At 40.5% G+C, this 113,542-nt stretch overlaps 1 long non-coding RNA gene across 3 annotated transcripts; it reads left to right on the forward strand.

Annotated features, from left to right (window-relative positions):
* Positions 1-2,401: 2,401 nt before the first annotated feature.
* On the forward strand, positions 2,402-53,506 carry LOC117197675 (uncharacterized). Of its 3 annotated transcripts, XR_007478930.1 has the most exons (7): positions 2,402-3,098; positions 18,190-18,287; positions 32,482-33,312; positions 37,267-37,400; positions 38,171-38,233; positions 43,160-43,634; positions 51,741-53,504. It is a non-coding gene; the product is annotated as an uncharacterized LOC117197675 (long non-coding RNA). The 3 variants fall into 3 exon arrangements; XR_004478442.2 differs by lacking the exon at positions 43,160-43,634; XR_004478443.2 differs by lacking the exons at positions 18,190-18,287; positions 32,482-33,312; positions 43,160-43,634 and having other exon boundaries at positions 51,741-53,506.
* Positions 53,507-113,542: the final 60,036 nt, after the last annotated feature.

Raw genomic sequence — 113,542 nt, forward strand, 5'->3', positions numbered from 1 at the left:
CAAAATGGAGAAGTAAACGCATTACTTAGCACGGCAGTTTGGGAGGAGATTTTCTGAAACATAGGCCCCACGATAGAAATGGAAGTGCAGGGGTAAACGGATCAAAAGGGGGCATTTTATCAATTGGGTACCCCCTACTCTAAATTGGCGGTCTTCAAACTTTCTGAGTGGCACGAACCTATCAGCATAACACACAATTTGGGGGCACACAATCCCCAAAGCATGAGTGTATGTGTGTGTCTCTGTGTGTGTGTCTGTCTGTGTGAAATTCACATGTATGGCTCTGTGATTAGATTCTCGTGGTGGGCACTGTGGTGATCTGTCCAGATCCCCTCTTTAGAGCTGATGCCTCCATCTCCTAGAAGTGGGAAGGTCGGTTGCTAAAGCCTCACGGTTGCAGTCCTCACTGGAAACCGCCCTCTGCTGAAGGAAACTGCTCATCCAAGGTCATGATCTCCCAGGGTGTGGCCTGCAGCCAGTGATTGATGGGGGTGCAAAAGCCCAACTCCTTTGCCTTAATTCAGGACTGCTCTGAGGGCCGTCCCAGCTCCAGAGCTCTCTGTACGATGGCCGAGGCCTCTGTCACACGTGCATTCAGGTCAGCTTCCCCCACCGCCCAATCCTGCCGTCCTCACATCATCACAGGTGTATCACCTGAGACCACTCCCACTCACCTTCACGCAGCTTTACATTTCAGAGTCTGTTTCCAGAGACCCAATCAAATAGACCTCCAAATTAAAACTCAAACAAGGGTGAGGTGAAAATAAATATAAAAAGCTGTAACATTTTCCATTTACACCCAGCAGTTGTCTTGTGCACCCTTGGGCTGTGCCTACAAGCTTTAGAGATGATTCCTGAGGCTTATAACTTAACACATTATTCACATTAATCCCAGCCCAGGGATAGAAACAGAGGTCTGGGAGGAGGAGGAAGAAAAAAAGGGAGTCCTTGCCTGATCCTTCCACCCAGTTCAGATTCTCCTGGCATGGACACTCACGGCCCTATTTCCTTCTCCTCTGGGACATTCATCACACTTGTGTAAACTTGTTTAACGACTGTCTTCTCAAAAGCCTAGCGATCAATGAAGTCAAGTTCTGTGTCTGTCTTGTTCATCGTTGTATACTTAATACCTAATAGTTCCTGATATTCAGTAGATGCTCAATAAATATTTGCCTATTGGGAGGGAAAGTGGGAGAGGAAGAAGAGGGAGAAGGAGGGAGAAGGAGAGGATGGAAGGGTCAGGAAGGGGGAGACGCTTAATCAGGATCTGTTCACCCCTCATTGTCAGCAACCAGTGTTACACAGAGGCTGAGCCCTTTCCCAGCTATTTCAGTCCAGCGGGTCCTAAGGACTGCCTTGAACCTGGAGGGTCCTTCACAGGGAATACAGAAGGAGTATGTATCCATTGGTTCATCCAGTAAAGCCCATAGAACCTACCATGTATTAAGCAACCTGCTCTGCTCTGGGGATGCAGAGGTGTGTGAACATAGACAAGGGCCCTGAGCTTGTGCAGCCTGGGCCTGGGAATAGACATTAATCAAACAAAAGCACAAAAATATATCGGCAAATTATGGTAAGTACTCTAAAGGGAAGTAGGGGCATGTCCTGAAAATGGCCGAGTCTGCTGTGCATTTGGGGCGGGGGTGGGTTGAGGATGGCAGGGAAGTCTGCTCAGACATGGCTTCCCTGTCAGAGGAGATGATGCTTGAGCTGCGATTGACGGATCTGGTTAGTTGGGCCAGTGTTTCTTGACCTCGGGACTATTGACATTGGGGGCCAGATAATTCTTGCTGGGGGGCGGGGGTGTCCTGGGAACTGTACAACCTTTAGCAGCAGCCTAGACCTCTACTCACCAGACGTTAGTAGCACCGCCCCCAACGCCCCATCTATGACAGTCGCAGTGTCTCTGGACGTTGCCAGATGTCCCTGGGAAGGCAAGATGGCTCCCAGTTGAGAACCGCTGAAGAACAGGAATAGTTGAGGTGTTCGCGGAAGGGAGAAAGGCAGGAAGGGGAAAGGTATGGGAGGAGTCACATCTGCAGGGACCCCAGGGTGAGAAAGCAGTGTGGCTGGAGGTGCTGGCCGACAGGGCCAGGCCCTGCAGGCTGAGAAAGAAAGAAATGAGTTGTCTGCTCCCTGGTAAAGAAAACAGAAAATCACACAGAGAGAGAGAGGGTGCGGTCCTACAAGGCTACTGACAGGATCTCATGACTAATCACCGGTATCCAAATAAGCCTGGGGCTTCCCTGGTGGCTCAGTGGTTAGGAATCCGCCTGCCAATGCAGGGGACTCAGGTTCAAGCCCTGGTCCGGGAAGATCCCACATGCCGCGGAGCAACTAAGCCCGTGTGCCACAACCACTGAGCCCACACACCACAATTACTGAAGCCCGTGGACCCAGAGCCCGTGCTCCGCAACAAGAGAAGCCACCGCAATGAGAAGCCCGCGCACCGCAACGAAGAGTAGCCCCCGCTCGCCCCAACTGGAGAAAGCCCACGCGCAGCAACAAAGACCCAACGCTGCCAAAAATAAATAAATAAATTTCAAAAAAAGAAAAGAAATAAGCCTCCAGAAATCCGGAGCACTGAGACAATATTAATTGAGCTGGGTTAGCACATGTAGCGCATGCACCCGGCTCCCGGGGCTGATGAGGGGATGACAGATGAACCCAAGTGGGGCAAGAGGACGCGCCAAGGGCTCCATTTAATAAATCAGCTGACACTCCCCTGCATTTGCATTGCTAATGGCGGTACCTAAACCCCAGGTGTTGCTGCAGAAACTTGTCCTGCTGCTGCCTCCCCATCTGTAACTCCCAAGGGAGTTGGCAAAGGGTAGCAGGGTGCTGGGTGGTGAGGTCTGAAACACATTTTAAAATCAGCCTGGAGCTGGCGGATAACGACATGTCCAAAAGATCTGGCCACACATGTGTAGGTTTGGTGTCCTAACGAGCACCTCAAAGCCTGGGTCACAGGGTCCCCAAGGCAGAGCTGTGCTGGAATGGGGCACCAGGGCATCCAGCCCCCAGATGCCTCCTTCTCAGGCTACTGAGCTCCCAGACATTCCACCATGAGTTCATTTGCTCACCAGAGAGGACCTCCAGTAAGTGAAAGTTAACCACTTTGGATCTCTGTTTCTTCCAGTCCATGCTGAAATTTTTCTTTCTTTTTTCCTGTGGCGGCAGGGGGTGGGGGGTGGAGGGGGGCGGCAGGGAATACTGAATATCAGAATCATGTGGGGAGCCTTTTCAATATATACCCCATGCCCCATCAGCCCTAAAATTCCCATATGCTCTCAAGGGGGTGTGTCCTTCAGGATCAGTGTTGCCATTTTTCCTCTTGCCTCGGACTCCAATATAATTTGATACGACACTGTCCGTGATCCTGTCTTTATTTAAAATTTTGGTATTTTTTTCCTTGTGGATTTTTTTCCCATTAATTTGGATTTTTAAAAAATATTGCATTAGAATATTATTTATCTTGATGACTGAAAATTTTAGGGCCCCTTAAATTTTTATTTTATTTTAATTTATTTTATATTTAATTGTGGTGAAACACACCTAACATAAAATTTACCATCCTAACTATTTTTAAGTGTGCAGTACAGTGGTATTAAGTACATTCACATTGTTGTGAAACTATCACCACCATTCATCTTCCCAAACTGAAACACTATAGCCATTAAACAGTAACTCCCCCTTCCCTCCTCCCCCAGCCCCTGGCAACCACCATTCTACTTTCCATCTCTATACATTTGCAACTCTAGGTGCTTCATATAAGTGGAATCACTTGCCTTTTTGTGACTGGATTATTTCACTTAACATAATGTCCTCAAGCTTCATCCATATTGTAGCATGTATAAGAATTTCCAATCCTTTTTAAGACTGAGCAATATTCCATTGCATGTATGTACCACATTTTGCTTATCCATTCATCCATTCATGGACACTTGGGTTGCTTCCACCTTTTAGCAGCTGCACCATTTTCCCTTCCCATCAACAGTGCACAAGGGTTCCAACTTCTCCTCATCCTTGCCAACGATTTTTCCCTTCCCTTCCCTTCCCTTGCCTTCCTTTCCCTTCCTTTTCTCTTGATAGCACCCATCCTAATGATGTGAGGTGTTGTGAGGTGGTAGTGCCTCTTAAATTTTGTGCCCAAGGAGGTGTCTCACTCATCTCACTGCAGTCCCCACCCTGCCTCCTAGTTACAGGTTGACTTCCTGATAAATATGTGTTACATCCCACAAGTGCGCTGGTGTAGGAATAAATACTGTGCATTTGGATTAGAAGCCTGGTTTCTAACTGTGTGACCTTGGGCAAGATACTTAACTTGTCTGTGCCTTAGTTTCCCCATTGAGAAAAGGAGGCAAGTACTTCTATTTACCTGATAGAATGGTCATGAGGATTAAGTGGATTAGTATATATAAAGCTCATAGACATAGTAACCCTTATACCTTCTGTTATCAAAAATCTCACCCAATGGATGTAGCTATTTGTTTTTAATAAACATCACTTTGGAATAATTTTAGGTTTATAAAAATGTTGCAAAGACAATACAGAGAATTCCCGTGTATACAACTCCCTCTAACATTAACATCTTACACAATCATGGTACATTTAAGAAATTAACATTGATACATTATTATCTAAACTACAGAATTTATTTGCATGTAACTGGTTTTTCCACTAGCTGTCCCAGGATCTAAGCAAGAATACCACGTTGCATTTAGTGTATAGCTGTTTTTGTTTTGCTTTGTTTGTATTTCTGTATTTTGCCTGAAGAATGTTTTTAAGAGCTGGAATTTGAAAGCCCTTAGATAGGACATGGTTCTCCATTCTGCCACAATCTTCCACCACTCCCTACTGTTCTGTGCCTGCTTCCGACATCTGCATTTACTGCCTGCCCCTGGAGACATGAGAATCTGTAACCCTGGATTAGCTGATGGCTCAATCCCTTCCCCTCTTAGAGACTGTAATTCGGTGATTAATTCTTCGGGGTCTGCAGAAATCCTCTATTAAAATTCAAATACTGTCAGGGAGCTAGTTCAATTGAACCAATTCACAGATAAACATCTTAGCAGAAATTAGTTGATAGGGAGGATGGCCTTACGGGCTAGTTAGTAAAAGTGCCTGGAGGTGAGAAGCGTGCCTGGTAGGGAGATGGACAAGCACCTCCAAGGAAAGGCTGGCCAGGCTGTGATGCTAGATTTATCCATCTTGTATCTTGGGCTGGGCCCTGCCTGTGATAGGCCCTGATTCTTACTGCTCAGTTATGTAACAGATCTCCCACCCACCACCCCAGGGCTCCCTGGCGTCATGGATCTGTGAGCCCAGCAGAGCCCAGCACGTTGCTAACTTGGGCCTCTCTGCTGGCTCTGCCTCATTCCTTTCCAGAATGTGGGTAACTCAGGTCCTTGGTGGTGGTTGGGAAAGAGGCTGGAAGAAACTCTGCCACCAATTTATTAAGGAGTTTCTCTTTACCCGGGGCAATGTAAAGTGCTAAATCAGGGTTTGAAAGTGAAGAGCTAAACACAGCAGGGGCAGTATTTTCAAACTTATTTTTTACTCAAAAATAGACCACCGGTTATGAGCGATCAACTAGCTTATTTTATTCTCCATATTTTTACATACTTGGGTGTGCGTATACAAAAGTTCACGTAAGAGTTACTTGTCTTGTATCTGCATATTTAGAGAATTGCACTTATTGACTAATAGCATAAATACTCAGAAAAAAGAAGAGAAAGTTGATTATTTAAAAAAAAAAAATTGGGCTTCCCTGGTGGGGCAGTGGTTGAGAGTCTGCCTGCCGATGCAGGGGACACGGGTTCGTGCCCCGGTCTGGGAAGATCCCACATGCCGTGGAGCGGCTGGGCCCGTGAGCCATGGCCGCTGAGCCTGCGCGTCTGCAGCCTGTGCTCCGCAATGGGAGAGGCCGCAACAGTGAGAGGTCCGCGTAACGCAAGAAAAAAAAAAAAAAAAATTGAGAATGTTCCCCTACCTTAGTTTCTTGCTTTTGCTGTGGGTAAAGTTTACAAGATGCCTCTAATATCAGCCACACGATTTCCCCCTGTCCTCACCCTAGTGCTTTTTTTGGTGCTACAGCATAGTTGGGAAATAGGATGGACCAGACAGACCTCTTCTGAGTACTGGCTCCACCACTAACTGGTCATGGGAAATTAGGCAAGTTACTCAACCTATTTGTGCCTCAGCTTCACCTGTGAAATGGGGATAATTGTAGCACCTGCCTCCCAGGGTGGTTGTGAGATTAAAGAAAAGATGGGGGAAGCAAAATGTAGGGGAAAAAAATAATTTTCTCTTTACCCTTCTAGGTTCATGGCTGAGACATCCCTGTAATAAAAAGATTAACAGGAGAAAAACAAGCACAAGTACAATAACGTGTATACCTTCTGTATACGTAAGCGGTACCCAGGAAAACTGAGTAACTCTCCCGAATGGCCAAAGCCATCACCTTAAATACCATCTTCAGCTAAAGACAAAAGAAGATGTTTGGGGCGGCAGAGTCAATTACGGGAGGTGACCAGGAAAAGCAAAGTAAACAAGAGTAAGGTTGTTATTCAGAGTTCTTAAAGTCGTTGCCTTCTCCAATGATAAGAGTTTCTAGGGATTTAGAGTCATCCTCCTCTTCCTGGTGCAGAGAGGGATGGATACACCCTTACAAATGGAGAGTTCACTTGGAAATGTCTTTTACAAAAGGGTAACTTCTATTTGGTTTTCAGAGCTTCTCCTGTGTCTGCAATTTCTTAAAACTAACCAGCTCAAGGTAATCCTTTGCCAAAGAGACGTTTTTTCAGCTGATTTCCTTTCTTTCTTTCCTGTTCTTTTTTTTGTGTGTGGTACGCGGGCCTCTCACTGTTGTGGCCTCTCCCGTTGCGGAGCACAGGCTCCGGACACGCAGGCTCAGCGGCCATGGCTCACGGGCCCAGCCGCTCCGCGGCATGTGGGATCTTCCCGGACCAGGGCACGAGCCCATGTCCCCTGCATCGGCAGGCGGACTCTCAACCACTGCGCTACCAGGGAAGCCCTCTTTCCTGTTTTTTTTAACATCTTTATTGGAGTATAATTGCTTTACAATGTTGTGTTAGTTTCTTGTAGTCTTTATAAATGTGTGGGAGATAAAACCTTGGAAATCCAGACCTACTGAGCCCAAATCTCCTGCTCTTTGGACACAGAACTGACCCTTCAGAAGGACCCTTCCTCTAGCCCCATTTTACAGACAGGAAAACTAAGGCCATGGAAATGGAAGGCTTTTTGGTATCAGTTTAGGAAATAAAATTAGGAAAAATAAAATTTAGGAGATTGAAAAAAAGTACCTGAAATAAAAACACAAAGAGATGAAACAGCAGGGCCAGACTAGATAGAAGCTAGACAGAGCGTCCACAAAAATGTGAAGGCTGAGAAGGTTAACAAAACAGTGAGCTCACTTCTGACAGGTAACTGGAAAGAACAAGCCGTGTTGTCATACTCCTCAGAGGCTGGCCCGGCAGCTGCCAACATGCCAACAGCAGTCCCCCGTGCCCCCCACCTCCCCATGCACTGCGTGAGGCTCCACGCTCCTTACCTGTACTGAGCCGTGTCTGGGGGATGCTCCCATCAAGCCCCTGGAGAGGATTTGCTCTGAGCTCCCTTTTTTCCCTTTGGCTCCTTGTTGGCTGCAGTCGGCCTCTGCCACACCCTCCCCTGCAGACGGATGAAGTGGGAATGTTCAGAAGGTACTGTCTACAAAGAAAGCACCTTTCCTGAAAGCTGGGGGCTGGGGAATCAGCATATGCTGTAGCACATTCTGGATCCTTCCAGAAACATGGTTCCTCTTCTCCAGTCACCCCTGTATACCTTGACTTAGGTTATACGCACACACACACACACACACACACACACAGGGAAAAAGAGGAAGGAACAAAGACTTCCTGCTTCCACTACTGGTCAAGCAATTCCATTTGGCCTGAGCAGGTACGGTCAGTGACCTGCAGGATGGCTCAAAGTCAGATGGTGGCAGAATAAGACAGATAAGAAAGCAGAGGGACAGGAGAAGTTGCCAGGGACGGGGTGGGGGAGGGCTCCAAGGTTTGCTATCTCTGGCCCCTTTGAACATTTTTCCTCTGTTGTGAAGCAACGTCTGTACATATCTAACCCGCCTGCCCGCCCCAGCTCAAATGAAGTGTGTGAGCAGGTCCACGCACCCATTCCCCTCCTGTGAAGATGAGGTCACCTCCTGAGTTCTTTCCTGTGCATCTGAGTGTAGCTGGCAGGCTCTTTGATCTCCTGTCTCCCTCTGAGTGGCCTCTGAGTGGCCTCAGGTGAGACACCAGAGACTTGTGGGCAAAATGTGGAACTTCTACCTGTTGGGAGTGGAGCCCAGCTCCAGCTAACCTCGGCAGGTCCCAGACCAGATTGTCCCAGCTGGCACTCCGTTTGCATTACTTCATCCCCCTCAAGAAGGGCAATTCATTAAACGTGCCATTTGATGAGATGGAATCTTCATGCTTTGGTGGAATGTTACTTTAGATTAATTCACACAGTGGAAAAATAGCTTTTTCTGTGAAACTGTGAGCTACTTGGGGTTCTGAGAAACAATCCTTTACCTTCACAGATGGCTGGAACACACGGTATAGTCAGGACAGCACAGTAGATTGGGAAGATTAATGATCTTTTGATGAAAAATTTAGGAGACGTGCTATATTTTTTAGTGTTTAAAAATGATGTTACATGCGGTAAAATGCACCCTTCTTAGCGTATAGTTTTTTGAGTTTTGGCAAATGCATACATACATGGGCCTACCACCACAGTTAGGGTGTAGAACAGTTCTGTAGCCCCAAGAAGTTTCCTTGTGCCCCCTTTTTTGGGTTGAATTGTGTGCCTCCAAAATTCCTGTGGTGAACTCCTAACCCTCAGTACCTCAGAATATGGCCTTATTTGGAGATAGAGTCTTTACAGAGGAAATCAAATCAAAATGAGGTCCATTAGAGTGGGCCCTAATCCAATATTACCGGTGTCCTTGTAAAAAGGGGAAATTTGGACACACACACACACACACAGGACAGAATGTGAACATGAAGGTGACCACCTACAAGTCAAGGAGAGGGGCCTGGAGCAGATCCTTCCCTCACAGCCCTCAGCAGGAACCAACACTGCCAACACTTTGATTTCAGAATCTGAGAACCGTAAGATAATAAATCTCTATCGTTTAAGCCACCCAGTTTGTGGCCCTTTATTAGAGCAGCCCTAGCAAACTAATACAGCCCCTTTATGGTCTACTACCTCCCCCTACCTCAGCCCCTGGCAGGTACTGATCCGATTTTTGTGCCTATAGTTTTGCTTTTTTTCAGGATGTTATGTGAGATCGTACAGTATGTACCCTTTTGAGTCGAGCTTCATTCAGTGCAGTGCTTTTGCGATTCATCCATATTCCTTTTTTTTCATTCTTTTTTTATTGCCGAGGAGGATTCGTTTTATGGATGTACCACGATTTTATTTATCCATTCACCAGTGGAAGGATATTTAGGTTATCTCCAGGTTTTAGGTATTGTGGCTAAAGCCTCCATAAATAGTCACATATAACACTTCTTGCATTTCTCTTGGGTAAATACCGAAGGGTGGTGTTCCTGGGTCACATGGTAAGTAGATGTTTACATTTGTATGAAACCACCAAATTGTTTCCAAAGTGACTGTTCCATTTTTGTGTTCTTGCCAGAAATATATGAACATTTTAGATGTTTCACATCCTGCTCACTGCACTTGGTCTGTTTTTTGTTTTTGCCAATAGTAACTATGTACAGGTATCTCATTGTGGTTTTATTTACATTTTCCTAATAACTAAAGGTGTTGAACATCTTTTTGTGTGGTCATTTGCCATCTGTATAACTTTTTTGTGAACTATCTGCAAATATTTTCCCCATTTTAATTGGGTTGTTTGTTTTTTTATTTTTGAGTTTGAGAGGATAAAAGTCCTTTATCAAATATGTGTTTTGCAAACATTTTCTACCAGGCTATGGCTTGTCTTTTTATTTTTTTAACAGTATCTTTTGAAGAGCAGAAGTTTTAAATTTGGACATAGTCCAATTTATTAAAACATTTTAATGGATCATGCTTTTGGTATCATATCTAAGAAACCTTTACCTAAGGTCACAAAGTTCAGAATACCTACTTTTCATCCTGACTGAGCAGCTAATTCTCATCCTAGATAGGTCATTCATCCTTTCTCAGCCTTAGTTTACCCCCCTGTGAAATGTGGAGATTGAAGTGATAAGTATTTGCAAGCTACTTGACAGCAAGGGAACCTACTTTTTTTTTGTTTTTTTGCGGTACGCAGGCCTCTCACTGTTGTGGCCTCTCCCGCTGTGGAGCACAGGCTCCGGACGCGCAGGCTCAGCGGCCACGGCTCACGGGCCCAGCCGCTCCGCGGCATGTGGGATCTTCCCGGACTGGGGCACGAACCCCTGTCCCCTGCATCAGTAGGGGGACTCTCAACCACTGCGCCACCAGGGAAGCCCAAGGGAACCTACTTTTAACTGAGATCATGCATGGTACCCCAGCATATAAAATAGAAGTGTTCTTGGGGCCCTATCCTCCTGGGGTCTTGTGAACAGTGTCTCCCTATCTTTCATGTGTACGCAAATCACTTGAGGCCCTTATAAAAATGCAGACGCTGATTTGTAGCTCTGGAATAAAGATGAGGTTCTGCAGTTCTAACAAGTTCCAGGTGACGCCCGCTGCTGGTCCAGGGACCTCACTTTGAGTGGCAAAGCTCCAGACTTCTACGGCCAAAATGTGAGGTCTACCTTTGTCAACTTAAGACTTTGGATTTCTATAGTATATTACTTCCAAGGAGAGCAAAGTTCTTCCATATCAGTAATTCTATTTTCCTCCTTTCTATCTGCCCCATCATTATCCCCAGTTAGCTGATGGGTACACTGAGGCCCAGTTTGAGCCAAGTTCCCTGGAATGTGGCAGAATCAGGTAGAGAAGAAGGCTGCCAGCTGCTGGTGACATGCGCCAGTGTGAACTGTATTATAGAGTCAGTATAATACTGAGAACTTGTTCTGTTGTATCAGAGACTCAAACTGGCTTAAGGAAGAGGGGAACATTTTCTGGCTCATGTAAGTAAAAATTCTGAGGTTATGCTGCCTGCAAGTGTAGTTGGATCTAAGGATTTGAATGCTATCTTAAAGAATATGGCTCTCTGAAAGTTTTAATTCTGTACTCCTCTGAATTGGTTTCACTCCCAGGCAGGCTCTTTACATGCCATGATCAGAAGACCACTAGCTGGTCTAGGCCCACATTAGATCAGCTTAGCCCCACCAGCAAAAAGGCAGGTCCCCTTTTCCAATAGTTTCATCCAAAGCCCTACATTTGAGCTTCACTGGCTTAGCTCAGGCTACATGCCTACCTATCCATGTAACAGTGACTGTGGCCAGTGGGCCTGTGGAATGCAGTGATCTGATGGACCAGGCCTAGATGATGCTTATAGCCTGGTGGTGAAATCAGCTTCACCTGAACCACATGGACTTAAAGTACAGAAGGAAATGTTCCCAAAAGAAAGGGGAATGTTTTTTGTTGAATGGGCAAACAACAGTGTCCACTACAGTCACTATAAATTCATATGCATGAAAGCTTATGTTTTTGTTTTTGTTTCAGGTTTTTAAGGGGGAAGGAGAAACAAGAATCTATAACTCTGACCACTCAGGAAATATTCTCATTGTGCCTTATATGCCTCAGTTCCTCCTTAGCACTCGACCTGTTTCAAAGCTCCTTGGATTCCCTTCCTGTGTTTCCAGTACAGCTCCCACCTCCTCCAACACCCAAGATTTTCACACTACCTTTCCCAGTCTGACAAATGTACTTCAATGCTAAACATTTCTATTCCTATTCTCCCAGAGGGCCTTGGATTTGAAGTGAGAATTGCAACAGAGAACAATGTTTGACACAAAGTAATTGTGCACTGAAGATGGAATTTTAGGCACTGGGGAATTGTTTTTTTTCCTAGGAGAGGAGCATCTCCTTGGTCTTGCCAAATCATCCATCTGGTTTTGCTGACCTACAAAGTTGGCCAAGGTTATAGCCTTCCAGCCCCAGAAGGCTGGAAGCGGCAGTGGAAACAGGTGGAGTCACAGCTGGGCTGACTCAAGGTGATGTCAGGACTCTCTTGGGAGGGACCTTGAACTAGGAGTGCAGGTGGCAAACCTTGCCTAATTGTCAGAGTGAAAAGCCTGTAAATTGAGACCTCAGGAGGGGAACATTCTTGCTTTCTCTCTGGCAGACAGCAGAGGCTGGTTGGGGCCTGAGAGCCATCAACTTCAGTCATTCAGTTGGTAAGAAACACCCCCCAGCTGTCAGTCTACAGGCAGGTCCACACGGCGGAGGATGGCTCTGGCTACAGCAGGCAGAGGATGGCTCTGGCTACAAAAAAGCCAGTTCTGGCCAAAGATGGGAACTTTGTGTGTGTGTGTGACATCTCGTTGAGGTACTGTCAGGTTAGTCTGATAGGGTATTTTATTGAATGACACAACTTCCAACTTCAGTAAGAGCACCCCAGTGTCAATAGTGGATGTAAATAGATTGTCTTATAAAATGAGAACATACACTCACAGTGTTCCAACCTCCCCCTCCCGAGTGTATGAGCTATGAGACCATACTTGGCACGGGTAGATGCCTCGCCCTCCCTCGCCCGGCGCACACAATGACCCCCTTTATACACTGCCCGCTGGCCTCCCTGGGAAGGGCGCTCACTGTGTGCAGTCTGACTACAGTACTACTGTACGTGGTAATCTTTAACCCAAAATGGCATTTATGATGGTGAGAGGTGGTATGTGCTGCGCTCCCTTCATCCCTCCAGCAAACAGAATGTACTGACTCTAAACAGGTAGGACCAGTTGCTGCCAGGCCCTCAGAGACACAGTGTTCTGCTGTGGAATTAGCTGTGCATAATGGGCCCATTCAAGCCGGCGGCAGGCGTTTTCCCCTCCCGGCTGCACAAATCCAGGAGCTGGGCCTGGACCCCAAGGGCTGGCAGGGGGTAGGTTTGGGTTTCTGAATGGGCTTTGTTCACTCACTGGAAGAGAAAGCTCCAAAGCTGGTTGGGGCCTGAGAGCCATCAACTTCAGTCATTCAGCTGGTAAGAAACACTGAGCACGATATCCTGGGAACGGGGCTTAAAGCTTCAAATGGATTCCCTCAGGGGTCAGGGGCTGAATAACCCCTTTGAGCAACTTCATATCTGAAACAAGTTCGATCCCCTTAGGGCCTTTTCGTATAATGATTGGTTAGGTAGGGGAAAGCCATGCTTGACGAGCAACTGGAGTTGACATGAGCAAAAAGACGCAGAAGAATTAGGTAGTTGACTCAAAATACGCATCCAGCTTGGCCCGTCCAGTTCGAGGCAAGACAGCCCTCCCGATTCTTGTGCTTTGGCCTCTTCGGAGGTTATTGCATTCCCAGCAAGTCTCCTCACACGAGGGGCCAGGCGTCACTCCTTCCTCGTGGCCCTGTTACGCACTTGGGTGGAAGATGAGAAGCAGGGGGAGTGGCAAATGTAGAGCGGGTTCCAGTCCGGGCTCTGGGCCCCGTAGTTGTATGATGGTGGGTCCATCCCTTCATGGCTTTGGACCTCGGTTTCCTCACCTGCGAAGAGAAAGCCAGGACAGATGGTCTCCAGAGCCACCCGTAGCACTAATGTTCAGCACAGAACATTCTGCCACGGGCAGGTGGGCTCCTCCTACCAGGAGCACCTGGGGAAGCATGGGGAAGTGGGAATGTCCTGTGGGATAAAGATGCTGAAAGGGAAAAGGAAGCCCTAAAAAAATCACGCTGCTAATTTGGTACTTTTATCTTCTTCTGATTGACCGATGTGAGCCCTCTTAAAGAATGATAAAGTGCTAATTAGGATCTTTGAGTCCTTTTCCTTTCATTCTTTTCCTCTTCAGATGTGGTGTCTTGGCCAAGGTCAGCGGGAGAATTGGTGACAGATCTCCTGCTTCCCATCTGTAAACCTTTCCGATGACTATGTGGCCACCTGTGCTCAGTAGCTAGCAACTAGACCATCCCCCAGCGGCTGACAGCAATGACAGGAAACATGACATTAGTGATAGAACTCAGACCCTGCGCATACACATTACCTACATCGGTTCATTTATTTCTTCAAATTAAAAACGTGTGATAGGTATACTTGAAACTAATATAAGAAGTCAATTTTATCTCAATTAAAAAACCAACAACCTATGATAGGTGTACTTTTACAAGTTCCATATAAACATATGGAAAGTAAAGCTTAGAGGATGATTTGTCTGAAGTCACAAGGTTTAAAATTTGAACCCAAGCAACCTGGCCGCAGAATCTGTTCACCTAGTCATTGTACCGCATTGCCTTGCTATGGGCTCTTAGTCAGGGTTATGGAAATATTCCATAAAGATGGATTTTTAAAGTGCTCTCAGCATTCCTGATTAGAAAACCAGTTGGTGAACAGGGCACCCTCTTTATGGGCTGTGGGCTATTCTTGGTACACTGGGACAGGGCCCTGGAGACAGAGCCACAGATGTCCTCCTCTTAGGCTCTCCAGCCTCTGAAAAGGGGTTTCTTCTCCATCTGCAGTGTCGCCAGGCTTGCTAATACCCTGGAGCCGGCCAGTGGGTGATCTCACATAGAGTGAGAGTTTGCCTAGAATTCTCCAAAGAGGAAGAAAACAATGTAATCATTCTCTGACTCCTGCTGCTGAAGGATCAGTCCCAAGATCCTGGAAACTCTTGCCCAGGGAGTGTTCTGTTTCAGTGTCTTCGTGTGATGGTTGGGTGGGGAGAAGGGCTTGGATGGGGCACTAGAGTAATCAGTCACTCTCAGAAAGACCAGGGCAACATGAAACACTTTTCTCTATCTTGTACTGGAGAAACTCATTCTTGATAGGATCCTCAAAATTGAAAATGGGGAGTGTGCCTGTTTTCCAAATGGACAGGCCAAATCTGGCCCCAAGAGGCTCAGCAATTGGCGTTCTGTCCCAGAGCCCTCTATAGAGGCAGAGAAAGAGACCGAGGTACCTGGTGTGTTGACAAATGCCTCCTTCACTCAGGGGTATCATGACATCAGGTCACAGAATATGCCTCCCGATGACATTCAATTCTAGGAAAAATGTTTGGCTTTATCAAACTAGAACTGGCTGACCTCAGGAGAGAATGTGCCCAGGACCACGTGGTCCCCTTGCAGCAGGCCTGGGCTGGAGTCACTTCGGTCCACAAGTAGCTGACTCTAAAGGTGGCTGGGCTTGCAGGGTCAAAGTTCACAAAACACAGCCTATGAGGGTTTTGATTTGTCTTAAACAGACCATGTCCTCACCAGGCACCACAGCCGAAACACCCCTTCTTCAGGGAAGCTTTTCCATAACCTCCAGTCAGGCCTATATCCCCTGTGATTCTCCATAGTAGCTCTTATCACAGTAGCTATTTAAATAATCCCTTGTACAGTTATATATTTAATATCAATCGCTTCTCCGAAGCTGTCAGCTCCACGGAGGAGATGAGTGTCTGATGGATCCATCAATACGCAGTATAGGAATACTCAGGGATATTGCAGGTTGAGGTCCAGACCACCACAATAAAACGAGTATCACAACAAAGTGAGCCACATGAAATTTTTGGTTTCCCAGTGCATGTAAAAGTTCTGTTTATACTATACTGCGGTCTATTAAGTGTGCAATATAACATTATGTCTAAGAAAAGCGATGTACATACCTTAATTTAAAAATACTTCATTGCCAAAAAATGCGAACCATCATCTGAGCCTCCAGCACGTTGTAGTAATAACATTAAAAATCACTGATCACAGACCACCATAACAAATACGATAATAACTAAAAAGTTTGAAATACCGTGAGAATTACCAAAATGGGACACAGGGACACAAAGTGAGCAAATGCTGTTAGAAAAATGGTGCTGATAGACTTGCTTGACAGAGTTGCCGCAAACCTTCAGTTGGTAGAAAAGCACAATATCTGTGAAGTGCAATAAGTGAAGCCCGATAAAACAAGGTATGCCTGTACAGGGTTGGCACTTAGTGAGCATTTGCTAAATATTTGTCGGGTAAAGTAGGAAGAGGATATGACATCAAAAAATCGATAAGAATATGTTGGGACTAGAAATTGTCTTACATGTTTATTTCGACCCTGGAAAGGGAGGCTAGGAGTGATAAAGTGACTAGTTCAAGGTCACAAGGTGGGCTGATGAGAGCGCTAGAATAGAATCCAAGACCCTCTACTTCAGTTCGTTCCTTGAGGGGTTACCTTCACTGTTTGCTCTTAACTAAGCTCTTTGGTGGGGTGTTCCCATCCCTCCACCTCCAAATACAGCTGTCATCTGTTCACTTCTCTGCATCTCTATTACCATTACTCTAGGCCAACCTGCCATCATCTCTTGCCGGGAATTGCAGGAGCTTCCTAACAAGTCTCTCAGTTGCTCCCCTGGCCCTCTCCACTCCCTCTACACACAGGAACTGGAGTGATTTTTTTAAAGCATGTGCATCACAGCATGTCATTCCCCTGCTTCAACCCTCCCAGTGATGTCCCAAATGTAACCACAGTCATTCCTTACCAAGGCCTCCCAGCCCTGCGTCATCTGGTCCTTGCCTCCCTCTCCTCTCCTCTCCACTCTTCCTCTCACCAGCCACATTCCACCCCTGCTGGCTTCTTTCTTCTGCTGCTCAAACATTCCAAGTTTGCAGTTTCTTCTGCTTGGAATACTTTCTGGCAGATCTACTTACTCATCCTTCTTTTCACAGTGTCACCTCTGACCATCCTGTGTAAAGTGACCCCTCCTGCACCTCTACAGCACTCCCTATCACAGGATTCCATTTTGGTACTTTCACAACATAAATCACTCTCTGAAATCATCTTTTATTTTTTTTTAAACTTATTTGTTTTCTTATATACTGTCTGCCAAATCATACTCTAACGTAATCCCCAGGAAAGTGAGAACTTTGTCTTGTATATTACTGTATGTCTGGGCACCTCAATCAACATCCATATATGTTTGTTGAATTTGTTGAATGAATTAATGTTTGCAACCACTTCTATTTAATTGGAGGTACTATCATGGATTTGTTCCTGAAGGTGGTGGCAAAGAGTTAACTCATCCAAAATCCTAGAAGGTTTGCATGGAAAAGGAAGACACTTGGATAAGTCAAACATTTCCAAAATTGAACAACATCAGAATCACCAGGAGGGTTGGTAAAAATAGAGATTCCTGAGAACCATCCAGCTCACAGTGGATTAGAACATCCAGGGCTGAGTCAGGAAGTTGCTGGCTACTGACATATAGTGGACCAGTTTGGAAAACCACTGGGTAATGGGATCCAAAACCAAGTACATGTTCTTATTACCTTTGACCTTTATCTACACTTCTGGGAAATAATCCTAACTGCAGAAAGACTTTGTGTACAAAGATATTTATCTCACCTTGCTTATAAATGTGCAAATTTAAAAACAACATAAATCTTCCAAATAGGAAAATTGATTAAGGAAACTATGATATGGTCACTTGATGAACATTAAAATGAATATTTATGAATATGTTTCTACATGAAAAGTGTTTTGACTTTGCTATAGTCTATTTGTGATTGTTGGTTCACAACCTCAGGAGTTTCTTGAGTGAAATTTGAAACTGGCCTCCATAAATGAAGGGCAAGAAGAGATGGAAGAAAGAGGCAGACCACTTCAGATGGGTAGGTGGCAGGTTTAATAAGCAAGGGGACTTACATACACAGCTTGGCTTGGGTGGCTGCAAGACACCTGTTCATACCCACCTGTCAGAATCTTAAAAGTTTATATGGAGGCCTTAATGGGGTTCAGTCACCATACCCTCCAGAAGGTATCAGCACCACATTGCTCTCTCAAGGCTGTGTCCTTGAAAACAGCTCTTAGTGTAGGAACAGTGGGCAAAATGTACATTCCAAGGACAGGGAAGAGATGAGGAGCTTCTTATTGCCCAGGTCAACTAGCAGTCACGTCCTCTAGATGACCTCCTTCAAGAGTGTCCCCTCTCCAAGTTTGTATGTAACAATCCTTACCCCCATGGTGATGGTATTAGGAGGTGGGGACTTGGGGAGGTGCTTAGGTCATGAGGGTGGAATCCTCAGGAATGGAATTAGTGCCCTTATAAAAGAGACTCCAGAAACCTAACTTGTCTTCTTCTGCCATGTGAGGATACAATGAGAAGTTGGCAGTCTACAACCAGAAGAGGGTCCTCACCAGAACCCAACCATGCTGGCACCTTGATCTTGGACATGCAGCCACCAGAACTGTGAGCAATAAATTTCTGCTGATTATAAGCCTTCCAGTGTGTGGCATTTTGTTATAACAGCCCGAACTAAGACAGCCTTCATGCTAGAATGTAAAATTGTTCATTTGGTATAGAAGTGGTTAAATGCACAACACATACTGGGAGCTGACTACATAGGTTCAAATTCCAGCTCTGACTTTGTATGTGATCTTGGTCAAACTACTAAACCTCTCTGTACTTCTGTTTCCTCATTTTTTAAAAGGAGGTAATGATAGTACTTATCTGAAAGGGTTATCGTAAGGATTAATGAGTTAATATATGTCATGTATTAGGCCATCAAGGAATATTATTTATATATATATATTATTTAATGTATATATAGAGAGGTGGAGGGAAGACTGGAAGGAATTATATTAAAATGCTCACAGCAACTATGCTGAGCTTGTTAGGTAAGCGTGATTTTCCTTTTCTTTTCTCCATTCTCCATGAGGTGGTTCTATTATCTCTATAACTTACCAAGCATAATAACAGTCAAGTCTCCAGTGCAATGCAAAACCAAGCATTTTCATCAAGGGATATGAGAAACCATCATGAGCATTGGGGTAGGAGGTGGGGATGGAAAGAAGGCAAATGTACCAAGGAATCTTTGCAAATGTAAAATCTTATATTCAAATATAAAATATGAATATAAGATTCATAACATTCACTTATATAACACCTGTATGCCCAAGCTTATCAGCTGCTCCCGGACCACAAGAGCATATGAAGGTTGGGAAGAGCTGCTCCGAGGCCATCTCCCTTCACCTTTCTATCTCCCATGGGAGGCTATCGTGAGACCATTTCTCATCACTTCTGATGAGGTACGGGGCTTTCTGCCATGCCCTCCTCAGACTAGAGCTGCAGAATATAAAACTGCTTGGCTACAGTCTAGAATCAGTTTCTCAGGGACAGGGTACCCCACAACTCACACTGTATCCATCAAGCCCCTTTATTTTCAGGGTTATCCATTTTGGAGTGTGGGACAAGGATCACGGGGAGCTGGCACCTTTGCACTATTCTTCTTTGCAGCATGTATGCACTGTCTAAATCGAAAAGAGGCTCATTGTAGCTTTACCAGTCAGGTCACTCAGGTTTTGGCCTTAGCCTTGCCCTATCTTGTAATAAGACAGATAAAGTTGTGAATAAGACAGATAAAGTTCCTGCTCTCATGAAGTTTACATTCTATTGGGGTGACAGACCACGAATTAACTGAACAGGCACAATAATTAAGAGAACTCTATATTATACAATAGAAGATGATGTAGATTATGGAAAGCAGAAAAAAGTAAAAGGTTCAAGGGATCAGCATTTTAAGGTAGGGAGGGAGATAGCCATACTGAATCGTCAACAAGGTACCCCTAATTGAGAACATTAGATGTGAGCAAAGACTTGGAAGGGTCAAGGGTGTTAATCAAAAATCCTGTTTTAAGACTTGGCTTTTCATCAAGGGATATGGGGAACCATTGCAGAGTTTGTGTTTTTAACCTATCTGTTGTAAAATAAAAGATACAGAAAATAAATGTACACCTTATTATTACAAATTATTATGAGACCTGTACACTTTTAACCACCTTCCAAGTCAACAAGGAAATATGTCAGTCTCCTCAGAAGCCCTTTCATGGGCTCTGTCCCAATCAGAGTCCCCTGCCTCTGTCCAAATGTAACCACCTCCTGACTTTTCTATTAATCACTCATTTGGTTTCTCTGTGTTTTATCACCCAAGTTTGCATCTTATCTCTAGTCACTAATAGTTTAATCTTAATACTTCCTTTAAGTCTCTGTTAACCCGCAAGTCTCCTCCATCCCTTTATTTCCCTTATAGTTTGTCTGTTGACGTACTTGGTCAGCTTGACCTACAGTTTTTCTTGTGCTGGATTTTATTAATCATTACGTGACTTTGAGCAGAGAAGTGACATGATCTGACTTAAATTTTGTAAGGATCACACTGCCTATTGTTTGAGATTGTAGGAGGGCAAGGATAAAAGCAACGAGAACTCTTGGAAGCTACAGCAGAAGTTCATGAGACATGATGTGGTTTAAACCATCATGAGAGAGGTGAGAGAGTCAAGAGGTAGTTGGATTCAGGCTATATTTTGAAGGTACAGTAGCCAACAGGATTTCCTTATAATGGAGTGTGAAAGAAAGAGAGGAATCAAGAATGACTCAAAATACTTTTTTAACTGCTTTAGTAAGATATAATTTACATACTATGCTAAATAATTTACCCATCTGTAGTGTAAAGTTCAGTGCTTGTTAGCATATTTCAAGAGCTGTGCAACCATCACCGCAATCTAATTTTAGAACATTTCCATCAAAGAGAAACCCTGAACGCATTAGTATCATCCCCTGTTCCTGCCGAACCCTCATCCTTCCAGATCCTGGCAACCAATGTTTTTTTTGGTTTGTTTTTTAATGCCTCTATCGTTTGCCTATTCTAGATATTTCATATGAACAGAATCATACAAAATGTGGTTTTTGTGAATGGCTTCTTTCACTTAGCATAATGTTTTCCAGGGTCACCCAAGTTGTAGCATGTATCAGTACTTCATTCCTTTTTATTGTCAAATCATATTTTATTGTATGGATATGCCATATATTGCATATCCATTCATCAGTTGATTGACTTTCAGGTTGTTTTCATTTATGGCTATGAAAAATGCTGATATGAGCATTTGTGCACAAGTTTTTGTACAAACATATGTTTTTGATTCTCCTGGGTATACATCTAGGAGTTTCATATGGTAGCCTCATATGGAAACTCTATGTTTAACCTATTGAGGAACCACTGGGCGGTTTTCCAAAGTGGTTGCAACACTTTACATTCCCACCAGCAATGTATGAAGGTTCCAATTTCTCTACATCCTCACCAACACTTGTTACAATTATAGCTATCCTGTGGATGTGAGCCACATCTCATTGCAGTTTTTATTTGAATTTCCCTAATGACTAATCATGTTGAAAATCTTTTCGTGTGCTTATTGGCGTTTGTGTGTCTTCTTTGGAAAAATGTCTATTCACACTCTGTTCATTTCTTAATTGGGTTGTCTTTTTATTGTTGAGTTGTAAGAGTTATTTATATATTCAGATGCATGTCCCTTGGTAGCTTTATGTTTTGTAAATATTTTCTCTCCATCTACAGGTTGTCTTTTTTTTTTTTTTTGCAGTATGCGGGCCTCTCACTGTTGTGGCCTCTCCCGTTGCGTAGCACAGGCTCCGGACGCTCAGGCCCAGCGGCCATGGCTCATGGGCCCAGCCGCTCCGTGGCATGTGGGATCCCCCCAGACCGGGACATGAACCCATGTCCCCTGCATCAGCAGGCGGACTCTCAACCACTGAGCCACCGGGGAAGCCCTACAGGTTGTCTTTTCACTTTCTTGGCAGTGTCCTTTGAAGTACAACCGTTTTTATTCTGATGAAGTCCAATTTATCTGTTTTTTTCTTTTGTGGCTTGTACTTTTGGTGGTATTTCTACGAAACTATCATCTAACCCAAGGTCATGAAGATTTACTCTTATATTTTATCTAGTTTTATAGTTTTAAAGGTGTATAGTTTACACCTCTTATATTTAGGTCTATCATCCATTTTGAGTTGATTTTTGTGTATGGTGGAAAGTAGGAATCCATTTGGACCATTCAATTTTCTATCTTTTGCAGGTGGATATCCAGTTGTTCTAGGACTATTTGTTGAAAAGCCTATTCTTTCTTCATTGATTTTTTTGCCCTTGTTGAAAATCAATTGACCATAAATGTGAGCCTATCTCTCGACTCTAAGTTGTATTCCATTGATTTCTATGTCTATCTTTATGCCAGTACCACACTATCTTGACTACTGTAGCTTTGTAGTAAGTTTGGAAATTGGACAGTGTGAGTTCTTCAACTTTGTTCTTTTTTGGCTTTTTTTGTTTGTTTGCTTTGTTTTGTTTTGTTTTGCCACACTGTGTGGCAAGTGGGATCTTACTTCCCTGACGAGGGATTGAACCCATGCCCCCTGCAATGGAAGTGCAGAGTCTTAACCACTGGACCACCAGGGAAGTCCCAAATTTGTTCTTCTTTTTGAAGATTGTCCTAGCTATCCTGGATCTCTTGTGCTTCCATACGGATTCTAAGACCAGCTTGTCTACTTCTGCAAAGAAGATAGCTGAAATTTTGATAGGGATCGCATTGAATCTGTAGATCAATGTGAGTAGTATTGCCATCTTAGCATATTAAATTTTAAAGTTCATCAATACAGAATGTCTTTTCATTTTAAAAAATTTCTTTCCGGGCTTCCCTGGTGGTGCAGTAGTTGAGAGTCCGCCTGCCGATGCAGGGGACACGGGTTCGTGCCCCGGTCTGGGAGGATCCCACGTGCCACGGAGCGGCTGGGCCCCTGAGCCATCGCCGCTGAGCCTGCGCGTCCGGAGCCTGTGCTCCGCAACGGGAGAGGCCACAACAGTGAGAGGCCCGCGTAAAAAAAAAAAAAAAAGGTGAACTCTATAGTGTGTGAATCATATCTCAATAAAGCTGTTACTTTAAAAAAATTGTTTAAAAAAAAAAATTTCTTTCCACAATGTTTTATAGTTTTCAGAATAAAGTCTTGAACTTCTTTTGTTAAATTTATTTCTAGGTATTTTCTTCTTTTTGATGCTATTGTAAATGGAATTTCTTTTCCTTCTACTTTTTTAAAATGAAATACATGTGCATAGACTGTCAAAGGCCTGATGATTCAGAGTTGCAGTTGTAAATGGGATTATTAATTTCATTTTTGGATTTTTCATTGCTAGTGTATAACAATGCAAATGAATTTCGTATATTGAGCTTGTATATCCTGCCACATTGTTAAATCTGTTTATTAATTCTAATAGTTTTTAGTGTATTCTTGAGGATTTTTTAAGTACTGGATCATGTAATCTGCAAATAGAAATATTTTTACTTCTTCCTTTCCAATACGGGTACCTTTAATTTCTTTTTCTTGACTAACTGCCTTGGCTAGAACCTCCAGTACAATGTTGAATAGAAGTCACAAGAGCAGATATCCTTGTCTTGTTCTTGATCTTAGGGAGAAAGCATCAGTCATTTTCTATTAAGTATGATGTTAGCTGTGGGTTTTTCATAGGTATTCTTTGTCTAGTTGAGGAAAATTCCTAGTTTTTTGAGTGTTTTTAATCATGAAGCAGTGTTGGATCTTGTCAAATGCTTTTTCTGAATTTATTGAAATGGTAGGTATTTTTGTCCTTTATTCTATTAATACATTGACATTTGGATGTTAAACAAACCTGTGGTCCTGAGATAAATGCCATTTGAGCGTGGTTTTATATGTTGCTGGGTTCAGTTCTATTATTAACCTGGGGATTTTTGTGCCAAGTTTTTTGGTTTTTTTCCTTTTGAAGTTTTGTCTGGTTTTGTTATCAGGGTGATACTGTCCTCATGGAATGTTGGAAAGTGTTCCCTCCTCTTCTATTTTTTGAAAGAGTTTAAATGTTTGGTAGAATTCACTTATGAAGCAAAGTGAATAGGCTTATTCAAATTTTCTATTTCTTCTCCACTCAGTTTCATTAGCTTATGTCTTTCTAGGATTTTTTTTCCATTTTACCTAAGTGATCTAATTGGTTGACATATGGTTGCTTACTGTAACCTCTTATAATCCTTTTTCCCTTATAAGTTCAGTAGTAGTATCTCCTCTTTCATTCCTGATTTTAATAATTTGAGTCTTATCTCATTCTTTTTCCTGGTCAGTGAAGTTAGAGGTTTATCAATTTTGTTGATCTTTTCAAAGAAAAAACTTTTGGTTTTGTTGATTTCTCTATCACTTTTCTATTCTCCATTTTATTTGCTTACACTTTAATCTTTATTGTTTCTTTTCTTCTGTTTGTTTAAATTTAGTTTTCTCTTCCTAGTTTCTTTCAGGTAGAGTTTATTGGTTTGAGATTTTTCTTTTTCTTTTTAATATTGACATTTGCAACTATACATTTCCCTCTAAGTGTTTCTTTAGTTGAATCCCATGAGTTTTATGATGTGTTTCATTTCCATTCCTCTCAAAGTACGTTCTAATTTTCTTTGTAAGTTTTCTTTGATCTATTGTTTATTTAAGAGAATGCTGCTTTATGGCCACATGTTTGTGAATTTCCCAAATTCCCTCTGGTTGTTTATTTCTAAAGTCATTGCAGTGTGGATAGAGAACATACATTGTATAATTTTAATTCTTTTGAAGTTATTGAGACTTGTTTTATGGTCTCAGACATGGTCTATCCTGGAGAATGCTTCATGTACACTTGAGGAGTATGTGTTTTCTGCTGTCATTGGATGAAGTATTCTATATATGTCTGTTAGAACTAGTTGGTTTTATTGTTTTTCAACTCTTCTATTTCTTCGTTGATCTTCTGTCTACTTGTTCTGTTACTGAAGTGGGGCATTAGATTTTTTTCAACTGTTATTGTTGAATTGTTTATTTCTCCTTTCAGTTTTGTCTGGTTTTGCTTCCTGTATTTTGGGACTCTGTTGTTAGGTACACACATGATTACAATAGATTCTTACATAACACAATCTATCTTCTTGATAGACTGACAATTTTATTATTATTGACAATTTTATCATTATAAGATGTCCTTTTCCTCCCCTCTAGTAGCAATTCTTGTCTTAATGTCCATTTTGTCTGATATTAGTATAGCCACTCCAGCTCTCTTTTGTTTACTGTTTGCATGGTGCGTCTTTTTAATCTTTTTTTTTTTGCGGTATGTGGGCCTCTCACTTTTGTGGCCTCTCCCATTGTGGAGCACAGGCTCCGGACGTGCAGGCTCAGTGACGATGGCTCATGGGCCTAGCCACTCTGTGGCATGTGGGATCATCCCAGACCGGGGCACGAACCCATGTCCCATGCATCAGCAGGCGGACTCTCAACGAATGCACCACCAAGGAAGCCCTTTAATCTTTTTACTTTTAATCTATTTGTGTCTTTGTATCTGAAGTGGATCTTTTACAGACAGCATACAGTCATATCATTTTAAATGTATTCTGCAATATCTGCCTATTGATTGGAGTGTTTAATCCATTTACATTTAGTGCAATTTTGCTATTTTTGTGTTATTTGTGCCATTTTGCTATTTTTTAAATATTTCATATGCCTTTTTGTTCTTCTGTTCTCAATTACCACCTTCTTTTGTGTTAAATAAATTTTTACTAGTGTATTATTTTAATTCCCTTGGTTTCTTTTGTTTTATTTTTGCAGTACGTGGGCCTCTCACTGTTGTGGCCTCTCCCATTGCGGAGCGCAGGCTCCGGACGCACAGGCTCAGCAGCCATGGCTCACGGGCCTAGCCGTTCCGCAGTATGTGGGATCTTCCCGGACTGGGGCACGAACCCATGTCCCCTGCATCGGCAGGCGGACTCTCAACCACTGCGCCACCACGGAAGCTCCCCTTGTTATTTTTTTACTACATATATTTTTTCAGTTATTTTCTTAGTGGTTGCCCTGAGAATTAAAATTAGAATCTTAATATAATTCAGTAGTAGAGTTTCAAATATATACAGAAAAAAAAAATGATAGAATTAAGAGGATAAATAGACAAATATACAATCATATTTGGGGACTTTAACACCCTCTCATAGCAATTAATTGAATAAGTAGACAAGAACCAGCAAAGATATTGAAGAGTTGGACAACAAATTGACATGATGAACATTTCTAGAACATTCCTCCAAATAGTAGCAGAATATACATATTTTTCAAGTGTACCTAGGATATTCACCAAGACAGTCCATATTCTAGATTATAAAACAAATCTCAGCAAATGTAAAGGGATTGAAATTACTAAAATATGTTCTCCACCATAGAGAATTATATTAGAAATAAATAACATGATATTTGGAAAATACCCTAATATTTAGAAATTAAATTACATACTTCTTTAAAAACTCATGGGTTAAATTAAAATAATCATAAGAGAAATCAGAATATATTTTGAATGGAACAAAAATTTTTAAATAATATATCAAAATCTGTGATATGCAGCTATCAGTGCAAATTTCAGTGGGATATTTATAGCATCAAATGCCCTTTCTAGGGGGAAAAAACGGTTTCAAAACAATATTCCAGGCTATACATTAAGTAACTAGAAAAAGAGTAAATCAACCCAAAGCATGTAGAAGGAAAGAAAGAATAAAGATAAAAGCATAAATCAATGAAATAGAAAACAGGAAAACAATAGGGAAAATCAAAGAAACCAAAAACTTGTTCTTTCAAAATATCAGCAAAATAAATAACCCTCCAGTCTGACTGACAGAGAACATATTAAGGATGAAAGAGAGGCTATCACAACATATCCTATAACATTAAGAGGATAATAATATTATGACCTTGATGCCAATAAATTTGATAAGTTAGATGAAATGCATAAATTACTCAAAAGATACAAACTTCCATAGATTACTTAAGAAGAAATATATAATCTGTATAAGGGTATATCTATTAAGGAATCAGAATTCATTGTTAAAAACCTTTCCCAAAGAAACTCTAAGATCAGATGGTTTTATTGGTAAAATCTCCTAAACTCCTAAGGAAGAAATAAAACCAATTATTCATAAACACCTTCAAAAAATAGAAGAGAAATGATCATGTCTGAAGTCATTTATTAAGGTCAGAATTACCCTGATAGCCAAAACCAGAAAAATATTATAAGAATATTACAGACCAAGGCAACATAAAATCCTCAGGAAAATTTTAGCAAAGCAAATCCAGAATATATAAAAAGATAATATATTATGATCAAATTGGGTTTATCCCAGGTATGTAAGTTTGGCTCAACATTCTTCTTTAAAAATCAATGAATCAATCAATTAATAAGCTGAAAATGAAAAACCATGTGATCATACCAATAGACATAGAAAAATGATTTAATAAAATTATTTTTAAAAAGCTCAGCAAACTAACAGAAGGAAATTTCTTCAGCTTGATGAAAGGTATCTACTAAATACTCTCAGACAACTTAATTTTGAATGACTAAGAGTTTCTGTAAAATTGGTTTCATTTCTTCCTTAAATGTTAGGTAAATTTCAACAGCAAAACCAAGTAAGCATGGAGGGTTTTTGTGTGTGTAGAAAGATTTTTAATAATTATTTCAAAAAATTTAATAGATATAGGAATATGGCAAAAATATTTACTCTCACTTCTTCTAGCTAACATTTTACTGGAGATACAAAACAGTGAAAAAGATATAAATGATATGCAGATTGGAAAGAAAGAAAGCTATCTTTATTTGCAGACAACATAATTATGTGTGTAAAAAATCCCAAAGAATCTACAAAAAAGCCAGTAAGACTAACAACTGAGTTTAACAAGGTCATAAGATGCAAGGTCAACATATAAAAATCAATTTTATTTTTATGTACTAGCAAAAACAAATGAAAATTGAAATTAAAGCATGATACAATTTATGGTAACATCGAAAAGCATGAAATATTTAGAGATATATCAAACAAAATACATGCAAAATTTGTATGCTGCAAATTACAAAACATTTCTGAGAAAAATTAAACACAATCTCAAATAAAGGCAGAGCTGTACCATGTTCATGGATCAGAAGATTTATTATTATTACAATATCAGTTCCTTTTAATTTGACCTATAGATTCAATGCAATCCCAATCAGAATCCCAGGAGGCTATTTTTTATACAAAATGACAATCTGATTCTAAATTGTATAAGTAGTAAAGGATCTAGAATTACTGAAACAATTTTAGAATAAAGAACCAAATTGGAGGACTCACAATACCTAATTTCAAGACTTACTATTAAGCTATAGTAATTAAAATAATTTCTTCTGGGCATAAAGATAAACATATGAAAAAAAAAAGAACAGAAACAGACATATATCTATGGAAAATTAATTTTTGACAAAGATGCCAAAGTAATTTGTAAGGAAAGAATAGCCTTTTCAGTCAACGGTGCAGAAACTATTGGACCTCCATATGCAAAATCATTGAATTTCTACTCTTATTTTATCATTTACAAAAAATTAATTTTGAGTGGATCAGAGACATAAATATCAGAGTTATAATAATAAAAATTTTAGAGGAAAATGTAAGAGATTTTTGTGATGCTGAGTTACACAAAGATTTCTTAGATATGACACAAAAAACAAAAATTATTAAAAAATTGATAAATTTTTTATAATCAAAATTAAAAGCTTCGGGCTTACCTGGTGGTGCAGTGGTTAAGAATCCACCTGCCAATGCAAGGGACATGGGTTCGAGCCCTGGTCCGGGGAGATCCCACATGCCACAGAGCAACAAAGCCCGTGTGCCACAACTACTGAGCCTGAACTCTAGAAACCCGAGCCACAGCTACTGAGCCCATGCATCTAGAGCCTGTACTCCGGAACAAGGGAAGCCACTGAAATGAGAAGCCCATGCACCACAGCGAAGAGTAATCCCTGCTCACCGCAACTAGAGAAAGCCCGCGTACAGCAACAAAGACCCAACGCAGCCAAAAATAAATAAATAAAATAAATAAATTTATAAAAAGAAAAAATTAAAAGTTTTTCTCTTTGAAAGAGAATGCTAGTAAAAATGCAAGCCATCGACTGGAAGGAATATTTGCAAAGAACTGCAAATGTAAATGTTTGTGTAGGCTTTCTTCATAATTGCCCCAAACAGGAAACAATCCAAATGTCCATTTACTGGTTAATGGATAAACAAATTTTGGTACATCCGCACACTTAAACCCTACTCAGCAATGTAAAGGAACAAGCTAATGATACATGCAGCAAAACAGATAAATCTCAAAAGCATTGTGCAAAGAGAAACACTGTACACATAAGGTTGTAGGACTGCAGGAATCCATTTATATGACGTTCTGGAAAAGGCAAAAATATAGGGACAAATATCAGAACAGTGGTCACTAAGGGTGAGGATGGGGAAAAGGGGTTGAATGTGAAGGGACACAAAAGACCTTTTGAAGTAATGGATATGTTATATATTTTAGATTGTGATGGTGGCTATGTGACTATTTACGTTTGTCAAAACTCATGGAAATGTGTACTTTAAAGGGTGAATTTTACAGTATGTAAATTATATTTCAATATACCTGAGCAAAAGAAAAATAAAGAGAATGGTAAGAGAGGAACTGTAGACATCACAAAAAGAGACAAGTCTCTCAAGGAGTTTTGCTGAAAATGAGAGCATGAAATGGGACATTTGCTGGCAGGGGAAGTAAAATCACAGTGAAGTGAAGCTTTTAAATTTTATCTTACAACTTTTTTTTTTTTTTTTTTGCGGTACGCGGGCCTCTCACTGTTGTGGCCTCTCCCATTGCGGAGCACAGGCTCCGGACGCGCAGGCTCAGCGGCCATGGCTCACGGGCCCAGCCGCTCCGCGGCATGTGGGATCTTCCCGGACCAGGGCACGAACCCGTGTCCCCTGCATCGGCAGGCGGACTCTCAACCACTGCGCTACCAGGGAAGCCCCTTGCAACTATTTTTGGATGATGGAAGCAAGAGCAGTGAGTTTGTTCATTGATGAGAATAGTCCAATAATGAGGGAAAGGAATTAATGGAACAGTGTCCCTGAATTTGTGCACACAGTTGGAGCCATGGCCGCTGAGCCTGCGCGTCCGGAGCCTGTGCTCCGCAACGGGAGAGGCCACAACAGTGAGAGGCCCGCGTACCACAAAAAAAAAAAAAAAAAAATGAGGCATGGATTATCAACAGAAGTTCAGCCCATGGCTTTTGAACCTACCTATCCTGCATCCTGTCTCTCTAGACGGCATTTATCACACTAATGCCTTTCCCTCTCCCCTAAAAACCTGTTTTTTCTCTTTATCCAGTATCCCCACCTCAGTAAGTGCCACGATCATTGGAATTTTCTTTGTTTCCTCCCTTTATCTCCACCCCCTGTTGCTTCCATCTTCAGGTTATCAGGAAGTCCTCTTTGTCCTTTCTTCAAGACATCTCAGGGGACTGACTCCTTTTCATCTCTATTTCCCATTACCTTAATCAAGACCATGACCACCATCTTTTACTTGGATTACTGCAATGGCTTCCGTAATTATCTCTCTGCTTAAGCTCCCTGCATGCGTGGAATCTATTATTCATCATAGCATACAAAATTCTATCTGACCTGAATCTTGCCTATTTCTCAAACCTCATGTCATACACTCTCCCCTTGCTTACTCTTGTCTGGCTGCACTGATCTCCTTTCATTTCTTTGAACATCACACACACTTTCTGCTCTTTCTGGCTCCAAGTATTTTCTCTGGCCCTTTGTGTAGAATGCTCCTCCATCTGCTCCTTAAATGGCTGGCTCTTTCTCATCTTTTAAGATCCCTGCATAGTTGCCACCTCCACAGAAACGTCTTCCCTGGCTACTTTATTTAAAGGGCATTCCCTAACCCAATTCTCATTGTGTTTATAATAGTCTAATCTCTTGTGTTTTGCTCCTGTTCCTACAATTTTTTTAGTTTATTTCTCCACTAGACTGAATATACAAATGGACAATAGCCACACCATCATAAAAATAGAACTTTGACTCACAAGCTGCAGCAACCTGCCCAGTAAACCAGCCCCCTTATCTACAATAAACAATCCAGGAAACCAGCCTGCTTTAAGTCAGACTTGCGGGAAGCCAGATTGCTACTTCCAATGACAATCCAGGGAGCTAAACAATATTTCTGTGACAATGGGCCCCAAATGCTGATTGATTAATAACTGACAGCTTCTCTAATTTTTTTTTTTTTTTTGGCTGTATTGGGTCTTCGTTGTTGCACGCAGGCTTTCTCTAGTTGCAGCGAGCAGGGGCTACTCTTCGTTGCAGAGTGCGGGCTTCTTATTGTGGTGGCTTCTCTTGTTGCGGAGCACAGGCGCTAGGAGCATGGGCTTCCGTAGCTGCAGCACGCGGGCTCAGTAGCTGTGGCTCGCAGGCTCTAGAGTGCAGTCTCATTAGTGGTGCACAGCCTTAGTTGCTCTGCGACATGTGGGATCTTCCAGGACCAGGGCTTGAACCTGTGTCTCCTGCATTGGCAGGCAGATTCTTAACCACTGTGCCACCAGGGAAGTCCCAGCTTCTCTAATTTTTAAGTCCCTTCTAACATAGGACTAATCAAAGGAAGCCAAATATGCACCCCTAACCAATTATATAGGATGCCCTGCTTCTAGTTTGTGTGCCTATAGCTTCCCCATGCTAACAGCCTCCAATCAGGCCATACATGAAGTCTTCCTTTCTTTCCACTCTAAAGCTTTCCCACTTCCCTACCAGCCTTTGAGTTTCTGCCAAAATGCAGCTACTCCCTTGCTCTAGCAAGCTCAGGATAAATAGCCTTCACTTTTTTCATTTGATCTTTGTTTATTTCCATAAGACTATAAAGAGAAATGGACCATGCCTTGCTTACAATTGTATCACCAAGGCAACAAATAAGTGAATGAATGAATGGAAGACTAAAATCATTAGTTGGGTAGTCAATCGTTCCCCATTCTGGCTTCAAACTTATTCCTTGCTATAGCCACTCTTACATCATCCAAGCTCACTTTCTCAACCAAATCACATACTTTCTTTTCTATAATACAACTGAAGTTTCTTCTTCTCCATGAAACCTTATTTTGATTACCTGAGCCCTTACTTACGCTCCCTTCCCTTCATATAGCACACACCACCCCATTTGGTTTTTAATTTCTCTCAGTTCATAAGGGGTCTACTCTTCTGGGATTGATGGCTGAATATTTTGGTACCATTCGTGATGTCTAGCACAAGCTATGATACAAAAAATAATGATAATAACAACAGACTCTTGTAACAATGCTGAGGAAGATAGACTGCTACTATTCTCATTTTACATATGAGGAAACTGAGGCACAGAGAGACCAATTCTCTTGCCTAAAGTAATAAATTAGTAAAAAGTAGAGCTGAGGTTTGAATTCAGTTCTGCCCAACTTATATTGTGTATATGTCAAGCTACAGACTGTATGAACTACTTTTCATATACTGTGCACATATTAGGTCCTCAATAAATGTTGCTGAAATTAATGAAATAACCAAGTTCAAAAGTTTCATAAACAAAATGGAAAAACGAACAGAACTCTTCAGGATGGTTCCAAAAAGTTCAATGGAGCAAGGGACATGGTGACTAGATGAGATCAAGTACTGACTCCAAATTCTGCATTCTAACTGTAAGCCTCCTGCTGTGATTCTAAGGCAAGTCCTTTCTTCTCCAGGTTTCTTCACCCATCTCATGCTGTGTTGGTACTTCCACCTGCCTTGAGGCTGTTTCCCAAGGCAGAATCAAACAGTGGCTGTAGGATATTTGGTGATAGCATTAACAGTTCTCTCCTTGGTGAGCATATTAAAATCAATTCAACTATCCTTTCTGAAGAATAGAGCTGGGTGCTAAGGAGAATGCCATCACCAGGCAGGCTCTGTGCATGCCCTGTAACAGTTCGTGATAAGGAAACATGGAATTCAATTCAATGAAGACACAGAAAGGAAACACGGAATTCAATTCAATGAAGACACAGACCTTCCCCCACCTGCTGCATCAAAGTTGGAATTAATCACTATTTCATGTGATATAGATTCCTATATAATTTTGAATGTACATTGAGTAAAAGGATTGGAAAGATCTTTTTGGCTGGCTAAACATGAGGTGTTCTAATACTATTGTACCTGCAAAGTTGTCAAGAATTTATTTCAGAGAAGATTTGAAAGCGTTTGCAAAGTCGTGTTGTATTAAACAGATATAAATGTAGTCTTTGTTTAGGAACGTTTCTTTGAAGGGGTCTGGGTAACATCCTACCTGTCCTGGAAGCATGGAAAATTGTGATATGTGCTAACTATAATCAATGGAATCTGTGAGATTACCAAAGCACCTGGTACAAGGAAATTCTCCAGGGACAACCAACTCTGGACAATGCCCCTCACTCTCTCAGCCTTAATGTGTCAGCAGCAAGCCTTGCTTTATATGACATTCTGAAGGAAACGGACGGATGTGTCATCATTGAATCACTGAGAACTATAGCCCCAGCATGATCTCAACTATGAAAATACAGGTAAATATATAACATACATAACCTATACAGGTATTTGCATGCATTCACACCAAATTGTTAAGGAAAAAAACCCCAGAATTCTGCCACATGTAATTCATATATATATATATATATATATATATATATATAAAGAATATATTCTTTTCCAGATTCTTTTCCATTATAAGCCATTATAATATACTGAATATAGTTCCCTGTTCTATACAGTAAATCCTTATTGTTTATCTATTGTATATATAGTGGTGGATATCTATTAATCCCATACTGGGTACATGTAGCTTTAGTTTTCCTTATTCAGACTTTTCTGTATTTTTTGAATTTTCTATAATGAGCACGAATTACTTTTAACATTAGAAAAAAAATTGTTTACCATATTTAAATGTATTGTCACAGAAAGGGCAATTTCCTTCTAGGAGTAGCTTCTGAGAAATAGTCTCTTACTCATAAAGTTTTTAAAACTGGTAGATTAAATATACTGGGTGTGTAAGAGACACCTAGTATATTTGTTTCATTTAATACCTGACCAACAGCTCCTAGTTTAAGGCATATTGAAAAGCTGACAGTAATTATTTATTAAAAAGGAGCAGCAAGTTACCACTTATGATTGGAAAATGTTGTCACAGAGTTTTGCAGTGCAGAACAATCCCTCCTATGTGTCTATTGCTTTCTCTGTACCCGTGTACGGTTGACAGTCTCAGTCTCTGTCTCTGTCTCTCTTTCTGTCTCTGTCCCTGTTTCTCTCTCTCTCTCTCTCTGTCTCTCTTGCAGCCCTGCAGTTGGAGGTAAGGAGGAGCCAAGAAGGACCTGAAACTCCTCTGCACACATTTCAGTAACAGCCCATGTGGGAGAGCAGATACAGGGCTGATTGCTTAAATAAAAGTACCCTACCCAGAAGCTGTTAGAAACTGTCAGATCTTGAGGGGATATCATTGAGAAGGGCTTTTGATACTAAGCTGGGCTAAGTCCCAAAGCTTTATCTCATTGTTATTACATACCAAAAGATGTGTTAGCAAAAAGAATTTTAATCAATGTCTGGTATAAGGTCAGGATTAGCCTAAGTGACAGTTACTGATGGTAAAAGGCAGCAAGAAAAACACCAATTATAATTAAAATAGTCATTGAAACTTAGATTTTTTAAATAAACTTAGAAACTATCCAGCCCCCAAATTTTATTTACAGATGAATAAAGGTCAAAGAAAGCCCAAACAAGTTATATTTTAACTGAAGTTACACAACTTATTTTGGCAGAGCTGGCTCTGTACTGAGATTTTGAATATTCTGGTCTTTAGCCATTTAGCTTCCTATCTTCAAGTTAATATTTCTTATAAAAAGGTTGGCATCACAAGGATAATTTTTAATGATTTTTCTGTTGACATTTATTTAGAGCCAATAATTGCTGTTTTAATTTAAAAAATTTATAATCTGTGGGGGAAAAAACACAATGGAAAATAAATGGTTATAATCTGAATTTCACTTAATGAATATTCCCTGTATTGTTTAGATCATAAGACCCCCAAAGGACCAAGGTACTCAATGTCATCTAAGAGCAGAACAATCAATTTATCAAGTTTTGTTTCTATTGATTCATGAATAACCCACTTGAAATTCAAATTTACAAACTGTTAACCTCATCTTCACAAACACGTTTGACACTGGAGTTTAGAGTTTGGGAAAAAGAGTGACTGTTTTATTTGGCAGATTAAGAGAGTTGCAGAGAAGAGATTTGTTGTTTTCTTTGGCGGAAATTAAGAGAGTCCTCTTCCAGAGTTCAATGGCAATGCATGGAATTATTTCCTAAGCTTTAGGGCCTCATCTGAGGGAAATTCTGAGTTCTCAAAATTTTACTTTGCTGAGCTTAATACTGATATAACTGTCCATTGGGCAAACTGGGGAAAGAAATGGAGCAGCAGAGTGTGTGTGTGTGTGTGTGTGTGTATTGTAGGGGTAGGGGTAGGGGTAGTGGCTTCAGTTTCATTGCCTTCTCCTTTCAGCCACACCTCTTTTCTTTGGCATTACGTGGTCACATGCCAAACCAGGTTTGGCCATTTTTCATTTTTTTTTGGTGGAGTGGGAACAGAAAGAGTCATTTCCTGTTGGTTTGGCTCTGAAAACAGTCCTGGTAGAAGCTTGGTACAGTTCTTAGAATCCTGGGCTCCAAAATACCTACTTAACACCTTTGCCATGTTCTTGTGGTCACTGATTACGTTTGGAAGAGTGAAGCAGGGGAGAAAGAAGAACCTGGCGGGAGTAGCCTTGGCTACCTGGCTAGTCTCACACCTCTCGGTCAGAGAAAGTGCCCCTGTTCTCTGGCACCCAGTGGTATGTTGGGTTGCCAATGTTAAAAAATGCCTTCACCTTTCTAGTTGTTTGGACTCAAGGGTATTCCCAGAACATCTTATGATGAGGAAAATAAAAATAGTCACCATTGTAACCAGTATAGGAAAAAAACAACACCTCCTTCCTTACCAACGGATGAGAAGTTTATGTGTAGTTTTCCTAGCTTTAGAATACTTTCCATATTTCTCTTCCTAGCTACTGGAGCACAGAAGTCTAATTCTGTCAGTAATGTATGAAGTTAAACCCCATAGTGGGGGTTTCCAGGGGACTAGGACATTCTTAGAAATCAAATCCAAGAATCATAGAATATTAGTCTTGAGAGGGACCCAGCAGCTGATTAACTCTAATGGGAAGAAACCAAACTGAGGCTGCTGGAGGTCAATGGCCCACTTAAGGTCACGTGACTTTTTAAGGCAAACCAAGACTTCAGCTGAACTCTCCACACTTCTGGTTTGGTGCTCTAGTAACCACAACGTATAATTTTGGGGAAAATACTAATACCATTTATGTAAAAACTCATATTTTTCTGACACTTCCAGGTTGACCAGAACCCTGTACTGCTGCCCTGACTTGTTTGTTAGTCAATAAACTGGAAGCATAGATGCAGATCAGGGCATGTCAGGTGAACCAGTTTAACCTGAAGACATTAAAAAATCATTCTGCAGAAGTAGAGAAAAATCAAATGATTAAGCCTTCACCACAAGTTCTAACACATCATGCTTATCTGTGTTTTCCCTTGTTGAAATGTTCTATCATCTAAGACAGGTCTGTCTTGGCTGGAGAGCTAATCAGAGCCCGTTGAGCAGTTAGCTGTTAGGAGGAGCTCATGTGGTCAGCGTCTTAGGGGCTGGGTAATGAATACCACGGAAACCTCTCCCAGCAGGCATCTCAAGAGATTATGTGTGGATAAATGCTTTGTGGGAAATTATTATTCTCTCTCAGTCTCCTAATGGGCTGGTGCAAGTGTAGACAGGGAGCAGATCTTTGGTGGCAGTGTCCCTAGCAGCTGGCATAGCAGGCTTGCAATAAACTTGTTGAAGGAGTGAATAAACCACTGATTTCACCACAGTATACACATATAACAGTCAGGCAAAGAACAAAAGAGGTGAGAGGACAGAGCGATTTTAAAGGAAGATGATCTCTTTTGATCCAGAATGAAGATATACTGAAAATGGCTACTTATGGAATAAGCACTGGTTCTAGCTCCTCGTTTAGAAATTCAAGTGGGCATTTCTCCAAATAATTCCTTAGGTTTCACTGATGATCCCTCTGAGCCTTGGTATCTTCATCTGAAAAGTGAGATTGATACAGCACCTACATCCTGGGGGTGCTGTAAGTGAGGGAACCTATATAAACCACTAAGAATGTCTTGGGTTTGTAGTAAATACTAACTAAACATTATTATATAAACTTTCTGTCTTAGCAGCCTTGCATATAAAATAGTGAAAGGAATAGTTCCTACCTCATAGTTTTAAGGTACAGATGAAGTACTGATAACAGAAGCTAATATTTGAGTGCTTCCTATAGACTAAACATTATTCAAGGCATTTTGCATTCATTATTAATCCATTATAAACAACCTGACGAATCAGATACCTTATTATCTCCATACTGTAGATTAGAAAATTGAGGTTCAGATCGGATAAGCACCTGCTCACACGCAGCTAGTAAATAGTGGAGCCAGGATTGGAACCCAAGTAATTAATTCAAGAGCATCAACCAGAAGGCTATGCTGCTTCTCACAAATACAGGTAAAGGATTTAGCACAGTGTCTGGCACGTATTACGTGCTGATTTATTATATATCAATAAATGTTGCTGAATAAACACTGATGGATATAGCTTTTTATCATACTTAGTTAGCTGAATGAATTATGTGCTTATTTACATTTTTAATTGTGACTATGGTAGCGTTAGGAAATACTACAGCTATTGTCTCTAGTTTTGGAGAGAAAAGCACTAGCTTTGCAAAAACTCTTATTCGTGATGATCACAATGGAATCACATCACACATGATTTAACCCATAGGAATTCGACTACTGATGGTGGGCAAAAATATTAAAATACTGTGTGACATTGTAAAAGCAAATTTTGCATACATAATTTTTATTATGTACTGTAAGTTGCTGAATGCATTATACATTTATACATACATATTAAGATATAGAGTTGTAAGCACAAAACCAAGTACACGGTACTTTGGGGAGACCTGAAAGTATTTTCGAGGGGAATTTTGAATACCTGTGAGTTTCACCTTACATACTACCTTTGGAACCTGACTTCTGTGCAAGGTGAGGGTGCCCTTGCTCCACACAGCATGATATTGGTCATGAGTAGACGTGAATGGAGAGTGAGGAGACCAGTAGCAACTCTTCCCACTATTAATAATAGCAAGTCATTGATAATATTTAGTTCTCTCAGTGTACCAGGAGCCATGTTAAGCACTCAACATGGATAATCTCATTTAATGCTCATAAAAATCCTATAAAGTAGATATAAGAGAGATCATCCTTCTTTTACAGATGAGGGGAGTGAGGCACAGAGGTAATGGAAGGTGCCATTATGGAAAGCCTATTACACAGCAGGTACGGACCTTATCTCTAATTTTCATCATAACCCTGCAAGGTAGGTAATTATTCTCCTTTTATAGGCAAGAAAATAGAGGCTCACGGGGTTAGGTAACTTGCCCAAGGTCACACAGCTGGTAAGTGACTGAGGGAGGATTGGAGCCCAAATTTTGTGCTCATTGCACCACACAGCCCTCTTTAGGGAGGAAGCAGCTCTCTGCAAGAAGATGCATTTTCAACTGCTTTCAGTTATCCAGTGAGCATAGCGAGACACTGGCTTTACCAGCGATAATGATGATAGTTTGATCTCCCTCTGTTTGTCTCCTTGCCTATATTTTAGTTGGTGCCGCATGGGATTTTATGAAGATTGTCATAAAAGTTTGTAAACTGCTTTGACCTCTTTGAAAACAAGACACAAAGTAAACTCCTAGCTGACCATGGCTTTGACCCTAATGCAAGACATAATTTATTTGCCTGAAGTTTTGGAAATTACTACACAATGAGGAGGTGGCTTCTTTCATGCTATTCTTCTCGGTAAACTTGCTTTCTGCTCAAAAAGCCCTGAGGTAGACAGAGAAATGGGAAATAGTCTTTTCTTTCTCAATAGGAGGCTCTACCAACTGGTTGCAAAAGCCAGAACGTGAATCCTTCTTTTTTCTATCCCTTTTGTCCTGTTCATCAATAAAAGGCCTCTACCTCTAGAACATTCACATCCTTCCACTTAGTGTCATCCTGTAATTCAAGACATCGTCATGTCTTACCTGGAGGGTGACTTAAATTTTCCTGGTTTGTCTGAGACTTTTCAGGTTTTAGTGCTGCAAGTTCCACCCCCAGGGAATCCCTCAGCTGCAGGCAAACCAGGATGTTTGACTTCTCAACTGACCTGGTCTTCTCTAGTCGTGTCCTAACAGGTCTCCCACTTCCCCTGTGTGCTTGTCTTTAATTCTCTCTCCACCCAGTAGCCCACAGAAAGCCCTTGACATCATGTGTTACTGTGTCATCCTTTCTACTTAAAATCCTACCTTCTGAAGAAAATTCAAACTCCTTACCTTGGATTACAAGGCACTGCATGACTTGGGCCTTTGCTATTTCTCCAACCTCCTCCTCCTTCACTGTGATGTCATTGTCATTTCCTGCCAAGCTCTTCTCCTCCCCAGCACCTTTGCCGCTGCTGTTCCCTTTGCCTGGAATGTCCTTTCTCTGACTCTTTGTGTGTCCACAATTTGTCATCATGTAGATGTGTGATGATTTGATTAACGTCTTCCTCTGAGAATGAAAGCTCCTTGACTTCCCGGTTCATCGTTTAATCCCCAGTACCTAGCACTGGGGCTGACACCTAATAAAGTCATGTGAAATATTCACAGAATGAATTAATGAATGAGCAAAAGAATAGATGAATGAATAAGAATAATCTGAAAGGCCAGGGTTGCCAGGGAACAGTGAGGCTGGAGACAGAGGCCAGAGCATGAAGAGCTTCATGGTCATGTCAAGGAGTTGGGACGTTGTCCCAAGTACAGTGGGGGAACTTCTGAGAGGTTTTGAGCCAGGGAGTGACATAACTCCATATACATATTGAAAAACTGAGGGTTGGAGAGGTGAGTAGGGGGCCACTCAACAAAAAAGCCCTTTAACCCTGGGCAGCTGCAGGAATTAGGGTGTGTGTTTTCGATGGGGCTTGTAGCGCCAACTCAGTATTATTGTTCCCTTGTTTAATTTTCTGGAAACAATCGGCCAATTATGAATCAAAGGCTTCCATAGCTCTGGCCCATAACTAATTGTGTTTTTAAAATGTGTGCAATCACGAATCAGAGATAATGTAAAGGGCCTAATTAATGTCAAGATTGGCTTCCAATAGGAGCAAGTCACTTGTGCCATTTTTCCAAGGTTGAATTTCATAGTGTATTGCATTGGGCTCACATTCAGGGGAGCCGTGGCCTCTGTCCACTCTGAGTACCTTGTAGCCAGAGTTCATTACATGGATGTGGGTGGATAAGCAGGCACAGGGGACAAGCAAGTGTTTCCATCCACAGTAAATATGGAAGAGTTGGAGAGCTGCCACAGAAATAGCACTGGACTAGAGATAAAGAAGCATAGCTCATGACACCTGAGTTGGGATCAAATAGCTCAGAATTCTAAGAAATCAATTGAAATTGTTGAAGAGCTGTGCAATCTTGAACAGGTGACACAAGTTCTCTGAAACTTGCTTTCCTTATCTGTAAAATTGAATGGACTGTTCTATAATCTCCTAGTTGTAAGTTATTTTTCCCTCCTTCGCATTATTTTTTTTAATGTGTATAGTAAATTACCACTCTTTTTACATAATAACCAGGACACTCAAGGCAGGACACCACCTTCCTTCCTTTCCGTTATACATCTTCATCTGCTCATCCCACCAGCATTTCAGAATCACTACATCTCACACTGAACCTACCTACCACTCTCCCTCTGAACCCTGTTCCTCACTTCATTAAAGGTACTGCCACTGAAATATCATTTTCAACATTCGCCTTTGAAAACTGCCCCCTGCATCCAAGTAGTTTCCAAGATGCTCTGAGTTCACCCCTACGATGTCTCTCATCCTCCTGGCTTCTCTCTTTCCACTGCCTTGATCTTTGCCCATTATTTACTTTTAACACTTTATTATGGAAAATCTCAAACACCTACAAAATAAACAGGATAATGTAATGAATATCTATGTAACTGTCACTCAGCTCCTACAATTACCAATATTATGCCATCTTCCATCCCCTAATCAATTATTATTATTATGCTACAATTAGTTTTAAGCAAAATTTTTTTTCTAAAGCAAAATTTGCACAGCACAAATCTTCGCTGTACAAATTTGTCAAGTGGAGACATCCACTTAACCCAGGCTTCCATTATGATGCAGAACATTTTCTACCCCCCAGTTTCTCTGTGTCCCTGCCCAATCTCTCCCCTCCCCCAAAGCAACCTCGGTTCCGATTTTCTGATCTTAGATTAGTTTGGCTGTTCTAGAAATTCTTAAAAATGGAATCATACACTCTATCCTCATTTGTGTCCGGCTTTTTTCCACTGAAGATAACGTCTGTGAGATTCCTGCATGTTGTTTTGTTCACTTTTTTTTTCATGTTTAAATATTGATGTCCATTGGATGTATAAGTTTGTTTATCCATTCTACTATCATGGACATTTATTTGGGTTATTTCTATTTTGGGCCATTGTGAATAAAATTACTATGAATGTTTCTGTACAGTTTTTTAATGAACCTATGTTTTCATTTCTATCTGATACATCCTAGGTGTAAAATTTCTGAGTCTCTACGTTAGATTTTGTCTGGATGGCTGCAAACTTCTCCTTGCTTCCATGCCTGCCACCTGCTGTCAGCTCTCAAATTCAGACATTAAGCCATATATGCCTTTTCCTAAAGCAGAGCTCTGTCCATGTCAAAAATCTACCCAGGAAGCTCCAGTGGTCCCCATTGTTTTCAGAGTGAAGTCAAACCTGCCTCGCCAGGCATTCAAGACTCCCCACAACTCAGTCTCAACTTTCTTTCCCAATAGTTATTTCCTGTGTCTTCCTGATGCTCTCTGGGGGCTGACAACCTAGTCGCCTTGATATTAGGCTCCTGTAGGATGGTTGCCTAGACAGCACCATCTTACTTAACCTACGGCAATCCTGGCTCTCAGTGGACGGGAACACACTTGCTGGATGGGTTAGTCAATGCTGCCTTGTGTGGCACTCATACCTCTAACCACAGACCCAAGAACATGCCTACGATGTCACTACTGCTTTCTCTCTAGCTTCATAGAAGGTAAGAGATTAAACCAGGTGAAATTTCTCTGGATGCTAAGATTCTGTGATTCTGTGAATTTTACCAAACCCACTGGGTCCAGAAATTCCACATGGTTCATCTCACTGATCTACCAACGGTAGGGGGCTGAGTGGTATAATGGAAGGAGCTCAGGAATCAGAGTCAGTTGTCCCAAGTTCTCGTCCTCCTTCTACCATTCACTGTGTATTCTTGGGTAGGTTCATCACCTGAGCCTCTGTTGCCCCTTTGGAGACACTGGGATGAGGGGTGAGGGGTGACCTTGTTGATCACTAAAATCAAACCTAAAGTCACTAGGTTTGATTTTAACTAGTAAACTAGGTCTGCTGTTTCTTTTTGGTTGGCAGGCCCTTTTGCCCTTTTGTGTTCTCTTCCCTGTGCATTCAGTGCACCCTAAGTACAACCCAACTCCTTGCCCTAAACGATCAATTTACTCCTTGCCCTAAACAATCAATGCCAGCAGCCAGAGCACAGTTGGAACACCTAGGTCCTGCCAGCAAGACATCACCTGATGGTGCTAGGAGTTGGTGTCCAGCAACATATTTGCCTGGAGCAGAGATATCTGCTTGAGAGTGCACTGTTGCTACGGGGCCCTCCAAGGAGCATGGAATATCCACCCAGCACACGTAGTTACAAAACTGGCAAGAGTCAGACTTCAGTTTTCCACAAGGGAAATAAAATCTTTATCCCCATCTCGGAGACACTAATCACTTTCTAGCTCTATGGCTTAATTTTTCTTTGTCTCTATTTGCTCATCTGTAAAATGGGAATAATAAAATGTCTATCTTGAAGGTTTTTCAAAAAATAAATGAAACAGATATAGAACACTTAGAATTATGTCTGGCACACAACAAAAGCTCAATAAATATTAGATAATGTCATTATCATCATTAATGTCATTAACAGCATCTTACAGGATGCAGATAACCTTAAGGGATGTGGACCCCACACTACATTCTTCAAGGCTTTAAGGTGTTTACCAAGTTCATTGAATGATTTCATTTCCTCACCTTTAAACACAGATTCAAAACGGAAACAGTGTTTCTAAGTGAGAGCAGCCTTCATTTTCTGTTTTCTTGGAAATGGTGTTTTTAAACTAGAAAGCTCATTTCTTTGAGTCTCCTATCCCTTAGGTCCCATCCGTGGGTGTCTTCCATGGTGACAGCAGTGGTGAGCAGTGGACTCCTGGTACCATCTTGGGAAGAAAGGAAGTGAACTGGCAAACTCTTGGGAGGGCAGAAGCCTAACTCTCATGTTTGTGCCCTTCACGATAAGTGAAGAAAGGAGCGAAGAGAAGAACAGGGTGGCCACAAACAAAAGCTGGAATTGTTTGAGAAATGGACCCTTTTCAGAAGCCTTCAAAGCCACCCTTTCACAAAGCCTGGCAGGCATACAGTATTGAGCCTGGGTGTCCGCCAAGCATGGCCTTAATTTATTATTGCCAAACTGTTTGTTGTCTTTATTTGCCAAGACTTACTAATCGAACGTTTTTTTGGTCTGGCTGCCCTTCCAGAGAACTGGAGCTATTGTTATCTGCTCCTCGAGTCCTTCCACAGAATGTGCCAAAAACTTGACCCGAGTTGTGGCTGATTTCCCTCCTCTGTTCAGGTAGCTCTTTTTCTTTCAGGAATGTTGCTGTTGTTGTTTGTTTATTTTTGCTGTGTTACGTATTGTTTGTTCAGTTCCAACCCAAAGTAGGTGTTTGGACTGAGCTAGTAGGGAGTTCACTGACCCAAGGTGAGGTCAGAGAGGTCCCCCGCATGGAGGCTTCCTTTTTGGATTTTCCCATTGTGCACCCCCTCTGAGCTCCTGCCACACAGGGAAGAGAAGTTTTGGGCCAATGATTCTTAAAGTGTGGTCCCAAAAGCAGCATCAGTCTCCCCTAGGAATTCGTTAGAAATGGAAATTCTCAGGCCCTACTTCAGAGCTACCAAATCAGCAACCTGTATTTTAACAAGCTTTCTGGGTGATTCTGGTGTACCCTAAAGTGTGAAACTAGTGCTAGCATTTCTCAGCCTCAGCACTGCTGACAATTAGGGCTCGATGATTTTATAGAGGGGGCTGTCCAGTACATGATAGGATGTTTAGTAGCATCCCTGGCCTCCAACCACTAGATTCCAGTAGCCCCCATCCTCATCCAATGGGACAACCAAAAATGTCTCCAGTCCTTGCCAAACGTCCTGGGGTGAAGAAGGTAAAATCATCCCTGGTTGAGATAATGGGCAAACTGCTTGTCGTTCCTCTGCACCGTATTGACAAACAGCTGCCACCCTATCTGGGAGGCTCTTCAGCACACAACAGTGACGAGCACAAAAAGACAGAACCACAGAACAGCAGATCTTGTTTTTCAATCCTGATAAATACTTCCTTTGAATCCACCCTCAGGCGAGAGCACGTGACTTTGACTTTCAGAGCTAGTTCTCCTGCTCAGCTGCTTGGGGTATTCAAGAGCAAACAAAACAGAAAACCTTTCAGAGTTTAGGCTCTTCCCATCCTCCTATTTGTTTGTTACCCTAGGGCAGAGGAGACAGAGGGGCTGGGTTCAGAGGTTCGGTGATATACCTCCCAAGCAGAGTGACAGGAATGGTACTAGTCTTCCGAATCTTCCCTCTCTCACCTTCAGGATAGATTTCCTTGTGCATTTCTGGGCAAGTATTTCTCAATGCTCATTCTATAGAGTTTCTATCATTGGGTTCTTAATGTTGTTGCATTTGTGGCTTGCATTTGAAGGATACCCATATCAGGAAATTTGCTACTAGCCTTTATTCCCACCACTGTCATTTCAGCGTTTTGATAATGTTTCCACTCGAGGAAGCTGGACTTGGCAAAAATCAGCTTGAACTGACTCAGCCGAACCTAAAGTCAATAGCTCATACAAATGCCAACTAAAGATCACAATTCATTTGCTCGTTTGGTCGGGATCTATTGAGCACCTGCTATATGCCGGCTCTGTGCTAGATCCTCAGAATGTGGAGAGAGAAACATCGTGCCTCTGCCTGGAGGGAGCTCACTGTCAGACAAAGGTACAAGCCATCTCAAACAGAACGCGGAGTTCTTGACATAAGAGGGAAGCACAGAGCATCCTGACATCCTGCTTCACTGTTGAATCCTCAGTGTCCGGCACATAGGAGGAGCTTAATAAACATTTGTTGAATGGTCTTAGAGGGAAATGATTTTACACAGACTAGGAAGGTTTAAAAAAAGTCTAGTCAAATAAAGTGCTACTTGGGTTTTCAAGGAAAAAGCAAGAGTGAGCCATGCAGAGAGGAGAGGGAAGGGTATTTCAGACAGAGAAAATAGCAGGTTCAAGGACAGTGAATAGGAATATGAATCAAAGCCTTGCATGGACTTCACAAAGGTCTAAATGAGATGTCTGAAGAAGTAATTTTCTGGTTGTCCATTGCTATATAACAAATTACCCCCAAACTTAGTGGCATAAGCCAATCATTTTGTTTCCACTGTAATTTTGTCAGTAAGGGATGTGGAAGGGCTTGGCTGGATGGTTCATCTCTTGTTCATTTGGCATCAGCTGGGGCATCTGGGGCTGACGGTCCACCTCCAAGATGGCATCTTCGGGCTTCCCTGGTGGCGCAGTGGTTGAGAGTCCGCCTGCCAATGCAGGGGACACGGGTTCGTGCCCCGGTCTGGGAGGATCCCACATGCCGCGGAGCGGCTGGGCCCGTGAGCCACAGCCGCTGAGCCTGCGCGTCCGGAGCCTGTGCTCCGCAACGAGAGAGGCCACAACAGTGAGAGGCCAGCGTACCGCAAAAAAAAAAAAAAAAAAAAGAGCAAAAGTGATTTGGGGGTGGGAGGGCTAAAGGCTGGGTGTTTGGGCATGGGTGTCATACAGTGAGACTATGACGAAAATTCAACTTATCTGAGGGCTTCTGACATCCTTCCCCACACAACTAAAAATAGCTCCCTTCAAAATGAGAGAAGAAAGACATAGTTTTCCATTCCAGGAACTGAATGGGGCGTAAATGGCAGCTGGCAACTGAGCTTGCCCTTAGAGGCTTAATGGCCACACATTTTTCAGGTTGGGTAGGAGCTGCCACTGAGGAAAACAAATAGGATTGGTGTGAAAACTATTAGAAAAGGGCCTCAGAACAAAGGCTCCATCTGGCAGCTGTTGCTCAGAGCTGAGTGAAATAAACAAAAGAGTTTGTTGAGCAAACATGAAAGCAGCCTAACTGATGCAATTAAGGTGAAATTAAATAAAGGAAGGTTTTAGCCCAAAGCTCATGGAAAATTTTTCACAAGGTTGTCACTGGTATAGTCATTTTGGGCTTTTAAATAAAGAGAAGCACAGGATGTGGGAAATTGACCCATTTGACCCTTAGGAGTAGACTAAATCCAGTGTGCTGATGTGGACTCCACGTGTCAGTTGTTTGGCCCTGGCTGTCCAAACTTGGGATGGGTGGGGTAGGAGGCTGGGGTAAGGTAGGACCAGGGAAGGATGGGACAGCGGCAGTCACAAGGGAACAACTCAGCAAGACCAGAATTATCCTGGTCATCATATTACTCCGTTTTGTTTGCTTCTTAACACCACTGTCTGAGAGGTGGTGTTCATTGCACCTTACATGTTTACTATCTGTCCTCCCCGTCCAAACACACACATGCACACACACGTGTACACACACTATGGAATTCTGGATCTCCTTGGAACGTATCTTTGAGACTCCTATTTGGCTGGGTTAAGACCCCCAAATACTGAAACCCAAAAGCAAATACCTGTACCTGACACCTCAGAACTGTCCCATGGGAAATTTATGTCTGAAACCAATTCAAACTAGCATGTTTATTTAACAAACAATTACATAGTCCTTCCTGTATGCCAGGTACAATTCTAAGTGTTTTATAAGTATTAATCCAATCCTATGAGGTAAGGATACTCTTATCTCCATTTCTGAGATGAGGAACATCAATAGAAAAGTCAAGGAGCTTGTCTGAGCCAGTACTTGGGGAGCCAGGATTTGAACCCGGGCTCGGCACCCTAGCAAACACAGTCTTTACCCCTACACTGGGCCCCCTTGAATTGCCGTCAAGTGGTGGCTGAGGGAGCTGGATGGTGAAGTACCGATTGCTAAGTACAAAGCTCATCCTTCCGCCCAAATGGTGGATAAGAGGAGAGACATCTAGAAAGGTTGAAAGCACATACTGATTGACTGATGCATTGACAATGATTAGAAAATGGGCTTCTCAGAATAAAGGATGAATGCATTGTGAGGAACTTATAGTCCTTTACAAGTAAATGTATGAAACTTAAAAAATCTGATTAGAGGAAAATTAGGAGCTTAAGAAAAAAAAAACAGGTAAAAGATATGGGTAAAAGGAAAAGACGCAAATTCATAGAGTTAAAGACAATTTCAGAAATAATTCTAGTTTAATTCCCTCATTTCACAAATGATGAAAGTAAGACCTAGGTCAAGAGTTGTTAAAATTTAATGTTCATTAAAAATATCCCAAGGGGCTTGTTACAAATGCAGATGCTGGATATTACTCCTAAACCCCTAACAGAGATGACAAATCAGTTAATAGCTGACTCATGACTTCTGGCATGAAGCTCTGGAATCTGTCTTGTATTGACAGATTTAAAGACTGGAGTTGGTCTTCAGGTGACTCTGATGCAGGTGGTCCAGGGATCACACTTTGAAATACACCTAGAAATAGACCAACCTAGAGATGAAGGCCTTTGTTCAAGCCTCGTACCTGCTCAGTGGCAGGTCCCTGCAACCTCGCACCAGAGTCTGTTTGCATTAGAGGTTACATTTTAAACACTTTTTTACAGGTCCAAAGCCACTTCGGTAGTCTTGGAACATCACCTATATTATGTATAATTTGGTTAGCATATCATTATTTAATTAGTTTTTCCATGTTTATGATTTAAAAGTAAACTCAGAACACAAGCTATTGAACTTCAAGGAAACGTCCCTTAGTTTTTGCCACTTAATGATAAGCAGTAAAAAGGTGAGACAGAAATCATGAACACACATGTCAAAGACTTGTTCTCTGACCTATCTGTTCTCTCATAGAATTAGTGTAATAGGGAAAACATTTATTTTCAGAAGGGGGGCAAAGAGAAAATAATAACCCCGAACTCAAATATTATAATTTGTTTAATTTAGAACTTATTTGAATCATTTTTACACCTTTACCGAGATAGAATTTACATACTGTAAAATGTATTTTTTGTAAGTGGATGTTCCAATGAATTTTAGTAAATTTATAGAATTGTCTACCAACATCCAGTTTAAAATATTTCAATTGACCAAAAGTTCTCTTGTACTTACTTGCATTTAATCCCTGCTCCCAACCCCAGCTCCAGGCAACCACTGACTTTCTGTCTCTATAACTTTTCCTTTTCTAGAAATTTCCTATTAGTGGACTCATAATATGTAGTCTTTGTATCTGGCTTCTTTCACTTAGCATAATATTTTTGAGATATATCCATGTTGTTGCATGTATCACGCTTTTTTTTATTGCTGAGTAGGATTCCACTGTATGAAGACAACACAATTTGTTTATCAATGCACCAGTTGATGAGCACTGAAATGTTTCCAGTTTTTTGCTCTTACAGTAAAATGCTGCTTGATCTCACTTATATGTGGAATCTAAAAAAGCCAAAAACATAGAAGCAGAGAGTAGAGCAGTGGTTACCAGGAGTGGAGAGGTGGGGGAAACGAGGAGATGTGGTCAAAGGGTGCAAAATTGCAGTTGTGTTGAATGAATCACTCTAGAGATCTAACGTACATGATGACTACAGTTAAGAATACTGTTTAAATACTGGAAATTTTATAAGAGAGTAGATTTCAAGCTCTCTCATCACACACACATGAGGATTAACTGTACAAAAAGATTAACTCTGAGGAGATGATACATTAATTAGCTTGACTGTAGTAAACATTTCACTATGCACGTCTATCAAATCATCATGTTGTACACCTTAAATGTATATAATTTTTGTTAAGAAAAGAAAAATACTGCTATAAACATCTGTGTGCAAGTCATTGTGTGAACATTCTTTTTTCATTTCTCTTGGGTCAATTCCTAGGAGTGTAATTGCTGGGTCGTATGTTTAATTTTTCTTTTTTTTTTTAACAACTTTATTGGGGTACAATTGCTTTACAATGGTGTGTTAGTTTCTGCTTTATAACAAAGTGAATCAGTTATACATATACATACGTTCCCATATCTCTTCCCTCTTGCGTCTCCCTCCCTCCCACCCTCCCCAGTATGTTTAATTTTTTAAGAAATTGTTAAACTGCTTTCCAAAGTGACTACACCATTTTGCATTGTCACCAGTGACGTATGAGAGTTTCAGTTGATCCATTTCCTCATCAGGTCTTGGTATTGTTGGTCTTTTAAATTTTTTATCATTCCAGTCTATAAGTAATAATATCTTCTTGTGGTATTGTTTTTCCCTAATGATATATGATGTTCAGCACCTTTTCCTGTGCTTATTGTAGTCCATATATCTTCTTCGATGAAGTGTCTCTTTCAAGTACATCGGCCATTTTTAATTGGGTTGTTTGTCATCTTATTATTGAGTGTAAAAGTTCTTTATATATTTTGATCATATCTGCATTATAAGATACATCATTTGCAAAATTTTATTCCAGTCTGTGGATTGTCTTTTTATTTTCTTAATGGTGCTTTCTGAAATGCAAAAGTTTTTTATTTTGATGTAGTTCAGTTAGTAAATGTTTTTACTTTTTATAGATTGTGGTTTTGATGTCACATCTAAGAACTATTTGCCTAACCCAAGGTCAGAAAGATCTTTTCCTATGTTTTCTTCTAGAAATTTTATGCTTTTAGCTCTAAAGTTTAGGTCTACGATCTATTTTTAATTAATATTTTATGTGTAAAGTGAGGCAGAATCTAAGTTCATTTTTTTCATATGGATATCCAATTATTTCAGCTTCATTTTTTTTGAAAAGACTATATTTTCCCCCATTGAATTACTTTGGAATCTTTGTTGAAAATCAATGGAACAAAAATATATGAATTTATTTCTAGATTCTCTATTCTGTTCCACGGTTTTATATGTCTGCTCTTATGCCAATACTGCAATGTCTTGATTGTTGTAGGTTTATAGTAAGTCTTCAAGTCAAGTAATATAAATCCCCTAACGTAGTCCTTTTTTTTCAAAATTCTTTTGGCTATGCTATGTTCTTTGCATTTTCATATTAATTTTGGATGTGTTTCTCAATTTATACATACAAGCCTGCTGGGATTTTTGTAGGATTTGTTTTGAATCAATAAATTAATTTGAGAAGAATTACTATTCTAACAATACTGAATCCTCCAATCTATGAAAAGTGTATGGCTTTTCGTTTATTTAGATCTCTAATTTCTCTCAGAAATATTTTTTGGCTTGAGTATCTTTCACTGCTTATGTTAAATTATTCCTAAGTATTTTACCCCTTTTGAAGCTATATGTATTGAATTATTTTCTTAATCTCATTTCTGGATTGTTCATTGCTAGTATTTCACTTTAGTATTGCTTCTTGAGGCAGTTTTGATAATATATGTCTAAGAATTTGTCCACTTCTTCTAAGTTATTCAATTTATTGGCATAAAGTTCTTCATAATCTTCCTTATAATATTTTAATTTCTGTAGGTTTAATAGTGATTGTAGTATAGTGATTTTATTCGTGATTTTATTCCTTTCTGTTGTCCCTTTTTTCTTGATTAACCTAGCTTAAGGTTTATTAATTTTGTTGATCTTTACAAATTATTAACTTTTGGTGTGATTAAATTCTTTTGTTTTTTGTTTTGATTTCCAATCTGATCTCTGTTTTTTCTTCCTTCTATTTATTGTAAATTTTATTTACTCTCCTTCCTTTGTTTCTTGGGATAGAAGGTCAGGTTATTGATTTTTAATTTTTTTTTCTTTAGAATATAAGCATTTAAGTTTACAAACTTTCCTTTCAGCACTGCTTTAGCTGCATACTACAAATTTTGATATGTTGTTTACATTTTCTTTCAGTTCAAGAAATTTCCTAATTTCCTTTGTGATTTCTTCTTGTACCATGGGATATTTATGAATGTGTTAATTTTCAGATAGTTGAAAATTTCCAATATTTCTTTCTGTTGTTGATTTTTAATTTAGTTCCATTGTGGTCAGAAAACATACATGTGGTTATTTCAAATTTTTTACATTTACTGAGACTTCTTTTAATAGTTTAGAATATGGTCTATCCTACAGAATGTCCCATGGGTGCTTTAAAAGAATGTGTACTCCACTGCTATTGGGTGGAGTGTTCTATAAATGTGTATATGTTGGGGTGAAATAAAAGGATGAATAAGACATAATATTGCCCTCTAAAAGTTTAAATCTGACTGAGCAGTCATTCTCAGCTTTGGGCAATTTTGTCCCCCAGGGACATTTGGCAATGTTTGGAGACATTTTTGGTTGTCACAACTGGGGGCATGTGCTACTGGCATCTAGTGGGTCGAAGCCAGGGATTCTGCTAAACACCTTACAGTGTACAGGACACTCCCCTACAACAAAGAATTATCTGGCCCCAAATGTCAATAGTGCTGAGGTTTAGAACCTCTGTTATAGAGGGCATAAAGGGTATTTAGTTATAATGCAAAGCTTCAGATAGTAATTTCTGTGCTATGGGAATTACTGCATTGTGGCTGAAATTGATCAACACTTTAGCAGTTACCACATCTCTCACATGTGTATTTGTCTGTCTTTCTCCCTAGGCTGTGAACCACATGAGTGTTGAGATCCACCCAAGTCCTTATGGTGGTTAAAGCAGAGCATCTGAAGTCAGACAGACTTGGATTTCAATCCTCTTTCTACCTTCACTAGACACGTGTCTTTGGGCTAGTTACTTTACCTCTCCTCGCCTCAATTTTCTCTATTGTGTAATATGAACAATGTACCTACCTTGTAGGATTGTTGTGACAATTAAATAACGAATCAAGGAAGGCACTTTATATAGTCCTAACACATATACTCATTATTTTGTTGTCGTTGTTATCTCCAGCACTTAGCCCAGTGCCCTGCAAATATATGCAAATAGATGAATGAGTAATTGAGTCATCTTCTCTCACCTTCCTTACCTCCACAATGGGACACTGGCTCTACAAAGTAATCCTCACTAGGATGAAAACAGTCTCTTCTTATTCCTGGACGAAGCCTTAGTTTCCACAGAGGAGGTCTTCTATGCCTACAGGAAATTGACAGGGGTCCAAACAGGACAAATAAGTGCAAGACAAATAGAGGCTGACCTCATTTCCACCCTTGAGACTCCTATTAGCCTGATATGAAATGACCATGTGGGGAGGCAGCAAGGTTCCTGTCCCAAGGAGACCCATGATGCTGTTCATCAGCTCCATTCTGGACCATCTTCCCCAGTTCTGCTTCAGAGAAGTAGTTCTTTCTTCTTAATGGCTGTCACCTGCCAAAATACTCTCCACCCCATTCCTGAGTCTTGGGCACTTCCTCCACACTAGGAACCTCTCCCAGATAGTCCCGTTGCCTGTTAGGCAACTTCTTTCGATCAATGTTAAAAGCCTTTGGACTCCTCCCTAAGTACCTCACCTCCTGTCCCCACCTACTTCTGAGCGACCTGGCAAAGACCACATCTGTGAATCAGTTTGCTAACTCTTAAAAGGGGTGGGTGAGGGCGAAGCTTTGACAACCTGATTTCTCACTGTGTTTGCTTTTGAGGGAGGAGTTCACAGTGAAAGAAAGCATCACTTTAAGCCTCTAAAGAGCCCCTTGGTATATGAAGCAGGATTCACATAGAGCCTGAGAACCGCTAAGCAACCAGGAAGACACTGAGTGAAGAGAAAGCTTAGAAGCAGGAAGGGGTCAAGTTCATTTAGCATAGAGTTCATGGCTCCATTTTAACAACTGGTTCCTAATATGCCTAAGGTTAGCAAGCATCTCAGGGCTTGCTTCAAACAAAATCTGAAGCCATTCCCCTTATTGAAATCTATTATTGCTTCATTGATTGACGTTCTTAATCCTCATAACCAAAAAAAGCAATTATTGCCTTTATGGAGTTTCTTTGTTCAGTTATGTACATAGAAACGTGCCTTCCCTGATGACAATATACAGCACAGATCAAGGCAATGTAAGATTAAAGTGATCTGGACCCAGAAGAACTAAAGCTATAAGCATCAGAGAGCATGAGGGACAGAGCATTGACCTTATTTTTTTTTAATCATGAAAAAGACTCCCCATTTTCTGTTTTTTTGTTTTTTGTGGTACGCGGGCCTCTCACTGTTGTGGCCTCTCCCGTTGCGGAGCACAGGCTCCGGACGCATAGGCTCAGCGGCCATGGCTCACGGGTCCAGCCGCTCTGCGGCACGTGGGATCTTTCCGGACCGGGACACGAACCCGTGTCCCCTGCATCGGCAGGCGGACTCTCAACCACTGCGCCACCGGGGAAGCCCCCATTTTCTGTTATTTTAATATTAGGGACTTATAACAACTATTTCTACTTTGTTGAAATTTAAACATTATAAAGAAAATAGTAAACGCTAACATTCTTGAGCGCTGACTGTGTGCTGGATATTTTTCTAAATCCGTTATATGAATAAATTAATTTCATTCACTCATTAAATACTTCTTGACCATGGATCAGGGGCCAGGCACTGTTCTAGGTTCTGGGCATATAGCAACAAACAAAGCCTTCAAAACTCCATGCCTTCATGGACCTTACACTCCCTGGGGAAGTCAATATGCAAATAAATATGCAGATTATATAGTATGATACAAGGCAGAAATCACTGCTACTGAAAAAAATAAAGCTAGGCAGAGGGGTAGAGAGTTGGGTATGGGGTACTGCAATTTTCAATCAGGCATTTAGTGAATGCCTCACTGAGAAGCTGTCATTTGGCCAAAGACTGGAAGGAAATCTCAGATTTAATAATCTCACATTTAACAGTGTTGCTGTTGGGTGTTTTTGTTTGTTTGTTTACTAAACCTTGGACCAACACTCTAAGCCCCCAGTAAATCTGTATGAAACTCTACATTTTGTAAATGACTGAGCCAAGGTCAGGTACCAAGCGAGCCAAGCATGAAGTCACCCACATAGTCCCTGGTCTCATTTTGTGGTGGATCTAAGTGCTGTTGATTTTCCATGTTACTCGGAGGAACTAGAGGTGTGCTTCTGAGGGCACGTTGGTATCATAGGCATCTGGAGGGGTCTTCTCTAGACCATTCTTCCCCAGATGGATCATAATATGCTTTTCCTTTTTTTTTTCAATAAATGTATTTATTTATTTGGCTGCATTGGGTCTTCGTTGTTGCAGGCAAGCTTTTTCTAGTTGCGGCAAGCAGGGGCTACTTTTCATTGCAGTGTGCAGGCTTCTCATTGTGGTGTCTTCTCTTGTTGCGGAGCATGGGCTCTAGGTGAGAGGGCTTCAGTAGCTGTGGCACACAGGCTCAGTAGTTGCGGCTCATGGGCTCTAGAGCGCAGGCTCAGTAGTTGTGGTGCACGGGCTTAGTTGCTCCGTGGCATGTGGGGTCTTCCTGGACCAGGGCTTGAACCTGTGTCCCCTGCACTGGCAGGCAGATTCTTAACCACTGCACCACCAGGGAAATCCTTTCCCTTTTCTTTTTCATTGCCCGATTCCCCAGTAATGGAATTTCTTATGGACAGAATTGAGCTGGATGCTAATACTCAGACCCTCCATGTGTGAACAAAGAACAAATGGACCAGGCCTTCCAAGGATTCTGGGGAGTCTCAGCCCCTGAATCTGTGACCCACTCATGACTTTGCTTCTACCATTCTGTCCAGCTTAAACCTAGGCTGTTGTTTTCCAAGTTCTTCCAGATGCCTTCCCCAAGCCTCTCAGCTACCCACCCCTCCAAAACCACCTCACTGCCCTGCCCAAGCCAAGTCAGCTTTGGAAGGTGTAATATCGAAGGCTCCCCTTTCCCTTAAAGATAATTGTATTTTAAGACTTATTTCTAACTCTATGAGTGGAATTTTAAATATCAAGAAGGTAAGAAGTTGTGGCGCACAGGCTTAGTTGCTCCACGGCATGTGGGAATCTTCCCAGACCAGGGCTCGAACCCGTGTCTCCTGCATTGTCAGGCGGATTCTTAACCACTGCGCCACCAGGGAAGCTCTCTTCTGTCTTTCTTATTACTGCTGATCACTGCTATTTATCTGGCTATTTTCCCAGGTAGGGCAAATATTTCAACAGATAGGAGCCATGATAATCCTCACCCACAAGGAGGAAAATTACAGGAAAAAGAACATCTAAGAGAAGCTAGAAAAAACAAACAAGCCAACAAAATGGATGTTAGAAAGTAGAGAGCCATAGGGAACTCATTTGTTTGTTATCAGTAGATCAACTGACATTCTTGCGGTGTCAGAAACTTCCCTTGCACTAATGTGTCTGCCCATTTCCTGGACTCCACATGAGTGCAAAGTAGCATGTTAATCATTGTGGGAAAATCCAAAAGGAATAGAATATGTTTGCATATCACCTGAATAGCCCTGTGTTGGCTACTGACCCTTCCCTTTATCACCACCCCCTCTCTCTACCCATGTTCCCTGCATTTCCTAAATGAACTACTTGCATTCAAATTCATGTCTCAGTGTCTGCTTCTGGGAGAACCCAAAGACCCTTAGTAAGTGGTGGAGCGGGGTTTGAACCCAGACCACAAACCCAGTTCCTTCACTTACCAGCTGTGCAAACTTGGGCAGACCACTTAAACTCTGAGTCATATTTCCTCCTCTATTAAATAGGGATACTAATAGTAACTCCCTCATAGTATTGTTGTGGATATGATATTTTAAAATATTTTTTTCTTAGACTTGGTTCAAGATTACAACTTCGGAAGATCCTGAACTCACCCCCTCCCATGGATACAACAAATCTACACCTACATATAGAATAATTCCCTTGGAAAGGGACCTGAAAACTGGATAAATAGAACCTCCACAACAAAGGGTAAAAGGACAGCATCGAGATGGGTAGGAGAGGCAGAGATATAATTTCACCAAAGAAAAAGAACACACCCAGCTGCAGTGATCCACAACCAGGAGTTATCACAAAGGTATGGATCTTTTCCCTAAGGAGTGAGGAATTTAAGCTCCCTGTCAGGCACTTCAACCCCTAGATCCTGTACAGGAGAGACAAGTCCCCCATACACCTGCCTTTGAAAACGAACAAGGGAGACACCCAAGGAAAATTATAGAACTGCAGGGAGTGGAAAACCCGCTCTTACAGTGCTTGTGCGCAGACTCACTTGCCACAAAATCTGGCTCAAAACAGCAGATTGAAAAAAGTGCCTGGACCATAGGTGAAGAGGATCCATTTACTAATCTCGAAGCATCTGCCAGAGAGACAGGGACCAGCTGGGACGCTGGGAGGACTGACACAGTCAGTGTCAATTCCAAATGGCAGGAGCCATTTTTGCAGACTCAGGCTACCTTCATAAGACAGGGGATAGCAGGCGCCATTTTGGAATTCTCTACAGGTTAGCACCAGTGCGCATGCCCTGCTGAAAGCCCTGCGCACTCCAGCACCTCCGCTGAGCCTCAGCCTGCTAAGCGACAACGCTGCCCACCAGCATTATGCAGCAGCCACTGAGAAGCAGCCTGGGGGCTAGCCCCGCCCACCAGAGCAGGACAGCTGTAGCCAGTGGACCCTCTACAAAATGGGCTCACGCAGCCCACACAGGGGACACTCCTTGAACACCTGGTTCTGGTGGCCTGGAGCGATTGGACTTCTGAGCAACATAGGACATCTCCTATATAAGGTAGGGGTAGAGGGGGCGGGGGAATTGGATGAAGATGGACAAAAGGTACAAACTGCCAATTATAAGATAAATAAGTACAAGGGCTGCAAGGTACAACATGATGAATATAATTAACACTGCTTTATGTTATATATGAAAATTGTTGCGAGTAAATCCTAAGGGTTGTCATCACAAGAAAAAATTTTCTTTTATTTTGTATCTATATGAAATGACAGGTGTTCACTAAACTTATGTTGGTGATTGTTTCATGATGTATGTAAGTTAAATAATTTTGCTGTACACCTTAAACTTTTATTTTATTTTTTTGGCAGTGCCAGGAGGCCTGTGGGATCTTAGTTCCCCCACCAGGAATCAAACTGGGCCCCAGCAGTGAAAGCACCAAGTCCTAGCCACTGGACCACCAGGGAGTTCCCTGAACACCTTAAATTCATACAGAGCTGTATGTCAATTATATCTTAATAACACTGGAAGAAAAAAATAAAATTACCACTTAAATAGCATAAAAAATTAAGTACCTTCAAGTAAATCAAATGGCAGATGTACTAAGACTTCTACACTAAAACTTATAAAACATTATTGAGAGAAATCACAGAAAACATAAGTAAATGAAGGAATACAACTTATTCATGAACTGAAAAGGCAATATTATAGAGATGTCAGTTCTCCTCAAATTGATCTATAGATTGAATATAATTCCAAATCAAACACCAAACTGCTTCTGAAATTTATGTAGAAATACAATGAGCCAAGAATAGACAAGGCAGTCTTAAAGCAGAATAAAGATGGAAGATTTACCCTACCAAATATTAAGAACTGTTGTTAAGATAGATTAACATTAGTAGGATAGCAAAGAGACCAAGGCAAGAGAGTAGAGACTCTAGAAATAGACCCACTTATTGCCCACTCAGTGCCCAAATACGACAGAGGTGATACTACTCTGCAGAGAGGGAGAAGATGGTCTTTTAAAAAAATATTGTCCTGGGTCAATTAGACGCCAGGTATATGGATAAAAATAAATCTTGATCCTCCTTCCTCAACCATACACAAGAATCAGTTCCAGATGAATTTTTAGATCAAAATGTGTAAAGGTAAAACAATAAAGCTTTCAGAAGAAAACAGAAGATAATATTTTCGTGGTTTTGGGGTGAGCGAAGATTTCTCAAGTAAGATACAAAACCGCTAATCATAAAAATTTCACAAGTTAAAATATCTTAAAACTAATAACTTGTTCAAAAAAAGACACCACGGAGAGACTGGGAGCCGCAGAGTGGCAGAAGGGATTTAATACACACACATACACAAATGCATATGTTTATGTATACAACAAGACCTCATATCTGGGAAATTGCCAAGTCCTTACACCTGGGTCTAATGAAGACCTGATATCCAGAAATAAGATAGATTTCTACAAATTAATTTTCAAAAGGCAAATTTTAAAAAATCAAATAGGTAAGTGAATAGGTTTTTGGGTATTTTTTGCGGTACGCAGGCCCCTCACCATTGTGGCCTCTCCCGTTGCGGAGCACAGGCTACGGACGCGCAGGCCCAGTGGCCATGGCTCACAGGCCCAGCCGCTCCGTGGCATGTGGGATCTTCCCAGACCGGGGCACGAACCTGTGTCCCCTGCATCGGCAGGCGGACTCTCAACCACTGCGCCACCAGGGAAGCCCCAATAGGTTATTTTTTAAAAGAAGATATCAAGATGGCTAATAAACACAAAAATATATTCAATTTTATTAAAGAAACGTAACTAAAATCACAATGTGACAAGACTACATCCTCACCTCTGGGGATGTCTTCATGAGCATGTGGACTGTGCAGTCACACAGGGCTCACTCTTGAAAGGACCTTGCACTTGGCTTAAAGCTTTGCTGTCACTGTCTTGAAATTCTTAATAATTTTAAATAAGGAGCTCCACGTTTCCATTTCTCACTGGTTTCTACAAATTATATAGCCAGTCTTGCCCTCTCTAATGGCTAAAATGAAGACAGACAACAGAAAATGGGGAGAATGTAGAGTAACTAGAAAGCTCATATACTCCTAATAGGTGTATAAAGTGCTTCAACGACTTTGGAAAACAGTTGAGCAATATCTATAAAAGTGAATGCAGACATAAATCACAGCAAGATCCTTTTTTACCCACCTCCTAGAGAAATGGAAATAAAAACAAAAATAAACAAATGAGACCTAATGAAACTTAAAAGCTTTTGCACAGCAAGGGAAACCATAAACAAGACCAAAAGACAACCCTCAGAATGGGTAAAAATATTTGCAAATGAAGCAACTGACAAAGGATTAATCACCAAAATTTACAAGCAGCTCATGCAGCTCAATAACAATAAAACAAACAACCCAATCCAAAAATGGGCAGAAGACATAAATAGACATTTCTCCAAAGAAGATATACAGACTGCCAACAAACACATGAAAGAATGCTCAACATCATTAATCATTAGAGAAATGCAACTCAAAACTACAATGAGATATCATCTCACACTAGTCAGAATGGCCATCATCAAAAAATCTAGATACAATAAATGCTGGAGAGGGTGTGGAGAAAAGTGAACCCTCTTGCACTGTTGGTGGGAACGTAAATTCATACAGCCACTATGGAGAACAGTATGGAGGTTCCTTAAAAAACTAAAAATAGCAATCCCACTACTGGGCATATACCCTGAGAAAACCATAATTCAAAAAGAGTCATGTACCAAAATGTTTATTGCAGCTCTATTTACAATAGCCAGGGGATGGAAGCAACCTAAGTGTCCATCGACAGATGAGTGGATAAAGAAGATGTGGCACATATATACAATGGAATATTACTCAGCCATAAAAAGAAACGAAATTGAGTTATACTTTGTAGTGAGGTGGATGGACCTAGTGTCTGTCATACAGAGTGAAGTAAGAAAGAGAAAAACAAATACCGTATGCTAACACATATATATGGAATCTAAGAGAAAAAAAAAAGAGGTCATGAAGAACCTAGGGATAAGACGGGAATAAAGACACAGACCTACTAGAGCATGGACTTGAGGATATGGGGAGGGGGAAGGGTAAGCTGTGACAAAGTGAGGGAGTGGCATGGACGTATATACGCTACCAAACGTAGAATAGATAGCTAGTGGGAAGCAGCCGCATAGCACAGGGAGATCAGCTTGGTGCTTTGTGACCACCTAGAGGGGTGGGATAGGGAGGGTGGGAGGGAGGGAGATGCAAGAGGAAAGAGATATGGGAACACATGTATATGTATAACTGATTCACTTTGTTATAAAGCAGAAACTAACACACCATTGTAAAGCAATTATACTCCAATAAAGATGTTAAAATTTTTTAAAAAAAATTTTAAAAAGTGAACACAGGTATAACGTATAACCCAGCACTTCCATTCCTAGATGTGTACCCCCCAAAATGTGTGTTTATGTTCAACAAAAGATATATCCAAGAATAGTCATAGTGACACTATAGGCATCATAGACCCAAACTGGAAACAATGCAAGTGTCAATCAAGAGTAAAATGGATAAACACATTTTGGTATATGCATATAGATTAGCACACATCTTTGAGACAACACAACAATATGAGTGAATCTCACAATTAAAATTTGAATGAAAGAAGCCAACACACACAAGAAGTACATAGGTTATGATTCCAAATATAAGAAGTTCAAAAACGTGCAAAAATAAATCAATTGTTTTTAAAAGTCAAAATACTCTTGAAGTCATGGTAGAAATAGAAAGAAAGCTTAAGGAGGATCTTGTGAGTGCTGGCAATGTTGTTTCTTGATCTGGGTACTGATTACAACGAGACTGTTCACTTTGTGAAACTTCATTGATTTGCACACTTTTTAGTATATATGAATGTTATAATGCAACAAACGTTTTTTTGTTTTTCTTAAGCCAAGCACTTGCAAATCAAAAGTTTTTGTTCTCATAAGCATGTTCTCTATAAAAATCCTAGTTTGGAAGGCAAAAGCTGAACGTTGAATTTCCTAGCTCTTTGATCTTGGATAACTTATTAAAACTTTGTGTACCTCAGTTCCCTCATCAGTAAAATGGAGATAATAGTGCTCTTCTCATAAGCTTACTAGGGAGATTAAATGAGATAGTAGGTATAAAGTGGTCAGAATAATGCCAGGCCCTTAAGAAAGACTCAGTAAATATAAGTTGTTGCTGTTTCTGCCATTTTTGCCCAATCCTCTTCAGACAGTGGATGAATTTTGCTTGAGCAAGTAGAAATAAGATATCACAGTATATTTTAAAATATCATCTTGCTACATCCATAGAATTTGAGACTTGATTTTTAGAGTCCTCTTACTCCTCGTGCTTTGGATTTATTAATATTCAAATGGAGAAGAAAATAGAAGATAGGATGCTTGTGCCTTGAGGGAAGTTCTTCCAGTCAGTAAAGCCCTAGCCAATTGAATCCCAATTGCTTTTGAGCGGTTTCTTCAGAAGGATGGCATTAAGTAGGTGATTCAGAGAGAAGAAACTCTCTTGTCTTGGTGTAAATGCATCAGTGATGCAGGATTTCTGCTGGGGTATTTCTGCCCCTGGGATCTAATCCTTTGTTTGCTCTGCCTTTTGGGAATATTAATGTCTTAAAAGCTAGCTCTGTTCTTCTGTTCTCTTGGACATTTGCCAACCTAATCTCCCAACATTGAAGAGTGTTATGGAAGTTAAACTGCATGAAAAGGAATAATAATTTTGCTCTACCTATAAGGTTTAGGGTCAGTACTGCCTTTAGAAATTTGTGTGTTTTTCTTGGCAGCCGCCGAATAGTTTTCCTAGCCACCATGACTTTATCCCCACGTTACCACATCATTGAGCTATTTATTCAGTTTAGTTAAGTTGGTTGAGGAACTGTGCCAAAAATTGCTATTAGGAAGCTAATCTTTTTTACCCCAAAGCAGCTAAAGTATTCTCAAAGTGATTTTCTCTGAATTTTTTTTAATTAAAAAAAAATCTCTTTTTTCCTTCTCCTATGAAGCAAGACAAGGAAACAAATTCCAAAGAGGTTACATCACTCAGTTATAGTTGATGAGGGGGACAGAACTGAATCCACTGTAGCTCTCTCCATGTCTCAGACTTTAAGACCTGAATTTAAGTTAAAAAAAAATAATGAGGTAAATGAAGAGTTGAGATTGGAAGGTCTATCTCAGTTGCAAAGCATACAGGAATGAATATTTTCTGATGCTGCCATATGTCATATACAGGCAAGGGAGCACAGGGTCCCTTTGCATTACCCTAGATGCAGCCTGGATGAACGAAGGAGACCATCACTGCCTGACACTGGAAAAATTACCCCTCAGGTGCTTTTAAATTAAAAAAAATTTTTTTAATTGAAGTAGAGTTGATTTACAATTTATACTAGTTTCAGGTATACAACATAGTGATTCAGTATTTGTGCAAATTATACTCCATTATAGGTTATTACAAGATAATGGCTATAATACCCTGTGCTTTACAGTATATCCTTGTTGCTTATCTATTTCATACATAGGAGTATGTATCTGTTAATCCCATACCCCTAATTTGTTCCTCTCGCCCTTACCTCTTCCATTTGTTAATCACAAGTTTGTTTTCCATATCCGTGAGTTTGTTTCTGCTTTGTGCATACATTCATTTGGTGGTGTATTTTTATTTTTAATTTTTTTTTTAGATTCCACATAAAAATGATACAGATATTTGTCTTTCTCTAACTGATTTCACTAAGCATGATACTTTCTAGGTCCATCCATATTGCTGCAAGTGGAAGAATTTCATTCATTTTTATAGCTGAGTAATATTCTATGACATATATATCATATATATCTTCATATATATCATATATCTTCACGATTAAGAAGATATGTACATATATATGTACATCTTAATCATATTGTCTGTTGATGAGCATGTGGGTTGCTTCTATGTCTTGTCTACTTGGCTATTATAAATAGTGCTGCTCTGAACAGCAGGGTTAATGTATCTTTTTGAATTAGTGTTTTTGTTTTTTCCAGATATATACCCAAGAGTGGAATTTCTGGATCATATGGTAGTTCTATTATTAGTTTTTTAAGGAACCTCCATACTGTTTTTCATAATGGCTGAACCAATTTACATTCCCACCAAGAGTGCACAAGGGTACATGTTTCTCCACATCCTCTCCAACATTTGTTATTGGTAGACTTTGTTTTTTTAAACATCTTTATTGGAGTATAATGGCTTTACAATGTTGTGTTAGTTTCTGCTGTATAACAAAGTGAATCAGCTATATGTATACATATATCCCCATATCCCCTCCCTCTTGCGTCTCCCTCCCACCCTCCCTATCTCACCCCTCTAGGTGGTCACAAAGCACCGAGCTGATCTCCCGGTGCTATGCGGCTGCTTCCCACTAGCTATCTATTTTACATTTGGCAGTGTATATATGTCCATGCCACTCTCTCACTTAGTCCCAGCTTACCCTTCCCCCTCCCCATGTCCTCAAGTCCATTCTCTACTTCTGTGTCTTTATTCCTGTCCTGCCCCTGTTTCATCAGAACCACATTTTTCTTTTTAGATTCCATATATATGTGTTAGCATACGGTATTTGTTTTTCTCTCTCTGACTTACTTCACTCTCTCTCTAGATCCATCCACCTCACTGCAAATAGTTCAATTTCATTTCTTTTTGTGGCTGAGTAATATTCCATTGTATATATGTGCCACATCTTCTTTATCCATTCATCTGTTGATGGGCACTTAAGTTGCTTCGATGTCCTGGCTATTGTAAATAGTGCTGCAGTGAACATAGTGGTACATGTCTCTTTTTTTTTTTTTTTTTTTTTGCGGTACACGGGCCTCTCACTGTTGTGGCCTCTCCCATTGCGGAGCACAGGCTTCAGACGCGCAGGCTCAGCGGCCATGGCTCATGGGCCTAGCCACTCCGCGGCTCCGCGGCATGTGGGATCTTCCCGGACTGGGGCACGAACCCGTGTCCCCTGCATCGGCAGGCGGACTCTCAACCACTGCACCACCAAGGAAGCCCTGTCTCTTTTTGAATTATTGTTTCCACAGGGTATTTGCCCAGTAATGGGATTGCTGGGTCATATGGTAGTTCTATTTTTAGTTTTTTAAGGACCCTCCATACTGTTCTCCATAGTGGCTGTATCAATTTATGTTCCCACCAACAGTGCAAGCGGGCTCCCTTTTCTCCACATCCTCTCCAGCATTTATTGTTTGTAGATTTGTTGGTGATGGCCATTCTGACTGGTGTGAGGTGATACCTCATTGTAGTTTTGATTTGCATTTCTCTAATGATTAATGATGTTGAGCATCCTTTCATGTGTTTATTGGCAATCTGTATATCTTCTTTTGAGAAAATGTCTATTTAGGTCTTCTGCCCATTTTTGGGCTGGGTTCTTTGTTTTTTTGATATTGAGCTGCATGAGCTGCTTGTATATTTTGGAGGTTATTCCTTGGTCAGTTGCTTCATTTGCAAATATTTTCTCCCATTCTGAGTGTTGTATTTTCGTCTTTTTTATGGTTTCCTTTGCTGTACAAAAGATTTTAAGTTTCATTAGGTCCCATTTGTTTATTTTTGTCATTTCCATAATGTTGATTCTTCCAATCCATCTCCATCTGTTTGTATCATCTTTAATTTCTTTCATCAGTGTCTTATAGTTTTCTGCATACAGGTCTTTTGTCTCCTTAGGTAGGTTTATTCCTAGACATTTTATTCTTTTGTTGCAATGGTAAATGGGAGTGTTTCCTTAATTTCTCTTTCAGACTTTTCATCATTAGTGTATAGGAATGCAAGAGATTTCTGTGCATTAATTTTGTGTCCTTCTACTCTACCAGATTCATTGATTAGCTCTTGTAGTTTTCTGGTAACATCTTTAGGATTCTTTATGTATAATATTATGTCATCTGCAAACAGTGACAACTTTACTTCTTTTCCTATTTGGATCCCTTTTATTTCTTTTTCTTCTCTGATTGCTGAAACTTCCAAAACTATGTTGAATAATAGTAGTGAGAGTGGGCAACCTTGTCTTGTTCCTGATCTCAGAGAAAATGGTTTCAGTTTTTCACCATTGAGAATGATGTTGGCTGTCGGTTTGTCATATATAGCCTTTATAATGTTGAGGTAGGTTCCCTCTATGCCTACCTTCTGGAGAGTTTTTATAATAAATGGGTGTTGAATTTTGTTGACAGCTTTTTCTGCATCTATTGAGATTATCATATGGTTTTTATCCTTTGGTTTGTTAATATGGTGTATCACATTGATTGATTTTCATACATTGAAGAATTGTTGCATTCCTGGGATAAACCCCACTTGATCATGGTGTATGATCCTTTTAATGTGCTGTTGGATTCTGTTTGCTAGTATTTTGTTGAGGATTTTTGCATCTATGGTCATCAGTGATATTGGCCTGTAGTTTATTTTGTGACATCTTTGTCTGGTTTTTAAACATTTTGATGATAGCCTGTCTGACAGGTGTGAGGTGATATCTCACTGTTTTGATTTGCATTTCTCTAATAATTAGCAATGCGAAGCATCTTTTCATGTGCCTGTTGGCCATCTGTATATCTTCTTTAGAAAAATGTCTAATCAGGTCTTCTGCCCATTTTTTGATTGGGTTGTGTGTTTTTGTGTTATTGAGTTGTATGAGCTGTTTGTATATTTTGGATATTAACCCCTTATCTGTCACATCATTTGCAAATATTTTCTCCCATTCTGTAGGTTGTCTTTTCATATTGTCAGTGATTTCCTCTGCTATGCAAAAGCTTTTAATTAGGTCCTATTGTTTATTTTTGCTTTAATTTCATTTGCCTTTGGAGACTGATCCAAAAAATATTACTACGATTTATGTCAGAGAGGCTTCTGCCTATGTTCTCTTCTAGGAGTTTTAAGGATTCAGGTCTTACATTTAGGTCTTTAATCCGTTTTGAGTTTATTGTTATACATGGTGTGAGGAAAATTCCTAACCCCATTTTTTTTACACATAGGTGTCCAGTTGTCCCAGCACCACTTATTGAAGACACTCTCTTTTCTCCATTTTATATTCTTGCCTTCTTTGTCATAGATTAATTGACCATAGGTGTGTGGGCTTATTTCTGGGCTCTCTATGATGGTCTATTGATCTATGTGTCTGTTTTTGTGCCAGTACCATGCTCTTTTGATGACTATAGCTTTGTAGTATAGTCTGAAGTCTGGGAGGGTTATACTTCCATCTTTGCTCTTTTTTCTCAAGATTGCTTTGGCAATTCAGAGTCTTTTGTAGTTCCACATAAATTTTAGGATAATTTGCCCTGAGGTGCTTTAACCACCAACACCAAGTCCTTTAATTTTTATCCTTCTTCGAAAGCTAAAGCAGGTTAATAAAGACTGTTGAGCTTCAGAGGTCAGCTGGAGTTGTGTGGGAGTCCTTGGACATGCCAATGAGAAGCTGTTCTTAATTTGGATGATTAGATGAGCATGCCCAAGGGGCTCTGAGATGCTGGAGTCAATAGCTTCAAGTGTTGTGCAGGGGAAGTTTTCACACCAGCATGGAGCATTGATGTTATGCCAGTTATGGTGACTCAATTTCTCTACATCATGGTACCTTCTTTTCTTCCCTTCTAAGAGGAGACTTTCCTTTTCTGTAAGCCTTATTCATCTCCAATTCTTTCTGTATTAAAAAATTAGTCCAAGAGGTTCTCTTGATATTTGTTTCCATTCCAAATCAACACACATTTCTTTTCAAGTCTGGAGTATATAGATTCTCCTAAAACTGAGGGGGAAATGAAGCTAATCTTTGGAACCACCACTAATCTCTATCCATGGATGAGTTAGAGTGAAGAACGTTGTCCCCATTTTGTCTACCAGACATTATTCCAAGCAATAGGGGAGAATTGCTAAACTAAATTCTCATAGGGAGCAAATATATGTCCTAGAGCATGGGCTCTAAGGCAGATAGACCTGGATTTATTACAAAATGTGTAACTTTCAGCAAGCAACTGAACATCTTTTAGCCTCAGTTTCCTCATCTGCAAAATGGATATCATAATAACAGCAACAAAATAATAATACTTGCTTCCAGGGTTATTGTGATAAATGAGATCATGGATATAAGGCAGTGAGTGAATGCTGCCACTTTGCAAGCATCAGTTTAGCATAGCTATTACAGTGTAATCATTCATTCTTCCTGAGGTGGTTGGGTGGGAAAGGAGCAGAAGCATCTCCATTTTACAGGGGTGCAGTGCCCTGTGTTAGAGGAACGTGATTTCTGTCGACCAGCCAATTTAGCCCCAGATCAGGAGCGAGAGCTCACTTCTCCAGATTCTTTATCCTTTTTTCTTTGATGTGGAGCCAAAACTTGACTGAGGCTTTATCCTCCTGCTAATGAAAGCCCCCACCCAAGGCCCCGAGGACCCAACTCAACTGCTTTTCAGCTCTGAAACCAGCTCACTTTTCCCATTTCCGTTTTCTAAATACTCATGGAGCCAATTTCTGTGTTATTTTTGCAGGGAATTGGCACGATCCAATTTTAAGTTGGGACTGTTTAAGTCCTGCTGTGATGAAAAGGACACTGACTTATGGACTCAGGGGCCTGGGCTTCCTTCTGAGAGGCAGCACAACAGAGTGTCTGGAAGCTTGGATTTGACCTCGTGCCACATGTCCTGTTTTTCCCAGGACATCTTAGTTTATGGGTGTAGCCCCAGACTAATTCTTATTAGCACCCTTTTTTATTCTTAAAACTGTCCCAGTTGGGGCTTTAAAATATGTGGTCACCCTAACTCTAGAGTCAGAATGTCTAGACTCAAATCCTAGACCCACTACATACTATTTTCATGGCAAGTCACTCCATCGTGCCTCAGTTTCCTCTGCTGTAAAATGGAGAAGATGACAATAATAGGACCTACCCTCGGGACTGAGAAATTTCAATGCGTTAAACCTATAAAATACTCAGAATAGGACCTGTCACATATTACATACTATGTCAAGGTAAGCAACTACTAATCACTTACCAGCAAAACCAGTGGACACCTCAGCCCTGTTTAAAAATGTGTTAAATGAGAATTATGACATCTGTCCTCCTTATTTTACAGGGTTCTTTTGGTGATCAGAGGAAATATTGTAGTTAATACATACGAAGCAATTTATGATATAAGGCATTATCATTATTCTGGGAGTATGACTAATACAAGAATCAATGGGGTATGGAAGAAAAAGCACCAAACAGGTTATCAGGAGCTGTAGCTCCCTTTTCCTTTCATTTTTTTCAAATTACTGTTTAAATTTTTAAATGGCTGGACATTTAAAAATTCATTTATCTCCATATCTCACTCCCATTCTTCTCTCATTCCCTAGACAATCATGCCAATGTTTTAATCTTTTTATAGGTACATACTATTGCAAAATAGATAGTTGTAGTTTTGTGTTAATTGGTTATATATATGATTTTATTTCTTAATATTTTCACTAAACACTGTTCTTGAGGTTCATCCATGTTTTCATGCGAACATGTAATCTTTTGTATATGGTGATTTCTTAATACCCTACAGTGTGTGCCATGTTTTATCAGTGACTGACACTAAGGCTACCCACAACTATCTGCTATCATGAATAATACTCCAACGAACAATTATTTTATGTGTCCTGTATTAGTTAGTTTGCTGCTATAATAAACAAGACAAAAGAAGACACCTCAGTGGCTTACAGCCACAAAGTTTCCTTTCTTGTTCACGCCACATGTTGTAGCTGGTGGCAACAGGCTCCCTCCTGTGCTATGTGTCTTCAGTCCAGGATCCAGGCTGAAGGAACAGCCCTTATTTGGAACAAGCCCTACTGCTGGCAGAAGAAAAAGAGCAAGAGAGCTGGAGAGAATGTGCAATAGCATTGGGAGCTTCTGTTCCAGGTGGCATACATCACTTCCACTCCTGTTTCATTGGCCAAAGCAAGTCACGTGGTTAAGACTGACACTGGGGCAGAGAAGACAATCTCCTACAGTCAGGCACTGAAAATCACGTGGAGGTGTGTAGTCCTTTCCTTGGGAAAGGGGAGCAAATAATTGAGGACAATAATACAATCTACCCCTTTTAGAGCTTGGCAAGAATTTCTTTGGGATTTATGCCTGGGAGTGGGATTGCTAGGCCATGGGAGATGCATATATTTTTAATTTCACTAACTAACCCAGATTAAATAATCTAGATCCACTCTCATCAGTGTAGATCAGGAGTCTGGGTTTCTTTATCCCTATACCCAACCAACACATGCGTTATACAGCTTTCTAATTTTTCGATCTAATAGGTTTAAAGCTGCCTTATTGCTTTAATTTTTATTTTATTGACTATTAATGATTTCGAGCATTTCTTCATTTATCTATTAACTTTTAAGATTTCTTCTTCTGTATTTATCCATAAGGCACTCTTTTCCCATTTTCCCACAGGGATTGTTCTCTTCTGGTTGAGTAGGAAGATATCACATATGCTACACAGGCATACCTTGTTGTATTATTCTTCATTTTATTGCACTTTGTAGATATTGTTTTTTTTTTATTACAAATTGAAAGTTTGTGGCAACTCTGTGGTGTTGTCAGATGATGGTTAGCATTTTTTAGCAATAAAGTATTTTTTAATTAAGGTACATATTGTTTTTTTAGACATAATGCTACTGCACACTTACTACACTACAGTACAGTGTAAACAAAATTTTATATGCTCTGAGAAAAGCAAAAAGTTCATGTGATTTGCTTTATTGGGATATTCACTTTATTGCAGGGATCTGGAACCAAACCCGCAATATCTCTGAGGTCTGCCATATATAAATACCTTTTCAATTTTAGATATCAGAAAATTTTTATCTCTCCTGTCATTTGTTGAGTAACTTTGTCCATAATGTCCTTTGCTGAAAAGAAATCCTTATATCGGTCGTGAAATCTTTTCCTACCCCTAGATCACAAAGATGTTTCACTTTTTTTCCTAACATCTGATATTTTATCTTTCACATTTAGCTGTTTTATTCATCTGGAACCTACTTAGGTAGGGATCCTGTTTTATTTTTCTCCAAATAGTGAAGCAGTTTCCTGTACTCCATCTACTATGCAATCTGGCCTTTCCCCCACAGAACTGTGAGGCCCTCCTTTACCATATGTTAGGCTCCATATACACATGGGTCTGACTCTTACCTCTCTGGATGTTTCATAGATCTGTTTGCCCATTCTTGCAACAATACCAAACTATTTTTTAACTACCATAACCTTTTGATGCATCTCAATGACTGGTGAGGCAATTTTCTCCTCTTCTGCTTTTCTAAAGTTGACTTAGATGGATCTCTCTTCCTCCAAAGACATTTTAAAAATCATTTTTCAATGTCTTCAAAAAGCCCAACTGGTATCTGATCACATTTAATGCATGGATTATTCTGGGAATAATTGTTACCATTATAATCTGAAAATGCCCATTCAAGAGCATAGAATATCTCTAACTGCCGCTTATTCAGATCAGGTTTTATGTTTTTCATTAGGATTTAATTTTTTTTTCCATAGAAGTCGTATATATTCTAGGTTAATTTATAGATACCCTATAATGTTTGTTGCTTTGGGTCATGTAATTTAATTTGCATGAGACTTCGGTTCTAGATTTTGCTCTGTCACTGATTATGCTATATGAATTTAGGCAATCCATTCACTGCTTCCTGGTGCCACTTTTCTTATTCATTAAAAGATCGAGTTGAGGGCTTCCCTGGTGGCGCAGTGGTTGAGTGTCCGCCTGCCGATGCAGGGGACACGGGTTCATGCCCCGGTCCGGGAAGATCCCACATGCCGTGGAGCGGCTGGGTCCATGAGCTATGGCCGCTGAGCCTGCGCGTCTGGAGCCTGTGCTCCGCAACTGGAGAGGCCACAACAGTGAGAGGCCCGCGTACCGAAAAAAAAAAAAAAAAAAGATTGAATTGAAACTGATGGTTCCTATGGTACCACAGATAATAATAGCAATGACAAACCCAGATTAAAATCTCAAAATGTGTCAGCCCCTGCGGAGGGAGGTGACTACACGTACAGTGCTTAGCAGGCCTGGTATATAGTAGGTGCTCAGTACACGTTAGCAAATACTGTTATCATGCCTACTTAAAATTGAGGGAGCAGACACTCAGAGAGGTGAAGTAGCTTCCCTAGGCTCACCCAGCTCGTAGATGTCTGGTTTTGAATGTAAGATGCACTAAAATCTGCAGGTGAAACTCCTTGGAAGCAATGATAAGTCCTATCTCAGCCCTACAGCCTCCAAGGATTTGCATTACCAGCTCAGAAATGCCTGTCAATGGGCTATTTATCTTGCCAGCTCCTGAACGTGGAGCTTGTGCCAGGCTCCTGAATGCCAGAGGCCATGAACAATGTCCAGGGCTTCAATGTGCGCACAGCTGCTAGAGTTACCGTCAGGTCTGGCCGCATGTGTTTGCTCTTGTAGAACATCACTTTTCCTAGAAGTCCAATGTGTTCCTGGATGCCACTGGCTGATAGTGGAGTCAGATAACAGCCCGGGAAGACAGCTGACATTCGCAGGACAGGAAGTGGGTACCATCCAGCCAGCTGGGTGAGAATCAGTGTCTCTCTCAGACTGAGACTAAGGTGGGGACGATGGAAATCTCCAGAAAAGTTATGCTTTTCTCCCCAGCAGCCAGGGCAGGTCGTCTTGAAGCCCGTGAAGGCCCAGCCTGTAGCCAGATATGAGAAGAGAATGTGGTGAGAGCCTCCTGATGGGTTTTCCTGCTTCCAGGTTGTAGTCCGTTTGTCAAGACCCTTCCAACTACAAATGATAGGAACCCAACTCAAACCAGCTTAATAAAAACTAGCTTAAACTGGCTTGAATAAAAACAGAAATGTTATTAGCTGAAGTAACCTCTGGATGGATTTAATTAAGTTGGATCCAGGATGTTAGAATTATTTCATCAGCCCCTCTCTCCCCATTTTCCCCTTAGCTTCTCCCCACTCCCTCCACCCCCTACCCGCCCCCATTCTCTCTGAAGGAGGAAAATATGGCTACTGGCAGCCCCAGGTTTATGTCTTCCTTAGGATGGAGTCCCTCATTCAACATCCATATCAATTCCTGTAAGGACTCTGGATCTGTTTGGGTCAGGGGACCACATGCAGAAAGTGGAAGGTTAGCCTACATAACTGGCAGACCCGTAGAATAGGAAAAGAACATTTCCCCAAAGGCAGTCATGCGGGCCAAAGGAAAAAAGAAGTGATAGACTGCCCTTCTTACACGATTCTTCCCAGAGCTGATTCCATGACCTGATGTGTCTTCTCCTGCCAGCCCCACCCTCCTGCCATCCATCCTGTGCTCTAGACACTGGATCATGTACTGCTCAAATCATGTAATACTCTTTTCTTCGTATCTCTGGGCCTCTGTGCTTGCTGTTCCTCTTTCTGAATGCCTTTCTGTTACAGTGCGGTCAGCTCCCTCCTAGAACTTTTTCTGACCCTCCTAGGCAAATTAAGTACCCTCCTACAGCAATAGGTACCTAGTTATCATTTTTTATAGTAGTCAGAATTTGGGGGGAAGGTCTGTTTGCTTCCAGGTTAGACCTGAGGTTACTGAAAGCAGGAATTAATCCTTGTCCCGCTGATCTTTGTATGAGTAAAGGTGGCTCTGTAGTAGATACTGCTGTTCGTTCACCCAAAATCCACACCCTCCTTTCTTGCTACTAAGCCCTGACTTGGAGCACTTTGTATCCAGCTAAATGCTGACTTTCTCAGCTTTCCTTGCAGCCAGCGATGGGCATACGACACACTTTCTGGCCCATGAGATCTGCTAGAGAACATCTTCTAGGCTGCGAGGAAATCTCTGAAGTAGCTTTTGGTTCCTTGTTAAAAGGGATCAGACGAGGTTGGCGCCACCTTTTCCTCCTTTCTTCCTGCTTCATTCACTTGATATTTGGACTTGTAGCAGCCACGTTGCAAACAAGAGGAAAAGGTCAAGAGAATCACCTTGACAGTCTTGATATGACTGAAATTCTGAACCAATGCCGGCAGCCACCGTCCTCTGGATGTTGGGTCAAGCCTATTTTCCCCCATCTCTGTGGTTTCGCCTCCACATGGAAGACCTCAGATTGCATAATACTCTCAGTTTTGTGAAAATCATTGTGGAATAGAAAATTAGGGTGGCAATACCCAAGCCGATTCCAAAGTTTGAGGAGTTGTGTAGTGCCTAAAAGGCACGTACATCTCATTAGTAAGTAATTATGGTTGTTTAAGAATTAAACATTTTTTTTCTTTCAATGTATGTGCATTATTCTTTCTAACAGCTACTAAGTTGTTAGCAGACAAATGCTTATTAGGTTGTACGGACTTAATCAATATTATAACTGCAAATTCTCTCTTTTGGCTTCAGACACTGTGAAGTTTACTGAGACTCTAAGGGTACCTTTACTGGGAAAGTTTGGGAACCTCTTGTTTGAGAAATAAATGATTAAAAAGGTAGGCTTACTTGTGCAGAGTGGAATGAGAAGGTCATTTGAAGAAGAGTAGCAGAATTCTCTTTTATTCTTCCTCTTAAAAAGGAGAGTCCTCCTCTTTACAAAGGAATCCTGGAAGATTTTCCTTTTTATAAATGCCAGATCACAACTGTCACATTACTTGCCAGTGTGTTTATGTGACCACGAACTTATGCTGAAGTTTCTGTGTTTAAAAAGTTTTCAAGCTTCATTGGTGCCTCCCTTTTCCCACTCTCACAGTTCTCTGAGCAGTACACCTCCTCCATGAAGTCTCCCGTGACTAAGAGGAAGTCTCATGCTTTTGTATCTTCCTCCTTATTTTCTCAAACTCGGGAACAAGAGCTCTGTGCCTGGGGAGGAGTGATAGCTGGTGAGCTCAGGTTGTACTGGTGACCTCCACTCTTACAATGCTTGTATGCTTTTCCATCTCTCTAGCATAGATATCTTTATTTCAGACTGTTAACTCTTCGGTGAGTGCTTGAACCAGCAGAAAGCCAAGCTCATTTTTTAAAATTCAACAGCTATTCATTAGGGACCTACCAGGTGTCAAGCACATCCTTTCTGAAGTCTAGTTTGCCAAGGCTAGTCCTTGCCTTCCTCTTGGCAGCCAGGGCTGTCCCATAGGCTGTTCACGCTATGCTCTGCACCACTCCAGAGATACGAGTCACACAGACAGTGAAGGCGATGGTGTGTCCTGGGTGTTGTGCATCATGGCAGCCCTGCTGGCAGCTCTTGCGGTTCAATTTCTAGTGAATAAGAGATAATTAAAAACTATTGAATATAGCGATTTAAAACTTAGGCTTTGGTTTCAAATGCAGCTCAGTCATTTACCTGCAACGTCATTCAGTGCTTTGAGCTTCTTTATCCTCACTTGGAAAACAGGAATCTTGGCGCCTCTGAGGATTATTGGGAGGATTAAATAAAGTAACATGTATGTAACAAGCTCTCACACCATACTTGGCCCCCAAAAAGGACTTGATAAATGTTAGCAATTATGATCCTCATTATTGACATATATTTGACAAAATTAATATGCTGGGGGTCTTTTGGGGGCATGAGTAACTCAAGATAGTAGTATAATCTTCTCCCTTGTTAGGATAAGTCTGTCTGTTCACTGCTGTATCCCCAGCCTAGTCCAGGGCCAAGCACGTTGTAAGTGGTTGATAAATGTTTGTTGAGTGAATTTATTAAATCTTATATTTTCATAGTTCTTTACACATTTTATCACACCTGAACTTTAATTCAATTCTAGAGATAATTGTGACAGAAGGAAAATAAGAAGAGCCTAATGCTGATGGAGGTATTGCCAGACTTTTGACACTGTGTTTTATAAGCATGATTTCACTTAACACTCAACACAGCCTTTGAGCCCCATATTACAGGTAAGGAGACTGAGGCTCCAGGAGGCTGTTACTTGCACAAGGTCACCCAGCTAGCAAGTGGCTGAACTAGCTAGTGATGGAATAGGCATAGTGTTCACCATTCAGTAAATACTCATTCAATACCAACTGTGTGGCAGCCAGAGCTAAGGACTGGAATTCACAGATTCAGAGAGCAGGGACCAAAGACACCTCCTTAGGGAGCACGTGAACAGTGCATTTTTCTTGACCAAGGTATTTTGCTGTAGCTTTATACGGGAACATTTTCTGCTCAAGCTTAAAAATGAAAAAGAAAAAAAAATAGAAGCAGCAGCAGCTCATGTTCTTTGCACAGCATCTGGGGGTCCATGTGTAAAGCTAGCATTAGGATTATACAGTGGAGGAAAAAAACAAGTGAAGCATTTAGCCAAGACCACGCTGTGTGTTATGACTAAGGCCAGGGGCCCTGACCCCAGGTACAGAGGTATAGAGAGGTGAGTAGGAGCACAGGCACTAGAACCAGGCTGGCTGTGTTTGAGTTCTGCCTCCACTTATAAGCCTGAGTGAATCATTAAATCAGCTTGGGATTTAGTTTCCTCATATGTAAGCTGGGGTAATAAAGGTAAGTAATTCACAATATGGATGAATCTCACAAGCATTATGGTAAGTGAAAGGAGCCAGAACAAAAAGCTACATATTGTACGCTTCCATTTATATGACATTTTGGAAAAGGACATAAAACAGATGAGTGGGGCTTCCCTGGTGGCGCAGTGGTTGAGAGTCGGCCTGCAGATGCAGGGGACATGGGCTCGTGCCCTGGTCCGGGAAGATCCCACATGCCGCGGAGCGGCTGGGCCCGTGAGCCATGGCCGCTGGGCCTGCGCGTCCGGAGTCTGTGCTCCGCAACGGGAGAGGCCACAACGGTGGGAGGCCCGCGAACCGCAAAAACAAACAAGCAAAAAACAGATGCGTGGATGCCTTGGGTGAGGGGACAGGATTGACTCTAAAGGGACATAAGCATGCTCTTTGGAGTAATGGAAATATTTTGGTTGTGGTGTAGCTATGTCTATGTATATATTTGTTGAAATTCACCAAATTATACTCCTAAAAGTATGAATTCTACTGTATTTAAATTATATTTCTATAAAACTGACTTAAGAAAAATAAATAGTTCATGGGTCCTTATCACCATGAAATTAAATAATACCTATAAGGTACTTGGAGCAGTCAGCCAGGTGTGCATTTCCTCTTCTTACCAAGTCAGCTTACTCAAGCATGTACATCTCCAAAAGCCAACAAGGATTCTGCAAAATATTGGATGAAAAAAAATTGAAAATTTCTTCATGTATTCCTAAATTTTGATAATTATCATTTAATGGAAGATGACAGAGGAAATATTAAATTCACTGAAATAATTGCAAATCTTCTAATGCACCATGAAAAGACCAGCTCATATCGCCAAAGTGAAAAATAGAGATGGGTAATGGCAATTAATCTATAGTATCTTCTGGCTGTGCATAAATAAATATTTATTTTAAGAGGGTGAGAAAAAAAACACTTAGGCCAGTCACATATGCAGGCTACTGTCCCCCTTTTCCCAGAGTCAGCCTAAAGTTGCTTGATTTCTGAAATTTCTGAAATTGTTTTTATCTGAAAGCTCTGATGTTATTAGCTACTCCAGGCACATAAACCTGACCCAGACACTACAGTGGGATGGGCTTGGACCGTGTTCCCCTGTTCTTGAACCATTGTCCTATAGCCTCAAGAGGTTGAGCTTTTGGGTCCTGAGGTTGAATCCCACCTCTGCCAACAACTGCTGACGTGAGGCAAGACTCCTATGTCCCTGAGCTTCTTTTCTCATCTGTAAATTCAAGGAGTAAGACTAGATGATCTGTTAAATCTTTCACACTCCAACTTCAGAATTCTACAACCCCTGGAATGGGGAGGCAGACATGTTTTGATCAACTTTCAATGTCTACCAGGTATAAAATTTCTCTGGGCCAGAATTTTTTATGCATAAAATCGGATAATAATACCCACTTCCACAGGCTCTTTGTGAAGAGCAAATGAAATTATGTGTGTAAAAGCATCTAAAGTTTCTGGTCCAATGATTTAATCTTATTTCCTCTCTTCTTCTATGCTTTCTTTTTCCCTTCCTCTCCATTAGCATAATAGATTTCCATAGAATCTTAAAAACTCACATTCTTTTCCATTTATTCAGAAAGGTCTTGAACGTGTGTACTTGTCATGTCACATGCAAGTACTGTTGCCCTGTGAAAGATCTGGTTATTCATTAGAGCACTTGAAAGTTTAAATAAATTTGCAATTATAACAAAGGTAAGATAGCTGAGAATGCTAAAACCGACCTCTTGCTTTTTGAGATATCTCAATAGATTGTCTGAAGATTTCTTTACCCCTATCATTTACTTCACTCTTTCATTTATTCATTCAATGATCAAATTTTGATCCCCTCTACGTGCCAGGTACAGCGCTAGGTATTAGGGATACAGAAATGAATCAGACATTGTCATTAAGCTCAAAAATCTTCCAGGTAAATGGAAGGAGACACAGGGTCTATGAGAGAAGTCTGTTCAGGGTACATCAGAGGTCCAAAGAAGGATGGGTAGGTTCTTCCAGGGTAGGGCGGGAGGGAGTCAGGAAGTTTGCACAGAGGAGTCGAGGGTGGACTCGAATCATAAAAGATGAGTAGGTGTTCACCAGATAGAAGTGGTAAAGAAGGGAACTGCCTGCAGAAGGAGCCACACGTGCAAAGGCCCAGGTTCATGCAGTAGTCCTGCATAATCTAGAAACTGCACCGAGGTTAGGGTGGTAGGACTGGAGAGTACTGTGTGGTAGACCCAGTGAGAGAAGGAGCTGCAAGTCCTAGACATGTTTTCTTTAAGCAAATACAGATCTGTTTGGGAAGGGAGGACATCAGATGCTGCACAATTGGTGACAACAGAAGAGGAACTCAGCTATGTCCCAACTCAACTGACAACCACTGACCTTGACAGGTCATAGCTCTGTTGTGTGTGATGAGTCTGGATGTGGTTCTGCAGGGTTTTCCAGGCACTCAACCCCAACTGGATTGATTTCTTTCTAAATCAGGTCATCGTTATTAGAGCCAGCACCGGGTGGAAGCCATTCGTTTGAATTCCAACCCTGTGGTGGAGTTTTTCTTAGAAATGGGGTCAGGTTTTTTACTGTCTTCAAGTTCATTGCTCAAGTGGAAAGTTAGGAGTTACAGATTAAGAAATAGATTTGTTTTCTTACAAGACAATGACCCCCAGTGTTCTAGTGAGATGAGATGAGTTGTCAATAAGGAAACCAAGTCATCAAACACCTAATATGTGCTAAGTGCTTTCTAAGTTTGTCAACACTCTGTGTAATATTCAGATGTACACCCATCTAACTCCAAAAATCATGCTCATCCCACTCTACCACCTTGCCTCTAAAGTATCTTCTCAAAGAGCCTTGGGTAGGTCTTAGCATTTGATTTCTAAGGAGCCAAAATAAAAGGAAAGTGATGAGAAGAAAGTGGTCTCCTCTCCTTACGTCTCAATGAGGCCACTGAGAGACACCCACAGCCCCAGGCTGAGATTTAAGTGAAGAAAAAAATCTGGGCCTTGGAGCTAATGAAAGAGCATTGCTGGACTATTCTAAACCTATAAAACTGAGAGAAACACCTCAGACATTTTGACTCCTACTCTTTCGTGGAAAGAAGGAGAGAAAAGAATATACTTACAGTTACAGCAATGCTCTGGAACAAAGGTAGACGGGAAGGAAAGTAGCAAGAAGAGCAAAGAAATTTCATCTCTTTCAGAACCTATCAGCTCTCTCCCATTTTACAAAAAATTTCTTCCCCCATTAAATGGTATCATTTTCTTTTTCTTGCCTTCGTTCTTTCACTCCTTCCTAGATTCCTTTTTTCTTGTCTTCCATTATTCCTGCCCTTCATTCCTCTTTTTCTCTCCTTTTCTTTTTGTTTCTTGCTGTTGCTCCTGTACCATCAGTCTCTTTCTTAAAGTTCAAATTGAAATACCAGCCTTAATCCCTGAGAAGCAGCTCTGTTTTCGCTGCCACGGCATTGCACAACTTGCGGTATGGCTGTGTGCCACCATTACCTATGCAGCGAGGTTTTACGTGGCCAAGGAACATCTTGTACAATGCCACTTTTTATCAAAACCAAATAGCATAACAATGCATACAGGGCTCCGTTCACATCAACCTCATAACATTTCACTATGATAAAAACAATGAAGTTGAAATATAAAATCCATCTCCATTTGAAAATAAATAGTCCCAGTGCCTCTCCCAGGCCCCCCTCGGAAGCCCCCGCTCCTCCTTCACTCTCTCTCCTCCCTACCCTCTTGTCATCAAGTGCTGCTTTTGGCCTCCAACTATTCAGGTTTCACCAGTCTGGTGACCCATTAGGACAAGGTTGTACCACACTAGGGTGGGGCTTGAGGGGAGGGAGTGAAAAAGCTTAAGCTGAAAGCCCCACTGAAGCTGGGTTTTACTCCTCTACTATCGTGGTCCCCATAATGCTGGCAAGACAGGAAGGTCTTAGGGATGAGTATTCTCGTTGTGGGGCTCAGAACAAAGAAAGGGAGAGGAACATCTACAGATGTGAGTAAGTTACAGCTCCTAGTTCAAGAGATGCCTGGCACTGCTCATCAGCTTAGAGATGTCCTTAGCCAAAGACCTCCGAGGAGAGGAGCAGGCATTGGGAAGGCACTGACTGGACAGCCCAAGGTCAATGATAGGGGCCAGGTTATCATGGTATTAGATGTGTCATAGGCCTGAGATTAGGGAGGCAACCATGAAGGACGCCCATTCCCCCCCACTGACCCCTTACCAAATGCTTCTCAACAATAAGGCTAAAAAGGGCTCAGACTTCCCTTTGCCTGGAAGCAATCCTGGCCTAAATCCCCCAGAAGAGTCATAGGGTTCCCAATAGGAAGGTTTCATGCTCTCTCCCTGAGCATGCAAGCGAGGTCTTCAACACGGTCTCAAGACAGCCTTCCCCGCATCTAGCTTGTGGACCCCATTCATTCATTCACTCACGCATTCATTCATTCATTTATTCCAGAAATAGTCATTAGATTTCTACTGTATATTAGCAGTGTTCTAAGGCTCTGGGGGTGATGAAATTTACACAATACAAAGTCCCTGCTTTCACGGCAGCAGAAGAGGCATAAGATAAATAAATATATAAGTAAAATAAAATAAAAACATACATTCAGCTAGCGATAAGTGCTATGAAGTCTTTTTTTTCCCTTAAAAAGAGTATATGGGAAATAAACAAGCATGGGAAACATGTGGCTACTTTAAATGTAGGCAGACAGGTTGGCTTCTCTGAAGAGGTAACATTGAGATGAGACCCATGTGGGGAGAAAAAGGCAGGGGAGGAGCATAGGGAATACGGAGAGCAAAGGCTCAGAGGCAGGTACAGGCCTGGCAGGTTGGAGAAATACAAGGAAGTCTCGCTGAGGCTGAGATGAGTGACAGGGGCATGGAGGTGTGCCAAGACGCCATGGAGGTAGGGCCCACCTCCAGCCTCCTTCCTGCCCCCCAGCCACCAGGCCCGTCCACAGTGCCCTATCCCTTACTCAGTACCTGGGTCCACCCAATTCAAATGCATCTGGGGCTGGGTTGGAGAGTGATTTCTGCTGTGAGGCGGGGTCTTTTGAAAGCTCCACATGGCCTCCCCAAGAGAAAACCAGCCCCTCGCCTCCCTGCCCCAACACCAAGCACAGAGATTAGTGAGTGATTTCTCTGGGTGTCAGCCCTTGGGTGTGAGACTTAAACTCTTAATTCCAAACCATGACCACACGGGTATCCGATTGCTGCTGCTGAGTTCGAATGGTCTGTGTGTGAGTGCCAGGCGTTTCTGTCAATGAAGGATTTCTCTGTCGGCTTTGGTTTTAAGTGAGTCTGATGTTTGCAGAAACTCCAGTTTAACTAAAAACAAACCAGAAGATTGAGAGAATTAAAAGTCCTCATTGAAAGTCTCCATGAAAGGGTATATGGGTACATGGAAGGAGAAGGAATATTAAAGTGTGTGGATTAGAGGAACTGGAGAGTGAAGCTGCTGACAGCATGAGCTCTGGGTTCAAATCCTGTCCCTGGCCCTTGCTACTTACCATCATTAGGCCTCAGTGTCCTCATCTGTAAAATGTGAAGAGCAGCTGTAGTGTGATTGTGATGATTAAAGGGGTCAGTGATGTGAAGTGCTCAGAGCCTAGCAAGGCACAAAGAGGCACTGACTACTTGCTTTACTGCCATAGGAGCATCACTCGTACACTCCCGGGTTTGAGCTCCCAGTGGCTTGGCTCGGCTGGGTACAGCAGTGGGACATCGAGGCTGACCGTGAGCTCAGGGCCTCGTGTCTGTCTGACAGTCTCTTTATAGAATCATACCACACTCTCAATCCCAAATCATTCATCTCACAGACACAGGTCTTTGGTCCCTGAAGGGAATAAATACAAAGATGCAGACAGGGCATCATGAATCCGTTTCTCCTCTGGACAGAAAAGCTCAAGGCCTTAGTGGTGAGAGAGGGATCCTTCTCTTGCACCTTGTCAGGGTATCCCTGGGCTTGGCACACAGACCCACCAGGCTATCAAGAGAAATCTAGTCCCTGGAAAGCTGTGTCTAGGTCTGTGCTTTCAAACTTCAAAAAAAAAAAAGTGTTTCTTAAAGCAACTGACCTTTTAATTCAAGTGAACTCTCACCAGGAACACCAACACATTAAACCAGTAAAAGTGTTGAAGAGCTGTACCTTCTCAGTTCCCCCTTTTCTCGCCATGACTGTCCCTGAAGCAACTGCAGGGAATATGATTTTAAATTTTTGTTTGTTTGTTTGTCAGATCATATGGTAATTCTTTGGTAATTCTTTCTTTGGTAATTCTTTCATCTTGTTTAAGGTTTCCTTTGATGTACAAAAGCTTTTAAGATTCATTAGGTCCCATTTGTTTATTTTTGTTTTTAGTTTCATTACTCTAGGAGGTGTGTCAAAAAAGAGCTTGCTGTGATATATATCAAAGAATGTTCTTCCTATGTTTTCCTCTAAGAGTTTTATAGTGTCCGGTCTTACATTTAGGTCTTTAATCCATTTTGAGATTATTTTTGTGTATGGTGTTAGGGAGTGTTCTAGTTTCATTTTTCTACATGTAGCTGTCCAGTTTTCCCAGCACCACTTATTGAAGAGACTGTCTTTTCTCCATTGTATATTCTTGCCTCTTTTGTTATAGATTAGTTAACCATAGGTGCAGAGGTTTATCTCTGGGCTTTCTATCCTGTTCCATTGATCTGTATTTCTGTTTTTGTGCCAGTACCATACTGTCTTGATTACTGTAGCTTTGTAGTATAATCTGAAATCAGGGAGCCTGATTCCTCCAGTTCTGTTTTTCTTTCTTAAGATCGCTTTGGCTATTTGGGGTCTTTTGTGTCTCCATACAAATCTTTAGATTTTTTGTTCTAGTTCTGTGAAAAAAGCCAGTGGTAGTTTGATAGGGATTGCATTGAATCTGTAGATTGCTTTGGGTAGTGCAGTCATTTCACAATATTGATTCTTCCAATCCAAGTACATGGTCTATCTCTCCATCTGTTTGTGTTATCTTTGATTTCTTTCATCAATGTCTTGTAGTTTTCTGAGCACAGGTCTTTTACCTCCTTAGGTAGGTTTATTCTTAGGTATTTGATTCTTTTTGTTGCAATGGTGAATGGGATTGTTTCCTTAAATTTTCTCTCTGATCTTTTGTTGTTAGTGTATAGGAATGCAAGAGATTTCTGCACATTAATTTTATATGCTGCAACGTTACCAAATTCATTGATTAGCTCTAGTAGTTTTCTGGTGGCACCTTAAGGATTATCTATGTATCGTGTTATGCATCATATTATCATGTCATCTGCAGACAGTGACAGTTTTACTTCTTCTTTTCCAATTTGTATTCCTTTTCTTTCTTTTTCTTCTCTGATTGCCATGGCTAGGGCTTCCAAACTATATTGGATGATAGCGGTGAGAGTGAACATCATTGTCTTGTTCCTGATCTTAGAGGAAATGCTTTTAGTTTTTCACCATTGAGAATGATGTTTGCTGTAGGTTTGTCATATATGGTCTTTTTACACTGAGACAGGTTCCCTCTATGCCCACGTTCTGGAGAGTTTTTACCATAGATGTGTGTTGAATTTTGTCAAAAGCTTTTTCGGCATCTATTGAGTGGATCATATGGTTTTTATTCTTCAGTTTGTTAATATGGTGTATCACATTGATTGATTTGCATATAGTGAAAAATCCTTGCATCCCTGGATAAATCCCACCTGATCATGGTGTATGATCTTTTCAATGGGTTGTTGGATTCTGTTTGCTAGTATTTTGTTGAGGATCTTTGCGTCTATATTCATCAGTGATATTGGTCAGTAATTTTCTTTTTTTGTGATATCTTTGTCTAGTTCTGGTATCAGGGTGACAGTAGCCTCATAGAATGAGCTTAGGAGTGTTTCTTCCTCTGCAATATTTTGGAAGAGTTTGAGAAGGATGGGTGTTAGCTCTTCTCTAAATGTTTGATAGAATTCGCCTGTGCAGGGACTTCCCTGGTGGTGCAGCTGTTGAGAATCCGCCTGCTAATGCAGAGGCATAAGTTCGATCCCTGGTCCGGCAAGATGCTGCGGAGCAACTAAGCCCATGTACCACAACTACTGAGTCTGTGATCTAGAGCCCACAAGTCACAACTACTGAGCCTGCGTGCTGCAACTACTGAAGCCCACGTGCCTAAAGCCCATGCTCCGCAACAAGAGAAGCCACCACAATGAGAAGCCCGTGCACTGCAACAAAGAGTAGCCCTTGCTCGCTGCAACTAGAGAAAACCTGTGTGCAGCAACAAAGATCCAACACAGCCCCCAAAATTAATTAATTAATTGATTGATTAATTAAAAAAAAGAATTCACCTGTGAAGCCATCTAGTCCTGGACTTTTGTTTGTTGGAAGATTTTTAATCACAGTTTCAATTTCATTACATATGATTGGCTTGTTTATATTTTCTGTTTCTTCCTGGTTCAGTCTTGGAAGTTTATATCTTTCTAATGGTGAGAGAGGGGTTCTCCTCCTGCACCTTGTCAGGGAGTCCCTGGGCTTGGCACATGGATCCATGGGGCTATCAAGAGAAATCTAGTCTCTGGAAAGTTGTGTCTAGGTCTGTGCTTTCAAACTTCAAAAAAAAAGGTTTTTTTAAGCAATTGACCTTTTAATTCAAGTGAAATCTCACCACAAACACCAATACATTAAACCAATAAAAGTGTTGAAGAGCTGTACCTTCTCAGTGCCCCCTTTTCTCTCCATGCTTGTCCCTGAAGTAACTGTAGGGAATATGATTTAAAATTAAAAAAAAAAACAGGGACTCCCTGGTGGTGCAGTGGTTGAGAATCTGCCTGCCAATGCAGGGGACGCGGGTTCGAGCCCTGGTCTGGGAGAATACCACATGCCGCGGAGCAACTAGGTCTGTGTGCCACAACTACTGAGCCTGCCTGGCTCAGTCAACATCTGGAGCCTGTGCTCCGCAACAAGAGAGGCCACAACAGTGAGAGGCCCGCGCACCGCGATGAAGAGTGGCCCCCGCTTGCCGCAACTAGAGAAAGCCCTCGCACAGAAACGAAGACCCAACACAGCCAAAAATAAATAAATTAATTAATTAATTAAAAAAAAAAACCCACAGGCTTAGCTATCAAAAGCCCCCAAGACAAGAACTATGCATCAATTCCCTCAGTTGCTCATATCTGGCACTTCTATTAATTTAATTTTTAAAAATAATATATGTACCTAGTTTTTTAAAAGTTAGTCTTAAAGTGAAAAACAGCAGTTCCCTCTCTAATTCTTCTTACCCTTGAGTTGTTCTCCCAAAAGGCAATAACTTTCAACCTTTTTAGCCATTTCTTCGGAATTCACCTCTTTATCTTGAAAGGACACCTTATACTGCTAGTTCTTGATTTTTCAATCTTAGACATTTATCTTTTGACTTTTCTGCGACGAAGGATAAGGATTCAGCTCTTTACACCACTTTTCTTTTCCTTGTCTCTCCACAGCACACACACTTCACCTCTGCTATTCATTCACATATGACTACACCAATGTTCTTGTTAATCTAATATTAACTATTTACCTGATAACATCTATAAAAAATATTGTTCACAGGTGAGCCACATAATATACCAAGGTTACATTTTGTCTCAAGTATTTCCTTTTTTTTTCAATTATTTCTTCCTATAATTAACAATTGCCTTATTTTTCCTTTGTGGTTTTGTGTACCTGGCATTAATTCATCTCCCAAATTCTCACATAGAGCTATAAAACTTCTCCCAGTGAAGTCAAACCCATCGTGTAGTCAAAAGATCTTCTTTTGTGGGGAATACACCCCTTCTGGAGACCCTTGGTCCTCCTCCCTTCTAGGCTGGTTGCATTGTCAGTCTGCTGTGCTGACAGTATTATGGTCTTTCTTTCATCATCATTCTAAGAATTCCCTGAGCCTCTCCCCTGGACTGGATGCCTGGATCCCAGATTCCATGTCTTGATTTACTCATCCATTTTCAGTAAAACGCATCCTCCTGTAACTTCCCAAAAATCTGCTTGAGAAGTGACTTTGAGACCATGTGTATCTGAAAATATTTTGATTATATGCTCACACAATTTATAGTTGACAGGTCAATAATTTTCTTTACATTAACTTAATGGTACTTGTTAGGTCCATGTATCTTGCTCTTTGCCCTGGAGTTGAAGAAGAATATGTGCCACATATGAGGCATAATCTTCCACCTCTCTTGTGAAAAGATTCCTGGAGACATAAATATCTGACTCTGGGTGCATGACATGCCATCTATTACAAGAGAAGGCAAGAGATAATTAACCCCGTCCTTCATCTATTTTCACTTAGCAAACACTTGTGAAAAACTGCCTGTACTGTATTCCATGTACTGTGCTCAATGCTGGGACTTGTTTTGGTTTGGGATGATTAATTCATGTGTATGTATTTTGATAGGTTCACATGGAGCCCTCAGGCCATATAACAACACTAAGATTATTCTTTCAAGCTACTCTCCTCAACTCGGTCAGCTTCCCTTACTTTAGTCAGCAGAAGCCAAACTCAATAGATGAGCCTACCAAGAGAAGCGCACAACAATGAACACCAGACTCTTGCAGGTGTCACTGGGCAAACAGTAGAGAAGACCTATTGTCTAGAGTTGAGGGACTCTGAGGGCTCAGGAAAAGTTTATCTCACCTGCTCATACAAAGAGTGTACCAGAACCTCTGTGCTATGCTCCAAGAGAGGTCAATGGAGCTCCCAGAAAATGGCCCATTCCTCTCTCATGAGCCCAACTGGAGGGCCTCAGAGCAGGAAAACCATACAGAAGACGGTAGCAATAGCAACAATGACAACAACAATAATAGTTGTTGTTGTTATTATTTTGTTATTGAAGTCAGAAGGGAAATACCACTTTCATGTGGCTATATAGAACGCTAGCCCTGTGCTAGGGACTCAGTCACATTAAGATATAACACTCACTTCTGCTTTGGTTCCCAGAGATGTTTTTCATTATCAGTAAGTAAAATTACAAGAAAGGGATCCAACCAAAAGTAAGGGCTACGGTTGTTATAAAATGTATTCCCTTTCTGACCCAGCAAAATGACTCTAGAATTTATCCCAAGGAAATAATGAATGATATGAAATATTACTGCTAGAAATTATGATAATAATGAAAGATGTGAGAAACGATAGAATCTTAACAATATTTACTGAAATACTGCTATAAAATTAATACTGATCAAGATAGCCTAACTATCTCCCTGATTAAAAATTGGGGCAGTACCCTCATTCAGTGGAATACCATTTAGCCATTAAAAATTATGTAAGAGAAATGTGTCCTTTGATGAGGAAAGATATTTATAACATATACTATTTTAGTACATGTATATGTACACATATGTGTAATATACAAAAAAAGATTGATAAAGAAAATATCAAGAGTTAAGGGTGGTTATCTCTAGGTTGGTGGAATAGGGGTTGATTGGCTTTTTTTTTTCTCTCTCTCTTCTTTTTTTTTAATTTTTAAAATTTTTCTTGCTTATGTCCATTTCCCACAATACTTTGCTTTGGAATAAAAAAAAAAAAAAAGCAACACCAGAAGATATTTTGAAAGCCTGGGATAAAGAAGAGAGAAAGGGCTTCAGTAAGCCAAGGACAAATCTTGAAAGAGGCAAAATTTCCCAGCGCTCCTCTTTGCACCCTTCACTCCTGAAGCCTATGGTTTCTGTAGCGCAGGCTTGAGCACACCTGGCTGCAGGTAGCTCAGAGATTAAGTGTTGGCTGTGGCCACAAGAGTCCCAGCCACCCATGTAAGGTTGGTGAGTCAGGGCTTGCTTTGTGCCGTTGCAAGAAACATCTAAGTATCAAGCCTAGAAGTCACAGAGGGGTCATCTCCCATCAGAAGCCGTTACAAAGGTGCTGATCTGGTAGGCAAAGCCTTTCCTTAGGACAGATTCTGGAAACCACCCCACGGTTCTGAACTGCATTTCATCTGCCTTCCAGTTAGCTTATATCTTAGGTGCAGCTGTGCTCATGTCCTTGCAACATGGCACTGTCTGCCCAAAGCTAACTGCTCGTTCTCAGAACAAGATATTGATCATCACTGCCAGCTGTTGCACCAGACCCCATGCTAGCCTTTCTATATACAATATTTCCCAATTCTTACTGTTCTGCATGTCAGGTGTTATTATCTCTGTTTATCAAAGGAAAAAACTGAACTCAGTGATTTGCTGGGCACCTCCCATGAAGGAGCAGAGCCGGGATTTGAACAAGGTCTGTGGACTCCTCATCCGTAGGGCCACTTTTCCACCTCTCTTCCTTTCTGAGGGGTGGAATGTGGGGAGCCCCCATATTAGCAGCAACAATATACTGCCTTGTGGTGGACCCTATTGTTTTTATCTGTGTCAGGAGTTGTGTCTCCCTTCCTTGGGGTCCCACAGAGTGCCCAGCAATGTACTAGACCATCGTGGATGAGTGAAACTGAAGTTCAGGGCTAGTGAAACCATGTTTAGGGAAAATCTTAACTTTTCTCCCATCTTCCACATCCCTCGACTCTCGTCCCATCATCTCTTATTGATCTTGGAATAGGAGCTGTGTTCCTAAATGCCTATGGCCACACTCAACATTCTTTCAATGCTTGAGGTTATTCTTAGGCAGCGGTGGTGGAGGGCACGAAGATATCCTCTGGCTGTTTCCTAACCCCCCTGTTCTGCTTTATCACCCATGTTTCTCCACCTCAGTCCTCAAGCCCAGTTAGCCAGGGCTGTCTTTTTTTCCTGACCATTCCCATGTCTTAGGCTGTGTCCCCACCACGTCTGCTGCCTGGACTGCCTGACACTGAGGAGATATAAATAGTCATTGGGTAAGTGAATGCATCATGAATGGGTGACTGAATGCCCTCCCCTTCATCTAGTTAAGTCCTGCCCTTCCTCGGAGGTCACGCTCCAGCCCCACCATCTCTGTGAAGCCTTTTCTCCATTGCCCTGGGCATCAGAGCCAGCTCTTCACTCAAAACACTTAGAACACGTGCAGTCATGGTTCTGGTTTGTCACTCAGCAAGTGCTGTCTCCTACATATAAGGCATTTTGTGTGTCCTACTTTGTGGAGCGAGGGAATGTATTGTGCTATTCAGTGACTTTGGAGCCAGAGAGACCTGGGTTCAAGTTTCAATTCCATCACTTGCCAGCAGAGTGACCTGGAAAAGGTGGCTTAACCTCTCAGGCTGTTTCTTAATCTGTTAAAAAGGGACAATGCCCACCTTCTAAGTTGTTACGAGAACGAAGTGACCTTTCTCACAAATCCCAATGAGTCAAATTACAAAATAATATGTAGACAGTCCAGGCATCAGATACGGTGGGGGGACACTCTCATAAAACAAGCATTTCCTTTGTAGACTTACGTATTTGTGGGTGTTTTGTGCGTGAATGTATGTGTAAAATCTGGAAGAACACACAGTAAACTACTAACACATACAGTTAATCCCACCATGACTATTCTGTATAGTAGTTATTTGTGTATATATTTTATTTCCCTTCCCCCAGATTGGAAGAATCTGAAAGGCAGAAACTGACTGTCCCCATAAGGATGCTAAATTATGCAGTGGTAACCATCTCAAAATCTCAGATGCTTAAACAGTGAGGTTATTTCTCCTTTGTGCTACATGTCCATTGTGGGTCCGGTAGGCTCCACACATCAAAGTCACTAAGGGATGCAAGCTGCCAGACCACCGCCATCTCGAACATCACCAGGCAGCAGGTGGAAGGGAAAAGAGAGAGGGACAAAGTGTTTGCTCATAGCCCTTGGCCAAAGCAAGTCACATGGTCACACTGAACTTCAAGTGGGAAGAGAAGTGCAATCTTCCCGTGTGTCTGAAAGGAGCTGAAGTACAGATATCGGTGAAGTACTCAGCTGTCTCTGCACCTGGGATGATGCTGGGCACATTGTGGTCACTCAGGTAATACAGATGACAATGCAATGCAATAGATTCAGGCTCTGGAAAAAATATAAAAATGAGTCGAAGACTTAACCCATTTAAATAAAAGGTTAATGAGAGAAAATATACATGCTTAAGCAATTACAGTGGGGATGGTGACACAAATGCTCTAATAAAATTATAACACCCTATGAAAGTGTATTTGTTTTCCATGGGTGCTATAACAAATAACAACACATTTAGCAGCATAAAATAGCAGTGTATTAGTTTACAGTTCTGTAGGTCAGAGTTCTACTACAGGTCTTGCTAAACTAAAACCAAGGTGTTGGCAGGATGCATTCCTTTCTGGAGGCTCTTCATTTCCTGCTTAGTCAGTTTGTTGGCAGAATTCAGTTTCTTGGGGTTGTAGGACTGCAGTCCCATCTTTTGTTGGTTGTCAGTTGAGGACTCTTCCCAGTTTCTGAAGGCTACAACGTTCCTTGGCTCATAACCCCCTTCCTCCAACTTCAAAGTTCTTCTCATTTCACATCTCTCTGACCTACTTTCCTGACTGTCTCTTCTACTTTTAAAGACACAATGATCAGATGGAGACCACCCAGATAACTCAGGACAATCTCCCCATCTCAAAGTCGTTCATCTTAACCAGATCTGCAAAGTCCCTTTTGCCATGTAAGGTAACTTATTCCCAGGTTCCAGGGAATGGATATTTTTGGGGGACCATCCATTCCTACAGGGAGTTTTAAAAACTATATGTACATAAATATACATTGTATATATATCCATGTGTATGCTATATATACTTGTATATATATTTAATTATATATAATTTTCATTGTGATTAGGCCAAGGAGGGAAAGATTAATTCCAAACAGAAAGACAAGGGAAGACTTAAACTGGGCCCAAAGAAGTTAACTCAAACAGGCAGTGGTGGGGATTCCAGGCTGAGGGTCGAGCACACATAAAGAGCACAGGGAGTCTGTGCCTTTTGTGCTCAGGGAACCGAAAGTGGGTGCCTACTGTAGGGGAGAGGAGCCGTGGGAGACACGAGGCAGGACAGGAAGGTGAGGCAGGCTTGACAGGCTGAGTTGCCGGAGACGAGCGCACAGGGGCTGTGACATCAGACAAACCTGGGTTTGAGACTCAGCTCTGCCACTGTGTGATGATGAGCAAGTGACTTAACCTCCGTGATCCTCGCGCAACTCCTGAACTGTGAAACGAAGCTGCTAACAATAGTGCCTATTTTATAGGGCTGTTTGGAGCCTTAATTATGATAATATTTAAACTGTTTAAAATTTAATGACAGGTGCCGTTGTTAGTATTACCAGCCATGTCCTTCCTGGGCTGTGGTTGGGTCACCCGCACTGAGGGGACAGAGTCTGGGAGAACCAGACAAGTGGGCTGTGGGAGAATTCTGCCTAGCCTCCTCTCCTATCTCCAATGCCAACCCCATGGATTGCGTGGATGAGTTTCCCACACACCAGACGCCCTTATTGTACCTTGACACCTGCTTTCATCTACAAAAGCTCTCCCTCTGTCCACCCTGAACTTGCCCTGGCACTGTGGTTAGCCATGATGGACAAAGGGACGATACCAAGACCAGTCCTCAAACAAAATCTTGTCTCCATGTCCTCAAACGGGGCTGGGTACCTCTTCAATCCCCAGATGCTTTTACCAACACATTCTTCTATGATACAAGACAGCAAGCTTGGTGTGTCCGGATCTTCCTTTCTCAGGCTACAAATTCTGGGCCCTAAACACAGACGTGGATGTCACAGATAATTGAATTGCAGTCAAATGTTCAGAACGCATCTTCAGAGAAGTGGGGAAGGACATAAATAGGCATACATATGTGTAAATGTACATAAAGAAAGTAAATATGCTGTGCAGAATTACTGATTTTGATATGCTTTGTAATTCTAAGCTAAAAAGCGAATAAAAGAGGGAAAACACATGTCACAGAATTAACAGTAAGTGCCCAATTCTGAATTTTCTCTGCAGGGCTATAGAGCTCATATAAGCCCTGCTAAATGAACAGACAGGACTTCAAGCCCTAACCGCCCCAGATGAGGCAGACGGCAGGTGGGAGCGATGCCTTTAATCCTCACCACCCACACCCTCCACCCCAGCCATGACTGTTTTCATCCTAACAAGCAATCATTTCAGAAGATACAGATTACTAAATAAGAAAAACAAAGATTTGTGTACTGACCCACGTCCTAGATAAACCGCAATTAATATTTTACAACGTCCTTTCCCTTTTATGTCCACACAAATACTTTTCAATTTAACAAAAATGGAACGACTTTGCATATGTCATCTTGAGAACATGACTATTTATTAAGCACCTGTATGTCACCTCCCTGAACCCTAGTTTCCTGCTCTGTATCTCACACGATATTTGTAAACTGGTACTATAAATGTAAACAGAGTCAATACATGTTAACAGTTATCATAACCAAGAATCATAGTTATTATTGTCTTGCTTAGTCATTACAGAAACTCAAATTATTGCAGATGAAAAAATGGAGGTTCAGGGAATTGTCATGTAATCAACCTATGTAACTTGTAAGGGGTGAATTTATAAAAACTCAGATTTATTTGATTCAAAATCCAGTCTCAGTGCTTCCCCAAAAGATGAGCAAGAAGAGAAAGCAAATACTCCACAGGAGACTTGTTAGCCTAGGATAAGACAGTTTGCTTCAGAATCTTCTCAATGCATCAGCCGAACTGATTTGCAGCTAACTGTTTCCACCCGGATTAATTGCTCCAAATCTTCTGTTCAGAGAAGGATTTGCAAGAAAACCACAACTATTCAAGATGGCTTTTCCAAACAGTAGTCACCTCCAGTTTTTCCCTGGTTCTCTTGATTTCCAATTACGGTCAATTCCTTTTTAATAATAATAGCTTGAGCACAAAAGAGAAATCTTCCAGCAACCGGTCGGTTCCTCCTAAACTCCGTGTAAATGCTTTGGGATTAGCGACTGCACCCTTGTGCTTCCTGAGCCCCTCATTAGAACGCATAATTGAGAACCAACTTAAATGAAGTTCAATTATCATCCATCTGCACTTTATTGGAATTCATTCATTTGGTTCCCATAGGCCTACCGGCTAGAATGGCTTGGGTAGGTGGTCACCTTGCTGCTCTGCCTCACACACGGGTACATGCACGTGTGTGAGGGTGTGTGTGCACACACACACACAAATGCACACACTGAGCCACTGTGAGTCACATGTCTGAGTATCCTGAAATCTGGGGCCGGCCAGATCTCACCAGGGTAAACGCTGGCTTGGCACACAGTTTGGCTGTCTGAGGGCTGTAGATTCAGGTGGAATTAATTAAGGGAGAACTGGTTTCCAGCTCTTAATTAAAGTGTTGCACCCACATCCAAGTGTGTTCTCCTCTCATAGACCAAGACCAAGTCCAAGCAAGACAAGGGGCTTGGGGCCGCACCAGCGTGATGCTCAGGTTCACACCGCCTGCAGGGCTGTGTGAGGAACTTCTGCCCAAAGAGCCCCATTGCTAAAGTGGCTTGTCTACTGATGGTGACAAGTGCCTGGAATTCTACCATTAGAACTTCATCCCTGTGGATGAAAGCTTTGGAGCTCCAGAAGACCATCTGTTAAGATACACATACCTGTAGGGGAATAAAGTAAGGCTTATTATCCAGTAATGCTTTCATGTAAATTATTGAATTGGATGACCTCATTATTTAACATGGCCCTCAGGGAACCAGGACACAGAAGTTTGGACGAGAGGCTTTACCAAGATAACTGGAGTGGGGAGGTAGGTGGTAGGAGAGCATTGGACCCTGGGGAGGAAGGTGTGAGAGGAGGGCTGACTTTGTACCCTTGATTTCCACTAGCTGGTGGGTTGACTGAGCTGCAGACACTGCTGGGTGACCTTCGGCAGGATCCCTGGCCTGGCTTTGTGACTCAGCCACACCCTGAAGACGTTTGAGGTGACCTATAGCTCCAAGCAGCTGAGTGAAGAATTAATGACTGTGAAGAGGCCTGAAAACACCAGGTTCTTTGACATGCAAGGCATGATTATTAAGTCATTAGGAGGACTGGCTAATTATTATTTCAAAAGTTGCTGGTGGAAGGGGCAACCACCTGTTGCTCTCCACGGGGTGGGGGGGTGACTTTGAGAGGGCTATGGGATGGGGAAGGTGGAAGGGATACAGGTATAGCTCTCACCACTTGCTCTCAGCCTGTGCTGGAAAACTGGTCTTTCTGCATCTAGAGTAACCAGCCCATGGTGCCATGTTGGTATGTATTAGGATGTGTGAGGACCAGCAGTCTGCAATGGGTTTTCTGGTCTTCTGGCTTGGCTGTTGGTCTTTTCACCGTGATCCTCCCTGGCAATTAACTTGGGAATACCAAGGAATTGGGAATACCAAGCACTAGCAAGAGGAACTGGTTTGTAGCAACTCACACCTACCATCCTTTTTTTGATGGCCCAGGTGGTAGGTGTGACCAAGTGCTCCAGAGACCAGGTAGGGAGGCTGAGCCCAAGAAAGGTGTGGTTAAACTCAGCTGATAAAGAGGTGTGTGACCTTGTGCAAATTATTTCCTTAAACTTCTGGGCCTCATTTTCTTCGTCTACAAAATGGGGTCGCAAACCCTATCTCACTTTCCTTCTCGAAGGATTGATGTAAAAACCAAATGAGACAACAGATATGAAAGTTCTTCCTGCAGCATAAAATGGTATCCTGCAGGATACCATCTCTATAACTCATCTTCAGTATCAAGGTCTGAAACTGTATCTATTATATTTCTCCCAGAAGCTTTTTCAAACTTTACTTGGGGATCGAGAATTCATTGACACAATGAATGAATGGGGAAGAAGACGTCTCGGGGGTGTCGTGTGAAGAAGCCTCACTTGATCCAGTAAATCTTACCCAACTGTCTGCCATGAGCACTTAAAATTTTGAGCACTTGTCAGTATTTTCATTAAAGGATTCTCCCTTCTGAAGGTCTATCTTTAAAATGTCTACTTAATAGCCAACATGACAACAAGATGGGAGAGAAGTGGGAGAATCCATGATTATCTACTGATAGATGAATACAAATTGGTTCATCAGATCAGTCAGCTCTTCACCATGACCCTGACACATGGGACTTGGGGTGGGTAACTTTTAGTGAATAAGAAGAGCTCAAGGAAGCAGCAGCCTTAGAACCACAATAGAATGTTGGGTGTCCAAAATGTGCAGAGAGGGCAATTCTGTCAAGAGTGAAAAACAGAAACGTATTATTACTAATGCTATTAAGACTTTTGTATAACCCTTTAGATTGGAGCTTTTGTGCACACTTTATCTCCTAATCCTCACAGCAACCTGGTGCGTTATTATTTCCTTTTTACATAGAATAAACTGAGACCTAGAAGCTTACATGACATACCTAAAGGTACAGATCCAACATGTGGTAGAGGCAGGACTCAGATGCGGGTCCTGAGTCTCTAAGACTGTGCTTTTCCACCGCACCCTCATACCTGCACTTCACATTTTACACTGGAGGGAATACTCTTTTCTAATTTCAATTTGCCCAGCCCTAAAGATTTTATCTTTCCTTCTCTTAGAGAGTGACTGAGGTGTTGGGGATGCTCAGTGAGTAGCTGGCTCCTTTCTTCTTCTTTCCCTTCTTAGTAGGTCATGTCCGATCTGTTCAATGGAGGCATAATAATAGTTGACATCCACGGAACATTACTATGCACTGGGTGTTTTGCATGTTTATATCTAATTCTCACAACAATCTTTAAGACAGGTCTCATATCCTCAGTCTATAGAGGCAAAGACCAAGGCTTACAGAGTATAAACAGCTTACTGAAGGTCATTTAGGTGCCTGCCAGTCTTTAAAGCCTATATTAAGAGGCATTGTCCTCAATACACAAAAGCTATCAAGTGGTATCTTTTTCCCTTTTTTTTTTAAACTAGCTATTCTCAAATTCCCATTTATATGAAAGCTAAACCCTTAGAATCCACCTTTACTCATAAATACTTGTATTCATGTTTTAGTGGGCCCTATGAGCAAGGGTTTCTCTGTTATACATCTAGAAGCAGAATTTCTGTTTCCTCTAGTGAAGGACATTTTCATCTTTACTAGGTAAAGTACCAACTGAGACAGCTACCCTGAGAGAGTATGAGAAACATGAGAGAAATATTGCTTACTCTACTTTTTAGTCAAAACTTAGCATTGTGAAAGTTTTAATTTTTTTCCAGTCTAGTAGTGTGAAATGGTATCTCACTGTGGTTTTAATCTGTATTCTCATGATGACTGATAAGATTGAGTACCTTTTCATGCGTTATTGGCCATCCCTGTTGCCTCTTCAGTGAGATACCTATTCATAGCTTCTGACTTTTCTGTTGGATCATCTTTTTTCTTGATTCGTGGAAGTTCTTTATATATGAGATATTCTATATACCAATTCTCTGTGGATTATATGTATAGCATATATTTTTTCTTGCTTTGTGGCTGGACTTTCACTTTATAGTGCCCTTTAGTGAACATATTTTATTTTTAATCTATGGAATTAATCAATTATAAAGGTTTTGCTTTTTGTGTATTATTGAAGAAATTCTCTGCTACTCTGAAATTATATAATATTTTTCTATATTATCTTTAAATTTTTTAAGTACTTAAATACAGCAATGTTTTTGAACGTTCTCATTAATTTTAATAATTTATTAGTAAATGCTTTTGGTTTTTCTGCTGGACAATCACATCATTGACTAATAATAATATTTGTGTTTCTGTCTTTCAGTACTTATATTTTTTATTTGTTTTTTCTGACCTACTGTGCTTGTAAGAGCCTCCAGTAAAAGGTTTGTAGAAGTGGTGATGGTGGGCACTCTTGTCTTGGTAACCATAAATTTGTTTTCTATATCTGTGACTCTATTTCTGCTTTGCAAATAAGTTCATCTGTACCAGTCATCATGTTTTTAATATTTATTCGGTACGAGTCAAGTATCTTCATTCTTTATGGGTCTATTTCTCATTTATTGTGGCTTATTTTCTCATGTATATTGGAAGTTTTATTTACATGCTAATAAGACATTACCTATGGGCATTCTTTGTTGTTGGGTTAAATGGCAATCCACCAGAGAAGATTAGTATTTGCTCCTGCCAGTTACCTGAGAGAACTAACTCAGGAACTACTTTTGGTATTTGGTTTGAAGTGTTTTATACCACACAGGTAGTATGAATGTGAATCCAAGTTCATATGAGGACTTACTTATGGATAGGAACTCTTGGAGGAAGCAACTTTTCCCTCTACTCAGAGCCAAAGCTGAAACACACCTCCTTCCTTGCCAACCTGTTTATTGGGAGGATCTTGTTTTCCTAGACATTGTTTCTCTGAGGGAGAACCCCCAGCCCTCTTGGGGTCCTAATTTTATATAGGAATCTCTGTTCTGACTCTTACCTTGAGCATTCTCAAGTCCTGTCCCTATCTTCATTTGTTACAAGTGTAGCTGTCAAAAACAAACAAAACAAAACAAAACACTTTAGCTTACAAATTGTTGGAGAAGCTGCCAGATTTAGTGCTTAATCCTCTCTCTGGGACTGTACTCCAATTTTGGATTTAGCCTCTGAGGGGTTCTTTTCTTGCAAAATCAGCTAGGTTGCTTAAAAGATTTTTACTTTATCTTTTATCCAGTATTTCTAATTTTTCCCCTCCTTCCTTTTCTTCTCTTTTCTTTCTTTCTTTCTTTTTTTTTTTCAGAAGGATTTTACACTATCCAGTCCTCTATGTTGCTGGAAACAGAAATCCCCATAACATTCTCCCCCTTCCTTCCCACCTGGAAAGCCCTTGCTTATCCTTAAATTTCTCACTGAGATGTCATGTCTTCTGGGAAACATTCACTGTCCCACTCTCTCCCTCTCCAAAAGCAAAATAAACGAGTCCATTGTCTGTGTTCTCAAATACTTGGAACATACCTCCTCTAAAGATCCCCCACATTTTTTATTATAGTGATTTGCTTATCTGCTTCCTCCTACTGTTCTGCAAGATCCTGGCAGAGTGCTTTAATTATCATTTTATATTCAGTATTTAACACAGTGCCAGACACAAAATAAACAATTAAATGGATATTTGAGTTTGAATAAAGAAATAAATAAAACATCATTATTTACCAAATGAAGTCCAAACTCATTAGCATGTCATTCAGTTACCTCCACAATGTAACTGCAACTCATGCTTCCAGCCTTATTATTCAGTTAATACTTTATTAATTAATGTATCAGTTCTCTATTAACTCATTCATTCATACATTTATTCATTTTTTGAGTGCCTATTATGTGCAAAACTCCATGCGCAGTAGTGGGAATATCTCCATGATCTCTGTCTTCGTGGAGTATGTTAGCAAATGGGAGCAAATATTAACAAGTAATTACATAATTACATTGTGATGAGTGTTATGAAGGAGAGATAGAAGCCCTACAAGATACTCAGCAAAATGTTGTGATGTGCATGTGGGAAGAGCATCCCAGGTAAATGGAATAGCTCATAGGAAGGCTCTGAAACAAGAAAGAGCCTTGTGAATGTACCCACTCCTTCCTCTCATTCACTTTTCAACAGCAAAGGACAAATCATTGTTCCCTGAACAGCTCCACAATGATACCTGGGCTCAATTTGTTCCTTCTGTCTGATCTGTCCTTATCACTCACTTATCCCCCTCCTCCTCTGTCTATCAACATATCAGGATCCCACTCCTTTCCCAAAGGTTTTGTCCATGCAGTCTCCCTTGGTCTGGAAATGATTTTATTGTTCTTTGTTCGCACTTGGTATCTCTAATTATGGTATTTATCTTATAATTCAGTTGTCTATGTATGCAAACTACATGAGGGCAAGCAATATGTTTTATTCAGCTTGGTAGGTCTGTGCCTTGTAAAATCTCAATTTGGCCACAGTTTACTTCTGTGACAAGGTTACAACCAGATTGTGCCAGACGAGAAACCGCAATAACGTCAGAAAAGAACTTCAAACTGGTTTACCAAGAGAAGAGTTTTCGAAAAATCAACCATGCCAAACCACAAGTTCACAGGGTTTTGGAAAGGTAGCCAAGAGCAGGACCTTTTCAAGCTTCCTTAGCACTATTAACCCACTGATCTGGCATGAAATAAAAAGCCCTGAAGTATATAACTTGATAGGGCCATGTTGGATAACACCAACTACCCAGCTCTGCAGGCAGGAGTCAGTGCGGAATGGTTAACCTCTTCCCTGCTCCTTCCACAAGGAATGGATTCCAAGTGTTATCTGCCCCAAACCATGCTGGTTGGAGGACAAGTTATCTTGAGTGGGAGGACACTCAGGTGAACTCAAGACAAGAGTTATAATGAAGACCCACATACCACATTTTTAAATATTTAAAATTTGTAAATTACATTCTACACAGTTAACTAAAATATGTTCTATCCTCCTACCTTGACAAATAAACCCTGAGAACAACATAGAAGACTGGGTTCCAGTTTGGAATCCCCCAGCACTTTGCAACATGGTGCTCAGGAAAAACCAGTCCCTGCCATTTTCCAGGAAATCTCCTCCTTCTCTTCTCACCCTTGACTCCATCCTGTACCAAGAGTGTCTTACGTACATATATATGTAGAAATCCTAGCCCACACATCCAAGCTGCACCATACCCCTCACAAAGTGGTGCCCATTGGCTAACTCTCCCAGAGGCACAGTTCATCCTCAGGGACAGTCCATCCTGAGGAAGAAATCTAGGCAAGCCCCAGAAGCAAGTTCAAGACCATTCAAACAGGGAATTATTGGGTCTAGAAGCATGGTCTTGAAGGAAGGGTTTGGGCTTCAGGTGAGCTCCTTCCTTTGGTCCCATGGACCAGGTGTCCTAGCCAGAGAAAGGCCAGAGTGGAGTCTTCTAAAGGGTGGGGACTGGGTCAGAAGCCCCTCTTAGTTGCATCTAAAGACAGTACCATGGAAAGTGACTGTGGTCCAGGTACTAAACCATGGTAACAAAGAAGAAGGCAGCTTCCAACACTTCAAGGTAATAAAGCCATGACCAGTATATCTTAAAATATCTTCTACATTTACATTCATACCTCACATGATCTCGTCCAGTTTTATGAATTTCAATATCATCTCTATGCAAACCAAAGCTGGGAAAATGTATTGCCGTCACATCTGTCCTATAAGAATTGATGCAGGAAGTTCACCAAGTAGAAGGACATTGAAACTAGAAAAAAACTTGGAGCTATATTAAGGAATGAAGAGAACTGGAAAATAAAAATAAAACAAAGAGGTATAAATAGTAAGACAATATTAATGATAAAGTTAAATCCTAAAATAAATTCATTTAACCCAAAATGAAGCAAGACAAGAGGAAAGAGAAAAAAAGAACAAAAAAAGAAAGAGAAAAAAGAACAAAGAACACATGGTATAAATATAAAATAAATCACAAGATAATAGACTTAAACATATCAAATAGATAAATGTAACTGGTCTAACCACCTGCCTTAAAAGGCAGAGACTTTCCAAATAGATAAGAAGGTAAGACACAACTATATAATGTCTAAAGAAACCTAGTTTAAATAAAAAGACACAGGTAAATTAAAAGTAAAAGGACAGAAAAAGGTATATCACAAAACACTAAGCAAAAGATATCTGGAATGGCTATATTTTTATCAAATGAAAGAGAACTTACAATAAGGAATATTACCAGGAAAAAATAGGGATTATTTTATAAAGGGGATCAATTCATCAGAAGGATATAACAATCCTAATTTTGGAGTATGCACCCAATAATAGAGTTTCAAATATAGGACACAACACTGGTATTTGGAATAAATTTTTTTTAAAAAGAAATAGACAGAGGCTTCCCTGGTGGCGCAGTGGTTGAGAGTCCGCCTGCCGATGCAGGGGACGCGGGTTCGTGCCCCGGTCCGGGAGGATCCCACATGCCGCGGAGTGGCTGGGCCCGTGAGCCATGGCCACTGAGCCTGCACGTCCGGAGCCTGTGCTCCGCAACGGGAGAGGCCACAACAGTGAGAGGCCCGCGTACCGAAAAAATAAATAAATAAATAAAAATAAATAGACAAATCCACAGTTACAGCTGGAAGCACTAGCATACTCTCAGTGAAAGTAGAATTTGATAAACCTGTAAAGATACAGAAGACCTAAATAATGCTATCAAGCAAGACTAACCTAATTGACATTTACAGAACACTACCCAAAACAACAGCAGTATATACCTTCTGTTCTATTGTTCATGAAACATTCACTAAGATAGACCATATTCCTGGACAGAAATCTGCCTCAGTTATTTAAAAGCATTGAAATCATACAGAGGTTGTTTTTTGAACAAAAGGGAATTCAATTGGAAATCATAACAAAAATATATGGATAATGCCAAGTTTATAAATAAAACACTTGGAAATTTAAAAATATATTTCTAAATAATTCATGGGTCAAATAAGATATCATAAAGCAATTAGAAAATATTTAACTGAGTAAGAATGACAACACAATGTATTAAGACTTATAGGATACAGTTAAAGTAATGCTTAAAATGAAGTTTATTTATTAAATGCTTATATAAAAAGGAGAAAGGTCCAAAACTATTTATCTAAACTTTCACATTAAGAAGCTAGAGAATAAGAGTAAATTAAACCCAAAATAACATGAAAGAAGGAAATGATAAAGATAAGACAGAAATCAATGAAATAGAAAAATGATAAACAATAGAGAAAATCACTAAAGCAAAATCTGACTCTTTGAAAAGATTAATAAACTTGACAAATCTGGACTGATCAAGGCGAGAAAAGGTTCAGATTACCAATATCAGGAATGTAAGATGGGCATCACTGCAAGTCCTACAGACATTAAAATTATAACAAGTTCATATAATAACCAACTTATAATGATAAATTTTAACGCAAATTAAAAATTACCAAAAATACCTCAAGAAGAAATTTTAAAATCTTTATAGTCCTTTATCTATCAAAGAAATTTAACTTATAATTTAAAATTGTACCCACAGAAAAGATCCAGGCCCAGATGGTTTCAATGATATATTTTAACATTTAAGTAAGAAATTATATCAACCATAAACACTTTTTCAGTAAACAAATGAGGAGAAACTACTTCTCAATTCATTTTATGAGGCCAGCATTACCCTGATTCCAAAAACAGATACTTCAAAAAGGAAAAGAAAGCAAAAGTAACAGATGAATATTTCTCGTGAATACAGATGCAAAAATCCTCAACAAAATTCTAGCAGATTAAATTCAGCAATATATAAAGAGGATAGTATGTTATGACTATATGCAATTTATTCCAGAAAAAAAATGATGTTGCAGAAAATGCATCTATTGACACAGAAATACATTTGAAATAAAAATTGGGGGGAAATATCAGGTCACAAAAAGCATCTCTTTAAAGGGAAAATATATAAATGTGTGCAAATAAAAAAGGATCTCAGTGACTTCCATAAGTTTGATGGAACCATCTGATCCCAAACCAGAACAATGACTTTATGTAAAAGTAACAATTGGAAAGGCTTCGGTGAGCTCAACAGCAAGATGTACTGGAAACACAACAAATGTAGTTATGAGTGTGGTTAAGGCCAAAGATATACTGGGCTCTGGGTCCTGAAGCACATGGTAACAGCTGAGAGTCAGCTCCTGGAAGGTAAAGAGAGTAAAAAAGTTTCATGTAAGATAGGATTGCCAGCATCATTGCCTGACTAGAAACTTCTCTCTCCATGAAGAGGCTGCAGAAAATTCCTGCTAACCATTTGAGCCAATGGTTTAAGCCAGCTGTGGGCCCAGGAATAAAACAGACATAAACTTGTGATCTGGAGGTAAACCAAGCCACCTTGGGGTTATCTTGGGTTGGGGTCCCCAGAAGCAAAGTCTTAGATGGGTTGATTGACGTACTGAGAGAGTTCTCTCAGGAGAAACCTATAATGACATGAGGAAAGCACTGTCGTGTAAAAGAAGAAGAGAGGCACAGATTATCATTCAGAGAACTCCTAGTCTCAGTCTGATCCCACATGGAGCTCTAGAGTGTAAATAGTCTCACAAAGGTTGTCCTGCCCAGAAGGAAGAGAGATAAACTCTTATACTCCTGCTTCAATCAGTCAATGGCCACATGCCAACTCCCAAAGTGAAGCTGTGAATCATTCAGAAATGGAGCTCCTGTTAGTTAAGGCAATCAGTCAGAGAAGGATGCAAGTGTTATCCGTTAGCATCGATACCCAGAACAGCTGGGTGGAGCACCCCAGCATCTGCTAGAGTAGATGATTCTATCTGTGAGATCCTGAATTGCGGCAGGGGCAAGAGCTTCAAAATGCCACATAGAACTTGACTCTGAATGGAGAGGCTCAGGAGAGCCAGGTGGAAGCAACCACAAAACAGTGTGAACACAGAGGTTGGCGTATTGGGGAACAAATGAAAATAAAGTACTCACACAAAATGAGTCTTCATGCTAAAATTCCACCACCAAAAAGAAATCAAATGCTAAAACAGCAAACAAAATCAAGAATCAAGACACAGATTTACTCCAAGTGAAATTAACATTATGCAGTAATCTGACAAAGACTTTCAAATGTCTTCTTAAGATCCTCAAATAATTAAATAAAAAGATAACTTCCAAGGAAGAGTAAAAAATTATACAACAAATAAAAGAAATGAAACAAGAAATGTAAAAGGATGAAAAGGAGTAAGGTTGACCCTTGAGCAACATAGGTTTGAACACGGGTCCACTTATGCTCAGGTTTTTTTCAATAGATATGTCCCACAGTACTGCATGATTCACGGTTGGTTGAATCTGTGGATACAGGAGAGTCAACTGTAGAGTTAAAGTGGATTTTCTACTGTGCAGGGGATTGGCACTCCTAACACCTGAGCTGTTCAGGATCAACTGTAGTTAGAAATATTGAATATAAAAACTACAGTCATAAAGGAAAGAAATACAAAAGATAGAATCAGCTCTAAATTAACACAAAGAGAATACTAGTTCATTATAACGTGCTGGGGAACTCATCCAAAACAGAGCACAGAGAGACAAAGATTTGAGAAATTAAGAGAGCAGCTAAAAGACATGAAAGATGGATTGTCAAGCCTCAAAGATCATCTAATAGGAATTCCAGAAGGAGAGAGAAAGAGGTAATGATAGAGAAGCCATATTTGAAAAAAATTAAAGCTAAGAATTTTCTATAATTGGAGAAGAAACTGAATCTTCACATTTGAAATGTGAATATCAAGCAGGATAAATAAAGATAAATCTACTCAGGCAAAATGTGGTAAAATTTCGTAACATTAAAGGTAACTAAAAATATTAGACTAAAAATATTAGACGCTACTGAAAAAAACTAAAAATATTAGACGCTACTGAAAAAAAAAACAGTCTACAGCAATACTCTCGCTAGCAATATTGATTTCCAGAAACAATAGGGTAATCTCTTCAAACTAATGAGGAAGAATGCCTGTTACTTTAAAATTTTATAAATACTTAAGCAATTATTTAAGAGTGAAAGCAAAATTAAGGCATTTTTAGACATAAAAGTACCAGAAGAAACTACCTCACAGACTCCAAGAACTATTAAAGGATATGTTTCATTAAGACAAAAAGTAAACACATATAAAGAAGATGTGAGAGCACTGACGAACACAATACTATATAAACTATGCCAATAAATTTAATTAACTGATAACTTTTATTTTAAAATTATATTTTGTTTATTTTAGAAGGTAAAAATAAAACTTCAGACAACACAGACAAGATGAGGAATACACAGTGGATTAATTTAAGATGTGCTAAGTTCTGAGTCTTGTGTATGAAAAAGTAGAGATATATATAATGCACTGATTAACTTTGGACTTTGTTAGAAAAAATTTACGGTTGTGTATATATGGCAAGTTGTAATTCTATTCAACATAGTTTTTGCTTCCTGTGAGGTTGCCCTCCCTTAAAATAATAATACCTCTCTGAATTATTGACATTAGACTTGGTCATTTGACTTCTTTGGCCATTGAAATGTATTTGGGAATAATATACATTACTTCCAAGTGGAAGTTTTCAGAACCAGTGTGTACTCCATGACCTTCTCCCTTCCGCTTTCAAACTGGCATTGCCAGATAAATTGCAGGATATCCCGTTAAATTTGATTTTCAGATAAACAACAAACAATTTTAAATATATGTTCCATGCAATATTTGTGACAGGCTTACACTAAAAAATTACTCATTGTTATGTGAAATTCAAATTTAACTGACATAAATACCCTTCTCAAAAATTATCTCAAAATGTATCGCAGAACTAAATGTAAACACAAAACTATAAAACTCCTTGAAGATAACATAGGGGAAAACCTAGACAACCTTGGGTATGGCAATGACTTTTTAGTCACAAGATCAAAGACATGATTTGTGAAAGAAATAACTGATAAGTTGGACATCATTAAAATTTAAAACTTCTGCTCCACAAATAAACAATGTCAAGAGAATGCAAAGACAAGCCACACACTGGGAGAAAATATTTGCAGAAGATACTTCTGATAAAGGACTGTTATCCAAAATATACAAAGAACTCTTAAAACAACAATAAGAGAACAAATAACCTGATTTTAAAATGAGCCAAAGACCTTAACAAACACCTCACCAAAGAAGATATACAAATGGCAACTAAACATACGAAAAGATGCTCCCCATAATATGACATTAGGGAAATGCAAATGAAAACAACGAGATACCACTACACATCTGCTGGAATGGCCAAATCCAGAACACTGACAACACCAAATGCTGATGAGGTTGTAGAGCAGCAGGAATTTGTTGATGGGAATTTTCAATGTTACAGTCACTTTGGAAGACAGTTTGGCGATTTCTTACCAAACTAAACATACTCTTAGCATATGATCCAGCAATCACACACCTTGATATTTACTCAAAGAGTTTGAAAACTGATGTGCACACAAAACATGCACATGGATGTTTATAACAGCTTTATTCATAATTGTCAAAACTTGGAAGCAACCAAAATGTCCTTCAGTAGGGGAATGGATAAATAAACTGTGACATATCCAGAGAACGGAATATTATCCAGAACTAAAAAGAAATGAGCTATCGAGCCATGAAAATACATGGAAAAACATTCAGTGCATATTACTGAGTGATAGAAGACAATCTGAAAAGGCAACATACTGGATGATTTCAGTTATATGACACTCTGGAAAAGGAAAAACTATGGAGGCAATAAAAAGATCAATAGTTGGCCAAGATTAGCGTGAGGGAACAGAATGAATAGGAGCACAAGAGATTGTTAGGCCAGTGAAAATACTCTGTATGATATTATAATGATGAATATATGTTATTATACATTTGTCCAAACCCACAGAATGTACAACACCAAGAATGAACCTGAAGGTAAACGATGGACTTTGAGTGATTATGATGTGTCAGTGTAGGCTCAAGAAGTGTAACAAGTGTACCACTGTGTGTGTTGGGGGGGGGGGTTGTTAATAATGGGAGAGGCTATACACGTGTAGGGGCAGGAAGTATATGGGAAATCTCTGTACTGCCCTCTAAATTTTGCTGTGAACCTAAAACTGCTCTAAAAATATTGTCTTTTTACAAAAAGCAAAGCATGTACTGATTATAGATACTTTCAAAGTATATAGCCCAAATGGTTCCTATTCAAAGTATATATATATATTTTGTGTGTGTGTGTGTGTGTGTGTGTGTTTGTGTGTGTGGTGCGCAGGCCTCTCATTGCTGTGGCCTCTCCCATTGCAGAGCACAGGCTCCGGACGCGCAGGCTCAGCGGCCATGGCTCACGGGCCCAGCCGCTCCGTGGCATGTGGGATCTTCCCGGACCGGGGCACGAACCCGTGTCCCCTGCATCGGCAGGCGGACTCTCAACCACTGCGCCACCAGGGAAGCCCCAAAAGTATATTTTAAAAGCTTACAAATCAATAAGAAAAATAATCAATGCAATGAAATATGTGTCAAGTAAATGAACTGGCAATTCACAGGAAAGAAAACTTGAACGATAATAAGTACATGAAAATGTGCTCAACCTCATTAACATTTGTGAATGCAAATTATAACAATAATGAGATACAGTTTCACATCCTTCACATTTATGAAAATTCAAAAGTATGGCAATGCCAAGTGTTGGTGAGAACATGGAACAATGGTAACACTCATGCCTGCTGGTGGGAGGGTAAATTGATACCACTGCTTTAGAAAACATTTTAGCATCCTTTAGGAACACAGAAGACACACATACTCTCCAGTACAACATTCTAGAGAAATTTTAACACATGAGTGCAAGAAAACATGTGCAAGAATGTTTATTGAAGCTTTTTCATGGGAGTGAAAACTTGGAAATGGTTTAAATATCTATCAGTAGAAGGATGGATAAATTGTGATACATTTATATCATGGAATACCATTCAGCACTTAAAATGAAACTGAGAGAGTAGCAAGTATCAATATTGATAAAACATCGATTACAGAATTATAAAGACAGCATAAAGCCATCTATATTAAGTCTATAAATATGCAAAACCTTGCTACTTACAACTTAGGGATGCGTAAATAGAGAGACAGAAGATAATGGAACTGGGGTTAGGAACCCAGGGGATTCCGTCTGTATCTATCATTGTAATCCTTTGTTTCTCAAAAAAGAAAAAAAAAACCTATACATTTCTTTATGTTTGAAATATTTCACAATTATTTAAAACTCCAGAAGGAAAAGCAAAATCAAGGATTTGACAGTGATCATCTCTCAGTGTGTGAATTTATTTTGTTGTTGTTTTAGGATTTCCCTTTTTTCTTCACCTTTTTTGTTGTTGTGCAGAGAAGGAAATTTTTTTTTTTACTGAATATGAAATAATTAGGCTTTTCTCCCATCTGAATATTTTGGATGTGTATATACATGTATATATGGGTGATGTAGCACATATTTCTTTAATAGTAACAATGACAACACAATTGGAGAAATATTTTTCTCCATCAGTTATCTAGAAGTTTTGGTGGAAAAGTGATTTTTCTGGACCATGCAGTTAATAACCTCACAAAGGTTATGGCAGGTGTGGAATGGCCCCACCCATGATGGTTTCCAAGGTTTGGATGGAAACCAGTTTCTGGCTATTTCAGCATCTCAGGAGAAGTGAGAGGTGTTGCTCTGGGGACACCCAGTCAGTATCGCATCTACCTGGCCCTGTCCAGCCATGAAATCATTTCTCAAACTAATGAGATCAGCAGCTTTTCATAAAACCATGAGTCATCCTTTTCAGTGAGGATTTCCAGGAGCCTGAGGAGTGCCTTGAAGTGCTGGCTTCACCAGAAGTGCTACCATCACCAACCCTTCCCCTAACACCTAGCACCACATCTGGCCCATTGCCCATGGTCACAAGATCGCCAACAGCCAAAAAAACCTCTTGGGCTTCAGGTGAAGACCTGTAAAAGTAATGCAATCCCAATAAAATTCCAGTTAGATTATTTTTCAGGAATTTGATCATCTAACACTTATATTGGTTCATGACTAATCAAGACATCATTAATTTTAAGATGTATTAGAAGACCAATAATAAAAACAGTATGGTATTCATTCAGAAACAGACAAATCAGTCAATGGAAGAGAAGAAATTAGTATCATATAAAGACAGATTGACGGGGAGCTCCCTGGCAGTCCAGTGGTTAAGATGCTCTCACTGCCTAGGGCCTGGATTCAATCCCTGGTCAGGGAACTAAGATCCCACAAGCTGTGAGGCACAGTCAAAACAAAACAAAACAAAACAAACAAACAAAACAAAACAGATGATAGATAGATGATAGATGATAGATAGATAGATAGTCCCAAAGATTTATTGAGACACTTATTTAATAAATAACATTGGAAAACTAGAAAACTATTATAGGAAGAAAATTGAAGCTAGATTCCTATCTAACTCCATAAACAAGGGTAGATTTCAGATGGATTAAAGACCTAAATGTGAGCACTAAAACTCTAAAATTAATAAACTGTAGAATATTTTTGTGACCTAGAAGTTGGAAAAGTGAGGGGTTAATAAAACTTCCAGAGAACAAATGCTATGACAAAAAAAGAGATGGATTTGACTATAATAAAATTAAGGATATTTGTTCATTGAAGAACGCCCTGAACAAAAGTAATAGATGAGTGGCAGAATAGGAGAAGATATTTGCAACCTCTAAAACCAATGTCTACAATTTTCAAGGAAATTCAATAAAAGACAGCAGCCCTAATAGAAAAATGGGTAGAGGGAGTAAAAAGGCAATCTACAGAAGAGGAAACACAAAAGGTTTAGTATATGAAAGACTCTCAAGATTAGCAATAACCAGAGGAAAGCAGTTTAAAGCAAGATATCGCTTTATACCTACCATACCAACAAGACTCCCAAAGCTGGATAATGGAAGTCTTGGTGAGAACAGAGCCATGAGAACCTTCATGCACTATGGGTGGGAGTTTAGAACCAGTAATTTCACTCCTGGGTGTATATCTCAAGTGAATTCTTTAACCAGTCCCATAAGAGATCAAGTACTAGAAAGTTCACTATTATTATTATTGTGGTTATTGCTGTGGTGGCTGAGCATTGAAGACAACTGGCATATTTGCCAGTGGAAAAGGAGAGAGATAAACTGTGGGAGACACTTATCTTGGAGCATTATGTAGCAATGAGAAGCAATGGATTAGATGTAAATATAGTTGTATGGAGACACTTTCGAAAAATGCTATACCTAGTGTAAAAAAATAAAAAGCAGAATGAGATATAAAATCAAATATAATTTACATTAAATTGAAATAATGCACATAAAAAATATATATTTGAAGAACACATACTCTTAAAAAGACCTAAACAGGAACCACAATAACAAACAAATTAAATAGAATAGAATGGTTGTCCATAGAAATGGGTATGAAAATAAAAGACAATAAATTAATAAATCAAATAAAAAAGAAACCCTTCAGGGACCAGTAATAATTATGTCCCATAAACTGCAGAGTGTGATTAGCTCTGCAACTGAAAATATCCTTGCCCTGTAAGTGCTCATACTCTCATAGAGAAAAATATACTAAAAATGTCAAAGAAATTTTATTGTATTAAGGAATTTATTGTATTAAGGCAAAGAGGAGATATTCATCATACAGATGCTATTTAGGCCAGGCAGACTGTAATAAAAGCCATCATATAGGATGTATTACAACATAATATAGAGTGACCAACATGTATTTCTTTTTTACAGACTAAAGGTCCTAGGTTTCTTCTTCTGGGGGTATATTAATGGAACAGTTTATTCAATGAAAATCTAAGCACAAATTATCTTAGGCAATGCATCACAGATGCATGTGTGGGAATTGATAGAAATGCACTGTGTTCACTGCAATTTTCATCAACACTTTGGATAATGAGGGACAGAAATGTGATCCTATCTATCTTATGTAATGTCAATAAATCATTTATTACGTGTATTTGTCTATGTTTTTAGATTTTATCATGACCTTGTAGAAAAAGAAAGTACCACGAAAAAAAGTGAACACTTCCCCTGTATCTTTTTCTCTCCCATCTCTAGAATTTCTCCATCATCTTTTAATACTTGTTCATACCTTATTTATATGGTAAAAACTTTGAAATAACAGAAATGCCCCAAAATAGGGGAACAGTCAAGGCAATGGTGTTTCCCACTTGATAAAATATCATAGACTCATGAAAATTATGTTAAGAAGAAGAGGCAGAATGAGCACTAAGGAGGGGATGATGCCTCTTGGCTAGAAACACAGATTCCCAAGCAGAGATCAGTTTCTCCCCTTGAGTCTTTCTGGCTGGAATCCCTGGTGATTTGTCTCATCTGCATTGTAAGCAGGGTTTAATTTAACAAATTCCACACCTCTACCAATCCTTTGGGCATTCAGAATGGTTGCTGCTGACAATGGCAGGTCACACATGAAAAAATATATATAATAAAATAGTTTTTCAACATTGATTGAGTGAGGCCATAGAAATTTGTAGAGGTATCATGAGTAATCCTGACATAATACTACTAAATTTCACCTATGTTAATTGATTGTAAGATACTCCATTATTTTATGAATCATTAAGTAAGAAAAACATTGTCAATTTAACTATGACAAAATGGTGTCCTTAAAAAAACACTACATGTTCAGCAGCCTGGCAAGCTGGAGTGTATGTACCAACCCTTCCACTTCTAGCTGTGTGGCTGTGAACACATGAACTAACCTCTCCAAGCCTCAGTGTCAGCATTTGTAATAAGAAAACAGTAATAGGACCCACTAAGTAGGGTCTGTATAGAGATTAAATGAGAAGAAAACACAGTGTTTAGCATGCTGTCTAGCACATACTGGCGGTTGATACTTAAAATATATAAGCAATTTTAGGATGAATGCAAAGTTTGTAATAATGTGGAATGTGCTCATAGTATAATGGCAATGAAAACGCAAGACACAAATTACTATAACTTTTTTAACATCTTTATTGGAATATAATTGCTTTGCATTGTTGTGTTAGTTGCTGCTGTATAACAAAGTGAATCAGCTATACATATACATATATCCCCATATCCCCTCTCTCTTGCGACTCCCTCCCAACCTCCCTATCCCAACCCTCTAGGTGGTTGCAAAGCACCAAGCTGATCTCCCTGTGCTATGTGGCTGCTTCCTGCTAGCTATATATTTATAGTAATCAAGACAGTATGGTACTGGCACAAAAACAGAAATATAGATCAATGGAACAGGATAGAAAGCCCAGAGATAAACCCACGCACATATGGTCACCTTATCTTTGATAAAGGAGGCATGAATATACAATGCAGAAAAGACAGCCTCTTCAATAAGTGGTGCTGGGAAAACTGGACAGCTACATGTAAAAGAATGAAATTAGAACACTCCCTAATACCTTACACAAAAATAAACTCAAAATGGATTAAAGACCTAAATGTAAGGCCAGACACTCTAAAACTCTTAGAGGAAAACATAGGCAGAACACTCTATGACATAAATCACAGAAAGATCCTTTTTGACCCACTTCCTAGAGAAATGGAAATAAAAACAAATGAGACCTAATGAAACTTAAAAGCTTTTGCACAGCAAAGGAAACCGTAAACAAGACGAAAAGACAATTCTCAGAATAGGAGAAAATATTTGCAAATGAAGCAACTGACAAAGGATTAATCTCCAAAATATACAAGCAGCTCATGCAGCGCAATATCAAAAAAACAAACAACCCAATCCAAGAATGGGCAGAAGACCTAAATAGACATTTCTCCAAAGAAGATATACATGTTGCCAACAAACACATGAAAGGATGCTCAACATCCCTAATCATTAGAGAAATGCAAATCAAAATTACCATAATTTAATCTCAGTTATATTTCAAAAATAATGCATAGGAAAAACACTGCAAAGAAATATACCAAAATGTTCACATATGTGTTAACACATATAACATACATTTGGAAGCTAAAACTATAGATTATTGTTTTTCTTTTCGTATTTTTCTGACTTCCTAACTTCTCTATAAAATTAATTTAGTGGAAAAAAGTATTTGATTCCTTTTATGATTTACTCCTAGATGCTTTTTTCACACTTGGGTACCACCATTGAATGAGTAAACAAACGCACCCTCAAATGTGGCTACAAAGGATCCATCCTACCACTTCTCATTCTAGCCCGAGAGAGACATTGCTAATCAGTCACAGCCTCCTGTGATTCTGGCCCTGAATCCTACCTGATATTTACAATCCTTAATATAATAATCCAGCTCTTTCCTTCCAATTGAAATAGCACAACAGGTAAAGCCTATCTTTGGTCTCATGTATTATTCCTCCCCAGGATATTTATATGTGAACTATTAACATATTTGATCAGTAGATCAAAAGTTTAGGCTAAAGACAAAAAAAAAAAAATCCAGGTGGAACTTTAGGTGGTCAATTTTGGGAAAAGGGGATTTGGAAAGAGGGGCCTTTCAACCGCAACACCCTCATTTTCTTTTACCAGAAGATTATAGGGTCAATGTCTTTAAACCTATGGCAGAATTCAGATTTTCCTAAATAGTCATACTATTGAATATTCTACCACTTGTGCTGGTCAGGCAATGATGTTCTCCAACCTTGGTTTTGCCTCTAAGGTCCTGTGAACTCATCCTTTTTTATATTCCATGCACCAGGCTCTTGACAGATGCTAAATCAATTGTTTATCCAGTGATCAATTTCTTTTAGCAAAAAGGGGACCTCTTTCTCGCCTAGCAAAGCCATAAATTCCCCTCGCTCTCAGACTTTGTGTCTCACCTCTTCAAGGTCTGCCAAGGTGGCACAGCCCAGGTGACTGATACATAAACTAGACTAGTCCTCCCATGCGGGTCCTAGAGTCGGTTTCCCAGGAGACAAGAACTGGTGGTCAGGGCCATGTCATGCCCATGCTTTGGAAAGCCACTGGAAATGACTGGTGGGTGAGTCATATGACTGTGTCATTGTAGGTTTACATGGACCAAAGTTACATTTGTTCCAAGCTTGTAAATTCAGAGAAGAGAAAATCTCAGGAAAAAACCAGAGGCTCATATCACTCCAAAATACCTGCAAAATGTGGAGTGATAGGCTGCGTGCAGATGGAGATAGTACAGCCTTTGAAATGCCATTGAAAGGCTGCAGGCACCTGTTCCCAGTGTCTTGGGTAGTTGGCAAAGAGATATTTCCCTATGAAAAGACAGAAGAAGAGATTCTGTTTTTCCATAAGCCCAGAGGGGGGATGGGAGGCGGTTCTAGGACAGCCTTTGGAATTGTCGGTTGGTGTGGCCGAAAGAACATATGACTTGGTTTCAGAAAACCTGCATTCAAGTTCTGCTTCTCTCACCTAATGATCCTATGATCTTGGGTGAGTCTCTGAATTTCCCTGAGTTTTATTTTCAGTTTTATTATCTGAAAGATGATGGCAATAATTCCAGGGTGTTGAAATAAACAATTGAGACAGCTTATAGGAATCTCCTGGCATATAGTAGGTGCTCAATGAACATTACATTCCTTATCCATTCTCTTTCCAGTTTGTTCAGATATGGAAATTCAGGCTAGGAGAGATTCTGTGATTTGCCAAAAGTCTCCCTCATCAATGGTGAATGACAGACATTCACTCTCTGTCTGGAAAGTGGGAGAACTGGGTCTCAAGTCTAGTTAGCTTCCTGATTTAAAATCTAATACATTTTCTGAAAATTCTTTTTGCCTTCTTGCCAATCAATGCCAGCTGGTGGGGGCCTAATTGGAACTGAGGATGAGCACAAGTTCTTAGGGGCCAAGAGAGGAGAAAACCCAACAGGAAGAGCTCACTGAGAAAAGCCCATAGCTCTGTGCCAGTGTGGACCTCCCCATCCAGAGAACCAGGCGGAGACAGCACAGGGGAGGGTCCAGCCCAGCATCGTCACATGTGGGCACTCCCTGTAGTTACCTGGCAGTGCTGAGCCAAGACCATGTCACCGTAACAGCAA

The sequence above is a fragment of the Orcinus orca genome, chromosome 8, assembly GCF_937001465.1.
Source record: "Orcinus orca chromosome 8, mOrcOrc1.1, whole genome shotgun sequence".
Lineage (NCBI taxonomy): Eukaryota > Metazoa > Chordata > Mammalia > Artiodactyla > Delphinidae > Orcinus > Orcinus orca.